The 109,741-nt window shown below is 41.3% G+C and overlaps 1 protein-coding gene across 4 annotated transcripts; it reads left to right on the top strand.

Annotated features, from left to right (window-relative positions):
* Positions 1-9,233: 9,233 nt before the first annotated feature.
* Positions 9,234-93,991, top strand: isca1 (iron-sulfur cluster assembly 1). 4 transcript variants are annotated; one of them, XM_072585877.1, is made up of 7 exons: positions 9,234-9,432; positions 9,894-10,835; positions 22,601-22,654; positions 26,185-26,290; positions 74,409-74,483; positions 83,229-83,781; positions 91,766-93,991. In XM_072585877.1, exons 4-7 carry the CDS (start codon positions 26,270-26,272, stop codon positions 91,966-91,968), a joined length of 852 nt encoding a protein of 283 aa, XP_072441978.1. In that variant the 5' UTR covers positions 9,234-9,432; positions 9,894-10,835; positions 22,601-22,654; positions 26,185-26,269; the 3' UTR covers positions 91,969-93,991. The 4 variants fall into 4 exon arrangements, with proteins under 4 accessions (XP_072441978.1, XP_072441981.1, XP_072441977.1 ...); XM_072585876.1 differs by lacking the exon at positions 9,234-9,432 and having other exon boundaries at positions 9,767-10,835; XM_072585880.1 differs by lacking the exons at positions 9,894-10,835; positions 74,409-74,483; positions 83,229-83,781; positions 91,766-93,991 and adding an exon at positions 47,153-50,535 and having other exon boundaries at positions 9,242-9,432.
* The last annotated feature ends 15,750 nt before the right edge of the window (positions 93,992-109,741 follow it).

Raw genomic sequence — 109,741 nt, 5'->3', positions numbered from 1 at the left:
TACTGATTCTTAGAATGAGATGTGTCTCTCCCTTGGCTCATATGGAGTGAGAGAGATTTTTCAGAGCTATGCATGCTTTTAAAGGCAAGAAATGGCTGATGCATTAAATAACACTCCGAAAAGGATGGTTGTGACAGATTGAAAACTTTGCCTGTCTCCTCAAAAGAGACTGATAACTGGGAAAATATGGTCCATTCTCGTTGTATTTCAAATATTGTTAAACTCTTATGTCTGGAAGTTCTGAGGCACTTTGTCCTTCTGCCACAATTTCAGTAGCTGATCAATGAAGACCACATATATAGCTGTTGCTTTTTTTGTTGTTGTTCATAGGATGTGTGCATCACTAACAAAGTTGGCATTTCCTGCCAATCCCTAATTACTTTCAATAAAGTAGTGGAACTACTGTAGTCCATGCTGTAGCTAGGAACACACAAACCAGGGGCAGAAATAGGCTATTCGGTTCTGCCAGCCTGCTCCACCATTGCATAAATAATATTACAAATGTTACTCAATGCCTCATCTATGTCTTACCCTGCAAAATGCATAGCTCTGAGAATATACCTCACTCCATGTGAGGCTAAAGAAGATTGCAATCTTGTTCTTAGGATTGCAATGCTTTAGAGACAAATGAGCATGGCACCAAAAGTTTGTGTTTGAATTCTATGTTCTCAATTATATCCAATAACATTTAATTTCCCTGACGAACAAGAACCTAAAAAATATTCAATGTCCCTACCTCCAGAGCCTTGTAAGGTAGAATGTTTCACAGTTCATAAGTGGAAAGGCATCAGTTGGGCGGGGTTCAAAAAAAGAGTTGAGCCAATCACCTACCTTACCCAATTCTAATAATACGTTAATTATTTTACTTTGGAATTGGAAAAATACGGTTTAAATTAGAAATTGGCTAATGATGGCAAATTAGAGATTATGGGAAACATTGCCATTATGGTTGATTTTAAAAGGTATATGATGAGAGATTTTTTAAAAATAGAAGTTAAGGTGATGACTGGGGTTGAGTCAAGCAAATAGTGAATGTAATCAAATGATTGATGAACAGAGTGGGAAATCAGTCACTTAACATATTGATACTTTTCCTCAGCTTCAGACTTGAAAAAGAAGAATTGAGGGAGATCGCTGTGATTATAAAGGAATTTTAAAACCCTTCTGAACCACTGAGAATGGTTGAAAGGTAGAATGCTCCAACAGAGACCACTGAGAAGAATTTATGCATTTGCTTCTATAAAGGGAAATACATACTTGCTTGAGAAAGAGGACCTTTAAAAGGTACTAGGAACGAGGATGGGAGTAGAATTTGAGATGGCATAGATGGGGAAAAAATATTTACATTGACATAATTGGCCAAATTGCTTTTCTGTAATTCTGAAAAAAAAAAGACGGGTGTCTTGTACTCATTCCTCAAAAAAGATTTTTAAAATTTTGACCTTAGACCACCTTGTACACGTTAAACTATTAATATTTTTTCAAAACGAATTGATTCATAGAAGCAAGAATACAGGCAAAGTACAGTTAGCCATATATTTATGAGAACCAGGAGCACTCAATCTTTCCTGCAGTTTCTTAGCATCAAATTGTATATATGATGAATAAAATTAACCTATTTTCAATAGAGGAATATATAAGCTTACATTAACATTGGAATACTGAGACTTGAACACAGATGAAAACAAACTCTCTATTTTGATTGTTTCATCTTTGAAATTCAGTCAATTTCTTTGTAGAAGCCCAGTAATACTTTAGTTTAAAAAAGGGTAATGGTTGACAATAATTGCACTTACAGTTTCAACCTACGTATTGGTCTGACAAAAGTTTAATACGTTAACATACTGCCTACTCTCTCTTCCTTTCAAAGTGAAACTATTTATTTCACCTTATCTTCTGAAAACAGCCGGCACATCTTTAGGTCTACACCCAAAACATGAATTTATCTATTTACATGTCGTACTGAACAGTGTTCTGGATGACATTCTTCATTATTTTATCTGTACATATACTACACATATTTAGTATAACATTGAATAAAATTTACTCCATCTTTTCTCCATGTTTATTTATAAAGGGAAATAAAGTTTTAGATTAAATTTGCTACATAATAATGAATTACTCCAATATATAATGAAAGTAATAATCATTACAAATGTTTTAAAGCTACAATATTTCAGTTGAGAAGGTGATGTCATTAATTTATTCACTTATAGCCGCCCACGTCAAACCCAACAGACACAATCTACTGTATCCACTGCACCCGACGTGGTCCCCTCTACATCGGGGACACAGGAATACCAACTTGCAGATCATTTCAGCGAACATCTCTGGGACACCCGCACCAACCATCCCCATCACCATGTGTCTGAACACTTTAACTCCCCCTCCCACTCCACCAAGGGCATGCAAGTCCTGGGCCGCCTCCATTGCCAAACCTTAATCACCTGATACCTGGAGGAAGAAGCCTCATCTTCCACCTTGGGACCCTGCAACCACGGGATCAATGTGGATTTCACCAGTTTCCTCATTTCTCCTTCGCCCACTTCCCAGTCCCAAGCCTCTAACCTAGTACCGCCCTCTTGATCTGTCCATCTTCTTTCCCACCTATCCACTCCACCCTCTTCTCTGACCTATCACTTTCACCCTCACTTCATCTACCTATCACATTCCCAGCTACCTTCCCCCCACCCCAAGCCCTACCCCACTCACATTTATCTCTGTGCTCACCAGCTCGTTCCTGATTAAGGGCTTATGCCCGAAATGTCAATTCTTCTGCTCCTTGAATGCTGCCTGACCAGCTGTGTTTTTCCAGCGCCATAGTCTTGACTCTGATCTCCAGCACAGGCCTCACTTTCTCCTAGCTTCAAATTCAGCTTAGTTGTGCTTGAAAATGGATGGAACAGCTTGAGATAGGTTTTTGTCCTCTCAGCACAAGTATGGTGCCAGCATATAGGCTCAACTTTATTTTTGAGGGCTGCAATTTTGGGTTGCCACGCTGAGCCACTTTGAACAGGTCAGTGAAGGTCATGGTGTTGCATCACGCACCATTGTCAAATCGACATTTTATGATGACCTGATGTTCTCCTCTTGCAATCATCATTCTAACATGCCTTCAAGGCTTTAAATATTTCTGCAAACGTTTTTTATTCTTTGAAGAGATTTAAAGTGGAATACTCTTCAAAACAGTCTCTTAATGGTCATCAGTAATGAGTGTAGCTGATCTAACATGTTAAGAGGATCTGTAACAATTTTGTAATTAGAGTTATACAGTCATAGAAATGGGCACAGCATGGAAACGGACCCTTCAGTCCAACTCGTTCATGCCGACCAGATATCCTATATTAATCTAATCCCATTTGCCAGCATTTGGTCCATATCCCTCTAAACCCTTCTGATTCATATACCCATCCAGATGCCTTTTAAATGTTGAAATTGTACCAGCCTTCACCACTTCCTCTGGCAGCTATTCCATATATGCATCACCCCCTATGTGAAAAATTTGCCTCTTGGGTCCCATTTTGGTCTTTCCCCTCTCAACTTGAACCTATGCCGTCTAGTTCTTAAATCCCCCACACCACAGAAATGGCCTTTTCTGTTTATCCTATTCATGCCCCTTGTGATTTTTTAAACTTCTATAAGGTCACCCTCAGCCTCCAACACTCCAAGGAAAACAGTCTTCCCAATAGCTCAAATCCTCCAACCCTGGCAACATCTCTGTAAATCATTTCTGAAAGCCGCCCTGTGGCTGAACACTTTAACTCCCCCTCCCACTCCGCCAAGGACATGCAGGTCCTTGGCCTCCTCCATCGCCAGACCCTGACCACACGACGCCTGGAGGAAGAGCGCCTCATCTTCCGCCTAGGAACCCTCCAACCACATGGGATGAATGTAGATTTCTCCAGCTTCCTCATTTCTCCTTCAGTTCCCCTTCCCCCCACCTTATCTCAGTCCCAATCCCTGGATTCAGCACCACCCTCTTGACCTGCAATCTTCTTCCTGACCTCTCCGCCCCCACCCCCTCTCCGGCCTATCACCCTCACCCTCACCTCCTTCCACCTATCGTATTCCCAGTGCCCCTCCCCCCTACCCTTTATCTCAGCCCACTTGGCATACCAGCCTCATTCCCGAAGAAGGGCTTATGCCCGAAACGTCGATTCTCCTGCTCCTCGGATGCTGCCTGGCCTGCTGTGTTTTTCCAGCACCACATTTTTCAAATCATTTCTAAACCCTTTCAAGTTTCACAACATCCTTCCCACAGGAGGGAGACTGGAATTGAAAGAAGTGTTCCAAAAGTGGCTGAAGAATGTCTTATACAGCCACAACATGACATCCCAACTCCTACACTTAATGCACTGACCAAGAAAGGAAAGCATTCCAATGGCCTTCTTCACTATCCTAACTAGCTGCAATTTCACTTTCGTGGAACTATGAACCTGCACTCCAAGGTTTTTTTTTCCAGAAACAATCCCCAGGACCTTACCATTAAGTATATAAGTGCTGCCCTGATTTGTCTTTCCAAAATGTAGCATGTCACATTTATCTAAATTAAACTCCAGCCGCCACTCCTCGGCCCATTGGCCCATGTCATAGTCATAGTTGTATTCTGAGGTAACCTTCTTCACTGTCCACTACACCTCCAATTTTGGCATCATCTGCAAACTTCCTAACTATACCTCCTATGTTCACATTCAAATCATTTATATAAATGACGAAACGCAGTGGACCCAGCACCGATCCCTTGTGACACACCATTGGTCACAGGCTTCCAGTCTGAAAACCAACCCTTAATCACCATCCTCTGGCTTTTCACCTTCGAGCCAGTTCATTATCCAAATGGTTAGTTCAGTGATCTAACCTTACTAATCAGTCTAACATGAGGAACCTTGTCAAACACCCTACTAAAGTCCATATAGATCACGTCCGCCGTGCTGCCCTTATAAATCCTCTTTGTTACTTCTTTAAAAAACTCAATGAAGTTAGTGAGACATGATTTCCCATGCACAAAGCCATGTTAACTATTCCTAATCAGTCCTTGCCTTTCCACATACAGAGGAACCTTGGATTATGTGGCATTCAATTATCCAAATATCATATTATCCAGCAAGATCGCAAGATCCTAATGCTTGGCTAAACTATGTTATCCTGATTTGATTATCTGGAATTCGATTAACTGAAATAAATACTCCCCGCCCGTGTCCTTCAGATAATTGAGGTTCTTCTGTACATGTAAATCCTGTCCCTCAGGATTTCTTCCAACAACTTGCCCACCACCAATGTCAGGCTTACCGGTCTATAGTTCCCTGCCTTCTCCTTACCACCTTTCTTAAATAATTGTACCACGTTAGCCAACCTCTAGTCTTCCAGCACCTCACCTAGGACTATTGATGATACAAATATCACAGCAGGGGACCCTGCGATCACTTTCCTAGCTTCCCACAGTGTTCTAGGATACACCTGATCAGGTCCTGAGAATTTATTCACCTTTATGCATTTTAAGACATTCAGCACCACCACCTCTTAATATAGACATTTTAAAAATGTCGCTGTCTATTTCCCCACCTTCTATATCTTCCATGTCCTCCTTCTCAATAAACACTGATGCAAGATACTCATTAAATATCTCCCCTATCTCCTGCGGTTCCACACACAGGCTGCCTTGCTGCTCTTTATGGGACCCTATTTTCTCCCTAGTTACCCTTTTACCCTTAATGTATTTATAAAATCCTTTTGGATTCTCCTTAAACGTATTTGCCAAAGCTATCTTCCCTTTTGGCTTTCCTGACTTCTCTCTTAAGTATACTCCTACTGCCTTTATACTCTTCTAATGATTCGCTTGATCTTTGCTGTCTATACCTGACATATCCTTCTTTCTTTTTCTTGACCAAAACCTCAATTTCTCTCATCATCCAGCATTCCCTACATCTACCAGCCTTGCCTTTTACCCGAACAGGAACATACTGTCTCTGCCTTATTTCCCAAGAGTAGGTCACGTTTTGCACCACATACTGAATCAGAAAATTTTCTTGTATACACTTAACAAATTCATTTCCATCTAAGCCCTTAACACCATGGCAGTCCCAGTCTATATTTGGAAAGTTAAAATCCCCTACCATGACCACCCTATTACTCTTACAGATAACTGAGATCTCCTTACAAACTTGTATCTCAATTTCCCGCTGACTACTGGGGGATCGATAGTACAATCCCAATATGGTGATCATCCCTTTCTTATGTCTCAGTTCCACCCAAATAACTTCCCTGGATGTATTCCCAGGACTATCCTCCCTAAGTTCAGCTATAATGTTATCCCTTATCAAAAACACCACTCCCCGCCCTCTCTTGCCCCTCTTTCTATCCTTCCTACACCATTTGTATCCTGGAATATTAAGCTACCAGTTCTGTCCATCCCTGAGCCACGTCGTTGTAATTGCTATGATATCCCAGTCCTATGTTCCTAACCATGCCCTGAGTTCATCTGTTTTCCCTGTTAGGCCTGTTGCACTGAAATAAATGCAGTTTAATCTATCAGTTCTACCTCATTCTTTGCTTTGTTCCTGCCTCCCTGACTGTTTGTCTTGTTCCTGTCCCCAACTGTACCAGTCTCAGACTGATTTCTTTCCTCACTATCTCCCTGGGTCCCAGCCCCCTGACCTTACTAGTTTAAATCCTCCCAAACAGCTCTAACAAATCTCCCTGCCAATATGCTGCCAATGTCTGAGGGTAGGAGTTGTTGCCTATGTGTAGGAGTCCGGCAGGAAACTTCTACACAGAATATGTTTGGAATTGATCTGCAATCTATACCAATGTGCCTCCTAAATTGTGGTAGTCAAACAGAGCTACAAACTTGAAGATAGTTTAAATAAACTCACAGTACAGCACTGCCTTGAAAACCTGAAACATGGTATCAGAAATGGAGATGAGACGAGATTCATGGGATGTGAGTGTTGTTTGTTGCTCATCTGTTATTGGACTTCAACTGACTAATTCACTTGGTCTGGAGTCACATGGTCATTAGACCAGGTAAAAATGACAAATTCCTTTCTCTAAGTTAAACCGAATGGTTTTTTACAATAATTACATGGCTACCATTAGACATATTTTTAAGTTTTAAAGTTTAAATTCAAATTTCACCATTTGCCATAATGGGATTTGAACCTATGCCCATGGAACATTCTGAGTTACTAACCTAGTGACATTAACACTACACCAACACCTCCCCAAATGTTGGGGAGCTATTAAAAATATAACTAATGGCAGAGAGAGATGGGAATGTTCAAGTTATGAAAGCTGCTATGAGCAACTAAAAAGAACAAAATAACAGACCACTGCTGAAAGACTCTGTAAGATACAATAGTGGTAACTTTTCCTGTGAGGCAGCAGACCTAACCACCGAGACACTCAGCAAATTGTCTCTTCAGTATCACTGAAGGAATGGTTATATATTTCCAATTTAAGCTGTTGAGTGGCTTGGAGGGGAACTTGCAAGTGGTGGTGTTCCTATTTCTTTGGCTCTCGGCCAGATTGGGACATCTTGAGATAACAAAAAGTTCTACATAATGCAGATCTTTCTCTTCTAAATTAGATACATAAAAAAACATATTTCCTTAGTGAAATTAAGTTCTAGTGAGAAAAGCACAGAGAATAGATGAGAACCAGTAAAATAAATGTGAGCATTTATTCTGACCTTATTTGTCCAATGACAGGAAAATAGTATAATTTGCATTTTTAAATCAAAAAATGAGCTACCATTGAATGCATTACAAAAATAAAAAGTACTAGATGTAGTGATAACCCCTGATAAATCAAGTAGAGAAACAAAGTTTACAAATCACTTCATTAATGCAAAATCAGTAATGTTTTCAAAAATGTGGGTTGTTGTGACCACGAAGGCAAATTTAAAAAAAGATGGAACATGACAAACTGGAAAGGCCAATGGCTCTGGAAATTAACAAGCACCAGGACGTCGCTTGGCTGGTGGTGAGAAGGACACTGCCTGTGAGGTCCTTTATGCATGTCCGCATTCTCTGTGCCACCACATGCTGCCCTTGAAGTGGCTGTGGAGGGGACACGACTGTCACACACCTCCTTCTGGAATGTGCCTATGCAAAAAGGGTCTGGGGAGGGATGCAGTGGTGTTTGTCGAGGTTGGACCTGAGCAGCTCCACGGTCTGTTCTCCAGGACGCATTCTGAAATGATCATCAACTGTGCCTGGAGGTCCATCAACTCAGTGAAAGATTCTTTTTTGGTCTGCTGGAAACCTGTTGGTCATCCAGTCGAAGGAGTTGACCCTGACCAAGTGTTGCAGACTGGCACAGTCCAAGGTCCAGGACTATGTGTTGAGGGACGTGCTGAAGCTTGGGGCATCTACCATCAAAGCGCAATGGGGAAAGACTACCAGGTAAGATCCTTCTGCCGAAGAATATTCAGTAGTTGGGCCCTGCTGACACCTCAGCTAAATGCCAAGAGATTGACTGCAAATATAAAGAATGGTGAGCATCAAACACTTAATTTGTTCTCTGTAAGTGAAGAGAGGGTAGATATGAACGGCTCCATTAACTGTACAGGTACCAAGGATTCCTTTCTATGAATAAAGTATATGTTTGCAATAAATATGGCTCTGGGCAATTATCATCACATTATCAATGCCTTAACTACAGACAACTACAGTGGGGGTGGGGGGAATGCAGGATTTTGTAAGATTGATAATTAATATCAGCATTCAGGGTTTTGGATTAAGATCATTCGGAACTGGGGGATTATGAATTTAATATGGGAGCTATCTTGGGGACTATGATTTGGAGATGCTGGTGTTGGACTGGGGTGTGCAAAGTTAAAAATCTCACAACACGAACAGAGTTTATTTGGAAGCACTAGCTTTCGTAGCGCTGCTCCTTCATCAGGTGGTTGTGGAGTATAAGATCGTAAGACACTGAATTTATAGCACAAGTTTACAGTGTGATGTAACTGAAATTACACATTGAAAAAGACCTGGATTGTTTGTTAAGTTTCTCATCTTTTAGAATGAACATGTTAAAACCAATACGCTGAACTACATTCTATAAAGGGCAATATTTACCAGGAGGTGGGCTACCATCTTGTTTTGGTCTGTAACCTTGACAGGGCAGGGGTGGGTGGAGACGTTTTACCATACAGCTGTGTCATTGGCTGATCCCGGGACCTATTATTGAAGTTACCAATCGGATTGTCGGTTACTGTGAGGTGAGCAGGTCCTCCAGCCTCTCCACCCCCTTTCCCTCCTTCACTCCTCCCTGACCCTCGTCCTCCTCTTCCTCCTTTCTCTCTCTCTCTCTCTGTCTCTAATTCCCTCTCCTGACCTCTACAATATGTCGGGCTCTATACTCAGAGCCTCCATTAGAGCTGTCGGTGCCAGGAGACGGCTAGTTCCCACAAGAGCAGCGCTCACTTTGGTAAGTTATATCGCTCTCTTTAAATATCGCTGTTCCAGAACCGGGCCCCCCGGGGGGGGGGGGATCGGCCGGGTCAGTCCGGGGGGGGGGGATCGGCCGGGTCAGTCCGGGGGGGGGTGGAATCGGCCGGGTCAGTCCGGGGGGGGGGGATCGGCCGGGTCAGTCCGGGGGGGGGGGATCGGCCGGGTCAGTCCGGGGGGGGGTGGAATCGGCCGGGTCAGTCCGGGGGGGGGGGGTGGAATCGGCCGGGTCAGTCTGGGGGGGGGGTGGAATCGGCCGGGTCAGCCCCGGGGGAGGGGGAGAATCGGCCGGGTCAGTCCGGGGGGTGGGGGGGGATCGGCCGGGTCAGCCAGCGGCCCCGGGTCAGCCAGCGGCCCCGGGTCAGCCAGCGGCCCCGGGTCAGTGGGAAGGTTGGAAGCAGCTCCGGTTGGTTTAGTTGTTGTGTTGCCCACTGTTCTTAGGTGGTCCGTCTCCTGTCAGAACGTGGAACTCCAGATGTTTGGAGAAGGGGGAATCTTGTTTTTATTTTACGTAATGGTTGGTAAAGGGCTGCTCACTTAGAGAGAGATGGGCGAGGGGAAAAGGAGCTTTCTTCATGGTAACCTTAGCCGGTGTGGGAATTGGACCCACGCTTATTGGCATCCCTCTAAGTTCACAAACCAGTTACCTGAGCAAACAGACCGCTCCTCCCGCCGAATTAATGGTATCGCCGTACACCACGATCCGCATGGTGTTGATATTGTTGTCACATTTTATTCAAACCCCTCCCTTCTGTCAAGCGTACTTTCAAAAAATGCAAAGTGATAGAAGTACTGGACAAGTCAGGCTGCATCTGTGGAGCGAGGAAACGAAATTAACGTTTCAGGTTAAGACCTTTCAGATCACTTTACGTTCGATCTTCGGAAGAAACTTCCAGTATTCGTTTCGAAGGCCAAAATACAAGCGCAGGGATGTATTGCTGAGGCTGTATGAGGCACTATCTGTTTGGCCAGACTGCAGTTAGAATATTTAAGTGGTTTTGGGCACTGTAATTAAGGAATGATGTGCTGACTTTTGATGGAATACAGAGGCGGTTCACAAGAAAGATCACAGCAATGAAGTGCTTGCCATTGAGCATGCTGAGTCTGTACTTGGAGCTTAGAAGGATAAGGGGGTGGGGGAAGGGAAAATCTGATTGAAATTTATAGTATACTGAGAGGCTGGATAGAGTGGAGGGAGGCAAACTGTTTCCACCAGCAGGATTGATTAGAGCCCAAGGACACACCTTAGAGTGAAGGGCCAACTCCTTTGAACTGAGATGAGGAGCAATTTCTTCGGCCAGAGGACAGTGAGCCAAGTTTCTACTTTGCAACAGTGCCAAAACGACTCATCGAGTCATGACATCCTAACTGAATGCTACAAAGGTGAGCCATTCCTCCTCAACTCTTTCCTCCATGACACCATCTGATTTTGACTTTGCTTATTTGTTGCTAAAACTCTCGTTCATGCTATTGCTACTTCTAGATTTGATTATTCCAACATCCCTGGTGAATCTTCCACATCCTACTAACCTCTAAAGTCATGAATTGCGATACTTCATTTATGATTTGATAGACACAAATGGAATAGGTAACTACATATAGCTGGTTGGTGATGGAGAACTAAAGAAGGAGAATTATGTGATTTACTGTGTAAAAGACTGAGAAGGCTGGTGGATAGCTTACTCTTGTCACAGTCACATACGATGTTATTTGCTTCTTGGATAAAAATTTCATTTGGTTTTGTGCTAGGGGCAGAAATCTTCATTAGAAGAGGTGAGAGAACCATTAACAACGTCAACACAGACGCCAGGTTTTGTGAGAAAAAAGTTGAGATAATAGGAAATAGGACCTATGGACAAGATGCCTTGGAGGGATCATGAGGGCAGAGAAGGAAGAAATTAGAAGAAGGAGACCAGTTCATGGCTAGGACAAGCAGAAGCTTTGGAGGAAGTGTTGTCCTGAGAAGTAGGGGAAGCGAGGGATATGACTGAGGTTGCTGATATGTTCTCATTAACTTTTTATGACAAAGAAATACAAACATAAAAACAATATTCTTCATATATTGAAGTTTGGTAGGGACAGGAAAAGAAAATTTTAAAAGATTTCTTGCAAAAAAAAAGGGCTATCTTGGCATTTCATAAAGATCCTAGAATAGTAAATGGTTTTCATGTTTGGGAGAAGCCCCCAATAGTCCAATCAGTTCTGATATTGCATAGTTAAACCAAGTCTGAAGATGGATCACTGGACTTGAAACATTAATGCTATTTTGTTTGTACAGAATGCTGCTGGACCTGCTGAGGTTTTGCAGCAATTTCTTTCTTTTTTGTCTGGGTTAAACCAGTTGTTTAGCATATTCACAGAAGTCTATATCCAATGGACTTCAAGGAGCAGAACTGAGAGAATGGCCATGCTGAAAAAGTCATTTTAATAGTGGTGTTGAAAATTTGGTTGTGAAGATCAGTAACTGCAGAAATGGTGTGGTCTAAGGAGCTGAGAAATTGAAATTGCATCTGGGAGAGAGAAGGAAATAGGGTTTGGAGGGGGAAATAAATTGTAGATGACAACTTATACAGTAAAAGCATCAGAGATAATCTTATCTACAATCAATAGAGGTGAGTAACGCCACAAGATAGTCAAGTAGTTCACCACAAATATGAATAATGGGTAATTTTACATCGAGGGTGAGATGAATTAGGATAGGGGAGCATTGAGTTCAGGAGAGAAAATTGAAAATGAGAGAATGAATTGAAAATTAAAATCACCTAGCTACTCAGTGCTGCGTTGCTATCAAACAGAAACTGGGAAGAAGATAAGGGATGTGTTGCATGCTGGGCAACAGCATTTCAACTGAAAGGTGAGGGCTTCAACAGGATTAAAGTGCTGAAAGCAAAAAAAAACTGCAAAGAAGTAAGGGGACCAACCATACTGAGGCTATTAGATTCAAATAGTGTGGTACTGGAAAAGTTCACCTGGTCCAGTAGCATCTGTGGATTCAAAACAGAATTAATGTTTCAAGTCCAGTGATCCTTCTTCAGATCTGGTTTAACTGTGCCATTTCAGATCTGATTGGACTATTAGGGTCGTTTCCCTAATGTGAAAACCATTTCCTATTCTAGGGTCATTATGGAATGCCAAGATTTTTTTTTTCTTTGTTGCAAGAAATCTCCTGCTCCTTAGATGTTGTCTGACCTGCTATGCTTTTCCAGTGCCACACTTTTCGACTCTGATTTCCAGCATCTGCAGTCCTCGCTTTCTCCTGAGGCTGTTAGATGTTTACTTTGAGTAAAGCTAATGTCTACACTAAATGCAAAAGGTCACTGGGTACTTTGCAGATGTTTACTTTAATGTTCAATAGTGTGCTAATGTTTCATTATTAGTTATAAAAGCTATTACCCTTGATCTTATAGAACAGAATACAATCCCTACAGTATGGAAACAGGCCCTTCGGCCCAACACAAACCCTCTGAAGAGTAACCCACTCAGACCTATTCCCCCACCTTACATTTACCCCTTACTAATGCACCTAATGTACGCACCCCTGACCAATGGCCAAATATGGCCAATTCACCTAATTTGCACATCTTCAGATTGTGAGAGGAAACCAGAACAGCCCGAGGAAACCCATGCAGACACGGGGAGAATGTGCAGACTCCACACACAGTCACCCAAGACTGGAAGCAAACCCAGGTCCCTGGTACTGTGTGGCAGCAGTACTAACTACTGAGCCACTGTGCTGCCCATATCTGCTGTGCAAAAATACATTTCCCTGACCTGGAATCAAATCTAGGCCATTGTGACGTATTGCCAAATCCTAACCATGATACCACCAGGAAACCGAGATTTTGTTATAAGATGCACTTCACCACATTGGACTGTCTGGGCAGGGTATTGGTGTCATTGGTGTCCTTGAGTGGGAGAATGTCATTCTTCCTCAGCCAGACTTTTGTCACGGCTGTAATGTTGATGGAATTTTACATAATGAGCTTGTAAATTGCAAAGTTTTGTTCATGAATCAAGTGACAATCTGAAGGGAAATTTGGCGAGGAGGTGATAACTGGATCATTAGCAGAATCCACAGGATCAATTCTGGGAAGGGCAATTTAGGGTGGTGAGCAAATTGGCAAGGTCACTATCCATGAGAAAGTGAGGACTGCAGATGCTCGAGATCAGAGTCTGGAGTTGGATGCTGGAAAAGCACAGCGAGTCAGGCAGCATCCAAGGAGCAGGAGAATCGATGTTTCAAGCATAAGCCCTTCACTACCCAGTCAGCACAGTGTACCTCCAGTTCTTTTTACATGCAGCTATATCACACTTTAAGTGAAATTTATTGTTCTTCAAAATTAAGAAGCCAATTAAGTTTCTCTTAATTGAAAAAAAAGCAATTTCGTGACTTAATAACCAAGAAAAATGATAAAGCTCAACATCAAGCACACAAACACAAGTACAAAGTTTGAAAAGTAGGAACGGAATTCTTGAGTTGTAATAGTTGACCCTGAGACTACAGCTGTTTAGTTGATGCCTAAAGTTGGGTAGACTGCAGGGAGACTTCCAGAAGACACTTGATAAGATGCCACATCAAAGGTTATTGTGGACAATAAAAGCTCATTGTGTAGGCATGTATATCGGCATGGACAAAAGATTGGCAAGCTGATAGAAAACAGGATAGACATGTAATTATATAGTGTGGAAGATGCCCTTCGGCCCATCAAATCTGAGCAGCACTTAGTCCATAGCCTTGAGTGTTATATCGTGTCAAGTACGCATCCAGGTACTTTGTAAAGAATGTCTCTACTACCCTCCTCAGTAGTGCATTCCAGACTGAATTTTTAAAAAAATTCTCTTCCTACCTGCTGCAGCATCCTCCTGCCTCTCACCTTGAACCTGTGTTCCTTTGTGACTGACCCCTTCATCTAAGGGAAACAGCTCCTCCTTATCCACTCTATCCATGCACCTCAATCAGATCAGTCCTTAGTCTTTTCTGCTCCAATGAAAATAACTCTAGTTTATCTAACCTCTCCTTATAACTTAAATTTTCCATCTCAGTCAGCACATTGGTGAAACCGCTCTATACCCCCTCCAGTACAATCATATCCTTCCTGTAATGTGGAGACCAGAACTGTACACAGTGCTCTAGTTTTACCGAAGTTCAATACAGCTCCATCATTATTTCCCTGCTTTTGTAAACTATGCCTTGATTGATAAAGACAAATATCCCATATGCCTTTTTCTCCAACCTACTAACGTGTCTTCTGCCTTCAGAGATCTGTGGACAAACATGCCAAGGTCCCTTTGTTCTACAGAACTTCCTAGTGTCTTGCCATTCATTGAATACTTTCTTGTCAAATTACTCCTTCCAAAACCTATCACCTCACAATTATCAGGATTGAGTTTCATCTGCCACTTATCTGTTCATTTGACCATTCCATATATATCTTGTAGCCCAAGTCACTCAACCTCACTGTTAATCAAACAATCCAATCTTTGTGTCATCAGCAAACACCCACACAGTTATCTAAGTCATTTTAATAAATGACAAATCATAGAGGATCCAGCACAGACCCCTTTGGGTATGCCACTAGACACTGGCTTCCAGTCACTAAAGCAGCCTTCTGTCAACACACTGTCTCCAATTTTGAATCCACTTTATCAAATTACCCTGTGCCCCATGTGCACTTGCCTTCTTCTTAAGTCTCTTGTGCGTGCAATCTTGTCAAAGGCTTTGCTGAAATCCATAAAAATCACATCAAGTGCACTACCTTACACTACATGCCTGGTCACCTCAAAAAAACTCAATCAAAGTTGACCTCCCTCTGACAAAGCCATGCTGGCTATCTTTGATCAGGCCTTGCCTCTCCAAGTGGAGATAAAGTTCACCTTTAAGCCTGTCAACACCTCTGATACCTTGTGCTTCCTATGTCAATTTGCCAAAGAACCTTGCAGTCTCTCTGCTGGGTTCCATCGTTTCATCCTCATTCTCTTAAGCAAAACTTGATGTAAAATTTTGGTTCCGCATTCTACCAAAGTCCTCTGGCTCCACCCATAGATTGCCCCCTTGGTACCTAATGGGCCCTACACTTTCCCTGGTTATTTCCCTTCCCATTGATATACTTAGAGAATATCTTGGGATTTTCTCTACTTTTACCAGCCAGAGCTTTGTGATATCCCCTCTTCCCTTTCCTAATTGCTTTCTTAAGCTCCACCCTGCACTTGCAATACTCCATGATGTGAAAGTGCCAGTGTTGGACTGGGAATGACAAAGTCAGAAGTCACATGACACCAGGTTTTTAAGATTTTAGATTAGATTCCCTACTGTGTGGAAACAGGCCCTTTAGCCCAAATCCACACCGACCCTCCGAAAAGTAACCCATCCAGACTGATTCCCGTACATTTACCCCTGACTAATGCACATAACACTATAGGCAATTTAGTGTGGCCAATTCACCTAATCTGCGCATTTTGGGATTGTGGGAGGAACCCGAAGCACCCGCAGTATTTGAAATCACAAGCTTTTGGAGCTCTGTTCCTTCGTCAGGTGATGTGGAGCGAAGTGCACAGGCACAGAATATGCCATTATCTCTCTGCCTATATATCTTACACCTATGCGCTTCACTGCACTTCACCTGACAAAGGAGCAGTGCTCCGAAAGTTTGTGATTTCAAATAAACCCATTGGACTATAACCTGGTGTCATGTGGCTTCTGACTTTTTGTACTCCACCAATAACCTTGCTGATTTGTTCCCTTTGTACCTGCTAAAAGCTTCTCTTGATATATCCTGAATACGTTTGGATATCCATGGTTCTCTGGCTTGTAATGCCTTCCTATCATCCCAGGAGGAACATGTAAGACTTGTTCCCTTCTCATTTCCTTTCTGAATGCCTGCCCACTGCTCTTTTGTAGATTTCTCCACGAGGAGCTGTTCCCAATATACCTTGTATTACTGAAATGAGGTCTCCCCAAATCTAAAACCTTTTGCAACTTTCCTGTGATATTTCTTTGTCCATAATAAGCTTAAGTTGCACCCTGTTGTGACCATTACCACTAAAATGCTCTCTACTCGCCCAGAATTAGATCCAGAATAGCTCCATCCCTTGTTGGGCGTAAAAAGTTGTCCAGTGCATATTACATGAAATCCACTCCATCCAAGCCCTTAATACTATATCTACCCCAGTTAATGTTGAGAAACTTGAAATAACCTTTTATAATTACTGTTTTGTTAGTATTCTTACACCTCTGCAAATTTGCTCATCAATTTCCTGCTGACTTTCCTGGGGGGGGTGTCAATAATAAACATAAATGGGTGATTTTCTGGTTGGCAAGATGAGCTGAATGTTGTGCCATGTGAATTGGGGCTGGAGCCACCACGTTTTACAATTGCTGTAAATGAAAAGACCAAAGTTATTATTGCAATGTTTATTGCTGATGCAGAGCTAGGTAGGAATGTACAATTTGAAGAGGACATGTGGATTCTACAAAGGGAGCTAAACAGGTTAATTGAGTGGGCAAAGATCTGGCAATTGGGGTATAACATGGGAAAAGTTTTGGTGTAAGTAAAGAAGAAACCTATCTAAATGGTCAGAGTTTGCAGTGCTCTGTATTGCAAAGAGATCTGGGTGTCCTTGTGCATAAATCACAATTGATTAGCATCTAGCTACAACAAGTAGTTGAGAAAGTTAATAGAATAATATTCTTTATCTTGTAGGTAGTTGAATATAAAATTAGGGTGCTTATAAGACCATAAGAAATGGGAGCAGAATTAGGTCATTGAGTTCTTATCCACCATTTGATCAAGGCTGATGCTTTCTGAACCTCATTCTCCGATCTTCTCTCCATAACCCTTGATCTCTTTGATAATCAAGAACCTATCTACTTCCGTCTTAAAGTTAATAATTGGCCTTCAAGCCCTTTGCGGCAATGCGTTCCATAGATTTACTACCATCCTGCCTGAAGAAATTCCTTCCCATCTCAGTTCTGAAGGGTTGTCCCTTTACTCTGAGGCTGTGCCCTTGAGTCCTAGTGTCTCCTACTCGTAAATACATTTCCAAGCCTTTCAGTTTCAATGAGATGCCCCACCTCATTCTTCTAAACTTCTAGTCCTCCACCATTTCTCATAATGACACGCCCTTCATTCCCAAATCATTCTTGTAAACCCCCTCTGGAGCCCCTCAAATGCCAGAACATCGTTCCTTAAACTGCTGTCAATATTTCAAATGTGGTATGACCAGCCCCCCCCCTTATACAGCCTCAAGAGGATATCTGTTCTCTTATACTCTTGCCCACTCAAAATGAATACAAACATTGCATTGGCTTTCCTAACAGCCAACTGAACCCGCATGTTAACCTTAAGAGAATCCTAAACTAGGACTCCCAAGTCCCTTTGTGCTTAAGACGTTTGAAGCCTTTCCCCATTTCGTAAATAGTTTAGGCCTGTATTTTTCCTACCAAGGTGCATAATCTCTCACTTTCCCACATTATATTCCATCTGCCACTTCTTTGCTCTTTCTCCTAGCCAGTCAAGCCTTCTGAAGCTTCCCTGCTTCTCCAACACTACCTGTCCCTCCACTTATCTTTGTGTCATCTGCAAACTTTGCAATAATGCACTGCCTTTTTCTTCCAGATCATTGATGTGTAACGTAAATAGCTGTGGGGTCCACCAGCTCCCACATCATGCAGATACAATACATTGCCTGGCCTTTATCTCCATTTTATTTACTACTTTTTTTTTAAAGTCCTACTGGTATTTTAGTTTGTGCCTGTAAATATTCTTCCGATTTGCCTTCAATCTGAGAGTAACCAATAATAGATTAATCAAATTAACAGCTGTTACAAACTAATTAACTTATGGCTTTCCTGTGACATCACCCTTTCTTTTGTACTGGGCCCCTAATTCTGGGCTTCAATTTATCCTGTGAAAAGACCTTACAAAGTATGAACCAAGAAAACCAAATTTTAAAAAAAATCTCCCTTTCTTGACCGTGCACAGTGGTACAGGATGTTAAGATTGCTGGAAGACGGGATTAGAATGTTAGGTGGTTGGTTTTGTCTGACATAAACTTGATGGGTGGAAGGGTTCTTTTCTGTGCAATAGACCTCTGAGCCTCAGTTGAATTGTTATATGGACCTAAAGAATTTATTTCGGTGTTCATGTGTACAGTTAACAAAATGCTGGTGCACAGGTACAAAAACTAGTATAAAGAACTGATCATTGTTCTTCCAATTCTCTACTGTCAAAGTTACAAAATAATATTTCAGTTGCATAGATCTGTGGCAAGCCCTATTGCGGGTACAACATTCAGTTTTGAACTCCAAACCTTAACATTGACATAATGGCTTTCAAAATGACAGAGCTATTTAGCAGAATAATGTCTGAATTAAATTATAAAGTTAGATTGCAAAATTTGATTTACATTATGATTTTAGTTTGTTAATATTGGACAAATCGGATACCAGAATGAAACCTATCTTGTTGGATCCAAACTTCCTTTTTAACTGAGTTTTGAGAAGATTTGTAGCTCATTTTGAGGTTCCAGATGTAGGTTTGCTCGCTGAGCTGGCAGGTTCGTTTCCAGATGTTTCATCACCACACTAGGTAACATCTTCAGCAAGCCTCTGAATGAAGCACTGGTGATGTAGCCCACTTTGTATTTATATGTTTGAGTTTCCTAGGATTGGTGACATCATTTCCTGTGGTGATGTAATATCCTGTTCTTTTTCTCGGGGAGTGGTAAATGGGATCCAAATCAATGTGTTTGTTGATAGAGTTCTGGTTGGAATGCCATGATTCTAGGAGTTCTTGCGCGTATCTCTGTTTGCGCTGTCCTAGGATGGATGTGTTGTCCCAGTCGAAGTGAGGTCCTTCCATATCTGTATGGAAGAATACTAGTGAGAGTGGGTCATGTCATTTTGTGGCTAGTTGATGTTAATGTATTCTGATGGTTAGTTTTCTGCCTGTTTGTCCAATGTAGTGTTTATTTCAGTTCTTGCAAAGTATTTTGTAAATGACATTTGTTTTGCTTGTTGTCAGTATAGGGATCCTCTCTGGTCGTTCCCCTGAAAAACAGGTATACCGTTTTGCATACTATTGGGGGGCTGACTTACCAGGGGCATGCACAGGGGTGCAGGTCTCTGGCACAGAATCTGTCCCTGCTGCATAAAAGGAAAGGGGGCAAGGAGGAGAGTGTTTAGTCATTGGGGATTCAGTAGTTAGAGGATCAGATAGAAGGTTTGTTGGGAACGAAAAAGACTTACAGTTGGTGTGTTACCTGCAAGGTGCAAGGGTCCGTGATGTCTTGGATCGTGTCTTTGGGGTCCTGAAAGGAGAGAGTGACCAGCCCCAAGTCGTGGCCCACATAGGTACCAATGACCTAGGTAGAAAAAGAGGTAGGGATGTGAGGCAGGATTTCAGGGAGCTAGAGTGGAAGCAGAGAGTGAGCACAAACAGAGTTGTTATCTCTGGTTTATTACCCGTGCCACGTGATAACGAGGCGAAGAACAGGGAGAGATATCAGCTGAACATGTGGCAGTAGAAATGGTGCAGGAGGGAGGGTTTCAGGTTTATGGATAATTGGGGCCCATTCTGGGGAAGGTAGGACCCCTACAAACAGGTCGGACTTGAACTTACTTGAACCGGAGGGGTACTAATATCCTGGTGGCAAATTTGCTGGTATTATTCGGGTGGATTTAAACTAGCTTAGCAGGGGGATGGGAACTTGAGGTGTCGTTCCAATGCACAGGAGGATGAGAGTAGGGAGGGCATGGACAGGATTTCATGGTCATAGGAATATGCTGGCAGACAGCAAGCTGATTTGAAGTGTGTCTACTTCAACATCAGGAGTATCCGGAATAAGGTAGGCGAGCTTGCAGCATGGATAGGTACCTGGTGACTTTGATGTTGTGGCCATTTCTGAGACATCGGTAGAGGAAGGTAAGGAATAGATGTTGCAGGTTCCAGGGTTTAGATCTTCCATTAAGATCAGGGAAGGTCGTAAAAACAGGGGAAGGTGTGGCTTTGTTAGTCAAGGACGGGAGAAAGGTGGCTGAAAGAACTTTTGATGAGGACTCATCTACTGAAGTAGTGTGGGCTGAGGTTAGAAACAGGAGAGGAGAGGTCACACTGCTGGGAGTTTTTTATAGGCCTCCGCAAAGTTCCAGGGATGTGGAGGAAAGGATTGGCAAATTGATTCTGGACAGGAGTGAAAGGAACAGGGTAGTCATTATGGAGGACTTCAACTTCCCCAGCATTGACTGGAAATGCTATAACTCTAGTACGTCGGATGGATCAGTTTTTGTCCAGTGTGTACTGGAGGGTTTCCTGACACAGTATGTCGAAGGGCTGACGAGGGGAGGCCACACTGCATCTGGTACTTGGTAATGACCGAGGCCAGGTGTTTGATTTACTGATAGGTGAGTACTTTGGAAAGAGTGACCATAATTTGGTTGCGTTTATTTTAGCGATGGAAAGGGATAGGCACATGCCACAGATCAAGAATGATAGATAAGGGAAGGGGAGTTATGATGTGATCAGGCAAGACTTAAGAGGCATAGAATGGAGCAGCAAAATGCAGAGGATGGGTACAGTCGAAATGTGGAGTTGGTTTAAGGAACAGATATTGCGTGTCTTTGATTGGTGTGTCCCTGTCAGACAGGCAGGAAGTGTTAAGGTAAAGGAACCATGGTTTACTAAAGAAATTGTATCTCTGTTAATCTGAAGGAGGAGGCTTTTGTGACGTTGAGGCAAGATGGTTTAGATGAGGCGATGGAGAATTACAGAGTAGTTAGGAAGGATTTGAAGAGAGTTAAGAAGAGCAAGGAGGGGACATGAACAGTCTTCAGCAGGTAGAATAAAGGAAATCCCTAAAGCTTTCTATAGATATGTGAGGAATAAAAGGATAACTAGGATAGGAATAGGGCCTGTCAAAGACACAAGCAGGAAGTTGTGAATGGACCCTGTGGAGATCTGAGAGGTGCTAAACGAAGATTTCTCATCTGTTTTCACTCAGGAAAAGGAGAATATTGTGGAGGAGTAGACTCAGATACAGGTATTAGACTTGGAGTCATAGAGGTGTGCAGCACGGAAACAGACCCTTCGGTCCAACCCGTCCATGCTGACCAGATATCCCAACCCAATCTAGTCCCACCTGCCAGCACCTGGCCCATATCCCTCCAAACCCTTCCTATTCATATACCCATCTAAATGCCTCTTAAATTTTGCAATTGTACCAGCCTCTACCACTTCCTCTGGCAGCTCATTCCATACACGTACCACCCTCTATGTGAAAAAGTTGCCCCGTAGTCTCTTTTATATCTTTCCCCTCTCACCCTAAACCTATGCCCTCTAGTTCTGGACTCCCCGACCCCAGGGAAAAGACTTTGCCTATTTATCCTATCCATGCCCCTCATAATTTTGTAAACCTCTATAAGGTCACCACTCAGCCTCCAACACTCCAGGGAAAACAGCCCCAGCTTGTTCAGTGCCTCCCTACAGCTCAAATCCTCCAACCCTGGCAACATCCTTGTAAGTCATTTCTGAACCCTTTCAAGTTTCACAACATCTTTCCATTAGGAAGGAGACCAGAATTGCATGCAATATTCCAACAGTGGCCTCATGTCAAATACCCAACGTAATAACGTTCACCCTCTGCTTCCTGCAGTAAGATAATTTTGGGTCCAATGTGCCAAACATCTCTGCATCCAATCAGCTCTTACTACCTTAGCTGGTCTGTCATAGTCCATGCGAGATTAGATCACCTGTGGTACTCCCAAAAACACAGAGTCACCTTCTCAAATATTTCAATCAAACTTGTTATAGACTTTCCTTTTCTTTTTAAAGTGAATTTTTGTTTGATCAAAATTGTTCTAAAACTATGATAACAAATGCAGCTTTATGTGGGCTCTGGTGGTGGAAGGAAATGAAGAAATTCAATTATGAGAATTAGGTGGAGTCTGTTTGAAAAAGTAGCCTGGTCTCCAACTGATTTCACCAGAACGTGCATGAGAAATGAGTTCCCAAATTTTATAGACATTTTGTATATTAAAAAGTTCTGTGTTATCATTTCATAGATATGTAGTGATTAGTTTTTAAATTATGTGGGTGTAATGTTACAATTTTGAAATCATTGTTAAACATTTGAATTTTTTTTCTCCTATCTAGACTCCTTTAGCTGTTAATAAAATTAAACAGCTGCTTCAGGAAAAACCTGAATATGTAAGTATTTTTAGCTGTCTATCACACTTGCATGTCTGTCCATTATGAGGAAAAGACCAGAATTGATGCACATACATTTTTTTTGTTTAAAAAATGCTTTACTTTGCAGCAGAAGTTGTGCATGTGATGCTACTTATATCATGCAAAATAATTTAACTTTCCTTCTGTATCATCTGTTGAATAAATGAATAAAAGTACTGTATCAATGGTAATGCTGTTGAAAGTCTATAACAAGTTTGATGGAAGTTTTTGAGCAGGTGATTAGGTGTGTAGTTGAGGGTATTACTGTTGATCTGGTCTAACATGACAGATGGGTCAAAATGGTGAGAGCTGATTTGGATTCAGGGCTATTTGGCACATTGGATCCAAAATGAGCTTATTGGCAGGAACCAGAGGGTGAATGTTGGTCATGTTTCTTTGTGACTGGTAACCTGTGTTCAGCGGTGTACCACAGAGTTTTGTTCTGGGTCCCTTTTTGTTTGTAGTTTGTATTAATGATCTAGACGTGAATGCAGAAATTTTGATCAGTTTTTGATCATCATTCAGATGACAGAGAAGTTGGGGATGTTGTAAACTGATTATAGGATAATTTAAACAGGCTGGCCAGATGGCCACAACAGTCACAAAAGGAATTTAATCCTGAAAGTTTAGCAGCTGAAGGGAATTTTAGAAATCTAAAGGAATACGCAATGAGTACAGAGGATCAAAGTGACTTTGTGCATGCCTGTAGGCAGTGAAGGCAACAGGACTGGTGGATAAGATAGCTCAAGAAGGTATTTGGGATACTTGTCTTTATTAGTCAAGGTTACAAAATGTGATGGTTACAAGAGCAGTGAGGTTATGATGGAGCTATATAAAATGTTAGTTAGGCCAGAGCAGGAGTACTGTGTGCAATTCTGGTTGCATTGCTAGAGGAGGAATGTGATTGCATTAGAGAGGGTGTGGAGCAGATTTGCCAGAATATTGCCATTGCCAGGGTGATTTAGCTATGAAGAGACACCATATAGGCTGGAGTTACTGAACAAAGAAGGCTAAGAGGGCACCTAACTGAGGTATGCAAAATCATGAGGGGCGCAGGGTAGATGGGAAGAAACTTTTTCCTACTGTGGAGATGACTGTAGATTTAAGGTAAGGAGGTTTAGGAGAGGATTTGAGGAAACTTTTTTTCCCCAGAGGTTAAAGGTTATCTGGCGCTCACTACCTGAACAGGGGATAAAGGTTTTTAAGTACTTTGATAAACTATTGAAACACCATTGTAAAGAAGGCTATGGGTCAAATGCTGGAAAATTCTACAAGAGTAGATAGATACTTGATGACTGGCACAGACAAGATTGGACAAAGGACCTCTTTCCATATTGTAAAACTCTGACTGTAAAGGGCAATGGGTCAATTTTCTCTCATTCAAGATGATCAACACTTGGCACTTTAATGACAGGTAACATTTCATGCTACATGTCAATGCAAGTCTGAATGTTGTCCATGCCTGGCGACGAGTGAGCATATCGTACTTCATTATCTGAGGGGTTGTGGATGGTACTGAACACTGCAATCATGAGCAAAACATTCCCTATTTCTGGCCTCATGGTTAGTGGGGAAGTTGTTAATGAAGGAACTGAGTTTGGTTGGGCTTAAGACCCTACTCTAATGAATCCTGTATCAGTGTTGTGTGGCTGAACTGATTAGCCTCCAACAACCAAACCCATCTTATGGATACAAATAAATACTTTCAGATTTCAAAATAAATGAAAAATGTTAGAAGTGCCTTATGTGAAAGAAATTACCCCACTCATTCCTGTAATGTAAACGTCTTTGGACCATAACATTGTTGCCGTAGCTGTCACAAACAAGGTGAGAAAGTGAGTTGAATTACTTAATAGTCCTTCTCATCATACAGAGGTGATTTTTACTTTGAAACGTAGAAGATAGGAACAGGAGTAGGCAATTTGACCTCTCAAGCCTGCTCATTGTGATCATGGCTGATTATGAAGCTCAATATCCTAAACCAGTCCTTCCATATGTAGCTTGATCCCTTTAGCTACAAGAGCTATATCTACATTCTTTTTGAAAACCCATAATGTTTTGGCCTCAACACTTTCTGTAGCAGTGAATTCCTCAGGCTAATTGCTCTCTGGGTGAAGAAATTTCTTCTCATCTCAGTCCGTAAAGGTTTATGTCTTAACCTTTAAACTATGACCCCGGTTCTGGGCTCTCACCATCGGGAGCATCCTTCCTACAGCTAATCTGTTTCATCTTGTGAGGATTTTATAGGTTTCTGAGATTTCCCCCTCAATTCTTCTAAACTACAATGAATACCATCGCAACTGACTCAATCTCTCTCTCCTCATACATCAGTCCTGCCACCCCTGGAATCAATTTGGTAAACCTTCACTGCACTCCCTGTATAGCAAGAACATTTTTCCTCAAATAAGGTGACTAAAACTGCACAATATTCCAAGTGTGACCTCACCAGTGCCTTGTATCCTTGTTCTTGTAGTCACATCCTCTCACTTAAGGCCAACATACAATTTTCCTTTTTTACTGTCTGCTGCACCTGCGCACTTTCACCAAACTGTTACTTGAAGGTACCCACGTTTCACTGAAAACTTCCTCCTCTCAACTTACAGCCCCTTGAAATAATAACCTGCATTCCTATTTTTGCTATCAAAGTGGATAACCTCTTTTTTTTTATCCACTGTATGCTGCAACTGCCACACATTTGCCCACTCACTCATGTTGTCCCAATCACACTGCAACGTCTCTGCATTCTCTTTACCGCTCACCCTTCCACCTAGCTACACGTTTTGAGATATTGCATTTAATTCCTTCATTTAAATCGTTATATTGTGAATAGCTGGAATCCTAGTTCTAATCCCTGCAGTACCCCACTAGTCTGCCTGTTATTCCAAAAAAGACCCATTTATTCCGACTGTTTCCTGTCTGCTTATCATTTTTCTATTCATTTCAATACACTACCCAAAATACTATGCACTTTGATTTTACACATTAATCTCTTCTGTGGGACTTTTGTCAAAAGCCTTCTGAAAGTGTGAATAAACCACATCCACTGGCTCCCCCAATCAACTGTGAGTTATAACCTCAAAGAATTCAAGTAGATTTGTCAAGAATGATTTCCCTTTTTTTTTTCTATCCATGCTGTGTTTATCTGTAATTAATTTTTCTTATATTTCATTTCCTCTTTGTGTGGGTTTTAGTACAGGTTTATACAAATGGAAGTGCAACATTTGAGAGAAATGATGAGTTAGTTCTTGTCTTGGGTAATCGCTAGAAATTTCTAGAAACAGTCAACTTACCTGTCTGAAAGTGCTATTTTGAAAGTTAAACTAGTGTTTTTAAAATAAAAATCAACGTAGGAATTTCCTTTGTGCCTTGTGGTTGTGACCCTGAGAATGATTGATTGAAAGTGTAAGTTAACTTGCAGCATATTTGTTAATGATAAAATTCTTATGGGACAGTAAATGTACAGGAAGTGTACAACCTGCACTTTTTTCTAAAATATATTTCTGTGGTAGATTGGATTGAAGATTGGAGTTCGAACCAGAGGATGCAATGGTTTGTCTTACACTTTAGAATACACAAAGGAGAAAAGAGAATCAGATGAAGAGGTGGTCCAGGATGGTAAGGTCCCTTATTATATACATCTTCTTTGTTTTGTTCTCCGTCAGGATTGTACTTTATTTTAAATATGTTTATATTGTAAATACTGAAGTCCAGATTTTAATTTACATCTCATTCCCTCACAGTTTTAAAAGAAAACTGCAATTGTTTCAATGGAACTTGGTGATCGATAATGTCGTTTAGCTTTCCTGAAGTATAGGGCTAGTTTGAAAGCCTAAATAGATTAGAAACCAAACAGGTTCAGACTGAAATCGATTCAAAGCTCAGTGCAATTGCCCTGCGACAACTTTTCAGACTCGGTGCCTGGTCTTTGCTGAGTTACTTAGTTGAATGTACTGTTAATGGGATTCAGCTGACCATAAAATAGATTTAGATGCTTTGACCTGTTAGATGCTATCCTTCCAAAGTATGAATTCTGCTCTCTACAAATTTCAAATCCATTAGTTTAACCGTAAAACATTGGATCAGAAATCAGCCATTGGACCATCAAGTCTGCTCTGCCATTCAATGAGATCATGGCTGATGATCCTTAACTCCACTCTCGGCCTAGTCCCCTTAACACATGAAAACATTTAAGCAATAAAGGAAGCAATAACCCAGCCTTGACAGCCTCTGCAGTAAAGAATTCTACTGAGAGAAGGAATTCTGTTTCATTTCTATCTTAAATGGGTGATCCCTTTCTCTGAAATTATGCCCTCTGATTCTACACTCTCCCAGATGGAGAAACAACCACTTTACATTTGGCCTGTCAAGCCTCCCAAGGTTACTTTTTCAGTAAAGTCTCTTCTCATTCTTATGAACTCATTTGGTCCAAGCCAAGCTTACTCAACCTCTTTCAAAGGAATACCCCTTCTTACTTGGAATCAACCTCTTTATCCTACTCCAGACTGCCTTCAATGCAAGTATATTTTCCCTTAGATAATGGGACCTAAACTGTCGATGGTATACTAGGTGTGGTCTTGTATGGTTTTAGTAAGACACTCATATTTTTGTATGTTTACTAGATAAGTCCATAATCTTGACCTTTGCTGTATTTATTCTAAATTGGTGTAAGAAAGTAGTTCTTTACATTTGTTCTAAATTTGCCATTCACAGCTCTAAACATGTCCATTTTGATCTGACACCCTGCTGTATCTGAAATAAGGCTGACCTTAGATCTTGTTGTTTATTGTTCCAGGGGATTTGAGTGCCACAGACAAGTTCAGCATTTGTTGTCCATTTCTATTTGCTGTTGATCTGAGTGATCTGCTAAGCCATTTAGAGAGCAGTTAAGAGCCAGCCATATTGCTATGAGTGTGAAGTTACTATGTTGGCTAGATTGGAGAAGGATGGCAGATCTCCTTCCCTCAAGGACATGAGCAAACCAGGATCAAAATCAGCAAATCTGAAAATTGACTAGATCACATATGAATTATTTATGCACTTCACAATGAATTAGCATTTAAAATAGTCTTAGTAATGATATTGTACCTATTAAATCATACCTCTATAATTTTTTTTGTTTAATTGAGAACATAAACGGGTGCTGGCAGGTGGGACTAGATTGGGTTGGGATATCTGGTCGGCATGGACAGTTTGGACCAAAAGGTCTGTTTCCATGCTGTACATCTCTATGACTCTATTAACATTTAACATTTTGGCTTTATTATGACTGATTTTAATGCAGATGGCAGTGGTTAGTTAAACCCATAAAACATTTTGTTATGATTTCTGTGCTTGCGAGATACTTTGGTTATTTGCAACATTTAACCTGGTCCATGAAGTAACCTGGGACTAAGTATGTTCCAAATTAATAATAAATCTGTCATTTGTTTACTTGGGACCTCTCTTAACATTGGAGCACTGGCGGATTGTATATGTTAAGCTATAGGTATGAATCAGGTTTGTTGATAAAATCAGAAGCAAAAATTTAGCAGCATTAGGTAGACTAATCACAATATAATCTGATAATACTTTATAGTAAATAATAAAACCGTTCTTGTGTTTTCTTGCATGTTAGAAGCAGCAGTTAGAGCAAATGTCATGCGTAAAATTTTAGAAATTGGATATTACGCCCTGTTCCATTATCCATAGGTTATTGAAACCCTATATAGGGTTAAAGAAACACTGATGCAAGACATTGGCTATTCTTCTGCTGGAAATATGAACCATGTCACTGGAATATCAAAAGGAACCTGTAGCAATTATAGTTCTTAATTCAATTATAAATTCTGAAAATGATACAAACTGCTCAATAAATGTTTGTAATTTATTTAACGTCTAAAGCAACTTTCATACAGTTTCTTTTTTTTTCTGTCCTCCCTCTCCCGCCCCCCCCCCCCCATTGAATTTACAACCAAGTACATCGTAATGGTTAACTACCAAAACCATGGACAGACATAACAATTGATGCTTTGGTGATCAGTGTCAACTGGTTCTAACCCCGAATCAAATTTCTTTTTCTCTGTTAAAAATCACACAACACTAGGTTATAGTCCAGCAGGTTTATTTGGAAGTACAAGCTTTCGGACCACTATTCCTTCACCAGGTAGCTAGTGGGGCAGGATCATAGGACACAGAATTTATAGCAGAAGATCATACCTGTCATATAACTGATGCAATGCATTGAACAAAAATAGATTGCTGTTAAGTCTTCAATCACCTAGAATGCGACTGCAGGTCTCCATTCATAACACACAAATCCTAGAACTTCTTTAAAGTCACATTCCTGAAATAACTTAAGGTTTAGTAGAAAGAAAAGTGATGTCTCTGCTCAGACAAAGCATTCAAGGTATGAGTTTAGACTGTCTGTATCTCTGTGTGCATGCTTCATAGTGTATGCGCGAGTGTGATGGAGTATATGTCTGTGAGAGGGTGCGAGTGTGTGTGAGAGAGCGAAGTGTAGTGTGTTGTGGAGTCACCTGCAGTGTGATATGAACCCAAGATTCCAGTTGAGTCCGTCTTCTCAGGCACACACTCACGCGCACACTCACTCTCTCATACACATGGACACGCGCGCGGACTCACTTTCATATACACATGGACACGCGCACACTCGCTCTCGCATACATGCGGACATGCGTGCGCACTCGCTCTCGCACGCATGCGGACACGCGCGCGCACGCTCTCGCACGCATGCGGACACGCGCGCGCACGCATGCGGACACGCGCGCGCACGCTCTCGCACGCATGCGGACACGCGCGCGCACGCTCTCGCACGCACGCTCTCGCACGCATGCGGACACGTGCACGTACATACACACTTTGGGGTGAATTTGCATTTGCATATACATTCTATTTTGTTCAAAAAGCACACAATCTGTGGACAGTCAGTCCATGTGTCATTTTATAAATTCCTACTTTGGAAATAGAACCAGTCTGACTCAAGGCTGAGATACAGACAGACTAACCTCACACTTCTAATGCATTGTCTGAGCTGAGGTGTCACTTTTTTTTAATAAAACCTTAAGTTATCTTGTGAATGTGACTTGAAAGAAGTTCTGGGACTAACATGTTGATGAATTGAGGTCTGTAGCCCCATTCTAAGGTGATTGAAGACTTAACAACCATCTGAGTTTGTCCAATGCATTGCATCAGTTATAGGATTCTTTGATCTTCTGCTATAAATTCTATGTCCTATGATCCTGCCCCGCTAGCTTCCTGATAAAGGAGTAGCACTCCAAAAGTTTGTATCTCCACTTAAATCTGTTGGACGATAACCTGGTTGTGATTTTTAATTTTGTCCATCCCAATCCAACATCGATACCTCCATATTATTTCTTTTTCTAATGCTTATTACCCAATCTACCCAGGCATGGATAATTCTTTCATCATCCAAGTGATATTGGTGCTAGTCACATAACTTATATTTCATATGTTTGCAAATTGCATCCTGTTTACTACTGAAATTATATTATACCTTAATCCCTTAAAAGGAATTTTACAAAAGATGTGATCTTAATTTCGAGAAATCTCCAGTCATTGTATTAATATTTATCAGTACTATTATGGTTTGCAGTGTATTAATGTTTGCATTGTGAATTCATGCTGTATGACTGTTAACTTTGTTTTCAATCTTAGTTTAAACTAAGATTAATGAAAATAAGCTTTCGCATTATCAGCCACACAAACCGAAATGTCAAAGATAATTACTAATTATAATCAGTAAAGCTTTTAAAAAAAACATCAATATTCAAGATTTCCCATTAATGCTTTTAAATAAGATTAGAAAATTATTGAGCCACTTTGGTCAAAGCAACCTTGCAGTTTTAAGAATCAACTCTCTAGATGTAAATGAAGATGAAATGACAAACTTGTAGCCTTGCACTCATAGAGGTAAACATTTGAAATTATAAGAGCCTTCACTAGAAAGAACTCTCTTTCTTTAAAAAAAACTTGTTCCTGAAAACCTAGAATGAATATAGTCCTCATTTGTAGTCACCGATTTATTTAGTGAGGAGGGATTCTAAGTAGAACAATAGCTTTTTTCAATTTTATTACCTGCTTCAATACAAAATTTGAGGCTCTAATATTGTCTGGAAAGTAATTTCTTTCATTTTATAAGTTACAAAAATTCTGTTCTGTTGAACTTTCTTCATTTCTTTCATAAATACAATGCATATATTTTAGAAAGTGAAAGGGAATGTTTGACTTGCACTTCAGTTGTAGGGCCCTCTTGTGGCACAGACTGTACGGCTTGGCCTGGGTTCAAGTCCAACCTACTCCAGAAGTGTTACATTTTTAAAAAAGCGTTGTTTCTTAATAGAAACAGAAAATACTGCAGGTTTTGCAGCATATGTAGAGAAAGAAGTTTTGACCTTGCAAACTTTTATGTTCATTTTGTAGTTAAAACTTCAAGTAGTGAATATTATTGATTTCTGACCTAGTGTGTTTTGGGATGTTTATATATACAGGATCAATTTAGTTGTGCTTCTAATCAATGACTTCATTGAATAGCAGCAACTTCGAGCAGGTTTAACATAATAAAATGTCCCCAGAAAATTCACTGGAGTATAACAAAACAAACATGACACCAAGCCATACAAGGGTAGCTATGTTGTTTTGATGACTTAAAACCTGATCAAAATGATAAATTTAAGGAGTGTGTTAAAGGAAGAAATTGAGGTAGAAGGATAGAGACAAGGGAAATCCTGAGCTTGCAGGCTGTGCAGCTGAAGACGCTCCACCAATTCATGACGCTTAGGAATCCAGAATGAGAGGAAACTGTATGTCATGGAAGCTTGTGGAGCTGCAAGTGATTAGAGAGATGGAGGAGAGAGGCTCTGGAGAGATTAACATGGCTAAATGAAAGATCTACTTGCCTTGACTGAAACCAAAGTCGCAAAAACATGTCCCAGCTTTAATTTGTGAAATTTTGGCTTTGATAGTTAATTTTCTTAATCAAATATAGTTTCCAACCGTGCAAATGCAAAATACACTTACACTTGAAAACCCAAACGTGGCTTGTCATTCCTGATAGATTTATGCGTACCTGAACCATAAACTGAAAAATGCCCAGGCAGATGATGTCGTGGAGAAAATGTTGAGAACCACCAGGAGATGTGGCGAGTTGTTCAAGGAGTAGGTCTTTTGTTTGAAGACAAAAAACTGTGACACTCAAAGCAGATTCTTGAATGCCAACTAACCTCGGGGTCCGTGGTTTTTTTATTTTTTTTAAATCATGTTTCTGTTAGCTTATTAGCATGTCCAACTGTGCTAATCAAAATTATCTCACTCCAGCTATACAATAAACCAATGATGTTAGTTCCCATTATCTCTTTTGTTCTGCCACTATGGTATTTTCTACATAATGTTATTCTAATGTCATGATTAGACACACTTTATTGCCAACTCTGGAATGAAAGACCATTGTTGCAGACCCTACTTAATATTTTCCTAATGTCATGATTAGATACTTATTGTCAATGGTCTCAAGCAGGCTGACTCTACTAACTATTTATTAGATATTTAATGTCCTGTCCCAAACATTTATTATTACAACCTATTCCAAACCTGCCATGATGATATTTAGCAGGCGAGGCTGACTTTACTAATTGTGTTAGTTTGTCCGACCATAGTGACCTTTCACCCTCAACCTTACACCAATGAGTAGAGTAAGAACATTCCACTGTTCTTGCCACAGTGACTTTTTTGACTAGTGTAGCATTTCACAGACCCCTTGCAGCGGATTGGCAGTAGTGTCCATGCTTTAACCCTTCCCATGCTCTTTATTTTCCATAATGAATATTTAAATCACATTAAAGCTAGTTTTCATTCCACTCTAGTGCAAACTGGAGTACAAAACCTTCATATTTCTTACCGTTCTATTGTTTAAAAAACTCTCCGTTTTCTTTTTGCAAGTATTGGATTGATGTAATAGCTTCAATATATGCCATCTTGTTACTAACTCAACAACAAATGGAAACAAATTGCTGTCTGAAATTTTTCAGAATATTGAAAACCTTTATCTGGTTTTCCAAATGCCCTTGAGCTTCTCTGCAATTTAAGAATGAAAATCGTTCTTTTTCTTAATCATGATATTTAATTCCTCGGAATTGTCACTGTACTGTAATAAGCAGTAGTTCAGTTTTGGCCAAAGTAATGCCTTCTGCAATTCAAGATTAATGAATACCACATAATGGTAAAGGGCAACTGTATTGTGATTGATAGGTAATAATTAAACATAATGCTTGTAATTCTAGAGTCTTTATCACAATGACAATAGTTTGGATTTATAGTAAAAGCCCCAAATCATTTCCAAGGAAAGTTATTGAGCAAAATTCAAATAGTCACATGAGATAGATGATTGCCGATGATATGAAGTTAGGTGGACAGTATTGAGGAGGTGGGGAGACTACAGAAAGATTTAGACAGTTTAGGAGAGTGGTCCAGGAAATGGCTGATGAAATTCAATGCAAGCAAATGCAAGGTCTTTGGGGATAAAAGAAAACAGGCATGGTTTATTTTCTAAACGGTGAGAAAATTCATAATGCAGAAATACAAAGGGATCTGGAAGTGTTAGTCCAAGATTCGCTAAAGGTTAAGTTGCAAGTTGAGTCCATGATTAAGAAAGCGAATGTAATGTTGTCATTTATCTCAAGAGGGTTGGAATATAAAAGCAGTGATGTGCTTCTGAGATTTTATAAAGCTGTAGTTAGGCCCCATTTAGAATACGGTGTCCAATTTTGGGCCCCAAGGACATACTGGCACTGGAGCGTGTCCAGGGGAGATTCACATGGATAATCCCTGGAATGGTAGGCCTAACATACGATGAATGGCTGAGGATCCTGGGATTGTATTCATTAGAGTTTAGAAGGTTGAGGGGGAGATCTAATAGAAACTTACAAGATAATGCATGCCTTAGAAAGGGTGGACACTGGGAAGTTTTTTTCCGTTAAGCAGAGAGACTAGGACCCGTGGGTACAGCTTTAGAATTAGAGGGGATCAATTTAGAATGGAAATTCTGAGACATTTCTTCAGCCAGAGAGTGGTGGGCCTGTGGAATTCATTGCTACAGAGCACAGTGGAGGTTGGGACGTTAAATGTCTTCAAGGCAGAGATTGATAAATTCTTGATCTTGCAAGGAATTAAGGGCTATGGGGAGAGTGCATGTAAGTGGAGTTGTAATGCTCATCAGCGATGATTAAATGGCAGAGTGGACTTGATGAGCCGAATGGCCTTCCTTCCACACCTATACCTTTATGGTCTTCAAAGCTTGTTTAAGGAGTGCCATAAAGGATTTAAAGAAGTTTATGTAGGGAATTGATAATAGACCACATGCAGTTGGTTGCTTAGCAATTTTTTTATTTAAAAAATATACACTGTAAAGGTATATGTGGCTGCCTATTAAATCCAGGATTTGATGTCTATCCCTAATTGCCTTTTGAAGTGAGTGAAAAGGGCAGGTGAGAGTAAATCACATTTTGTGGCCACATGTAGGCCAAACAAGGTAAGGATGGCAGACTTCTTTCACATTAGTGAAAGACATTTTTGAGCCAGATGGTTTTTACAACAATCAATAATGGTCTCCTAGAAACATAGAAACTAGGGACAGGGTTTATTTAGCCCATCCATGCCATTCAACATAATCATGACTGATCATCTGTCTCAGTGCTAAGCACTCGCCATACCCATCAACACTTTCAGCTTCTAGAAATGTATCTGTTTTTTTCTTCAACCTATTTATTGACATAACCTCTATAGTCTTAACATCACCATCCTCTGAGTGAAGAAATTCCTCATCTCAGTCCTAAATAGCCTATCACATGACCCGTTGTTCTGGAAACCACCCGCCCCATCATCAACTTCAAAGAAAGGGAAACATCATTTCTATATCCAGTCTGTCCAGTCCTCTGATGGTTTTATGTTCCAAAAGATCCTACCTGCAGTGAATGTTGGTCCAGTTCACCCAGTCTCACCTCACAAAACAATCCTGGTATCCCAGGGATCAATTTGGTGAACTTCTGTTGCATTCTGTGTATGGCAAATCTTCTGCCCTCAGAAGGAATATGCAAAACTGCATAAGTGTTCCACCAAGGCTCTATATAGCTGCAGTAAGACAGCTGTGCTCCTGCACTCAAGTCCTCTTGCAATGAAGGCCACTGTACCATTTGCTTTCCTAACATCTTGCAAGCTTGCTGTCAGTAACACCCAGGCCCCTTTTGTAGATCAGTACTTTCCATTCTGTCATCGGTATATAATACTCTGCTTTTCTGTTGAAAATAGCTTTGCATTTACTTACTCGCTCAACTTGCCTAAATTGCTGTGAAACTCTCTTTACATCCTCCTCACCGATCTCTCAGGTCCATGTAGGTTTGTGTTAGTAGCAAGCTTGGAAAAATAACATTTGATTTTCTAAGACAATTTATTGAGATATATTGTGAATAGCTGGGTCCCAAACACTGGTCCCTGTGGTACCCCACTAGTCACCACCTCCACTCCAAAAAGACCCATTTATTCCTATGCTGTTCTGTCTGTTAACCAATTCTCAATCTATGCCAGAAGCCCCAAGTCTCACATGCTTTTATGCTTTCTGGAAGTCAAAATACACCACCTCCACTAGTTCCCCCTTAGCAATCTTGTTAGTTATAATTCTTGAAAAGTTTCTGATATGTTTGTCAAACATGAATTGAATTGAATATATTCTCACATGTGCCAAGGCATAGTGAAAAGCTTTGTCTTGTGAGCAATACAGGCAGATCATAGAGTGAAGTAGCATAGATAAGTAAATAATAGGTAATCAGCAGCAAAAACAAAATCACAGGTACAGATGAATGTTAAGACTTTGAGTCCATTCAGTATTCGAACAACAGTAGGATAGAAACTGTTGCGAAACCGGCTGGTGCATGTTCAGGCTTCTGTACCTTCTTTCCAATGGTAGAGGTTGTAGAAAAACATTGCAGGGTGAGATGGATCTTTCAGAATGCTAGCAGCCTTTCCTTGACAGTGGGCCTAATAGATAGATGGGAGGTTGGCCTTTGTGATTGTCTGGGTTGAGTTCACCACTCTCTGTAACCGTCTCAGACCTTGAACGGTATAGTTGCCATACCAGGTAGTGATACATCCAGACAGAATGCTCTCAATGGCACACCTATAAAAGTTGGCAAGGGTCTTCACCATCATGCCAAATTTCCTCAGCTGCCTGAGGAAGAAGAGGCATTGTTAGGCCTTTGTAACCAGTGCATCCATATGAAGAATCCAAGAAAGCTTGTTGTGGATGACCACTCCCAGGAGCTTGACACACTCCACTCGTTCCACCTCTGTGCTGTTAATGTATAGGGGGATATGATTAACATCCCGTCAAGTCAATAATGAGTTCCTTAGTTTTGCCGGCATTGAGAGCTAGGTTGTTCTCAGTGCACCATTTTTCCACGTCTTCCACCTCCCGTCTGTAGTCTGTTTCGTTGCCATCTGAGATTCAACCGACTGTGGTGGTGTCATCAGTGAACTTGTAAATGGCATTAGTCTGATATTTGGCGACGCAGTCATGGGTATACAGTGAGTACATTAGGGGGCGGAGTCCGCACCCCTGGGGGCTCCAGTGTTGAGTGTTATTTACGATGAAATATTGTCCCCAGTCTTCATTGATTGTGGCTTGTGGGTCAGGAAACTGAGGATCCAGTTGCAGAGAGTGGGGCTTAGTCTGAGATCACTCAGTTTAGTAATCCATCTCGAGGGCATAATAGATTAGATTAGATTACTTACAGTGTGGAAACAGGCCCTCCGGCCCAACAAGTCCACACCGACCCGCCGAAGCACAACCCACCCAGACCCATTCCCCTACATTTATCCCTGCACCTAACACTACGGGCAATTTAGCATGGCCAATTCACCTGACCTGCACATTTTTGGACTGTGGGAGGAAACCAGAGCACCTGGAGGAAACCCACGCAGACACGGGGAGAATGTGCAAACTCCAGACAGTCAACGCCTGAGGCAGGAATTGAACCCGCGTCTCTGACGCTGTGAGGCAACAGTGCTAACCCACTGTGCCGCCCACAACTAGTGTTGAAGGCTGAGCTGCTGAACTGTAGTCAATGAGTAGATTCTTACGTAGCTGTTCTTGGTGTCAAGGTGTTCTAGAAAGGAGTGAAGGGCAAGTGATATAGCATCTGACGTGGATCTGATTTTCCCTTCATTATTCTGTCTTGACTTTGTCGAATTCCTTGGAAATTTCCTTTAGATTAAAGCATTTTACTAAATATTCTGTAATTATCTGTTGTTTTTTTCCCCTTTCAAATAGGGCTGTTATATTTGCCATCCTCCAATCTGCCAGGACTGCACAATTTTGGAAGATAATTAAATGATCAAATTGTTTTCTTGGCAGCCTCTTTTACTACCATGATATGTAGATTATCAGGCCCTGGGGATTTATTTGCTTTCAGTCCCATTAATTCCTCTACCTTTTTTTAACCTAATTTTAATTTCCTTTGACCTGCTTTCTCATTAGATGCTTGGTTCCCTCGAACTTCTGGAAGTTATTTGTGTTTTTTCTTCTGTGAAGATAAGCAATACTTTAATTCTGTTTAGAGTCATTGATGCACAGCATGGGAACAGACCCTTCGGTCCAACTTGTCTGTGTCGAGCAGATATTCTCAATCAATCTAGTCCTATTTGCCAGCACCCAGCCCATATCCATCTAAACCCTTGGTATTCATATACCCATACAAATGTCTTTGAAATGTTATTATTGTACCAGCCTCCACCACTTCCTCTGGCAGCTCATTCCATACATGCACCACCCTCTGCTGGAAAAAAAAGTCCCTTAGGTTCCTTTTAAATTTTTCCCCTGTCACCATAAATCTATAGCCTCTAGTTTTGGACTCCCTAACACTAAGGAAAAGACCTTGGCTGTTCACCCTATCCATGCCTGTCATGATTTTATCAACCTCTATAAGGTCACCCCTCAGCCTCTAATGCTCCAGGGAAAATAGCCCCAGCTTATTCAGCCTCTGCCTATAGCTCAAACCCTCCAACCCTGGTAATATCCTTGTAAATCTTTTCTGAACCCTTTCAAGTTTCACAACATCCTTCCTATAGTAGGGAGACTAGAATAGAACGCACTATTCTAAAAGTGGCCTAATCAATGTCCTGTACAGCCACAACATGGCGTCCCAACTGCTATACTCTGTGCACTGACCAATGAAGGCAAGTGTACAAAACGCCACCTTCACTACCCTGTCAACCTGCAACTCCACTTTCAAGGAACTATAAAACTGCAGCGAAGGTCTTTCTTCAGCAACACTCTCCAGGAGTTACTTTTATCATCTTGCCTTGATTTGCTTTACCAAAATGCAGTACCTGACATTTTTCTAAATTAAACTCCTTGTACCACTCTGCCATTGGTCCATCTGTTCAAGGTCCAATTGTGCTCCTCCTGGCTGTCCACTACACCAGCAATTTCAGTGTCATTTGCAAACTTACTAACCATACCTCCTATATTCCTATAGTGGGCGGCACGGTGGCACAGTGGTTAGCACTATTGCCTCACAGCGCCAGAGATCCGGGTTCAATTCCCGCCTCAGGCGACTAACTGTGTGGAGTTTGCACGTTCTCCCCGTGTCTGCGTGGGTTTCCTCCGGGTGCTCCGGTTTCCTCCCACAGTCCAAAGATGTGCAGGTCAGGTGAATTGGCCATGCTAAATTGCCTGTAGTGTTAGGTAAGGGGTAAATGTAGGGGTATGGGTGGGTTGCGCTTCGGCGGGGCGGTGTGGACTTGTTGGGCCGAAGGGCCTGTTTCCACACTGTAAGTAATCTAATCTAATCTAAATTCACATCCAAATCATTGATGTAAATAGCAAAAAGCAGTGAACCCAGCACTGACACTTGTGGCACACTGCTGATCACAGGCATCCAGTCTGAAAAGCAACCCTTCATCATCATCCTCTGTCTCCTACCTTTCAGCCAACTATATATTCTATTGACTAGCTCTCCCTGTATTCCATGTGATCTAACCTTGCTAGCCATGTGAAAACTTGTCAAATGCCTTACTGAAGTCCATGTTCTACCTTCATCGTTCCTCTTCCTAACAAAACTCAGTCAAGTTAGTGAGACACAATTTCCCTTGCACAAAGTCATGTTGATTGTCCCTAATCCGTCATTACCTTTCCAAATACATGTAAATCTTGTCCCTCAGAATCCCCTCTAACAACTTGCCCTTCACTGATCTTAGGTTCACAGGTCAATAGTTTCCTGGCTTTTCCTTACCACCTTTCTTAAATAGTGGCACCATGTTAGACAACTTCCAGTTTTCTGGCACCTCACCTGTGACTATTGATGATACAACTATCTAGGCAAGGGACCCAGCAATCACTTCCCTAGCTTCCCGCAAAGTTTTGGGGTACACCTGGATAGGTACGTGGGACTGGGATATTATTGCCATGACAGAAACATGGCTAAGAGAGGGACAGGACTGGCAGCTTAATGTATCAGGGCACAGGTGCTTTAGGGGAGACAGAGGTGGTAGTAAGAAGGGAAGGGGAGTTGCATTTTTGATTAAGGTGACTATCATAACAGTAATCAGAGATGAAACAACTGAAGAATCATCCATTGAAGCTTTGTGGATGGACCTAAAAAAATAAGAAGGGGATGGTGATGTTATTGGGGTTGTATTATAGGCTCCCTAACAGTCATTGGAAATTAAAGAAACAAATATGCAGGAGATTAGGGAGACCTGTAGGAGCAATAGGGTTGTCATAGTAGGGGATTTTAATTTACCTAACATAGACTGGGACTGCCATAGCGTTAAGGATTTACATTGGGTGGAGTTTGAGTGTGCTCAGGAAAGCTTCCTCAAGCAATTTATAGAGGGTCCAACTCAGGAAGGGACAAAACCTGACTTCCTCTTGGGCAATAGGGCAGGACAGGTGACAAAGGGGGAGCACTTTGGGACCAGTTACCATAGTTTTATTCATTTTAAAATAGTTATGGAGAGAGGCAAATCTGGTCCATAGGTTCAAGTTCTGAATTGGGGCAAGATGAATTTTGATGGAATTAGACAGGATCTTGCAGGAGCTGATTGGAGTAGTTTGTTTGCAGGCAAAGGGACCTCCAGAAAGTGGGATGCCTTTAAAAGTGATTCAGCTGGAGTTCAAGGTCTATATGTTCCTGTTGGGGTGAAAGACAAGGTTGACCGAAATAGGGAACCCTGGATGGTGAGCGATATTGAGGCTTTGACCAGCAAAAAGGAGGCAGCATGGCTCAGGTACAAGCACCTGGGATTGAGGGAATCCCTGGAGGTGTATAGGGGAGACAGGAGTTTACTGAAGAAGGAAATCAGGAGGGTGAAAAGCGGGTATGAGATAGCCTTGAAGAGCCCAAAGAGGTTCTTTAAGTATATTAAAAGCAAAAGAATAACTAGTGAGAGAATAGGATGTCTCAAGGACCAAAGTGGACATATATGTTTAGAACTGCAGAAGATGGCCAGGTCTTCAATGAATATTCTCCTCTGTTTACTGTGGAAAACGACATGAAGCCATAAGATACGCATGCATTTGGAAAGACAGGATCTGATTAGGAATAGGCGAAAGTGAGGACTACAGATCCGAGGAGCAGGAGAATCGACATTTCAGGCATAAACCTTTCATCAGGAATGTGATGAAGAAGGCCTATGCCCTAAACCTCGATTCTCCTGCTCCTCGGATGCTGCCTGACCTGCTATGCTTCTCCAGCGCCACACTTATCGGCCCTGATTAGGAATAGTCAGCATGGCTTTGTGCGTGGGAGATCATGCCTCATAGATTTGGTAGAGTTCATTGAAGTGATCCAGAAGGTTGATGAGTGCAGGGCGGAAGACATAGTCTATATGGATTTCAGTAAGGCCATTGATAAGGTTCTAAATGATAGGCTGCTCTGGAAGGTTAGATTGCATGGAATCCAGGGGAAGCTGGCAACACAGTTGGTTTGATGGTAGGAAGCAGAGGGTAATAGTGGAACAATGCTTGTGAGACTGGAAGCCTTTGACTAGTGGAGTGCCTCAGGGGTTAGTGGTAGGCCCATTGCAGTTTATTATCTATATCAATGATTTGGATAAGAATGTACAAGGCATGATTAGTAAGTTGGCAGATGACACTAATATAGCTGGTATTGTGGACAGTGAGGAAGGTTATCAGAAATTACAGCTGGACCTTGATCAGCTGGGGAAGTGGACTGAAAAATGGCGAATGGAGTTTAGTATTCATAACTGTGAGGTCTTGCATTTTAGAAAGTCAAATCAAGGTAGGAGTTTCATGGTGAATGGTACGGTGTTAAGGAGTGTAGTGGAACAGCAGGACCTTGGTGTTTAGGTGCACGGTTCTCTGAAAGTGGAGTCACAGGCAGACAGGGCAGTGAAGAAGGCTTTTGGCATATTGGTCTTCATAAGTCAAGGTATTGAATATAGAAGTTGGGAAATTATATTGTAGTTGTAGAGGATGTTGGTGAGGCCACACTTGGAATATTGTGTTCAGTTTTGGTCACCTTGTTGTAGGGCGAATGTTATTAAACGGGAAAGAGTGCAGAAGAAACTTTTGAGGATATTGCCAGGATTGAAGGGTCTGAGTTAGAGGGAGAGGTTGGACAAGTTAGGGCTGTTTTTTTTTCAGAGCTTAGGAGACTGAGGGGGGATCTTATAGAAGTGTATAAGATCATGAGAGGCATGGAAAGGGTGAATGCACTTAGTCCTTTTCCCAGGGTTGGGGAGTTGAGGACTAGAGGGCATCAGTTTAAGGTTAGAGTGGAAAGAATAAAAGGGAACCTGAGGGGTAACGTTTTTACACAAAGGGTGGGCTCATATAGAATAAACTGCCACGGAAGTGGTTGAGGCAGGTATATTAACAATTAAAAGGCATTTGGTTAAATACATGGATAGGAAAGGTTTGGAAGGATCTGGGCCAATTGCAGGGAAGTGGGGTTAGCATTGATGGACATTTTGGTCAGCATGGATCGGTTTGGGTCAAAGGGCCTGTCTCCATTCTGTAGGACTCAATGACTCTATGACCTGATCAGTTCCCAGAGATTTATCTACCTATATGCATTTTAAGACATCCAGCACCACCAAAATATGGACATTTTTCAAGATATCTCTGTTTCCACAAATTCTCTAGTTTTCATATCCTTCTCCACAAAATACTCATTTAGTATCCCATCCATCTCCTGCAGTTCAACACAAAGGTGGCCTTCTGATCTTTAAGGGACCCTATTCTCTCCATAGTTGCTGTTTTGTCCTTGATGAATTTGGAGAATCCCTTTGGATCTCTTTAACTCTATTTGCCAAAGCTATCTCATGTCCCTATTTCTGTCCTCCTGATTTTTCTCTTGATTATACTCATAATTTTCTAGGGATTCACTCAATCCTTACTGTCTATACCTGACATATGGTTCCTTTTTCTGACCAGAACTTCAATTTCTCTTGTCTTCCAGCACTCTCTACCCCACCAGCCTTGGTCTCCACCCTTGCAGGAGCATACTGTCTCTGGACTCTCGTTATCTTATTTTTGAAGGTTTCCCATTTTCCACTCATCTTTTTACCTGCAAATATTCACCCCCCCCCACCCCCACCCCTCCCCCATCAACTTTTGAAACTTCTTGCCTAAATATCTTTAAAATCTGCCTTCCTCCAGTTTAGAATTGAGTTTTAGGTCACGTCTACTCTTTTACATCACTATTTTAAAACTAATAAAATTATGATCATTGGCCCCAAAGTGCTCCACTACTGACACCCTTGTCACTTGCTCTGCTTTATTTCCAAGAGTAAGTCCAATTTTGCACCTTCTGTAGTAGGTACATTCACATACTGAATAAGAAAGATCTCCTTACAAATTTGCTTCTCAATTTCCCACTGACTATTGGAGGGTCCACAGTACAGTCCCATAAGGTGACCATCCTTTTCTTATTTCTTAGTTCTACCCAGATAACTTCTTTGGACATACTCCCTAAGTACAGCCATAATGTTGTGCCTAATCAAAAGCAGCCCATCCCCCGTTCTTCTTTTTATCCTTCCATAGCATCTATATCCTGGAATGCTTAACTGCCAGTCCTGTCCATCATTGAGCCATGTCTCTATAATAGTTGTTATCCCAGTCCCATGTTCCCAATCATGCCCCAAGTTCATCTGCCTTACCTGTCGGGCATCTTGCAGTGAAATAAATGCAGTTTAATTTATCATTCCTACCTTGTTCTCTACTTGGCTCCTGCCTGCCTTGACTGTTTGACTTGCTCCTTTTCCCAACCATACAAGCTTCAGACTGATCTCTTTTTTTCTCACTATTTCTCTGGGGCAGACACAGATGCACACTGACACACACGCACACCCCTACCTTACTAGTTTGGATCTTCCTGCGTTGCTCCACCAAATCCTCTCACCGATAAATTTGTTCTCTTCCTACGCAGATGCAACCTGTCTTTCTTAAACAGGTCATTTCTATCCCAGAAGAGATTCCAGTGATCCAAACATTGTGCGATCTCATTTCTTTGTTCTCCATTATTAATTCTCCTGCTGTCAGTCTGTCAGATTGTCTTACTAATCTTTTGATTTTTACATACTAATGGAAGCTTTTGCAATCCTTTTTATGTTCATTGCAAGTTTACTCTCCTACTGTTTTCTGCTTTATTCTCTTGCTACTCATTTCCTGAATTCTAGGCTGCTCCCGATCCTCTGAATTGCTAGTTTTTCTCGCAACTTTGAGTCATCTTTGGATCCAATGCTATCCTTAATTTCTATAGTTAGCCATGGTTGCGTTACTTTTCCTGTTGTGTTTTTATACTAGCAAGAAATGTATAATTGTTGCAATGCGTGCATTTGTTCCTTAAAAGTTATCCATTGCATGGCCTCCTTTAATGCCTTTTAGAAAAGTTGCCTAGTCCACCATGGCCAACTCGCCTTTTTGTGTTTTCTTTATTCCTCTGCATAGATGTGGAACCCAGATGCAGATTATACTACTTCACATTTTGTTTTTGTGAAGAGTTCTATCCTGTTATGGTCATTTTTCCTTAAAGAATCCCTTAAATGGATTAGTAATTAACACCTTTTTCATTTTGCAAAATAATATCTAGGGTAACCTGTTCCCTATTTGGTTCATCAGTATACTAGTCTTTTTTTTGAAGAAAAGGTCTTGTACACATTTGGGGTTTGTCACTGTATTATTGCTCATGTGGCTTGGTGGGTGGTTTGGCCAGTGATATATAGACTAAAGTCACTCATGATAACTGTAACACCCTTGTTAAATACTTCTCTAATTTCCTATTTAATTCTGTTCTCCACCTTACCACCATTGTTTGGAAGCCTACTGATGACTCCTGCTAAAATGTCTCTACTTCTACCCATTAGTCTTGCTGGAAAGAAGCAACAATGCTATTTCTAGATTTTCTGGGTCAATATCCTTTCTTACCATTGCTCTGATTTCATTCTTTATGAACAATTCCACCACTGTCTCCTTTCAATGTTCCATTCCCAGCCTTGGTCATCCTGCAGTCATGGCTGTGTAATCACAATTATATTGTACCCATATACAAGTATATGCACTTTTAACTTTTCAACCTCATTGCAAATGCTGCATGCGTTCAAAAATAATGCCTTCTCTTTTTAACATTTTTACATTTTTTTTGTATTAAGGCCCTATTTTCTACCAACACTGCCTTCCACTTTTGATTTCTACATTTGTATTTTTCATTGCTAACTTCATTTTCCTCTCTTGTATCTCCCCAGTCTGGTTCCCATCTCCTGCCATTCTAATTTTAACCTTCCCACCATACTCATGTTTGGATTAGACAAAAGGTAAGCCATCTAATATGGGACCCAGACATTTTGGTCACTTTCCAATAACTTTCCTTGATGATTAGGTCAGAAGTAGGGGTGTTTGCTGATTTTTGTGCTTGGTACGATTTGCATCTCCTCAGTGAAGTCTGTGTCTGCCCGAAACAAGACCAGGATAATATTCAGGGTTAAGATCATAAATGGTCAGTGGCATGCTTAATATATGAGAATCTGCCACTTCCTCTTGACATTTAATATTCTGGGAGTCACCACTAAGTAGAAATTGAACTAGATTAGTGCCCCGAATATTGTGGTTAAGAGAGCAAATCAGAGGCTGGAAATTCTGCAGTGGTCAGCTCACCACTTAATTCCCAACGCCAGTCTGTCACCTATAGGGACAATTTAGGACCATAATAGATTATTCCCATGTTGGCTCAGATGAGTACAGTTCCAACAAAAATCAAGGAACCTGATTGGTACTATCTTACACATTCATTCCCTCCAACAGTAGGGCACCATGGCTGCACTCTATGATCAAAAGGATGAATAATAGCAACTGGAGACAGCACCTTTCAAACCTGCAGCCTCTACCGTCTAAAAGAAAGAACTAAGGCAACAGATGTCTGGGAGTATGATCATGCACTGTCCTTGTTTGGAAATATTTTACCATTCCTTCAGGGTTACAGAATCCCAATCCTGGAACTCCTTCCCCAATAGTGCAGTGAGATACTGTAGGAAATGTGAACCTTTTATGCTTTCTGCTTTTGCATATATGTACCTTGTTATGAATTATTTTAACATGTTTTCTGTGATGTTCTGCTTGATGAAGTTAATTTTAGATACGAAGATGAACTGCCTTCATGATTTGGTTTAATTAGAACCACAAGTATAGCTGGACTGCTTATTAAGATTATGCTGTTGAGTAATGACAATGGGTCATAATCAACATTGATGTGTAAGCATTGACGGGTAGGTATAAAGATCAGAAGAGTCCTTGGATGCAGATAAAAACAATGAACTCTGAAAACCTTGTTGTACCAATTTCAAGTCTATTTAGGGAGAGAAGAGAGAAAAGGAACTCATGAACGATTTGCAGCTAATAGTCAGCGGGAAATAAGAACCATTTGAACTAAGATATCAAACAGCATCTTTTATGAAGTATAACTTGTGTTGCTTATGATCTGACCTGACACCACTGCAACAAATGCCGCCTCCTCCTGAATTTATTGCATCATCTTTGCAATTCTGTTCAAAAAGGTGGCTCAGTGCCACATTCTCCTTGGAAATGGGTGATAAATGCTGATTGTTGCCACAACCAAGTTTTAAGGAAGAGACAGAGCTCAGTTTGTTCAGAGTGCAAAGTTTGTGAAACCAGCCTCCAATGTATGGCCAAGGAAAGTAATGAATTCAGTGTCTAGGTGACCATTTTATGTTGCAACTGAAGACGAGGGCTCCTATCTTTCCTGTGTAATTGAATTTAAAATCTGCTCATTTGCCACTGGTTGTTAGCTGAACAACTTGACAGCCACTGTGTTCTTGACCAACTCTCCTGATATGTTGAATGTCTTCCTGAATGAGCTTTTTCTATTTTGGTCTATCATCAGTCAAGGTCTCCTATGAGTCACTGGGTGTTTGACCTCTTCAGGGGTGCTCTGAGGGCATCCATAAAGCATTTTCCACTGTCTTTCTGGGAGTTGTTTATTATGAGTAAATTCCAACTATGTCAGTTACTTTGAGAATGTATTGTCAGGCACATGAATGCAATATCCTGCCCAGTGGACTGGCTTCAAGTGATCAGCATCTTGACACAGTGCATGTTGGCCTGAGAAAGGATGCTACTGTTGGATCACCTGTCTTGTTTCTGATTTGGAGAATCTTTCAAAAGCACTGCTAGTGGCATTCTCTATTTTGAGATGCCTAATGTAAATTGTCCTTACATCACATGCTGTTCTCTTTTCTTAAGAAAAGATCTCTCTCTCTCTTTGTGGGCGGCACGGTGGCACAGTGGTTAGCACTGCTGCCTCACAGCGCCTGAGACCCGGGTTCAATTCCCGCCTCAGGCGACTGACTGTGTGGAGTTTGCACGTTCTCCCCGTGTCTGCGTGGGTTTCCTCCGGGTGCTCCGGTTTCCTCCCACAGTCCAAAGATGTGCAGGCCAGGTGAATTGGCCATGCTAAATTGCCCATAGTATTAGGTAAGGGGTAAATGTAGATGTAGGGGTATGGGTGGGTTACGCTTCGGGGCGGTGTGGACTTGTTGGGCCGAAGGGCCTGTTTCCACACTGTAAGTAATCTAATCTAATCTAATCTATATAGAAAGAAATAGGTAATCTGAGTTCCTGCTCATCCTAGTCTCTGATTTGGATTCCTAAGAATATTTCTTGAAATCCAGGATAACCCAATAAAGTTTTTCAGCTCAGTGAAGCTCCAAGGAAAGATGGAAAGCTCCCACAAGCCATAATTTTCCCACTTCTGCATTAGGTGTTATCAACGTACTGACTTTTAAGATGATATCGTCAAGAAGCATCATGAATATGATAAATAGGGATCCTTGAGGGATTCCAGAATTCATCTTGAAGCATGTCGTACAAAATGGAGGTTTGTATGCCACTTCCAGTGGTAATAAAGATATATTTGTTTCTCATTTCTCTTACAGGTGTTCGAATATTCATTGAAAAGAAAGCACAGTTGACACTTTTAGGAACTGAAATGGACTATATGGAAAATAAACTCGCTAGTGAATTTGTATTCCACAATCCTAACATCAAAGGAACCTGTGGCTGTGGTGAAAGCTTTCACGTTTAACTGAAACCAACGGTGTAAACTGAACACTAATGTGGACGTTGCTATGTTGAGACACTGACTTTTTTTCAAGCCATTGAGTGTAGCGGATTCTTTGTTTTCATAGGTTTTGAAGGAGAAAAACTGACAATGCATTTGACGTTTTGCCAATAACAATGAACCTTTCTCCTGAAGCAGAATTTTGCGCAAGAGGTTATGGTGTAAGATGTGTTTATTTCTTCTGTTCCATCATGACATAACTAATGTCATCAGGTTTGTGTAACTGAAGTGTTAGATGGTGAGATTAATACATTTGTCTGATTCAAATAGGTTTAACATCTTTTTTGCATCTGCGGGAAGAAAAATGTTTTTGCATTTGTTATCTTCAAATCCTCTGTCCTCTTGTTTCTGCTTATCCATTTATGGCCAATGGAAACTGTGCCTAAAGCAGATAAGTTTGAAAAAGGAATAAAGGGCTTGTTTCAGCCTTTTTATAGTTCAACTTTATTAATGCCACATACATGCTGTGGGCGGCACAGTGGTTAGCACTGCTGCCTCACAGCGCCAGAGACTCTAGTTCAATTCCCGCCTCAGGCGACTGACTGTGTGGAGTTTGCACATTCTCCCCGTGTCTGCGTGGGTTTCCTCCGGGTGCTCCGGTTTCCTCCCACAGTCCAAAGATGTGCGGGTCAGGTGAATTGGCCATGCTAAATTGCCCTTAGTGTTAGGTAAGGGGTAAATGTAGGGGTATGGGTGGGTTGCGCTTCGGCGGGTAGGTGTGGACTTGTTGGGCCGAAGGGCCTGTTTCCATACTGTAGGTAATCTAATCAAGTAATCTAATCTAATCTAATCTAATCAAATCTTTTAAAAGGCTGCAACTATCAGAGTCATGAGTTATTTTTTCATAGCAACTTTGCTTTGATAGCAAGTTTAAAATTCAAATGGAAGCAGACTCTCCAGTCCATGCTGACCATGTTCCCAAACTAAACTAGTTCCACTGCCTGCACTTGATCCATATTCCTCCAACCTTGCCTATTCATGAACTTATCTAAATGTCTTTTAAATGTTGTAACTGTACTTACATCCACTGTTTTGTCTGGCAGTTCATTCCAAATATGCACCACCCTCTGTTTTAAAAAAAAGTAGCCCCTCATGTCCTTTTTAAATCTTTCTCCTCTCACCTTAAAAAAAAAGTCCCTTAGTTTTGAACTTCCCCATGTAGGGAACAGACCCTTGTCTTCACCTTATCTATGCCCCTCTTGGCCTCAATAAGGTCATCTGTCAACCTCTTACGCTGCAGTGATATAAGTCCCAGCCTTTCCAGTCTATTTTAACATCTCAAACTTTCCATTCCCAGCAACGCCCTGGTAAGTCTTTTCTGAACCCTCTTCAGTTTAATAATATCCCTCCTATAATAGGGTGACCAGAACTGTGCATAGTACTGCAGAAGAAATCTCACCAACATCCTCTACAACCTCAAAATGATGTCCCAATGTCGATACTTAAAGCTCTGAGCAACAACAGGAAGTGTGCTAAACACCTCTTAACCACCCTGTCTATCTGTGATGCAATTATAAAAGAATTGCAAATACCTAAACTCCTAGGTCTCTTCTGTTCTTCAACACTATCCAGGGCCCTACCATTAATTGTGTAAGTCCTGACCTTGTTTGTATTAACAAAATGCAATACCTCACATTTATCCAAATTCAACTCTATCTGCCACTCCTCAACCTATTGACTCAATTGATTAAGATCTCCTTTTAATCTTAGATAACTTTCTTCACTGTGAACAAAACCACCAATTTTGGTGTCATCTGCAAACTTACTAACCATGCCTCCTCAAGTCTCATCCAAATCATTTATATAAATAACAAACAAAAGTGGACCCGGTACTGATCTCTGTGGAACACCACTGGACATAGGTCTCCAGATTGAAAAACAGCCTTCCAACCCACCCTCTCCTGCCATAAAGCCAATTTTGTGTCCAATTTGCAAGCTCACCCTGAATCCCATGTGATCTAACATTACTATTTTATCTACATGCAGAATCTTGTCAAAGGTTTTACTAAAGTCCAAATTAGCAACATCTACCACTCTACCCTCATCAATCTTTTTGGTTACTTCATTACAAAAAAAATTCAAAATTTGTGACGTATGCTTTTCCTCTCCATGCTGACTATCCACTAATCAATCTTTGTGTGTCCAAATGCATGTAAATTGTATCTTCCATCTTTTCTGCTGCAGAAAAAAAAATTCTCAGTAACTTTGCTTTGATAGCAAGTTAAAACTTCAAATTATTTTGAAAGAGTTGTATCAACTAAGCTTTAAACCATTATGTTCAGGGCCAGTAGGCAATTTGTTTATCTGCTGCCATTAACTGAGTGCATAAAATGAAGGTAAAATTGATAATGGAGGCTCATTGAATTAGATACTTACCTTCCATGTTGTTTCATGTCACTCATGCAGTCCACTGTGCTGTGCCAACAAAATCCGATATAATTTTTTTTTCAGTTTAGTGGAGCTAGAAGATATCTTTGACAAATGCACAATGCTCAAGAAACTCACGTCTGGTAGCATCATGGAGAGAGCAATAGGGCTGATGTATTCTTCTGAAAATGAGCTGCTGAGTTTCTCCAATGTTGTGTTTCAGATTTACAGCATCCTCAGTATTTTGCTTTTAGAAAATATCTTTGTTGTCTGGAACCAGACCCTTTCAAATTTTTTTGATCAGATTAAATAGCGCCTAAGTGGTGTCAATGGCATGATATGATCATTGTTGAGGAATTATGTTTTATGATCGAGCAGATTTGATCATTTGATAAGTAGGCAAGTCAAAAGTTTCTATCTCATTGGAAGAATGTTATTTGAAATGAGATCTGTTTATCATATATCAAGAATTAGTATCAAGTTATTAATTTCCTGATGGTATGCACAGCTTTTATTTACTTCAGTGATTTGTCTAACAGGGTGAAAGTATTAACCATTGTGAGCTAATGCTTTTTGCGTTTGGAGACCAGTAACTTTTAATTTTCCATGTCCATAAAATATAAAATAGTTTCTGTTAGTTCTAATGTGTAAATTGTATTTTAAATGGTCAGATTTTTAAATCATTTTTCTATCTTTATGTGCACATTGTAATTCATTTCCAATAATTTTCTGTAATGATTGTGCTAATTTGGTTTCTGTTTTCTTAGGTTATTTTTTTAAAAACAAAGGTTGTATTTATCTATATTTTTTAAATTAAAGTTTAATATTAGATGTGCTGTGTAAGTAGCATCTCAGGAGTTTAATGAGGATCTGACTGGCTTAAAGCAAGTTGAAATTTTCAATTTGCTGCATCAAACACCATCTGCCAATGGTTTAAGTTAAATATGAAAGATGTGTTCTGCATCATGGACTCATCGATATTTAGTTTAAAGTTGCTACTAACCACTGGCCAATTTATATTTGACAGTTTGTCTTGATTGTTGGTGCTGGGCAATTCACTCCATGGACTCCATAATATTGGGTGAAGTGCAAACCAGGTTTCGCACATGTACGGTAGTTGCCTGAAAGTAATGAATGCGATTTTCATTTCTGCCTGCTGGGCCTTTCTTAGTGATGTGCATCAATTACCGCAGCGTAAATAAATGTGCGTCTCTTGTTACTTGATTTACCTTGACTGCAAAAGGTAGGTACTGTAGCAGCAGCAGAATAAGAGAACTGCAGAATTGGAGAACTTTGGAAGTTGGTTGGAAAATATTATCTGTATCCAACTGTTTTATACCAGAGTTGAGTGGTACTGAGATGGACATTCCAAAATAGAAAGCTGTGATTCTCAGGATTGCAACAACTTGTGTTCATAGTTTAATAAAAAATAGTATTTAATGAAATGATAAGATCTACAGAATCTTCTTACCAAAGGATTCTCTCAATGGTATTTTGATATTTTTGATGAGATAATGATCGGCCCAGAAATATTGGCTAAGCAAGAATAGTTGTGTAAGATACTGATAGAAAAAAGATTCCAAATGTCAGAACTGACCATAGGTAAATCCCATTCTCCATTTAAGGTTATAAACTTAACCTTAAACGATATACTTCTCTATTAGACTTCCTGTTCTTTTTTCAAAAAAAATGTCCTGTTCTTGATATAGTTCTAGTGAACCTTGGCTGTGCTGTTTTTAGAAGTTCTTAATATGTTTTTCTAACAAATTTCCTGTAATAAACTGCAGGCAAAACTTTTTTAGGTAGTTCCTTTGTTTCCACTATGGCTTAATGGGTTCCTAGCTAGCATATAATTCCAATTTACAAAGCAATCTGACATATGTGGAAAAATATGGTGCTTGGATGGTCAGATTGGAGGGAATGTACCCTGATCATGTTCTTGGCAAAGCCTCTCAATATGTTTGTTACCTTTTGAAATGAACAATTCCCTATTTTTTGTTGGTTGCAAGCTAGGGATGTTTTCCCTCCCTAAGGATACTTTGTGGACATCCTTAAGATTTTTATTTTATATTCCTGCGAGTCTTCTGCCATAATCAAGTTCCTGGAACACTGTTTCTTAAGTCTGGCGTCTGGCATACAAATAATATCTTGTCCAGCAGGACTATTTATAAATGATTAGCCAATGATTTTCCATATCTTGGGAGCATCCTCTTGTAGTGAGGTATGGATGACAACATTCATCATTGCTTCTATTGGGCCACTTAGAGACAAAAACCTGCAGATGCTCGAATCCAAAGTAGGCAAGCAGGAAGCTGGTGGAACACAGCAAGCCAGGCAACATCAGGAAATGGAGGTCAATGTTTCAGGTATAACTCTTCCTGAGGAAAGGTTCTACCGGAAACATCGATTTCTTCATCTCCTGATGCTGCCTGGCTTGCTGTGTTCCATCAGCCTCTTGCTTGTCTATTCTCTTTTGGGCCACCTCATCCTTTGACCAAGGGAAAGAGTGTTTGTGGTCCAGGATCTTAAATGCAAGACTATGATGATTTATCAGATTATCCCTGAGCTATTGTACTTTGGAAACTTGAACAACCCACAGCAGACACCACGAGGCACTGGAGAAATACTGCCTGTTTTGCTTTTGCAGAATCCTCTAAAATTGGGTACAAGAAGAGTGGTCTAACAGCAATATCCCCTCTCAAGCAATTGGCAGGTGGGACTAGATTGGATTGGGATAGATGGGTTGGGCTGAAGGGTCTATTTCCATGCTGTACATCTCTATGACTCTGTCAAGAATTGAGGGTGGAAATAGAATGTAACTATGGCCAAATTATATCTTGTGAACAGTTATTGTGCTGGTACAGGTATTATGCTTCTTTTCACTTTTTTTCCCCCCACAAGTTGTACTGCACAATTTTAAGCATTGAACTGCAACTGCTTTTATCTGCCCAAAGTATTTGCCAAATTTGTAGATATGGTTGTAACAGTAAATTTTGAATCAATTCCTGTTCTCACTGTCAAAATCATTCGTATAAATGAAAAATAATGGAATCCTGCCATAAATTTCAGAATTTGCCATTACCCTTCGCTTCATACCAAAACAATCCATTTTGACATTACTCAGCTTTTGGCTCCCAGCCATGCCTCTACCCACACTACTATTTCTTTTAATCCATTGTTTCTCCATCTTCATAACAAGCCACTAGCATTTTGTCTACTCGAAAGCAGTGATTTGAAACTGTTTATAAGGTGAGCTAAGTGAGGTGATGACCCTCATTTTAGTACAAAAAAAAGTTATGCTCTTTATGAAATTTAAGTAGTTGGCATTAACATTCAATACAAGCTGTTATTTGCCATTTCTATGTCTAGTGTGCATCTAAGTATTTAACTTAACTATCCTTTTTTTAATTCTTTTGCATGACTTGGACTTCACTAAATAACATGGAAGTTCAGTAGGTTATACAGATGGCAAATAATATGTCTGCCTTTATCTCAAAAGAAATGGAATGTAAAAATATGAAGATCTTGCTAAAACTATACAAGGCCCTAGTCAGACCACAGCTCGAATACTGTGAAGAGGTTCGGGTCATCTATTTAAGGAAGGATATACTGGTATTGGAGGTTGTCCAAAGAAATTATCAGCCTAATGAACCAGGTATGTAGGGGCTGTCCTGTGTGGAGGGCTTGAGTAGATTGGGCCAGTACTCATTGGAGTTTAGAAGAACAAGGCATGGATGGATGTGGGAAGGTTGTTTCAGCTTGTGGGAGAGTCTATGACCAGAGGGCATAAGGTCAGAATAAGGGGGTCACATATTTAAGATGGATGATGAGGAATATCTTCCTTCAGATGGTAGTAAATCTGTGGAATTCTTTACAATAGAATACTATAGATGTTGGTCCATTAAGTATATTCAAGGCTGAGCTGTACATTTTTTTTAGTCTTAAGGAATTAAGATTAATGGGGAAAAGATAGGAAAGTGGAGTTGAGGATGATCAGATCAGCCATGACCACCTGGATTGCTGGAGTGGACTCAATGGGTTAAATGGCCTGCTTCTGCTCCTACATTTTGTTACCCTTCCCTAGTTGCCTTTGAGAAGGTGGTGGTGACCTCCCCTTGCCTGATTCACTGTAGACTGTAGATACACCCATAGTGCTGTTCAGAAAGGAATTCCAAGGTTTTGACCCAGTGACAATGAAAAATGTTAATATAGTTCAGATCAGGGTACTGAAAGAGGAACTTTCATGTGGTAACGTTCCCATATATTTTGTGCCCTTGTCTTTCTAGATGATAGAATTCATGGTTTGCAAAAGGTATCAAGCAGTTTAGCTGAACTTTGCATTGCATCTTATGTGTGTTGGCATTGGAGGATTGAAATGTTTGATATGGACAGGGTGCTAATCAAGCAAGCTTCTTTGTCCTGTATGCTATGAAGCTGCTTTAGTGTTGTTGGAGGTGTGCTCAATCGGGCAAGTGGGCAGTACTGTATCAGATTCCGAAATTGTGCCTAATGGTAGACAAACTTTGGGCAGTCACAAGGTGAATTCTTGAGCTCTGACCTATTCCTGTTACCACTGTATTTGTGTGATTGGGCTAATTCAGTTTCTAGTCAATGGTAACTCCAAGAATGTTGTTCGCAGATTGCCATGGCGACGATGTCAGGAATGTCAAGCAGAGATTCTCTTGTTAACACAATTCTTGCCTGGCACTGTCTGGTATGAATGTTAATTGCCATTTTGTAATCTTTGAAAAGTTGTTAATGCTATTCAATATTGCATGGTCCCAATAATCTGAAGGAGGTTGCAACTGAACTGAATCCTGAGGTTCTGCCAACATATTCACATTTTTTTTTTCCTGTTTGTTTTCCTCCTGACAACTTGGAGAAAGTGAGGACTGCAGATGCTGGAGAGTCAGAGTTGATAAAATGTGGCACCGGCAAAAGCAAACCAGGTCAGCCAGCTGGTAGGGAAATCAGTCTCAGCAAGGAGCGATAGTTCACAGCTCATTGTGGGTTTCAGGACAGATGATGAAAAAGAGGGTAATGAGAAATCAAAGTTCATGGGTTGGGGGGGAGGGGGTGCGTCGGTGGTGGAGACAGAGAGATCAGGGATTGAAGCTCAATCTCACACTACTTCCTCCTTTTAATAGCCTTTGTCTTGCTTCTAAGTGTTGGAGAAGGGGTAAGGGGCTGAATGATGTGAGGCAAAAAAAGTTTGGATGTTGGGAGTGAAACTGAGATGGAGCATCAGAATAAGAGGGACACTGGAGGAAGGGCTGAGAGATAGAAAAGGCCACTGTTAAAAAGTAAGATCGAAGTTGGTAATCATGGTGGAATGAGGAGAGAGGTGTCTTGAACAGAGAATACCAAATAATTCGTTGTGGAGTCAGTGGATGTCAATTGGTGGATATGATGTTGTGAGCAGCACAGATGTGACCGCAAGGGGATCAGAGCTGAGAACTAAAAATCCAAGGGTACACATTCTGTTGAAAACACGGACTGGCAGTAAGTGTAGGGTTGTTCTCTTGTTGAAATTCAATAAAATTGATTACAAGAAGCAATTATACGGCCGGTAGGCGCAGAATCTGTGGGTAGGGTTGAGGAGCTGCAAAGGAAAAAAGACCCTGCTTGGAGTTATGTACAGGCATCCCAACAACCGTCAGGATATGGGGAAGAAAATAAATCAGAAGATAGAAAAGGCTTGTAAGAAAGGCTCTATTACAATAATCATGGGGGCTTCAATATGTGGTTGGACTGGGCAAATCAGGTTGGTAGTGGATCTCAACAAAAAGAAAAAGTGGACGAGTTGGTTTTTTTGGGAGCAGCTTGTGGTAGAGCCGACTAGGGAATAGGCAATTCTGGATGTGGTGATGTGTGACAAGGCACACTTTATTCGGGAGCATAACGTGAGGGTACCTTTGTGGTGGGGGTGAGGGGTGCAGTCACCATAATCTGATACAATTCACTGTGTAATTTGAGGGAGAAGCTGGAAGATGATGTAACAGAATTGCAATTGACTAAAGGTAACTACAAAGACATGGGGGAGAAGCTGGCCAGAGTTGATTAGAAGGGGAGCCTAGCAGTGAAGATGATAGAATAGGAATGGCAAGATTTTCTGGAGATAAATTTCTGCAGTGCCTCCTAAATCTATCTGAATGAAGAGAAAGGACACTAAGAGAAGGTTGAGGTAACATGGCTGACTAGGGAAGTCCGGGACAGACATAAAATAAAATAAAACAATGTGGTGAAGATTAGTGAGAAGCCAGATGATTGGGTAGCCTTTAAAAACCAGCAAAACCTAACTAAAGAATAAGTTTGGGGGGGGGAGGTGGAGATGAAATCTGAGGTTAAGCCAGCTAGTAATATAAATAAAGATTGCAAAAGTTTTTTTAGATATGAAGAAAACGGCAAGAGTGGAATTGGACCACCAGAAAATGAAGCTGAAGATGTAATAATGGGGAATAAACAAATGGCACAGGAGCCAATATGTACTTTGCATCAGTTTCCATAGTGGAAGTAACATAGCAAAGCTTCAAGTCAAGAGACAAAGGTGAGTGTAGTGGCATTTATTGCAGAGAAACTGAAAAGTCTGAAGGTGAATAAATCACTAAGACCAGATAGACTATATTCCAGAGTTCTGAAGTAGATCGCTTAGGAGATTTATGAAGGCATTGGTAGTGATTTTTCAGGAATCGCTGGAGTCAGAGGTTCCCAGAGGAGGATTGGTGTCGATGGGCCAAATGGCCTCTGCACTGTAGGGATTCTATGACTAGAAAATTGCTAATTTTTGCAAATGAGATTGCAGAATATTTGGAAGTGGATGGTAAAATAGAGCTGAGTCAGCACTGCTTCATTCAAGGGGAGGTCATAGCCTACAAATCTGTGAGAATCCTTTTGAGAAGGTAACAAGCAAGTTAGACAAAGGAGGGCTCATGAAGCGATCAATTTGGATTTCCAGAAGGCTTTTTACAATGTCCTGTACAGGATTCTGCTAAATAAGATAAGGGGCCATGGTGTTAGATACCAGGTTCTAGCTGGCTAGAGGGCAGGCTGACTGGCCAAAGGCATAGAGTGGAGATAAAGGAGTTTTTTTTTCCCAGGATGGTAGGGTTCTTTTCAAGATGGTAGAGCAGTTCCATAGGGGTCCATTTTGGGATCACAACTATTTGTGAATGACCTGAAAAAAGGAAATGAGGGCATGGTTGCTAAGTTTGGAGATAACACAATGGTGAGACATGTAGTGTAGTGTTGAGGAAGCAGGGAGGCTGCAGAACAACTTGAACAGACTAGGAGAGTGGACAAAGAAGTGGCAGTTGGAACACCGTGGGGAAATTGTGAGATTATGTGCTTTGCTAGGAAGAATAGAGATGTAGAATGTTTTCTAAAGGGGAAAGATTTTGGAAGTCTTAAGCACAAAAGGTTTTGAGTTTTTCAGTTTAAGATTCTCTGAAAGTTAACATGCTGGTGCATTTGGCAATTAGGAAGGCAGATGCAATGTTAACATTCATTACAAGATGGCTAAAATACAACAGCAGAAATATACTGCTAAGGCAGTCTAAAGCTCTGGTCAGACTGCATTTGGAATATTTTGAGCAGTTTTGGGCCCTGTAAGGAAGAATATGCTGGCCTTAGAGAGGGGTCCAGAGGAGGTTTACAAAAATGATCCTAGGGATAACGGTTTTGTCATATGGGAAGCAGGGAGGACTCTTGACTGTGTCCTCTATGGAGTTTAGAAGGATGAGGGGATGATCTCGTTGAAACTTACAGAATACTAAGAGGCCTGGATAGAATGGAAGTGGAGCTGCCGTTCAGAAGGTGCTGGTGAGCTACCACCTTCAACCACTGCAATTCACACGTGTAGGTTGACCCATAATGCCTTTATGGAGGGAATTCCAGGATTTTGACCTAGTGTCAGTGAAGGAACAGTGAAAATTCCAAGTCAGGATGCTAAATGGTTCGGAAAGGAATTTGCAGTATTGTTCCCATGTATCTGCTGCCCTTGTCCTTCCAGGTGGAAATTGTCATGGGTTTGGAAGGAGCGGTCTAAGGATCTTTGAATTTCTGCACTGCATCTTGTAGATAATACACATTGCTGCTACAGAGCATTGGTGGAGGGAGTGGATGATTGTCGATGTGGTGCCAATGAAACAGGCTGCTTTGTCCTGGATGGTGTCAAGCTTCTTGAGTATTGTTGGAGTCTCAGCATCTAGGCTAGTGGAGATTTTCCATCACACTCTTGACTTGTGCTTTGTAGATAGTGGACAAGCTTTGGGGAGTCAGGAGATGAGTTACTCATCATAGTATTCCTGGTCATATTAAAAGAACTCTTGCACAGGCACCTTGCACACCCTCAGGATGACTTTTGGGACCTGGAACACTTATGGACAGTGGTACCATGACTGCTCAGAACGCTGCACCACCATCGTTGCTCAGGCACTATGAAATTGGCATCGTGACCCCAGTGAACCCCAGCAGGCAGGGTAACAACAACTCAGAGAAAGGTGGTGGTTATGCCTTTTCTGATGAAAAAGCAAGGCTGAAGAAGAGCGCTGCATCCACGCAGTCAACTTTTGCCATCAAAATAAACTAGTAGACCAACTCCAAGCCTCCCCCTGCAGAATAAGTGAATGCCTCAAGACCATCTGATTCACCCTTACTCAGAACCAGTATGTCACAGTATTCAGTAAATGTGCACCAATGTTTAATGCAGCAGCTGGGGTCAAGGAGAAATTCTACTCCAGCCTTGACCAATCTCTCATGGGTTGCTACAGAGGACAGACTAATTGACCTTGGTGACTTCAATGCCCAGAGTCAGCAAAAATGCAGAACATTGGAGAGATTTAATCAGGAAAGAGGGAGTTGGGAGCAAAACTCCAACACCGTTCTCCTGACCAACTGTCATAACCACAACCACCACATCACCAATATACTGTATCGGCAAAGGGATAAATACAAGACAATGGCAGCACCGTTCATTCCAACATCATTGTAAGAGCGAGGAATCAGAGATGTTAAAAGCGTGTGCCATGACAAGAGCCAATGACTGCTGGACGGACCATCGCATGATCTGAGCCAAGGTAAACATAAAGAGACCCCTGTCACTGTAGAGACAACAGGAGCAGTGCTGCCAAAAGTTCACCGTTGAGGCATTAAAAACTCAGGGAAAAAAATAGCATCATACGACCGACTCCTCTCCACAAACCTAGCAACCCTTGATGACACTGAGGCATGGGAATCCAGCAGTCTGTGGTCCACTCTTTGATGACATTTATCACCATCCTTCACCTACTCCATGGTGACATGGAAGTCCTGACAATGACAAATGGCTCCACCACCAACCCATTCCCCATTCAGACCAGTGTCAAGCAGGGCTGCGTCATCGCCCTAACACTCCTCTTGATCAACCTCACTGCAATGCTTTAATTTAGATTTAGATTACTTACAGTGTGGAAACAGACCCTTTGGCCCAACAAGTCCACACTGACCCTCCACAGAGCAACCCACCCCGACCCATTCCTCTACACCTAACACTATGGGCAATTTAGCATGGGCAATTTAGCATGGCCAATTCACCTAACCTGCACATTTTTGGACTGTGGGAAGAAACCGGAGCACCCGGAGGAAACCCACGCAGACACAGGGAGAATGTGCAAGCTCCACACGAACAGTTGCCTGAGGCAGGAATTGAACCCGGGTCTCTGGCGCTGTGAGGTAGCAGTGCTAACTACTGCCACCGTGCTGCCCCATCAACATTCATCACCAACAAGTTCCCTCCTGGAGTGGAGCTAACTTACAGAAACTGTGGGGAAATTATTCAACCTCTGCCACCTTAAAGCCAAGACTAAAGTCACCCCAACCAGTGTCATCGAGCTGTAGTATACAGATAAAGCTTGTTCAGGGGCAATCCCCAAGGACGTACTGCCGACCATTGTCAGCACCTTTATATGGAGGCATATGTGAGCATGCGTTTCATCCTGACAAAAGTGCTTCATCAAATTGGCCTGGCATTGTGGAGCAAACTCCGATCATCAAGGTCCTTAGAGAGGTAGCATTAAAGAACTTTGACCACTTTCAATACCTCGGAAGTGTCCTGAAGGCCAAAGCAGCTATTGATGAAAAGATCCAGCAACATTGTCTCCCCAGTATGCTAGCGCAACCTTCAAACACCTGAGGAGAAGGGTATTCGAGAGCAAAAACATCATAGCTGACACCAAGATCATAAGTTTACAAAGCTGTGGTGACTCCCACCTCCTATACATCTGAGACAGAATGTCCACAGCAGTCACTTCAAGGCAGTGGACCATACCATTAATGCTGCCTGCGCCAAGTCCTGCAAATCTGCTAGGAAGATAGATGCACCAACATCAGCATCCTCGACCAGGCCATCATCCCCGGCATCAAAGAACTAACCACCCTTGATCAGCTACAGTTGGCTGGGCAATGTCATCCGCATGACCTACATGAGACTCTCCAAGCAGGTGCTGTACTCCTAGCTTCGAAACAGCAGGCAAGTTCCAGCTAGACAAAGGAAGTGCTTCAGTGATACCCTTGAGGCCTCACTGGTGAAGTGTGACATTCCCACAGATACCTGGGAATCACTCGCCCAAGATCATCCAAAAAAAAATGGAAGCCTGGCAAAAACAGCAAAAGGAGCATACTGCCAAAACAATGTCCCACCCACCCCTTCCAGTGACCACCACTTGCCCCAGTTGAAACATCAGTCTGTACGGCCACCTTACAGACATACCCTAACAGTGTAAGAGAGTCATCTTTGTCTGTGAGGGACTGCCAATGAATGATATGGTAATAGTGTTGTGTGAATGTTGTTATTTACTACTTGTCAGCCCAAGCCTGGATATTGGCCAGATCTTGTTGCATTTGAACATGTACTGTGTCAATATCTGATGAGTTGCAAATGGTACTAAACATTGCGTATCATTGGCAAACATCCCTATTTCTGAGTTTATGGTCATTGAAGCAGCTGAGATGACTGACCTCCAACAATCACAGCCATCTTTCTATATGCCAGGTATGATTCAGTCCAGCAGAAATTTTGTCCCCAGATATAAATTGATTCCAAATTTGCTCAGGCTCCTTGATACCACACTCTGTCAAATGCAGTCTTTATGTCAAGAACGGTCACTCCTACCTCACCTCTTAAATTAAACTCTTTTGTCTATGTTTGCATGAGGTCAGGAGCTGAGTGGCCCTGGCAGAACCCAAATTGGACGTCACTGAGCAGGTTATTGCTGAGCAGGTGTTGCTTATTAGTACTGTTGTTGACACCTTCCATGATTTGAGAATTGTCTGATGCAGTGGTAATTGGCTGAGTCGGATTTATCCTGCTTTTTGTGTACTGGGCAAACCTGGGCAATTTTCCACACTGTTGGATAGATGCCAGTGTTGTAACTGTCCTGGATGAGGTTGGCTAGGGGGATCAGCAAGTTCTGGAGCACAGATCTTTGGTACTATAGCTGGAATATTGTCAGGGCCAATAGGCTTTGTAGTATCCAGTGCCTCTAGCTGATTTTTGATATTGCATGAAGTAAAGCAAATTTGCTGAAAACTGATATCTATAATGGGACCGCTGGAGGAGGCTGAGATGGATCGCCCACTTAGCACTTCTGACTGAAAGTTGCTCCAAAGCTTCAGCCTTATCTTTTGCACTGATGTGTTGGGCTCTTCCATCATCAAGGATAGGAATAGTTGTGGAGCCGCCTCCTCCATTGAGTTGCTTAATTGTTCTCCACCATTCATGACTAGATGTGGCAGGATTGCAGAGCTTACAACTGTCCCATTTTTGTGGGATCGCTTAGCTCTGTTTACCACTTACTGCTTATGCTGATCGGCATGGTAGTAGTCCTATTTGATAGTTTCACTAGATTGACCCCACATTTGTTTAGGTATGCCTGGTGTTGGTCTTGCCATACTGTTCTGCACTCTCCAGTGATCCGGGCTTGGTCTCCTGGCTTGATGGTAATGGCTGAATGGGAGATATGCCGGGCCATGAGTTTGCAGATTGTGCTATAGTACAATTCTGCTGCTACTCCGGTTTCCTCCCACAGTCCAAAAATGTGCAGGTTAGGTGAATTGGCCATGCTAAATTGCCCATAGTGTTAGGCGAAGGGGTAAATGTAGGAGAATGGGTCTGGGTGGGTTGCGCTTCGGCGGGTCAGTATGGACTTGTTGGGCCGAAGGGCGTGTTTCCACTCTGTAAGCAATCTTATCTAATCTAATCTATTGATGGCCACAATGCCTCATGGATACCCAGTCTTGAGTTGCTGGATCAGTTCAAAGTCTTCTATTTAACACAGTGATAGTGCCACACAACATGATGGACATTATTCTCATGGTCAAGGTGGGCCTTTGGCTCCATAAGGGTTGTGCAGTGGTTATTCTTACCAATATAGTCATGGACAGATACATCTGCAGCTGGCGGATTGGTAAGAATGACAAAGAAAAAGTATCTTTTTCCCTGTTGCTGGTTCCCTGAATATGTGTTGCGGTCCAATCTAGCAGTTATGTCCTTTAGGATCAGTCATGCTTCTGTCAAGCCACTCTTGGTACTGGACTTTGAAATCCCCTACCCATAGTAAATTTTGTGTCCTTGCCACCCTCACTGCTTCCTCCAAGTGCTGTTCAACGTGGAGGAGCACTGATTGATCAGCTGAGGGAGGACAGTATATGGTAATCAGCTGGAGGTTTCCATGCCTACCTTTAACCTGATACTATGAAACTTCATGGATTCTGGAGTCAATGTTGAGGACTCCCAGGACAGTTCTTTACTGACTGTATACCACTGGGCCACCACCTCTGCTGGGTTTGTCCTGCTGGTGCGACAGAACATACCCATGGATGGTGATGTTGGTGTCTGAGCCATAGTCATTCTCATGGAATCATAGTCAATATTCAAGATTGTTGCTTGACTCGTCTGTGAGACAACTCTCCCAATTTTGGGACTAACCCCCAGATGTTGGTAAGGAGGACTTTGCAAGATAACAGCACTGCTTCTGCTGTTGGCTTTTTCAGTACCTAGGTCAATGCAAGTGATCTGTCTATTTTTTTTCTTTGTTGAGACTTTGTAGTGATTATACAACTTAGTGGCTTGCTCGACCATTTCAAATGATAGTTGAAGGTCAACCACAGTGCTGTTGGCTCCAGACTCCAGAGGGCAGACCAGGTGAAGATGGCAGATTTCTTTCTATGAATGACATTAGTGAACCAGATAGGTTTTTCTGACAATCAACAATGTTTTATGGTCAACAGTAAATTCTAAATTCAAGACTTTTTTTATTGAATTCAGTATCCATCAGCTGCTGTGGTGGGATTCAAACCTGGGTCCCCAGAACATTAGCTGAGTTTCTGGATGAATAGTCTAGCAATAATACTAGGCCACTGCCTCCCCAGTAATCTGCAGAACTCATTTCTGCAAAATGTAGTGAAGGCCAAGTCCTTGAGTTTATTTAAAATAGTTTCTTCACTGGTGAGGGGATCGAGGGTTACAGGAAGGTAGGATTGAGAAACAAATCAGCCATGATCGCATAGTGGAGCAGACACAATGGGCCGAATGGCCTAATTCTACTCCCATATCTTGTACAGAGAAGATATACAAGAATGATCTGGAGATGTAGGGCTAGTCATATGAGGAGAGATTTAGGGGTCCGTACACAATGGAGTTTAGAAGGATGAGATGGGAGATCTGTTCTAAAATGTACAGAATACTGAGTGACTGGATAGAATGGACATGGAGATGATGTTTCCACTAGTAGTGGAGACTAAGACTCAAAAGACATGGCTTCAGAGTGAAGGGATGACTCTTTAGAACTGAGATGAGGACTGAATGGGCTCAGTCGTCTAATTCTGCTCCTATGTCTTATGTTTCACCGACCTTTTACTACACGATTTCCTGATCCCTGAGGAACTTGTGTGGATACCAGTGAATTTACTTCAAGATTCTGAACTAGACTTCGAAAGCCTGACTGGTAATATTGGTAAAGTGCCTCACCTCTTGACCCAAAATCTATTGCTGTAACAAAAACAGTAGATGTGGACGAGAGAGGTGGGGAATATAGCAAGTGTTGCCCAATTGCAGAGTCTCCTCAAATATTAAATGTTTTTGATTTTGAAAGTGCAGGTTGATTTGAGTATGATTTGAAGTCTGTTTATTAAGAACAGCTGGAGAAAGCATATTACTTGATTTGATCAGCATATCATTGAGATGAACAGTTTATATACCTGGCATTCTATACTGCACTAAAATTCATATGACATTACTCAGTTGTGTGATAGGCAAAGCATCTTATTGGATAGGAGGCAGCACCCTATTTGTTTAAAATACTATTCTGCCACTGTAATGATTTGCTTAACCTTTTCGTCAAAAATTTTACATACTTTGACATTCCTGGGCAATTTGAGGTGGAGCAAGCTCTTTTCATATCTGATAGTGTTGGCTTTTAATCCATTTGCATGTTTGTGCAATACACTGTACGCAGTGAACAATTATCTGTTCAGAATAGCCACTGCATGAGCTTTAATGTTCTCTACTTCTGTATCAAATTTGCAAGTTGACCTAACTTGCTACCAATCTTATAGCATGTATATTGACAAGTGATGCTAGGCTTATGGTACACAATAGAAGAGACAGCAAGACAATAGAAGAGACAGTATTGGCAGTCTACTTGACTATCCTCTCAAGGAAAGCAGGCAGATTAGATTTCACCATTTCCAAAGTAAATTTAATCATTAATATAGCACAATAAAATGCTGAACCTCACTTTTTATTCCACATACAGATCAATTAGAACACTCCTTACTATTCTATCATTTTTCTTAGAATAATATTTGTTCTTTTACGTAAGTATGATCTTATGGCCTGACTTTTTTAATGTCTTCAAAAATGATTGTTATGACAATGAAGCTTATTAACAACTGTGGAAAAGGCTTATCATTCCAGAAAATAAATAATTTATTAACGTTGTATGCCCCATTACAAAAAAGTTGTCAGTTTTCTTGATATGTTAATCCCTGCCACAAAGAACACAGTTGTCATAATATGTTTAACATAATAGCACATTAAACATGTTTCCTTTCAACATGAAGCAAAGTGTAATAACAATGCTTACTTCCACTGCCTTTTTCATTTAGTTACATGCGTATGCAAACTAAAAACATATTTCTATTGCATAGTTATTTTCTACCTATTTAAGTTCAGGCTTCATCCTCATTAGGTGCATTACCGTGGGTGGCACGGTGGCACAATGGTTAGCACTGCTGCCTCACAGCACCAGAGACCCGGATTCAATTCCCGCCTCAGGCGACTGACTCTGTGGAGTTTGCACGTTCTCCCCGTGTCTGCGTGGGTTTCCTCCGGGTGCTCCGGTTTCCTCCCACAGTCCAAAGATGTGCAGGTTAGGTGAATTGGTCATGCTAAATTGCCCGTAGTGTTAGGTAAGGGGTAGATGTAGGGGTATGGGTGGGTTGCGCTTCGGCGGGGCGGTGTGGACTTGTTGGGCCAAAGGGCCTGTTTCCACACTGTAAGTAATCTAATCTAATCTAATTACCACTTCATTTTATCACTACTTCCTCTAGTGTCTCAATTTCTGAAAATTCACACTTGTATTGCTTTTCTTATGTTCTCTTTTTGGCTCTATCAACTCTGTCACTCGTCAGGAATGTCTTAGCTTGTATTTCAGACTTACTATGAACAGGACAGGAAACAAGTTTAAGCCTCTAAGTCTTGAGCTTTTGTTCTGGTATTTTTTTCACTCTTCTTGGAATTAGTTTCATTGATTTTCATTTTTAGTTCAGTAAATTGACAACCACAGATCTATTTATAGTTATATTAATATTTATTCAGACAATGTGAAATTAAGGCACATCTGACATGTTCTATGGTTCCTTAAAGTAAATTGGAATAACTCATTCAGTGATCATGAGTGACTTCATGATGCTTAAGAAGTCAGGTCTTGGGCCAAATTACCTATGTAATTTTCCATTTTGTATGCAATTAAACTGAAAGTAGACAAGCAGGAGGCTGGAAGAACACAGCAAGTCACACAGCATCAGGAGTGGAGAAGTCAACATTTCAGGTGTAACCCTTTTTCAAGACTGGGGAGGGTATAAGGGGAGATGCAGATAAAAGCAAGGGGACGGTTTTGTATGGGGAGAAGGTTGGAGTGTTGAGGTAGGGATAGGTGAACACAGGTACTGGGTGCAAACTGGTTGGTTGATGGGTGGAATGGATCTGCTTGGAAGCTGGAAGAAAGGGCCGATCAGAGGAATGGAAGGAAGGGGGGAGGGCTGAGAAGGGAATCAGGGGATGGGAAAGGAGGTTATTTGAAATTGAAGAACTCTATATTGAGTCCTCTAGGCTATAGGCTGCCCAGGTGGAAGATGAGATGTTCCTCCAATTTGCAGTCTGATTCACAATGAGGGAGGCTGAGAATGGGAGTGGGAAGAGGAATTAAAATGGGTGGTGACTGGGAGGTCAGGTCAGCCCCTGTGAGTCCAGCTGAGATGTCTGGCAAAATGTGCCCGGAATTTGTTTAGTCTCAGCAATGTAGAGAAGACCATATAGGGAGCACTGGATAAGTAAACTAGGTTGGAGGAGAGGCAGGTGAATCTCAGTCCTTCCAGGTGAGACAGTTTGGGGCCCTGGATAGAGAGGGGAGTGGGGGGGGTGGGGTGATATGCATGCAGATTTTGCATCTTTTATGGTTGCAGGGGATGTACTGGAGGTTTGGTAGGGAGAATAGTACAAACCATGGATTGGCAAAGGGAACGGTCCTTGTGAAAGACAGAGAGGGGTGAGAAGGGGAAGATATTCTTGGTGTTCAGGTCTAGTTAGAGTTAGTGGAAGTGTATAAAGATGATACATTGGCTGTGGAGATTGGTGGGGTGGTAGGTGAGGGCAATGGGGACTCTGTCTTTATTACATTGGTTGGGGGGGTGTTTAGAGCAATAGAGTGGGGAATGGAGCAGGTGAGGTGGAGGGCTGTCTGGATGCCAGAGTGGGGAAAAGCATGTTGTTCAAAATAAGTGGACATCTGGGATGCTTGGGAGTGGAATCTCTCCTCGTCTGAGCAGATGCAATGGAGGCAGAGGCTTTGGGAGATTGGGATGGTATCTTGCAGGATACTGGGTGAGAGGAGGTGTAGTCCAGGTAGTTATGAGAGTCTGTGGTTTATAGTAAACGTCAGTCTATCAATGTCACCAGAGATGGAAGTCAAGAAAGGGGAGAGAGCTGTCTATAGTTAAACCAAAAGCAAACCTCTGAAACATATTACTGGTCTTGCAGTTGTTATTGTAAATGGCAATGCTTGATTTTCATGTTTTTCATGAGAATAGATATAATTAATGTAAGTTTGAGTAATCTGAAACTGCAGAGATAATTTGAATGTATGATGAATTAATCATCACTACTGTCCATTATAAAGTAATGTAACACATTACCTCAAGTAGACTTGAACAAATGTCATTATAGTCCTAGAGGATCATAGCTTTATTCTCATTAGAGAGAGAGAGAGAGAGATGAATGGTAATGAATTTCACCCTAGAGACAACATGGAGGGTAAAATTGAACCCAAGCTGTTGGTATCACTACTTTGCAAACGACCATCCTGCAAAAAAAATGCATCATCCAGGACAGGCAACAAAGCTACTTCAGAGAGAGCCAGGTGGCAGAGCATTGTTTTGATTATGTTGACAATCTATTTCTGAGGGCAGCATAATTGTCTTTATTAAATAGCTGTGCAGCTGTACCACAATTCCTGTGAGGAATCTTGAAGCCTAGGTTAAAAAGGATGCCCTTGCCTTCCACAACTCTGAATAGTTGCAATAAAAACAGAAGAGGGCTATTACTGGCTAGATTAACCATGGTTCCTGCTGTAGACCCTGATTACCATTATCTGAATGCTGTCTTGCAATCCAGCTTCATTATTTTACCTTATCCTGACTACAGATATTGATCGTCATACCAAAACAGTAGAATATAATTACTTCAATACAATTAGTGTTTTTAAATTAACATGCAGAATTGGAACACACCTATGTGGAGTGACAACTGCTCAGTGCACCTAGTATTTCTTAGGGTATAGCTTTACAGCAGTGTAGGTATGCGTTTTTATCTTTTGAAGACATCACACTTACCATGTTTGAGCAACCAACCCAAGATGTGAAGCACAAATAAAATGCAGGATTAAAAAGAGAAAAGCACAAGAGTACAACTAACTGGCAGCTCTTCCAAAAAGGTACAGTCGTTTGAATGGCTGACTTGTGTTGTATTGTTCTCAGATTGAAACTACACTTTCAAGTCCTTCTATGCTTGGAAATATTTTTGAAAAATTGTGAAAAGTGCTACATAAGTATAAGTTTTTACTTCTATCAAGCAGCAAACATATCAAACATGTCTCCCGGGCTTTCTAAGTATAGAAATATATCTCTGACATCATCCTATCATTCTGTCCCAGTGCCATATATAAGTGATATGTTTTAAGGTGTGGAGTTGGAGAATTAAGTCCTCTCATATGATGTAGAAGTTACTTCAGGAGTAATGAATTTTGACCAATTTGAGATTTGATAGTAAACCACCTGCTGTTTTTGTTTTTTAACCCATGGGATGTGGGCATAGTTGGCTGGGCCAGCATTTATTACCCATTCCTAGTTGTATTTGAGAAAATTGTGATTATTTGCCTTCATTAAACTGTAATCCATTTACTGTAGGTAGACCCACAATGTCATTAGAATGAGAGTTAATTGTTCATTATAATAGTTATATAAAAGAAGAAAATTTGGATTACCTTAATAATTGATCAAACATTAATTATTGGCTTTTGAAAATGTTATCTTTATCAGGGTAGCATTTAATGACAGAAGGTCTCTTATACAACCAACTGCTCAATTCCATTTAAAAAGAAATCAGCTTGTCCATGGCCGGCATGTTTTTCTTCACTTAAAAATCAATTTAACTAGAATGGAAATGGCACAAGGTTATTCAAAAGTTTGTGACCATTTCAGAATTCTGCTCAAATGCTCTAAAAAGTTCACGCTTTGCTTTTACCTACAGCCGGATGCATTTAATTACTGAGTATTTTGAATCGACCTATTCAGGCAGGTTGTGGCACTGGTGGGACTTAAAACCCAGACCTCCTCGCCCAGAAGAAGGGGCATTATCACTGTACCACAAGAGCGATCTTCAATTTCTGAGTACAATTATTTAATATTGCAATTAGATTTTAACAGTTTATATGTCACTTCACTGTGCAAAATATTCACTGAGCAAACATATTTTGCTTTCAAATGGAAAGCAGATCTTGCATTTTTAACTAATCCCAGTTGTTTTTGTTTATTATCTATATCCTGAATCTGACTCATTCTAAATCCCTCTTATAACTGGAAATTGAAAAGTCAAAAGTTCCAATGTAGAAGTGAGCAACAAATTATTCTTGACCAAGCATCTGAAGATTTTCTTTAACCATAAGATGAAAAACTTTGTGTTTTGTCCGACATTTTTCCATTTGGGATGGAGTGAAGTTCACATTGTAGTCAATGCCTTCAGCTGACAGTTTCAATGGTTTTGTGCCACCAGGCATGGATCTAGTGGGAAGACGCACGTGGTAATGTCCCTAACTCTGAGTTCAAGTCCCACCTTCACCAGATTTAGGTCACAACACCTCTGAACAGGTTATTTAAAATAACTGCCTGAGCGATGATTTGAATAGCCATAGCCACAATTTGATCTGTTCAAACCCTCAGTTTATCGAGCATATTCCCTTGTCTGTCCTCAGGCAGCTGAGGATTGTCCAGATTTTACTTGGAAGGCTGAAATCTGGGTTTCTCCTTGCCCTATATTTCAATTGAATGAATCCATGAATTGCAACTATGTATGGATCTATTTTATGTGAGAAGGAAAACTTGCGTTTTTTTCTGATTATATTGCAACAACTAATCGTGGTAGTGTCAAGAACAGACAGCATCATGGAGCTGGTAACAAATAATAAGTCTGTAGCTGGGTCATTCCTGAGCTACGTTTCATTGTGACGATACCTTGACTTGATTGTGCCGTTGATTTTGGCCGCTCGTGGGTAGAAGTATGCGCTTCGTTCAGCGCTGTGCTAAATCTGAACAGACGGGCAATTTTCAGCGCTTTGGAACACAAACCTGTTAAACTCTGACATGGTATAATGCAAACGTTTCACTGTTGAATATCGAGCAGGAGGATTAAGGAACTAAGAGGAAAAAAATCAAGATGGTAGTTATAATGAGTGTGTGTGATAACACTAATATGTATTAAATCATAGCTTCCCCCCCACCCCCCCGAAACTTTACCTGTTTCCATGGTATGTGGCTGCTTCTGGCCTTATCTCCACTCTCTACTTCTGAAACTCGCTTCTTGACGAGGAAGGACAGCTTTTGACTTATGTGCCTCTTGAGAGCAGGGGCTTTGTTAAAAGGAAAACTCTCACTTATATCTGTAGAAGAGTAGAAAATTGAGGGATGATCTTACTGAGACACATAAGATCCCACGGGGACTTGACAGGAAAAATGCTGAAAAGATGCGTGGGAGAAACTAAGGTATCGTTACCATAGTCTTACCAAGCCAAAGGGCTGCTTTCATTAGAGACTGCTGATGGTTTTACCTGAGGTTCACCAAGTGAGGGGCAAGGTTGAGCAGGTGAGTTTTTCATGGTAACCTTAACCAGTCTGGGAATTGGACCCACACTTTTGGTATCACTCTGCATCACAAATTGACTGTCCAGCTAACCAGCCCTGGGACTCCCATTTTGGACCGGGATGAAAAGAGTTCTTTTTCTCTCAGAGGGTCAGGAGTCTGTGGAATTCCCTTACCCAAAGAGAGGTGGAGGCAGGTTTATTGATTTAGTTTTAAGCAAAGGTAGATTCTTGACTAGCAAAGAAGTTAATTGATGTTGGTGTAGGTGGGGATGCTAAAGTTGAGGCCACAATCAAATCAGCTATGATCTCATCAAAAATTGGAGCAAACGAGGGGAAGGAAGGCCTACTCCTGCTCTTAATTAAATGATCAGATGTTTTAAAAGAAATGCCAATGACATTGGTGTGTGTGTGTGAGAGAGAGAGAGAGAGAGAGAGACAGACAATTGCCTTTATGTGCTTTCTAAGTAAAAAACACAAACCAGGAGGCAATATAAACCTTGTTACCCTCTGTCACACACATGTATATACACTTTCTCTCAGATCTCAGTCTCTCTGCTTACTAAGATGTAATGGCCTTGATTTTGCAGTCAGCAAAGAAGGAACATCTTTCATAATTGTTCTGAAAGAAAGTTGACCAGAAACTTGGGTAAAAACAAGTCCAACCTTGGGCAATTGGCAGAGGGAAATCCTTCAAGTTAAAAGTTCAATGAAAATTAAAAGAAAATCAATATATAAATGTGATTATGTTATATGTCAGAGTATACATATGTTTTATGTTATTTTAATACAAAACAAAAGCACTGGCAGTAATGTAGTCAATAATAGTTTCTCAAAGCCTGTATTTCCTCTGTGATACTACTAACATTGGAGATAGAAAAATTTCAGAACCGAGGACCATGTTCTGAAAAGATATGCACATACATGATTTTCAGGAGAGGTACGGAATGGCGTTAATGTCATTGGAGTAGTTTTCCAGAAATCCAGGCAAAGGTTCTGGGGACAATAATTCAAAACCCACCATGTCAGCTGTACAGTTCAATTTCAAATCCAGAAAAACTTTGAAATTGAAAGCTGGTCTCAGTAAGTATGATCATGAAAGTAGAGCATTGTAAAAACCTTATTTGAATCATTAATCCCCTTTTAAGGAAGGAAATGTACCATCCTTACATGATCTTACTATCTGTGAGTCCAGATCTACAGCAGTGTGGCTCACCTTTAACTGCTCTCAAAGTAAATGTTTGCCATTCCAGTAATGTTAAATAGTTGTTAGTATTGAAACATATTGTGTGCTTCTCTTTGACACTGCAGGTGATGTTAAGAAACACAGCATTACATCTACAGCTTTCACACACACTTCAGGTGTCCATGGCAGATGCTATCTTGATTATTATGTACACGCAGAATATTTGCTAGTTATATGCAGAGTATCATGAAATTATTCATGCACAGAAGATCCATTGCATTAGCTCTCTGAGCATTTTGACTTACTCATAGAGGTGTATAGCACGGAAACAGACCCTTCGGTCCAACTCGTCCATGCTAACCAGATATCCCAACCCAATCTAGTGCTACCTGCCAGCACCTGGCCCATATTCCTCCAAACCCTTCCTATTCATATACCCATCCAGATCCAGATTTAAATGCTGCATCGTACTATCCTCCACCACTTCCTCTGGTAGCTCATTCCGTACACACACCACCCTTTGAGTGAAAAAGTTTCCCCTTAGGTCCCTTTAAAATTTTTCCCCCTCTCACCTTAAACCTATGCCCTCTAGTTATGGACTCCTTGCTAACCAGTCTCCCATGGGGAACCTTTGCAAACATCTTGCTGAAGTCCATATAGATCACATTCACTGCTCTGCCCTCATCAATCCTCTTTGTTACTTCTTCAAAAAACTCTTATCAAGTTTGTGAGACATGATTTCCCACGCACAAAGCCATGTCAACTGTCCCAAATCAGTCCTTGCCTTTCCAAATGCATGTACATCCTGTACCTCAGAATTCCCTCCAACAACTTCTCCAAGCCTTTTCAATCCTATGTCTGCAGGAAGTGTGTATGGTTATGAATCCTAGCGGGCCACATGGATCAGTTGGAGTGGCAGTTAGAGGCAATGAGGAAGTTACAGGAACTAGGGGGTGTGAAGGATGGCAGTTTCAGCAAGATGGAAACACTGCAGATACAGTCAAGTCGGAGACAGAGTAGTGATGGTGGAAGGTTGTTTCTCAGAATGGAGGCCTGTGACCAATGGTTGTCACAAGGATTAGTGCTAGGTCCACTGTTTTTCTCCATTTATGTACATGATTTGAATGTGAATACTGGAGTTATGGTTCGTAAGTTTGCAGATGACACTAAAATTAGTGGTGTAGTGGGCAATGAAAATGATTATCTCAGAGTACGATGGAACCTTGATCATATAGACCAATGGCTGGGGAGTGACAGATGGAGTTTACTTTGGCTAAATGTGAGGCCTTTTAGTTTTGTAAGGTAAACCAGGACAGTTAATGGTAGGGCCCTGGGGAGCATTGCTGAGCAAAGACAAAGTATAGGAGTTGGGATGTCATGTTGTGACTGTGTAGGACTTTGGTGAGGCCACTCTTGGAATACTGCGTACAAATCTGGTCACCCTTGTATAGGAAGGATGATGTTTAATTTGAGATGCTGCAGAAAAGATTTACAAGGATGTTGCCAGAGTTGAAAGGTTTGATCTGTAGGGAGAGGCTGAATAGGCTGGAGCTCTTTTTCCCATAATCATCAGAGATTGAGGGGAGACCTTATAGAGGTTTATAAAATCATGAGGGGCATGGAGAAATTGAATGGCCAAGGTCTTTTTCCTTGGGAGGGTGAATCCAAAACAGAGGACATAGGTTTAAAGTAAGAGAAGAAAGACTTAAAAAGAACCTGAGGGGTAACTTTTTCCACACAGAGGATGGTGTGCAAATGAAACAAGCTACTTGGAGGCAAGTGCAATGAAAACATTTAAAAGGCATCTGGATGGTTATATGAATAGGAAGGATTTAGAGTGATATGGGCCAAATGCTGGAAAATGGGACTAGATCCGATTGGGATGTCTGGTCAGCACGGATGAGTTGCACCGAATGGTCTGTTTCTGTGCTGTATGACTATAATAATAAATGAAGTGAATTATCAAATACATTACTGTCTCTAGATCTTCAAACATGTTAAAAGTGCAAAGGATATATTCAAAGTGTAAAATGTGCAAATCTTGCCAGAAAAAGAAATTGGAAGAAAGATTTTTCAGAAAGCAATTTGAAAGATTGTTCTATCCCGTGCTGTTAATGTTCGGCAGCTGCAGCCAATCACTGATCAGATTTATGTGCTATTTTTACCACTGTTATATAGCCACTTGGTAGTGTGTGTTGAAGTACATATAATTATTAATGAACCAAGGAAGAAATTTTTGGTCATTCCTTATACTCAATATTAACAAGCATCAATGAATTATTGCTAATGAAATGAAAGGCCTAAAATTAATTACTGTCTGAATTTCATGTGTGTTAATCGTAGAAGAAATAGATACATAGCAATTTTCTTCATAGAATAAAACAGGCCATTTGGCCCAACAAGTCTACTCTGACCCTCTGAAGAGTAACCCACCCAGACCGATTTCCCCTACCCTATTATCCTTTATTTACTCCTGACTAATGCACCTAACCTACACATTCTTGAAGACTATGGGCAATTTAGCATGACCAATTCACCTGGCCAGCACATCTTTGGACTGTGGGAGGAAACCGGAGCACCCAGAGGAAACTCTCGCAGACAAGGGGAGAATGTGCAAACTCCATACAGTCGCCCAAGGCTGGAATTGAACCTGGGTCCCTAGCCCTGTGAGGCAACAGTGCTAACCACTGAGCCAGTATGCTGCCTCAATTTGTTTATAGTTTATTAAAATATCATAAGTTATTAAAAGTCACGTAACAGCAAAGTAAACTTATTTGTGTTACTGTGTTTTTATGTTAGCTGCTTGCTAAAAAGACAAGCTGTTGGATTTTTACGTTGTGTTAAACATTTACAGAACTTCAAAATGAATGAAAATGAAAAAGAACGGGGTGCTGAAAAGAACTGTATACTTGAAAATTCCTCTTTTAAGGTAAGAATTTAGTGCAATAGTATAAATAGTACGTTAATATGTGTTGGTTGATGTGTTTCCTGAAATTACTATTAATCGTATCTCCATTGTATCCTGCACAACTGGTGCACAGTATGTTGATATGCTTTCATATCACCTTAGCCTTACGGCACTGTTCCTAACAGCAGCTCTGCTTCAGTTGTAGTGTTGTAATTTGAACTGGACATAAGGATGAGTCAATTTTACCCAATAAGAAGAATTTTAAAATGACTCTCAAATGAGCAACAGTGTGGCAGTAAATGTTACTTAGAATAGAATAGAATCCCTACAGTTTGGAAGCAGGATGTTTGGCCCATCGAGTCCACACCCACCCTCTGAAGAGCAGCCCATCTAAAACCGGCCCCTCCTACCCTATCCTCATAATTCCGCACTTCCCATGGCCAATATACCTGGCCTGCACTTCCCTGGACAATATAGGCAATTTAGCATGGCCAATCCATCTAACCTGCACATCTTTGGACTGTGGGAGGAAACCAGAACACCAGGAGGAAACTAACATAAACAAAGGGAGAATGTGCAAACGCAGCAGGGACAGTGCCCAAAGGGTGGTGTGGGAGTGTGTTCAAATAACGACTGGAATCATTGAGTGGCAAAAATAGCCCCTTTATTCAGCAATCACAGCACAAGTTTGAGCTGGCAATAGAATCCTGAAATACAGTTCTTATAAGAGGGTAAAAACAAATGACTGTAGATGCTGGAAACCCAAAACTTTGATTTTACTGCTCCTCGGATGCTGCCTGAACTGCTGTGCTTTTCCAGCCCCACTAATCCAGTTCTTACAAGAGCTCCTTTACACACAATTCTCACTTACATTAAAATTCTATTACTACGGTATTACATCTTTTATCTCTGCTACATAAAAGTTTGAAGGATCTCTGTCCTGGGAGACAGGAGATGAGTTAAAACGTAATGCCGGCTGCTACTTCTGATGGGATGCCTGTCTGGTCTGCTTGCATAATTAGGAGGTGTTAATCTTTTTGTTTTAAGTTTGTAAATATTAGTAAAAATGCTAGGCCTATATGCTCTAAATAAGTTAAAAATTGTATTTATACTTAATAAAAGAATAAAATAATTACTGCAGCCAGGGTGTGCGATTTGTTTATTTTCCGGTAAAAGTTTCATTCATTCATGCAATTTCAAGGAGGTGCTGTTTTGTCAGTTTCTGAAAGGGGTATTGGCCCAGTTAAAAGGTATTTAACTGGTATTTAATCTATTCAGGTCCAGGAGATGGTTGGTAAGGGCTGACTAATATTATAATGTTTTGTGGAGACTTGATGGGGATGGTATTGTTCACTTATTCAGAGGTAAACACTGCTTGTAGCAAGGGTGCAGTAATGGGTTTGAAAGGGTTATTTTTAAATCTGGAAACTACAGAACCACGATTTTTTGAATGAATGAATGAATAAATGAAAGAAAAAAACTGTATTATAATAAATAATGGGTTAGTAAAGGGTTATGAGTGAATGAATGGGAACCCGGTATTAATTAATGTAGCGAGTTGGTAAGTGAGTTAATAAAGATAATATCTCACAGTGGAATTGAACCTGGATCCCTGGTACTGTGAGGTAGAAATGTTAACCACTGAGCCGCTGGTCTGCCCCACACTTAATGCTATATTTACATGACAACTATTGCTGCATAGCTTCTTGCTGAACAATAATCAAATTGGTGCAGCCTTGAATCAAACCAAAGTGGTCAAAAAATTCATTGTTCCTTCTGAGGTGGTAAAGAGGCACCCCAAGTCTCTAGTCTGGCAGACAAATATCACATGTCTAGTACAACTTAGAAGTGTGCTGCCCATTGTATCATTGTAGATTTTTAAAAAAATAGTCCATGCCTAAAACAGAGGTAAAAACAATGACTGCAGATGCTGGAAACCAGATTCTGGATTAGTGGTGCTGGAAGAGCACAGCAGTTCAGGCAGCATCCAAGGAGCTTCGAAATCGACGTTTCGGGCAAAAGCCCTTCCTGATGAAGGGCTTTTGCCCGAAACGTCGATTTCGAAGCTCTTTGCATGCTGCCTGAACTGCTGTGCTCTTCCAGCACCACTAATCCAGAACATGCCTAAAACAGCTATTGATGAAGGGCTGATGCCCAAAATGTTGATCTTCCTGCTCCTCGGATGTTGCTTGACCTGCTGTGCTTTTCCAGTGCCACACTTTTCGACTCTAATCGCCAGCATCTGCAGTCCTCACTTTCTGCTAAAACAGCTATTTGTCTGAACAAACCTCCAGCTCACCCCAACGTGTTATATCGGCTTACCCTGAATAAGTTTCAGATCTCTATTCAGCTTCAAAATAGGGGGTTGCTTATTTTGAAGGGGCGAGGAGAAAGTTCTTTTCTCAGAAGATTCAGAGAAGTATAGATAATGGAATATATTGAAGGCTTGGAAAGGCAGACTTTTAAATAGCAGTGGAGTAAAGAATTATGGAGAATATGTAGAAAAGTAGAATTGAGGCCAAGATCAAATAACTATATTGAATGGTGGACCAAGCTGAAGGGGTCATATGTTATAACCTCCACCTGCCCGCATTAAGTTCTATCATAAAGACTGCCACATACGCAACAAACAATGTAAGTGTTCTAATCATTCTTGTGTACATGTGTGGTCTCCTTCCATCTACACAATAAAAAGCATGTGCGCTGCTACAAACCTGTTACCTTCGTCAATCATTATGGATCCTTCCTCATCCCAGCCACTACTAATCACTTTCCTAGTTTTAATACAGCCCTCATCCGTTCCAAAGAAGAGTCATACTAACTTCAAAATGTTAAACCTGTTTCTCTCTCCATAGATGTGTCAGACCTTCTGAGTTTCTCCAGCACTTTGTTTTTATTCCTGGTACTCCTCCCTGTCATTGGCACCTTCAATAAATTACTCAACGGCACAGCATCCCAAAGTCAAAGCCTTTGTGTGGACCAAATTTTTAAGGTTTTCAGTGTGGAAGGATCTTTTTCCTGGGTAGTATTAAGCTTCTTTGTATTGTTGGAGCTACAGGCATGCAGACATGTGGGGAATATTCCATCGCATTCCTGACTTGTGCCTCATATGACGTACAAGCACTAGGGGGACAGGAGTTGCTCACCACAATATTCCTTGCTCTTGAAATGCTCTTGTAGCCACAGCATTCTTATGGTTGGTCCAGTTAACTGTGCTCTTCTACTTCTTAGGCAGTCCCTCAAAACTCCTTCCTTCCACTCTAGAGATATGGGTCCTGAGGATATTAAAAAATGAAACACTTGATCTATACACCCTGCCAAGGTGATACTTGAAAAGGTCGGTGGATATGATGCTTGGTTGTTTTGCAATCCTGTGGCCCACTCTTGCACTTGGACTCGGCTTGAATGTATCGGAGATGCTCAGGCTATTGGCACTTTTGTAGATTCTTCTTCTTCGGTTTGGGCAGTCTTGGACAGGAGATTCCTGGGAGTCAGTGAGAATATGGCATTTTTTTTCAGGGAGGCTTTGAGGACACCCTTGAAATCAGTTTCCCTGTCTTCCTGGTAACTGCTTATCATGTCAGAGCTTGGGGTAGAGACCCTAATTTAATTTAAATTCAGGCATGGTGTGGCTGCCAAATGCAGTTGATTAACAATAACTAGTGCCTTGATGCTGAGGATGCTGGCTCCAGAGAGGAATTGGTAACCACCAGGATGCTGATAGAGGAGGTTGCAGTGATGGCATGCCATTGAACATTAATGGTTGATTGAGATAGTCATTGCCTGGCACTTATGTGGTAGAAATATTACTTGCCACTTATCAGCCCAAGTCTGAATGTTGCCACTGTCTTGCCGCAATTGGACACCAAATGATTCAGGATCTGTGAAGTTGTGAATGGTGCAGAACATTGTGCAATGATCAGCAAATACCCCTGCTTCAAACTTTGTGGGGAGGGAAGATCATTGATAGCAGTTGAATATGGCTGAGCCTGTGATGCTTTCCTGAAGAACTCCTGCAATGGTGCTCTGTGGCTGAGAGATTTGACCTCCAATAACCTCAACCATCTTACTTCTGCTCTGTGTGACTCCAATCAGAACTTTTCCCGATTCCCGGTTTTGCTTGGGCTCCTTTGTACCACAAAGAGTTAAATGCTGCCTTGATAAAAGAAAATAAATCTCACTTTTCTTTTCAGTTTAATACTTGTTCATACAAACATCCGAGCAAGGCACAGCAGTAGGCCACCTGACCCTTTGAGCTTTTTCTGCCAATCAATAAGATCATGGCTGATTTGACTTTAACCTCAACTCTCCATTCCTGAATATCAATTAATCTCTTGGTAATCGAGAATTTATCTCCCTTTGACTTAAAAATATTTAAAAGATACAGTATCCACTCCCTTTTGAGAAAGGTAATTCTAGGACTCTCAACCTTGTGAGAGAGTTTTCTTCCTCAACTTTGTCTTGACTATGATCCCCAGTTTCTCATATGAGGAATAATCCTTTCCACATCTACCCAGTCAAGTCCCTTTAAGATGTTTTATGTTTCAATTAAATCATCTCTGACTCTTCTAAACTCCAAAGGAAACAGTCTTAGCCTGTCTAGCATTTCCTTGTAAAGCAATCTGCTGAGTCCAGGTATTACTTTAGAAAACCTTCTCTGAACTGCTTTCAGTACGTTAAAATCCTTCATAAGTACACAGACCAGCACTGTACTCCGTATTCCAGAAGCAGTCTGGCCAATGTCCTGTGTAACTAAAGCATAACATCCCTTCTCTAGCATTCTGTTCATTGTGTAATAAAACATAACATGCCAGCACTGGCAGGCCTCAATTCTGTCTCAGGGCCCATAGTACTCAGTAAGTCTGCTGTTCAGTAAGATTTTTAAAAATTTCACCGTCAACCTGCCATTTATTCCGAAATTTGAAAAATTCTGAATTCCAAAAACCAGCTGGTCCCAAGCATTTCGGATAAAGGATTGTGTACCTGTACTAATCTTCTGCGAGTCATGCACCAGGACACCTAGATATCTGTATATCTCTGAGCCTTAGAATCTGTCACCATTAAGATAGTGTGCTTCTTTATTAATATTTCTGCCAAAATGGACAATTTCATATTTTCCCACATTATACCCAGTTTGCCAGATCTTTGCCCACTCACAATCTGTCTATATCCCTTTGTAAGCACTTATGCACTCTTCACAACTCACTTTCTTATCTATCTTTGTGTCATCAGCAAATCTTTGCTCGTTTTGTCCAATGATTTGTACAAATTGTAAACATTTGAGGCCTCAGTACTGATCACTTGTGCCATTCTATTGATTCAAAAAGACATTTATCCCTACTCTGCTTCCTGTTAGCCAGCCAATCTTCTATCCATGCCAACATGGTTACACCCAACACAATGAGCTTTTAATTTCTGCAATAACCTTTAATGTGCCATCTTATCGAATATCTTCTGGAAATCTAAGTACAATACATCCACGGAGATGTGTACATGGAGAAGGTTGAATTGGTTGAATCTGTGATGCTGGTACCCTCTGAAGGAGGCCAAGGTGGATCATTCACTTGGCACTTGGAACTGAAGATTTTTGCAAATGTTTCCATCTTCTCTTCTGCACTGATGTGCTGGATTCCCCAGTCATTGAGAATATGAATATTTGTGGAACCATCTTCTCCAGTGAATTGTTTAATTGTCCACCATTCATGACTGAATGTGGCAGGACTGCAGTACTTAGATTTGACTGTTGGGATCACGTATCTGTATTGTGCACTGCTTTGCATGCATGTTGTCCAATTGTGGTTTTACTAGATTGATGGCTCATTCTTTAGGTATGCCTGGTGCTGCTCTTGCTGTGCCATCCTGCACTCTTCACTGAACCACAGTTAATCCCCTCTCTTAGTGGTAATGCTAGAATGGGATATATCGCAGGCCATAAGTTTACATATTGTAGTTGAATAAAATCTGCTGTTATGTTGGACCCATCCCACATGGACCATCTTGAGTTGCTAGATTTGTTCAAAATCTATCCCATTCCGCACAATGGTGGTCTCACACAAGACAATGAAGGTTATCCTCAGTGTGAAAGCAGAACATTGCACAAATTCAGTGCTGTGGTCACTCCTATCAATACTGTCATGGTCAGATACATCTTCTATAGGTAGATCAGTGAGGTTGTATTTGAGTACATTTTCTCCCCCTTATTTGTTCATGACCTGCCACATATTTAACATTCTTATATTTTGAAAAAAACTTAAGACAATAGTAAGGTATTTGTCCTCAAAGCTGAGAGCATAATCTATTACACGTTTCACTAGAGCTTGGCTGAGTGGCCTTTTACTGGCTGTACATTTCTGTGATTCTGTGAATATAATAATACTTACAACCAAATTCAAGTCTCCTAAATGCCAAAGTATTAGTAATTTCTACAAGCTTGCTATGGCAAGTTGCCACTTTTTAAATTCACTTTTGGTACGTGGGCATTGCTGGCTGACTAGCATTTATTGCCCATTCCTAGTTGCCCTTGAGAAGATGGTGGTGAGCTGCCTTCCTGAACAACTACAGTCCACATGCTGCACATTGACCCATAATGCTGTTAGGGAGGGAATTCCAGGATTTTTACCAAGCAACGTTGAAGGAGCCGTGATTTATTTCCAAGTTAGGATGGTGAGTGGCTCAGAGGGTATCTTGCAGGTGGTAGTTTTTCATGTATCTGCTGCCCTTGTCCTTCTAGATGAAAGTGGTCATGGGTTTGGAAGGTGCTGTCTGAGGACCATTGGTGAATTTCTGTAGTGCATCTTTTAAATGATATGCACTGCTGCCACTGAGCATTGGTGGTGAAGTGAGTGGATGTTTGTGGATGTGGTGCCAAATCAAATGGGCTGCTCTGTCCTCATGGTTTTAAGCTTCTTGAGTGTTGTTAGAGTTGCACCCATCCAGTGAAGTGGATAGACTTTGGAGTCATGAGATGAGTTATTCGCCACAGTATTCCCAGCCTCTGACCTGTGCTTGTAGCCACTATGTTTGTGGTGAGTCCAGTTGAGTTTCTGGTCACTGGTGTTACCATCATTGATTTCCCCCACTACCAACATCCTTGGGGTTACCAATGAAAGTCAAGGGGTAGTGATTAGACTATCTCTTATTGGAAATGGTGATTGCCTGCCATTTGTGAGGCATTTTACTTGGTACTTGTCAGCCCAAGATATCTGGATATTGTCCAGAGCTTGTTGCATTTGAACATGGACTGCTTCAGCAGCTGACTAGCTGTGAGTGGTGCTGAATATTGTGCAACCATTGGTGGACATTCCCACTTCTGACGTTAGATGGAGGAAATGTAATTGATGAAGCAACTGAGGATTGTTGGGCCAAGGACACTACCCTGAGGAACTTGTACAGAGATGTCCTGAAGCTAAGCTGACTGACCTCTAACGACCACAATCATCTTCCAATGTGCCAGATATGCTTCCAGTCAGTGGAGAAATTTCCTTCTGATTCCCATTGATTCCAGTCTTACAAGGTCTTCTTGATGCCACGTTTGGGCAAATGTGACCTTAATGTCAAGGTTGTCTGTCTCTTCTAACCTCTAGAATTTAGCTCTTTGTCCATGTTTGAACCAAAGCTGTAATGAGGTCAGGAGCTGAGTGGCCCTGATAGAATCCAAAATGGGCATTAGTGAGCAGGTTGTTGCTAAGGAGGTGCTGCTTGATAGTACCATTGATGACACCATCCATCACTTCACTGATGATTGAGAGTAGACTGATGGGATGGCAAATGGCTGGCTTGGATTTTTGTATACAGGACGTACTTGGGCAATGCTCCACATTGTTGGGTAGATGCTAGTATTGTAATTGTATTGGATAAGCTTGGCTAGGATGGCAGCAAATTCTGGAGAACAAGTCTTTAGTGCTATTGTCAAATTGTTGTCACAAACCATAGCCTTTGCAGTATCTAGTGCCTCCTAGCATTTCTTAACATCACATGGAGTGGCGGAAGACTGGATTATTGGAGGATTGTACCATTGGAAGAGTCCAAGATAGATCTGCCACTTGGCTCTTCTGGCTGCAGATTGTTGTGAATGCTTCAGCCCTATCTTTTACATTAATGTGCTGGACCTGCCATCATTAAGGATGGAGTGTTTTGCGAAGCCTTCTCCTCCAGTGAGTTATTTAAGTGTCCACCACCATTCACAAATGGATGTGGCAGGACTGCGGAGCTTAAATCTGATTCATTGGTTGTGGCATTGCTTAGCTCTGTGTACCAATAGCTGCTTATGCTGTTTGGCACAAAAGTAGTCCTGTTAGTAGCTTCACCAGGTTGACACCTCATTTTTAGGTATGTCCAGTGCTGTTCCTAACATGCCCTCTTGCACTCTCCAATGAACCAGGGTTGATCCCTGGTTGATGGTAATCGTCGAGTGGGCATATGCCAGGTCACGTGTGCAAATTGTGTTCACATATGATTTTGCTGCTGATAGCCCACAGCATCTTATGAATGTCCAGTCTTTAGTCTGTCCACAAAAGATGCTGGAGGTTATTCTCAATGTGAAGGCAATACTTTGTCTCCAAAGGACTGTGTTGTAGTCTCTCTTACTGATAGAGTCATGGACAGATGCATTTGCCGTAGGCAGGATTGGTGAGGATGAGTTCCTAACAGACAGCAGAATTCATTTGGAATGTTAGAGCTTGTACAAGGAGATTGCAATCTTAAACAAAAATTGGATAGTTAGTTATCAAGAATTTACCTAATATGTACCCCACTTTTCTTCTTCAGGTTTCAGAATTATTATTTGCCATTGAAAGTTTAAGCAAGGGGCGGCTAAGGTCTGACAATGAACAAAAGCATGTGAAAGAAGAATCAGATCGGCAGAAGCTTCAGTTATCCAATTTGGAGATGTCAACGACAAACGAGAATCAGCTTATAAAAATAGCAAAATTATCAGAATACAGCAATATTAGACCTGTCTCAAAAATATTTTCAGCATACCCCCAACGAAGCATTTTTGAATGTAATATGGATACAAAATCTCTTAAATGGAACATAGACACAAAATTACAAGTTAATCAAAAAGGAAGGCTTGTATGTAATTGGCCCCAAAAGCCTAAATTTGATAATCAATTTGACCGAGGGATTAGTCCACCAAAGAAGAAAACTGTGCAATTATTTAATAGAGATTTTAGACGCTCATCTTTTGTAAAACCATTTCCACCAGAAAAACGTAGACAACAAAGGCCACCTATTGAAAAGACACGTCAAGTCAGAAATCCATGTCCAAGCATCAAATCATTTCTAATTCGTTCCAGGATACAGAAGTCAACATTAGCAGGTAAACTTTAGCTATTTTTGCAGTTAATTCTCACGACACAGACCACTCAGGTATGCATGTTAACTTTGTGTTTATTGAAACCACCTCAGTTTCAGACTAACTAAACAGACTTCAGACTGATACTCTGTCCTAGCCCTGTCCTATGTTTATTCAATACATACAGAAAAACATCAACCTTTTTACTCCTGTGATCTCATATGTACAGATTGTTTACATTTTATTCTTACACTATAGACAGAAGTTTGACAGATTGGACAGGTCTTGAGGGCGGTGTTGAGCTGGAATATTGGAGCTGGGGTAAGGTGGGGGGAGGGGAAATGAAGAAAATGGTGAAGTTCACTTGATGCCATGGGTTGAAGGGTCCCGAGGTGGAAGATAAGGCAATCTTCCTCCAGGCATCAGATGGTGAGGGAGTGGCGATGGAGGAGGCCCAAGACCTGCATGTCCTTGGCAGAGTGGGAGGGGGAGTTGAAATGTTCAGTCACAGGGTGGTGGGGTTGATTGATGCGGGTATATTGGAGATGTTCTCTAAAGCACTCTGTGAGAAGGCGTCCAGTCTTGCCAATGTAAAGGAGATCGCATCGGGAGCAACGTATACAATAAATGTCTTGTGTAGAAGTGCAGATGAAACTTCGATGGATTTAGAAGGCTCCTTTGGGGCCTTGGATGGAGGTAAGAGGGGAGGTGTGGGCGCAGGTTTTGCAATTCGTTCAGTGGCAGGGGAAGGTTCCAGGAGGGGAGGGTGGCTTGTTAGGGGGCGTGAACCTGACCAGGTAGTCGTGGAGGGAACAGTCTTTGTGGAAAGTGGATAGGGGTGGGGAGGGAAATATATCCCTGGTGGTGGGGTCCATTTGTAGATGGTGGAAATGATGGCGGATGGTGCGATTTATGCGGAGGTTGGTGGGGTGGAAGGTGAGGACCAAGGGTGTTCTGTCCTTGTTGCAGTTGGAGGGGTGGGGTTTGAGGGGCAGAGGTGTGGGATGTGGATGAGATGTGTTGGAGGGCATTTTCAACCACAAGGGAGGGAAATTTCAGTCTTTAAAGGAGGCCATCTGGCATGTTCTGTGGTGGAACTGGTCCTCCTGGGAGCAGATGCACCTGAGGCAGAGGATATGGGAATATCGGATAGCATTTTTGCAGGATGTAGGGTGGGAGGAGGTGTTATCCAGGTAGCTGTGGGAGTCGGGTTTGTACAAAATGTCAGTGTTGAGTTGGTCCTCGTGGTTGGAGATGGAGAGATCTAGGAATGGGAGGGATGCATCAGAGCTGGTCCAGGTGAATATAAGGTCGGGGTGGAATGTGTTGGTGAAGTTGATGAACTGTTCGACTTCCTCATGGGAGCACGAGGTGGTGCCGATGCAGTCATCAATGTAGCGGAGGAAGAGGTGGGGAGTGGTGCCGGTGTAATGCCGGAAAATGGACTGTTCTACATAGCCAATAAAGAAACAGGCATAGCTGGGGCCTATGTGGGTGCCCGTGACTACTCCTTTTGTCTGGAGGAAGTGGGAGAATTGGAAGAAGGAATTGTTGAGGGTGAGGAATAGTTTGGCCAAACAAATAAGAGTGTTAGTGGAAGGGTACTTGTGGGGACGTCGAGAAAGGAAGAAATGGGGGGGCTTGGAGGCCCTGGTCATGGCGGATGAAGGCGTAGAGGGACTGGATGTCAAGGGTGAAGATGAGACATTGGGGGCCGGGTAAACGGAAGTCTTGGAGGAGGTGGAGGGTGTGTGTGGTGTCCCGAACGTATATGGGGAGTTCCTGGACCAGAGAGGATAGGTCAGTATCGAGGTAGGCGGAGAGGAGTTCGGTGGGGCAGGACCAACTTGGGCAGCAGGTAGAATCAGGCAGTAGGGGGTTCCGGAACTATGAAGTTGGAAGCTGTGGGTGGGAGACCCCAAAGGTGAGGATGTGGTGTATGATCTGGGAGATGATTGTTTGGTGATGGGGGGAGTGAGGTCATGGTTGAGGGGGCAGTAGGAGGATGTGGCGAGTTGGCACCTGGCTTCAGCAGTGTAGAAGTCAGTGCACCAAACTACCACTGCACCCCCTTTGTCTGTTGGTTTGATGGTGAGATTGGGGTTGGAGTGGATGGCTGCGCGTTGTGAGGGCAAGAGGTTTGAGTGGGTGAGGCAGTTGGACAGGTTGAGGTGGTTGATGTCACGGCGGCAGTTGAAAATGAAGAGGTCGACGGTGGGTGAGGGGGCAGTAGGAGGAGGCGTCTTTGAGTTGGCGCCTGACTTCAGCAGTATAGAGGTCAGTGCGCCAAACTACCACTGCACCCCCTCCTCCCAGCCCCTGGCAAAGACATTTGTTCCCTTGAATAAGACTGTCAGCCCTGGTTATAGATCTTATTAACTGCCTCCTGTTCCTCTTAACATACATCCTTACCTATTAACAATGGTGTGTGATGAGCAGCAATAAGAACAATACTAAAATCCTGTTATCTACCTCTTTATCTATTAACATAAGATTGTGAATCATACAATAATGAGCTCCTGTGAACAATTAGATAATTGTCGCAGGAAGGCAACAATCAGTCGTCATTGTAAGATTGAGTAATACCTGTTTTAACAACATAATAACACTCAGCCATGTGATGTCAATAGACAATAGGTGCAGGAGTAGGCCATTCTGCCCTTCGAGCCTGCACCACCATTCAATATGATCATGGCTGATCATCCTTAATCAGTATCCTGTTCCAGCCTTATCTCCATAACCCTTGACTCCACTGTCTTTAAGAGCTCTATCCAATTCTTTCTTAAATGAATCCAGAGACTGGGCCTCCACTGCCCTCTGGGGCAGAACATTCCACACAGCCACCGCTCTCTGGGTGAGGAAGTTTCTCCTCATCTCTGTCCTAAATGGTCTACCCTGTATTTTTAAGCTGCGTCCTCTGGTTCGGCACTCACCCATCAGCAGAAAAATGTTTCCTGCCTCCAGAGTGTCCACTCCTTTTAATAATCTTATATGTCTCAATCAGACCCCCTCTCAGTCTTCTAAACTCAAGGGTATCCAAGCCCAGTTGCTCCAGTCTTTCAGCGTAAGGTAGTCCCGCCATTCCAGGAATTGACCTAGTGAACCTATGCTGCACTCCCTCAATAGCCAGAATGTCTTTCCTCAAATTTGGAGACCAGAACTGCACACAATATTCCAGGTGTGGTCTCACCAGGGCCCTGTACAGCTGCAGAAGAATCGCTTTGCTTCTATACTCAATCCCTCTTGTTATGAAGGCCAGCATGCTATTAGCCTTCTTCATTACCTGCTGTACCTGCATGCTTACCTTCATTGACTGGTGTACAAGAACACCCAGATCTCTTTGTACTGCCCCTTTACCTAAATTTAGGTAGTAATCTGCCTTCCTGTTCTTGCAACCAAAGTGGATAACCACACATTTATCCACATTAAACTGCATCTGCCAAGCATCTGACCACTCACCTAACCTGTTCAGGTCACCCTATAATCTCCTAACATCCTCCTCACATTTCACCCTGCTACCCAACTTAGTGTCATCAGCAAATTTGCTAATGTTATTTCTAATACCATCTTCTATATCATTAATATATTGTAAAAAGCTGCGGTCCCAGCACTGATCCCTACGGTACCCCACTGGTCACTGCCTGCCATTCCGAAATGGGACCATTTATCACTACTCTGTTTCCTGTCAGCCAACCAACTTTCAATCCAAGTTAGTACTTTGCCCCCAATACCATGCGTCCTAATTTTGCTCACTAACCTCCTATGTGGGACTTTACCAAAAGCTTTCTGAAAGTCCAGGTACACTACATCTATTGGATCTCCCTCGTACATCTTCAGAGTTACATCCTCAAATTCCAGAAGATTAGTCAAGCATGATTTCCCCTTCATAAATCCATGCTGACTTTGGCCTATCCTGTTACTGCTATCCAGATGTGTCGTAATTTCATCCTTTATAATACACTCCAGCATCTTTCCCACCACTGAAGTCAGACTAACTGGTCTATAATTTCCTGCTTTCTCTCTCCCACCTTTCTTAAAAAGTGGTACAACATTAGCCACTCTCCAATCCACAGGAACTGATCCCAAATCTATCGAATTCTGGAAAATAATCACCAACGCGTCCACGATTTCCCGAGCCACCTCCTTCAGGCCCAGGGGACTTATCAACCTTCAAGGACTTTTGTATTAGTCTCACCCATATAATACAGAAAATATACTGCTTGCATGTAATGTTCAGAGATTCATCGAGGGGTGCTACCACAAGAAGGCTATGTCACCCAGAATCTCTCACCGGCTATCCAGAAATAAAGGTTTGTTTCTCTTTAAACTGAAATTTGTGTCATCTGGAATTAAGAGTCAACAAAAGTAGCCAATTTCAGTGACACTGCCCTTTCCTATTAAGTGCTGCTGCTCATTGATACTGAATTCTGAAGAAGGGTCACTGGACCACTAAAACATTAAGTCTGATTTCTCTCTACAGATACTGCCCAAACCTGCTGAGCTTTTCCAGTATTTCTGTTTTTGATACTGGACAGGGATCCAGCTTGGCTTGTAAAGGTACAGAATCAAACCAGATGTACTAGTGAGCCCTTGGTGTATTTCTTCCTAATGTTTTTAAAGTTCACGTTTGGTTACTAAATTTCTTGATTATATATTGCAAATAAGTACTAAGGCTAATAGAACTCAATATTTAAGCTTTGGACAGTTACTAAACATAAACTTAAACCAACATATTCAGTCAATGGATCTGAATAATTTATACACCAGTGCGTTTTGGCTGGCCACAGCATACATTTAGAGCAGCAGATTATCTATGAACTTAAAAATTTCTTCAGCTCTCCCTTCACATTTAGACATCTTGTGGATGTCTATTACATATTTACCTCTTTAGATTTCAGTTGTTCCAGCCCAAAATTCTTTTTAACTTAAATTTTTAACCCCTTTCACCAATATCACTTTTTTATTGTTTTACATTTTATTCTTGCACAATAAACAGAAATCTTCCATTCTAAGTCTTTCTCCCATCCTGTCAACAGGAATCTTTTAATACTGTTTAGTTAGCTGCCAAGGTTGATACAGCCTTCATGGGTAGGCAATGGTCTTGGGGTATTATCGCTAGACTGTTAATCTAGAGAATCCAGGTCACATCCCGGGGAATCAGGTTTGAATCCTGCCACGGCAGATGATGGAATTTGAATTCAACAAAAATCTGGAATTAAGACTCTAACGATGACCATGAATCCATTGTCAATTGTTGGAAAAACCCACCTGGTTCACTAATGTCCTTCAGGGAAGGAAACTACCATCCTTTCCTGGTCTGGCCTGCATGCGAGTCCAGATGCACAGCAATGTGGTTGACTCTTAACTGCCCTCTGAGCAATTAGGGATGGGCAATAAATGCTGGCCTAGCTAGTGACATCCTCATCCCACCAACAAATATTTTAGAAGTCAGTTTCTCTATAGATTTTGTCAATCCCCTATAATTTGAAATGATTTCTGTTGTTCAATCCACAATAACCACTTTGACAAGTAGGTGTACATATCTGAGACTTGTTTTCATACCATTTTCACCATGCATTCCATTTTGCCTGTTACTTCAGGTGTAACAGTCACTTCTGTATGCTTGCACCACCATTCCAAGATCATGCCATAAATTCATTACTTTCAGATGGTGTTTTCAAAAGACTAAAACTTGGAAGGGGGAGGAGTTGTTGGCATTGTATATGCACACATATTTCCTGTATTTCAGATGGTGAGCAAATCAATCAGTTAAGTTCTCTTTAAAGAAAGGTTTGTGGACAAGGGCACACATCTCTTCAAGAGAAAGTTGTCAGTAACTAATTTCATCTACATTTTCCTTACACTTGATATATTCCATTTAACTACACCTAAAAAGAGCAATTCCCAATCCCACTTGATGCAGTGTCACTCTTTCCTAGTCATTATCCTTCTGCTGAAAATGACTATTCCATATGTTGCCATTCTAAATTATTTAAGAGCTCTGGAGAAATCATATTGATCAATTTCAAAAGGTATTGATGTCATATCTTATCTAACTGTGTGGTTCCAGGTATTAAAAAAAAGTGTTTGTTCTTTGTTGCAAAAAAAATGTTTTCTAAAATAACTGGCCAGATTATGCTCATGTTGCTTTCTTTTAAAATAATCCCAAATTCAAATCAGACAACAGACTTGAAGGTTCCTTTTGTGTACAGCCTCAGTGGTGGTGTTGGGTTGACAAGTTTTGTTAGTGGTCAATCAATTTCTTCCCAAATATCCCATTTTTAAGCACAAATTTAATCGAGTTATTTCATTGATGTCAATTTCAGAAACAATTATGTCCAAGCTTGAGAAAGAGATAGCTACAGAGATAGTGGATGCACTGGTTGTAATTTTCTAAAAATCTATTGATCTTTGAGAAGTACTTGATGATTGGACTACCCCTATTCAAAAAGGCAAAAAGGAGTAACTATAGGCTGACTTGACTAAGGTCCAGTGTTGGAAAAATGTTGGAATAAATGATTAAGGAATTAATAACAGAATATTGAAAAATCGTAATCCAATCAAATATAGTCAACATAGCTTAATGAAAGAGAAATCATATCTAACTAGTTATTTTGAGGAACTCTCAACCAATGTGGTTAGATTGGAAACAGTAAATGTGTTGTATTTGGACTTCAGAATGCATTTGACAATGTACCTGACAAAAGGTTAAGTAATAAAGTAAGAGCACTAGAGGTTGGAGATCATATATTGGCGTGGATAGAGAATTGGCTAATGGGCAGGAAATGGTGAGTTGGATAAATGGTTCTTTTACAGGTTGGCAACCTGTAACCAGTGGGGTTCTGCAGGAATTGGTGCTGGGATTGCATTGGTTTACAATATAAATGACAGGAAGTAAACAAACATATGATAAATTTGCAGACTATACAAAATTGTTGGAAAAGTGACTTGCAAGAAGGATATAAACGATTTACAGAGAGATATTGATAGGTTAAGTAAGTGGACAAAAAGTTGACAAAAATTGTATCATGTGGAAAGATGTGAAGTTGTTCATTGGAAGAAAAAAAACAAAAGAACAGAATGAAAAAAAAAACTGCAGAAGCTTGCAACACAAAGGGACTTGAGAGTACTTGTGCATGAAACACAGAAAGCTAGCACACAGGTGCAATAGGTGGTGAGAAAGGCTATTGGAATGTTGGCCCTTAATCAAGGATGCTCAAGTATAAGGGAAGTCTTACTGTAACTGTACAAGGTGCTCGTGAGACCACATCTAGAGTACTGCAAGCACTTTTGGTCCCCTTATTTAATGAAAGATATCATTTCATTGGAAGCAGTTCAGGGAAGGTTAACTAGAATGATCCCAGTATGGATGGATTACTTTATGAGCAAATGCTAAACAGGTTGGGACTGTATTCAGTGGAGATTAGAAGAAAAGGAAATGATTTCATTGAAATATAAAGGATTCTTAAGTGGCTTAACAGTAGACGCTAAAAAGGATGTTTCTCCTCATGGAAAGTCCAGGGCTAGAGGGCATAGTCTCAGAGAAAAAAAAAAGAGGTTCTAATTTAAGACTGAGAAGAAGAGGAATTTCTTTTCTCAGAAGTTCCTGAGTCTTTGGAACTCTTTGCCACAGAGAGCTTAAAGGGCAGAGGCCTGGTATATTTTTAAGACTGAGATAGATAGATTCTTGATTAGTAAGGGAATCAAGGGTTATATGGAAAGGGCAGAAAAGTGGACGTGAGGAGTGTCTGATCAGGCATGATCCTTTTGAATAATAGAGCATGCTCAAGGGGCTGAATTACTTACTTTTGTTCCTGTTTCTCATGAATTTCCTTGGTGGTGGGGTAGGGGAGGGGTCTTTCAAATATCTGTAACAACATCAGCTGAAGATTGGCAGGAGGCTGGATAAATTGAACTGAACTTACATAATAATTATTGCCCCCAAATAGGAGACATACAGAGGACTTTCCATTGTTTTCTCAACCAAGGTATTTGTGTTTATTTTTAGGGCCAATATGCTATGAACCCTTCCTTGGTTTGAAAGATTTACAGTGGAAACTATATAAAGGAGCTATGAGAAGAAAAGCACCTGAAGTGTTAATGGATAAACATAAATGCATAATACAACCTATTCTAACAAGTGGTCTGCATAAAGGAAGTCTTTGCGTTCCTTTGATCTGTAAAGGTAACAAGTATATAGAAGCATTCTAGAGACACAACTGTGACCTGATCTCTGGCTAATTTTTTTGAGCAACAAATAATAAATCATTTTTCTTTCAAAATCTGGAACATCTACCAAGCTTCTAATTTTTCTAAACTGAGGAGCATTGAATGCAACTGTTTACACATAATTTTTGGGGCATATTTCAGGCACTATGCGTATCTGATTGCATCGTGCAAAGTTAACAATTTGTTTTCCAAAATTGATGGTTAAGGCAATCAGCAGGTTAACCATCCAGACTTAAAGTTTCCCAGTGTATTTTAATTAACTGATCTAAGCCACAACAGCAAAGTGACAACTTCTTAAGTTATGAAAAGCTCATCCAGCTTCTGCATCTTATCCAAACTGGAAATAAATTCAGTTGAGAATAGGAAATGTTCATGGAATGCTCCCTATATGCACATATGTTTCTCAGCCTCTTTCATTATTTAAAATAAATAAACTCATCTGTTGTAAAATCACAACAGTGTCTAATTCATGCCAGATCTTCCTCATCAAATATGTTAAAAATAAAGACATTAAAAATTTATTGTGTAATGTTTTGTAGACATGTTTGATTTGGAAAGAGTTTGGCTTGGACTGAGTTTCTGATCATCAATCTCCAAGGACACACCCAACAGTTTGTCAGGAATGCGATCGAACCTGCTGTAGAGTAATATGTGACCAACATAGCATCATAATCATGTAATAACCAATATTTGTTTTAAAAGTTTGTGCTTTAGAAACACTGTCTCCAATTTGTCAGTCGCATTACAGCAAATTCACATTAACGATATGCACACTACAGCAGAACGACTAGTATCAGCTTCTGTGGCCCTCATCAAGGCTGTCTCTTTCAACATTATTCTTTACTCTTTCAGTAATGATGTAGCTGTAATTAAGCTGTTAATGAGATTCATTTATGACCAAACTTTTAAAATATAAGTCTTACATGCAGGTGTTGTTTCAATTAGCCACTGTTGAATCGCAATTTAAAGTGGTAAAGTTAAATATGGTCCCAATTCTCACTCCCAGGTTGTTTGAGCAGACATGGGAAAAAGTTCAGTTCCACAAGCCTGACCTTTAAAAATAGCTGTTAGCAGTCTCAAGTTTTGGCCTATGGCAAGATAGTTTGGGAGTCAGGCTAGGTAACCTGAGAAGAACATAGGAGGCTACCGGTTTCTGAAGTAAGCTGACAGAAAGCATTTTTCTTTGTGTTCCAGCTGAGTTACTGGCAGTTTTCCAAGTAAAAAACAATTATCCTCAAAAATGCACCTACTTTATTTTGAAATTATGCCCCTGGCTCTCAACTTCCAATCAGTGGAAACATCTTATCTGATCTACCCTGTCTTTCCCTTTCATCATTTTTAAATTTCAAGGAAATCAACTCTCATTCTTCAAAACTAAAGAGATTACAGGCCCTTTTCCAAATCTGTCTTCATAGGATATTCCCATCAATCTGGTGAACCTTTATTTCACCTAAATAACCACCATCATCTCATTCTAATTAGAGAGCAGCCCTATTGTCCTCTGGGGCTATAGCAACCTGATCTCTGACAATAATATCCTCTTTGAGATAAAGGGAACAAAACTGCAAACTAAACTCCAGATACAGGTTAACCAAGATTCTATACCGCTGGAGAAAGACTCTGCTACTCTTGTACTCAAAGCTTCTTGCGATAAAGACAAGCATACTCTTATCTTTGCTAATTGCCTGCTGTATCTACATATTCACCTTCAGCAACTTGTTGGCAAGGACACCCAGTGGATGGCACCCCTATATGCACTGACACTTTTTAACCTCTGAACATTGAAGAAATACGGTACACAGCTATTCTTTCTTTCAAAGTGGAAAGCTTACATTATATTCCATCTGTCATGTTCTTGCCCAATTGCAAAGTCTGTCCAAATCCTCTGAAAGGTACAAAACAAAATAGATGATTTTAAAAACAATTTGGAGGATTAAGCTCAGTATCTTATCTGTATAACTCAAAAGTTGTAATTTACCAGCAAAGTTGTTTGGTTGTAAGTGCTTTATTTGACCATTAATACCTTGAATAAATGATTTTTCACTCTGAATTATTCTACTATCATTGATTTATATTCACATAAATATAACTTAATTAGTTAACAACAGAATGACCCATCTGCAACAACTCACAAGACCTTTTTGTGTATTTATGTAGCACCTTTAATATGTAAAGAGTCCTAATGCATATTACAGAACTATAATCAGAAAATGAACATCAAGGCAAGGAAAGTGACCAATGGCTTGGTCAAATAAATGATTTTAAGGAGAGCCTGAAAGAAGGAGAAGAAGATCGACTGACTTATGAAGGGAATTCCAAAACATTGTCTCATACATTGTATTCATCTAAGTAAGGTATCATATTTTTTTAGGGACAACATATGTATTCAATAATAAAACAGTGAGTGGACTACTTTAAGACAGTTACTCAGATCATTCAATCTCCAGATGGTTGGTTCCCTGAAAGATGTCCATCAGGACCCTTTAGAAGTCCCAATGCACTGATTACCATCTGGAATTGAAAAGCCTATAAAAGGTTCACTTCTCAATAATTAAACACTAATTGTTGTGGTTCTGTTCTCCGAGCTGGGAATTTGTCTTGCAAACGTTTCGTCCCCTGTCTAGGTGACATCGTCAGTGCTTGGGAGCCTCCTGTGAAGCGCTTCTGTGCTGTTTCCTCCGGCATTTATAGTGGCCTGTCTCTGCCGCTTCCGGTTTTCAGTTCGAGCTGTCCACTGTAGTGGCCGGTATATTGGGTCCAGGTCGATGTGTTTGTTGATAGAGTCTGTGGATGAGTGCAAGACAAATTCCCAGCTCGGCGAACAGAACCACAACAACGAGCACCCGAGCTACAAATCTTCTACCAAATGTTAAACACTAATTATTTTACCACAAATGACAGAATTGTGAAACAGGAAGTAAGAGTGATAAATGGGCAGTGAACAGGATATGTTACTTGTTGATCTAACATGGCATTGCACACTGAAGGTAAGACTGAGTTCAGCTATTTTCACAGACCTATCATTAAGTTGTGTGGATGAAGAACTGACCTATTATACAGATCAGGTTTCTGTGACATACATAGGGACCTGATAGCCATATTAGGACAGAACTGTATTGGTGATTACATGCACAGATTGCCTACTTTCAGCTGGTATTTGAACTGAAGAAGTCAATTTTAATTTTGGGGGGTTTTGGCAGGTGAGGTAGGAATGCTGCTCTGCAAACGTAACATGGGAGGCTGTCCACCTTTATGCCGCCCCACTCCCAAGTTCAACTTATCTTTTTCTGTTTAATACTTGATTCTCCACTATGTCATATTGCATCAACGCCGAACTGACCTGAAGCACTCATTTTCTGACTGCACCCCACCCAGAATATGGTAATAAGACCTGCCCTTAAGATCATTAGACATAGGAGCAAAAGTAAACCAGTCAGCTCATTGCCATAGAACAAACTGTTTCCCTCAACATTATGTGACTGTGTGTTGGCAAGCGTGCTCCACTGGTTGGCTGATTCACAGAATCTACTGGTCAGGACGTGATAAATCAAAGTGTAGTCAGCTGTGTTCAACATTTCATTGACTTGTCAATTAAATGAACTTGGGTTGAGAGGGTGTTATGGCACAGCAGTAGTGTCCCGAGATTTGGGCTAGGAGGTTAGGCGCAAAGTCCCACCTGAGGATGAAATGACCATGGAAGAGTGTCATACCACAGAGGTGTCTGATAGCACAAAGAAACAGATTGATTTTTTAAAAAAAACCATGTGTTCTTATTTACAAAGGAATCTGTAAGAGCATACACCCATTAATTTCTCGAATGGAAATCAGAAGAGTCATACAGATATGCAGTCTGGAAAAAGACCCTTTGATCCAATTTGTCCAGGCCGACTAGATGTCCTAAATAAATCTAGTACTATTTGCCAGCGTTTGGTCCATATCCCTCCAAACCCCTCCCATTCATATACCCATCCAGATGCCTTTTAAATGTTGTAATTGTACCAGCCTCCACCACTTCCTCTGGCAGTTCATTCCATACATGCATTACCTCTGCGTGAACAAGTTGTCCCTAGGTCCCATTTAAATCTTTTCCCTCTCATCTTGAGCCTACACCCTCTAGTTTTGTAACTCCCCTACCCTGGGGAAAAAACTTTGGCTGTTGATCCTATCCATGCCCCTTATGATTTTATAAGCTCGATAAGTTCACGCCACAGCCTCTGATGCTCCAGGGAAACTAGTCCCAGTCTATTCAGCCTCCCCCAACAAGTCAACACCCTCCAACACTGACAACATTATCGTCAATCTTTTCTGAACCCTTTCAAGTTTTGCAATATCCTTCCTCCAGAAGAGAGACCAGAATAGAACACAGTATTCGAATAATGGCCTAACCAATGTCTGTATAGCCACAACATGACCTCCCAACTCCTGTACTCAATGCACTGACCAATAAAGGCAAGTATATCAAGCGCCATCTTCACTATCCTGTCTACCTGTGACTCCACTTTCAAGGAGTTGAGAACCTGCACTCCAAGGTCTCTTTGTTCAGTAACACTCCCCAGGACCTTACCATTAAGTGTGTAAATCCTGCTCTGATTTACCTTTCCAAAATGCAGCACCTGACATTTATCTAAACTAAACTCCACCTGCCACTCCTCAGCCCATTGGCCCATCTGATCAAGATCCTGTTGTAATCTGAGGTAACCTTCTTGGCTGTCCAATACACCTCCAATTTTGGTGTCATCTGCAAACTTACTAACTATACTTCCTCTGCTCACATTCAAACCATTTACATAAATGATGAAAGGTAGTCAACCTAGCGCCGATCCTTGTGGCACTCTACTGGTCACAGGCCTCCAGTCTGAAAAATAACCCTCCACCACCACCATCTGTCTTCTACATTTGAGCCAGTTCTGTATCCAAATGGCTAGTTCTCTCTTTATTCCATGAGATTTAACCTTGCTAACCAGTCTTCCATGGGGAACCTTGTCGAACGCCTTACTGAAGTCCATATACATCACGTCCACCGCTCTGCGCTCATCAATCCTCTTTTGAAGAAGTAACAAAAACTCAAACAAGTTTGTTAGATATGATTTCCCAAGCACAAAACCATGTTGACTATCCTTAATCAGTCCTTGCCTTTCCAAATACATGTACATCCTGTCCCTCAGGATTTCCTCCAACAACTTGCCTACGACTGACGTCAGGCTCACCAGTCTACAGTTCCTGGCTTATCCTTATCATTACCAACCTTCTTAAATAGTGGCACCATGTTAACCAAACTCCAGTCTTCTAGCACCTCACCTACGCCTAAGTACCTCCCCAGCTTCCCACAGACTTGTAAGGTACACCTGATCTGGTTATAGAAACATCTGTCTGTGCCTTGGACTAGACAGTCTCCTAACACAATCGATCTCTTGGAACCCGATGTACCCCTCATTGTATTAGAGCCAATCTCAATGCCAGACACTTGGCTGTTTGTGCTATGATCCCCTGAGAACCCATCACCCACCACATTTTCCAAAATAGCACACTTGTTTGAAATTGGAATAGCCACAGAAGACTCCGGCACTACCTGCCTTCCTCTCTTACCTTTCCTGGAGTTAACCCATCTATGTGACTGTATCCCCTTCCTATAACTGCCTTCCATCACACAGCTTGCTTTTGTAAATTCCTCATTGCCTTTAACTGTCGCTCCAACCAATTCATTTGATCTGATGGGATTCACAACTCACGGTATTTTTTGCAGATATAATCCTCAGTAACATGTAAACACTGCCTAAACATCCACATCCGACAAGAAGAACATATCACTCTACTAAGGGCCATTTTTGCTTCTTCCAATTTGCAGACCCAGAAAATAGCACCATCTTAACCCTCTACAAAACACTGCTCCAGGCCAACTTAATACTTATGGCTTATATTTTGAAGTTTAATCTAGAGACATATCTCAATAAAACATATAATCAAGAAAGAACCCACTCTACTCACTACTGCAGACTTACAGCAAGGCCACATTTAAAACTGGGCAACTTATCTATTTCTGTGCTGTGACTTCTCCCAAACAGGTTCCTCCAAGATCAGTTGTAAATTTCACTGTTTGTAAATTTTCCTAGATGCACTCCGATGTCCAGTGAGACATGAATTCAAACAGCAAAAGCAGTAATTGTGCAGGCTCACTGCTGTGTCAGCAGTGTGGGTTTCTTTCTCTCTCTCTCTTGCACTGACCTCACCATGTGCTGTCTTTGTTTGTTCCTCTCCCTTTTAAAAGTGCCATTGTTTTGACTATTTTTTCTCCAACATTCCAAAACAATGCAACAGCTGCTCCTGGAATTTGAGGAGATCACCTCCTACACCTAAAATACCTCAAAAAAAAGGAGCAGCCTGTTACAACCAGGAAGTTTTTCCGTCCTCCATCTTGGATAGCCAGAAACTAATTGAAACTTACAGAATAGTGAGTGGGCTGGACAGGGCACATGTTGGGAAGATGTTTTCATTGGTAGGAGAGAGTAGGACCTAAGAGCACAGCCTTAGAGTAAAGGGAAGACCTTTTAGAACTGAGAGAAGGAGAAACTTCTTCAGCCAGACAATGGTGAATCTATGGAATTCATTGCCACAGAAGGCTGTGGAGACCAGATCATGGAGTATATTTAAGACAGACATGGATGGATTCTTGATTGTCAAGGGGATCAAGGGGTACGGGGAGAACATGGGTGAATGGGGTTGAGAAACTTATCAGCCATGCTTGAATGGCAAAGCAGACCCAATGGGCTGAATGGCCTAATCTTTGCTCCTATGTCTTATGGCCTTACTACCTATGAAAATATTTACATTAATCGGAAAATCATTTAAAAAAAACTTAAAGAAGTTGACGACAATAGCACAAACGCAATACACATTGAATAGTTTCCTACCTATGCTGTTAATAAGTTGAACCCCAGCAGGGAACTTCACAGAAACATCTGTGTTAATCAATATTATTTTCCCTCAAAACTCAAACAATTTTAGCTTCGCTTTGAATTAACTCCATAGAGGTGGGTATCCCACCACCACGTGCTTAGTACTTGACACTGAGCAGGTTATTCAGAACCAGCTCTCAGAGAGAACAGAACCTCTGACACTCCTGTTTATATCAGTCAGCCTGTGTTCCCTGATTGAACCAGGTTAACAGTTGCCTGAATAGTCCAGCTATGAATAGCGGAATAGGACTCCGGTTCTATTTTGTTGGTTTTCAGAACTCGGGCCATAATTAAGAAGGACAGATGGGGACGTTTGTTTCTCAGAGATGAAATTATTGGAGTGGTGCAAGATGAAAAAAAGCGAAAGCATTTGCCAAGAATGTTTTCATTGATCAGAACAAAAGTCATAGGTTCAAAGACGATCAGATACTGCCGTAATTCTTTCTTTAAACGATGCTGACTAATGATCCAGTACTGTTATTTCCATGACCTGCGGAGTAGCCTCCTGAAAACCCAAGTCTTTGGGTTCTGGGCGAGTATGGTTACAAAGCTCAAACTTAAAGGAAGTCACAGAAATGACACCACTAGGAGTGGAGCCTGCAGTTTAATTTGGACCAAGTTATCAGCCCCAATCAGGGAACCCATGCTCAACGAGATCCACCTGACTTACCTCATTACAATAACTACACTTTCTCTTATAATCAAACCAGATTCTCAGCTGACAAAAGCATATAACCAACCCAGGTTTCAGGAATACAATCTTCACCAAAAATGGCACATTTCTGAAGAACCTCCCCAACATTACAAATCAAAGTCTAGATGATATAGGTCCACCAATGTTTTCTTCAAGTAACAGAGCTTCACGAACTGCATATGTGCTTATTCCAGCTTCGAGATTAGTCCCTGCCTTCTTAGGCCTGCTGCATGGGTTTCAATGGAATCACTATCTCAGCTCTGATGGCTGGATGTCCCTTTTATATGGCTTCAATCAGTTTCAGCTTTTGCAGAAATTCTGGTTTTCAATTAGCTTCTAACTGAGTTAGCTTACAAACTGGAAGGATTGATATCCTTTCTTAACTTCCCTTAATGGTTACCTTTTTTAATTCAAGCCTCTCAAAATATATTCTCTCCCAATCTATGGCATTAATTATAAACTCCTTTCTGTTCTCGTTTTCTCATGTTTCAATAAAGTTGCCTTCTACAACTATACTTGTATTCAGACTTGTTTTCCTCAATTGAGAATGTCGATTCACTCTGGTTGACAGGGTCCTTGACTTTCTCTGAAAGCCCTCAAATCTTCATAATTACTCTTCAAAGTTTGTGAGAAGATTTGTAGCTCGGGTGCTCGTCGTTGTGGTTCTATTCACCGAGCTGGGAATTTGTGTTGCAGACGTTTCGTCCCCTGTCTAGGTGACATCCTTAGTGCTTGGGAGCCTCCTGTGAAGCGCTTCTGTGGTTTGTCTCTGCCGCTTCCGGTTGTCAGTTCGAGCTGTCCGCTGCAGTGGCCGGTATATTGGGTCCAGGTCGATGTTTGTTGATAGAATCTGTGGATGAGTGCCATGCCTCTAGGAATTCCCTGGCTGTTCTCTGTTTGGCTTGTCCTATAATAGTAGTGTTGTCCCAGTCGAATTCATGTTGCTTGTTATCCGCGTGTGTGGCTACTAAGGATAGCTGGTCGTGTCGTTTCGTGGCTAGTTGGTGTTCATGGATATGGATCGTTAGCTGTTTTCCTGTTTGTCCTATGTAGTGTTTTGTGCAGTCCTTGCATGGGATTTTGTAAACTACGTTGGTTTTGGCTCATGCTGGTTATCGGGTCCTTTGTCCTGGTGAGTTGTTGTCTGAGAGTGGCTGTTGGTTTGTGTGCTCTTATGGCTCCTAGTGGTCGCAGTAGTCTAGCTGTCAGTTCAGAAATGTTCTTGATGTTTGGTAATGTGGCTAGTCCTTTGGGTTGTGACATGTCCTCATTCCGTTGTCTTTCACTTAGGCATCTGTTGATGAAATTACGGGGTTATCCGTTTTTGGCGAATACATTGTAGAGGTGTTCTTCTTCCTCTTTTTGCAGTTCTGGTGTGCTGCAGTGTGTTGTGGCCCTTTTGAACAGTGTCTTGATGCAACTTCTGTTGTGTGTGTTGGGGTGGTTGCTTTCGTAGTTCAGGACTTGGTCTGGGTGTGTACCTTTCCTGTATACCTTTGTGGTGAATTCTCCGTTCGGTGTTCTCTGTACCATCACATCTAGGAATGGGAGTTGGTTGTCCTTTTCTTCCTCTCTAGTGAATCGGATTCCTGTGAGTGTGGCGTTGATGATCCGGTGTGTGTTTTCTATTTCTGTGTTATTAATGATTACAAAAGGGGTCATCTACATATCTGACCCAGAGTTTGGGTTGAATTTGCGGTAAGACTGTTTGTTCTACTCTTTGCATTACAGCTTCTGCGATGAGTCCAGAGATGGGTGAGCCCATGGGTGTTCCGTTGATTTGTTCATATATTTGGTTGTTGAATGTGAAGCGTGTTGTGAGGCACAGGTCCAGTAGTTTGAGTATGCAGTCTTTGTTGATAGGTTCCCCATCTTGTCTGTTCTGTATGTCCAGCTGGTTGGCTATTGTTTCTCTGGCTAGGGTTTTGTCGATAGAGGTGAACAATGCCGTTACTTCGAATGAGACCATGGTTTCTTCCTTGTCTATATGTATATTTCTGATGATGTCCAAGAATTCCTGTGTTGACTGTATAGAGTGTCTGGATCCGCTGATCAGGTGTTTCAGTTTCTGCTGTAGTTCTTTAGCCAGTTTGTGTGATGGTGTCCCTGGTAGCGATACTATGGATCTGAGTGAGATGTCTGGTTTGTGCACTTTAGATAGTCCATAAAATCTGGGGGTGGTGTTGCTTTCCAGTTTCATTCTCTGTAGGTAGTATGATTATGTTCTTATCATTTCTTTGTGTTTTTAGTACTTCCCTCTCCTTGGTGTTGAGGTTGTGTGTTTGTCTTTTCCTTGTTATCAGAGGTACGATACTTTGTCTCACTGTTTGTTGTGTCTCTTCTGTCAGTCCATTGTTTCTGAGTGTGCATTCTAGTGCTGCTAGGAAGTCTGCTGTCTTGGCGTCCCTGTGGTTATAGTTGAGTCCCTTGGCCAGTATTGTTCCTTCTGTGTCTGTGAGCTGTCTGTGGGAAAGGTTTCTAACCCAGGTATGTGTTGTGGTGTCCTCTCTGTTGTGTGTTAGTTTGGCCATTTTTTCTTTTTAGTGCCATTTTTTTGCGGTGTGTGGTCCTGTTCTGTCCTATGGTGATGGCCTGTTCTATGGTCCGGATCCATTCCTGATTGGTGGTTTTTGAAATTAACGATTTTTGGCGCGCAATTTCTTGTCTGCATTTGTGTAGTCTGTTGTGTGTGTCTGTAATCATTACCTGGATCATCCTGAATCCATTCTATCTGGCTGTGTCTCTGGCTTGTGTCTCTTCCTGATCATCCCTACTATAAGGATGTTCCATCCACTTAGCTACTTACCAATCTCCATATTCTAAACATCAAACTCTGTCATATTTGACACTTTCAATATGAAGCCTCCATCAAACATTTTCTCATCCCCTTTCAACAACCCAAAGTTCACTCTGTGACAAAGAATCCATTTTATTGACATCCCATCCACCATCATCAGCATTCACTCTCATCAGTGTATACTAAATACAGGATACACTGCAACAACTCATCCAGCTTCCTTTGATAGTGCCTTTGATAACCCACAACCTTTACCATCTCGAAGGACCAAAGAATTAGACATAGTTTGGAACACTACTATCTAGAAGTTCACCTCTGAGCCACAAAACTCAAACTATACTGCTGCTCCTTCAACATCACAGAGTTAAAAATCCTGGCACTTCATTCTTTACAGCACTGAAAGTGGCTCATCATGGCAAGATTACAGCAGTTCAAAAGGCAGCTAACCACCATCATCAAGGACAATTAAGATTAGCCAATAAATAGTGGCCAAGCCAGTGACACCCTTATCCCATGAATGAATAAAAGGAAAAGAACATAACATACTGTTCCAATGAACCTCAAGAGAACATGAAGGAACACCATCTCATCTTTCAATTCGGTACTTTAAAATCATCTGGGCTTGAACACTGAATTCAATCAGGTCAGATCATAACCAGTGCTCCCAGTACTTTTTTCACCCCCAAGGTACTGCAATTGCTATTCATAGCTCTTTTGGGCCAATATTGTGTTTTGCTACTTGTCTCATTACAACTTTCACCTATACCATCATCCCTTTCATGATTTCAACACTCATGTATTTCACCTACTATTTTTCCTTCTCTGCTGCACCTAGATAAAACTTGTTCCACTTCTAACATTTGGAAATTCTAATGAAAAGGTCAACATCCAGAAATGGAATGTTTCTCTTTCCACAGATGCTAATTTACCTGCATTGCCACAATATTTCCTGCATTTTCTTTTATATTTCCTTTTAAAGTGAAGGTCACTTATATATCTTTTGTATATTTTAATCCTTTCCTGCAATCTTAGAGTTTTTAAATTTTGTCAGCCCTTATAATTTATTCAATTTGTGGTTTCCAACTAGCTTTCTTACTCTTTTACTGGGAGCTCAATGGCTTTCTTCCTGCACTTTGCCTGGAATTGAGTGTGTTGATACAATTAATTTCACATAAGTACACAAAATATACAACACTGAAACATGCCATTAAATCTAACTGGACCATACTAGAATCCAATCCTTTATCTCGCCAATAACATAATAAAGTATTCCCTTCTCAATCGTTTTCCTATTTAATTTCCACTCAAATGCGTCTTTTCTATTTGCCTCATCGACTTTCTGTAGTAGCGAGTTCCACACTGTCATCACTTTAAGCAGAGGTTTCTTCTGAATTCCTTATTATGTGACTATAGTTTGCTCTTTGCAACTCACTGTGCCAACTATCAAATCCTTTCAGAATTTTAAATACCTCCTTTAGATCACCCCTAAGCCTTACATTTTCAAGACAAATGAGACCAGTCAGTTCATTATTTTCCGATGGGGATAACACCATATTTCTGATTCCGTTGAATCTCTTATGCATTTCTTCAGCAAATCTTTAGACAATAGACAATAGACAATAGATGCAGGAGTAGGCCATTCAGCCCTTCGAGCCTGCACCGCCATTCAATATGATCATGGCTGATCTTTCCCAATCAGTATCCTGTTCCAGCCTTATCTCCATAACCCTTGACTCCACTGTCTTTAAGAGCTCTATCCAATTCTTTCTTAAATGAATCCAGAGACTGGGCCTCCACTGCCCTCTGGGGCAGAGCATTCCACACAGCCACCACTCTCTGGGTGAAGTAGTTTCTCCTCATCTCTGTCCTAAATGGTCTACCCTGTATTTTTAAGTTGTGTCCTCTGGTTCGGCACTCCCCCATCAGCGGAAATATGTTTCCTCCTGCCAGAGTGTCCAATCCTTTCATAATCCTATACATTTCAATCAGATCCCCCTCTCAGTCTTCTAAACTCAAGGGTATACAAGCCCAGTCGCTTCAGTCTTTCCGTGTAAGGTAATCCTGCCATTCCAGGAATTGACCTCGTGAACCTACGCTGCACTCCCTCAATAGCCAGAATGTCTTTCCTCAAATTTGGAGACCAGAACTGTACACAGTACTCCAGGTGTGGTCTCACCAGGGCCCTGTACAGCTGCAGAAGCACCTCTTTGCTTCTATACTCAATTCCTCTTGTTATGAAGGCCAGCATGCTATTAGCCTTCTTCACGACCTGCATGCTTGCCTTCATTGACTGGTGGACAAGAACACCCAGATCTCTCTGAACAGCCCCTTTACCTAATTTGATACCATTGAGGTAGTAATCTGCCTTCCTGTTCTTGCCACCAAAGTGGATAACCAGACATTTATCCACATTAAACTGCATCTGCCATGCATCTGCCCACTCACCTAACTTGTCCAGGTCACCCTGTAATCTCCTAACATCCTCATCACATTTCACCCTACCATCCAGCTTTGTATCATCAGCAAATTTGCTAATGTTATTGCTGATACCATCTTCTATATCATTTACATATATTGTAAAAAGCTGCGGTCCCAGCACGGATCCCTACGGTACCCCACTGGTCACTGCCTGCCATTCCGAAATGGAGCCGTTAATCACTACCCTTTGTTTCCTATTAGCCAACCAATTCTCTATCCAATCTAGTACTTTGCCCCCAATACTGTGTGCCCTAATTTTACTCACTAACCTCTTGTGTGGGACTTTATCAAAAGCTTTCTGAAAGTCCAGGTACACTACATCCACTGGATTTCCCTCGTCCATCTTCCGAGTTACATCCTCAAAAAATTCAAGAAGATTATTCAAGCATGATTTCCCCTTCATAAATCCATGCTGACTCTGTCCTATCCTGTTACTATTATCCAGATGTGCCGTAATTTCATCCTTTATAATAGACTCCAGCATCTTTCCCACCACTGAGGTCAGACTAACTGGTCTATAATTTCCTGCTTTCTCCCGCCCACCCTTCTTAAAAAGTGGCACAACATTAGCCGCCCTCCAATCCTCAGGAACCGACCCCGATTCTATTGAACTCTGGAAAATAATCACCAGCGCATCCACGATTTCCCGAGCCACCTCCTTCAGTACCCTGGGATGCAGGCCATCAGGTCCCGGAGACTTATCAACCTTCAGACCTAACAGTCTCTCCAACACCAAATCCTGGCAAATATAAATTCCCTTAAGTTCAGGTCCTTCAGCCACTGTTACCTCAGGGAGATTGCTTGTGTCTTCCCCAGTGAACACAGATCTGAAGTACCCATTTAATTCCTCTGCCATTTCTTTGTTCCCAGTAATATATTCTCCTGTTTCTGTCTTCAAGGGACCAATTTTTGTCCTAACCTTTTTTTGCCTTGGACATACCTAAAAAAGCTTTTACTATCCTCCTTTATATTCTTGGCCAGTTTACCTTCGTACCTCATTTTTCTCTGCGTATTTCCTTCTTACTAATCCTCTGTTGTTCTTTAAAAGCTTCCCAGTCCTCAGTTTTCCCACTTATCTTCGCTAAGTTATACTTTTTCTCTTTTAACTTTATATGTTTCTTTACTTCCCTCGTCAGCCACGGCCACCCATGTCTCCTCCTGGGATCTTTCTTCCTTTTAGGAATGAACTGATCCTGCAACTTCTGCATTATACACAGAAATATCCGCCATTGTTCCTCCACGGTCTTCCCTGTTAAGGTATTGCACCATTGAACTTTGGCCAGTTGCTCCCTCATAGCTCCATATTTCGCTTTATTCAACTGAAATATTGTCACTTCCGATTGTACCCACTCCCTCTCAAATTGTAGATTGAAGCTTATTGTATTATGGTCACTACTTCCCAATGGCTCCTTCACTTCGAGGTCACTGACCAATTCTGGTTCGTTACACAATACCAGATCCAGAATCGCCTTATCCCTGGTCGGCTCCAGCACCAGCTGCTCTAAAAATCCATCTCTGAGGCACTCCACAAAGTCTCTTTCTTGAGGCCCGATACCATCCTGATTCTCCCAGTCTACCTGCATGTTAAAATCCCCCATAACAACTGTAGTAACATCTTTGCGACAAGCCAATTTCAGCTCCTGATTCAACTTACATCCGACATCCAGACTACTGTTTGGGGGCCTGTAGATGACTCCCATGAGGGTCTTTTTATCCTTAGTGTTTTGAAGCTCTATCCACACTGACTCTACATCCCCTGACTCTAGGTCCCCCCGCGCAAGGGACTGAATATCCTCCCTTACCAACAAGGCCACCCCACCCCCTCTGCCCGTCAGTCTGTCCTTACGATAGCACGTGCAGCTTCCTGCACCAGTTCCCCAACCACACGTTCAAGTCAATTATCTCCCGGTTTCTGACCACACTAGAGGAACTGGAAGCAAACTGGAGATAACCACCTTGGACATTCTGCTTTTTAGCCTTCTTCCTAGTTCTCCGAAGTCTCGCTGTAGTATGTTCCTCCTCTTCTTCCCGACATCATTAGCTTGCATATAAACAAGCATCCAAACTTTGACAAAAAACATGTATGATCTAAACCAAGATTCAACACAGGCTTAGCATAACTGCTGGACTTTTCAATTTTAGCCTTACAAATATATATCATTGCTTAATGTGCGTTTTTAAAAATTGTTTTATGAATCTCCATTGCTATAGTTAGCAATTTATGTGTTTGTGTTCCAGATTAATTTGCTCTTCTGTTCTATTTAGGTTTTTACCTTTGAAATAAGATGTGATTGTTTTACATATCATTACTAATAATTTCATTTGCTAATTAAATGCTCATTCTGCAAATTTATTGATTTTGTCTTGGAATAAGTGATCTGTAGCACTATGGTCATGTTACCAGATTTCTTCTGGAGACATATTCTGGCAGTCAGGGGTTTTAAATTCCATATCTGGCGAATTAAAAAAAAAGCCAGTCTCAACAATAATCACCGCAAACTACTAGATTGTAATGAAACTCATGTTTTGTGACTTTTACAGAAGGAAATCTGGCAACGCTAGCCAATCTGGCAGGTGACACCAGATCCACAACAATGCAAATGACTCAACATTCCCCAAAAATCAATTAAGCTACTCAATTTTATGAAACTGCTATAGAAACGTCAAAGAAAACTGGACAGACTACCCAAGCAGCAGAATACAAAGGCATTCCCAGCTCATTAGACTTGGTTTTATGTTAAACCTTAAAGAAGGTTAGATCTCATGGAATACAGGGAGAACTAGCCATTTGGATACAGAACTGGCTCAAAGGTATAAGACAGATGGTGGTGGTGGAGGGTTGTTTTTCAGACTGGAGGCCTGTAACCAGTGGAGTGCCACAAGGATCGGTGTTGGGCACTCTACTTTTTGTCATTTACATAAATGATTTGGATGGGAGCATAAGCGGTACAGTTAGTAAGTTTGCAGATGACACCAAAAATTGGAGGTCTCATGGACAGCGAACAGGGTTACCTCAGATTACAACAGGATCTTGACCAGATGGGCCAATGGGCTAACAAGTGGCAGATGGAGTTTAATTCAGATAAATGCGAGGTGCTGCATTCTGGGAAAGCAAATCTTAGCAGGACTTATACACTTAATGGTAAGGTCCTAGGGAGTGTTGCTGAACAAAGAGACCTTGGAGTGCAGGTTCATAGCTCCTCGAAAGTGGAGTCGCAGGTAGATAGGATAGTGAAGAAGGCGTTTGGTATGCTTTCCTTTATTGGTCAGAGCATTGAGTACAGGAGTTGGGAGGTCATGTTGCGGCTGTACAGGACATTGGTTAGGCCACTGTTGGAATATTGCATGCAATTCTGGTCTCCTTCCTATCGGAAAGATGTTGTGAAACTTGAAAGGGTTCAGAAAAGGTTTACAAGGTGCTGCCAAGGTAGGAGGATTTGAACAATAGGGAGAGGCTGAACAGGCTGGGCTGTTTTCCCTGGAGCGTCAGAGGCTGAGGGGTGACCTTATAGAGGTTTACTAAATTATATGGGGCATGGATAGGATAAATAGACAAAACCTTTTCCCTGGAGTTGGGGAGTCTAGAACTAGAGGGCAAAGATTTAGGGTGAGAGGGGAAAGATATAAAAGAGACCTAAGGGGCAACTTTTTCACGCAGAGGGTGGTACGTGTATGGAATGAGCTGCCAGAGGAAATGGTGGAGGCTGGTACAATTGCAACATTTAAGAGGCATTTGGATGGGTATATAAATAGGAAGGGTTTGGAGGGATATGGGCTGGGTCCTGGCAGGTGGGACTAGATTGGGTTGGGATATCTGGTCGGCATGGACGGGTTGGTCCGAAGGGTCTGTTTCTATGCTGTACATCTCTATGACTCTATTTATCCTACAGATTAAACAAACTGTCATCCCATTTCACCCCCTCAGTCGAAGCAAAATGCTCAGAGACACAGTATTGTTTTACCTCCATCTTTATTCCGGGCCCTGGAGGGAGAGAGAATGATCGCCCATGTGCACAGAGACATGAGTTCTATGTCTTCTCTGGAATAGCAGTTTCTCAATGAACTATATAGTCATTTTACAGGGAGGAGTATCCAGATAAGGCAACATACATATTAATTGGGTGACCATTACAATCAACGAGTATCAATAGCAGAGACCAAGACCTTTACTGTTATACAATTAATATTCTTAACCTTGTTGACTGGATTCATACAATGGATACTTTCCCCTTTGTTAGCTGACCTTGCATACTGAATGTTTCCAAAATTGTTAAATGGCTCTACATAATGACTGCCTTTCCACTTGTTAACCCATTACAAGAACCTCCAGCACCCCATTGTTAACTGTAAATTCTTATCTAAACTGAGTCATGCTCAGCTGAACCTCTTGTTTCACAAAACTCAGAACTTAACTCTTTCCCTGCCTGCTTATACACTATACATATTCTCAAAACAACAACCTCACACTGAAAAGCTAACAGAATCGCATCCTTCAGTCACTGCTCTAGACTACTTTGTCTCCAGTTTTAGATAAATTCTGTCTCATCAGAGAAGGTGGTACACAGGTTGGAAAGAGTGGTTCTAGGAATCCTTAACACTAACTTCATAATCCTAATGGCAATAGATTTTTTTTATCGTATGAGGTTTGGTTTTGGCTTTTAGTGGACCCTAGGCTGAAAACAAGTGACTAAAATTCATGATCTCACTCGGGAATCTACAGCTTTATTATAAAAAGTGCCTTCTGTCCAACTTGTCCACGCCGACCAGATATCCCAACCCAATCTAGTCCCACCTGACAGCACTAGGCCCTTATCCTTCCAAACCTTTCATATT

Source organism: Chiloscyllium punctatum, chromosome 2, assembly GCF_047496795.1.
Source record: "Chiloscyllium punctatum isolate Juve2018m chromosome 2, sChiPun1.3, whole genome shotgun sequence".
Lineage (NCBI taxonomy): Eukaryota > Metazoa > Chordata > Chondrichthyes > Orectolobiformes > Hemiscylliidae > Chiloscyllium > Chiloscyllium punctatum.
Note: the sequence above shows the minus strand (reverse complement) of the source record. Positions and strands in the feature narration are given on the sequence as shown.

What these genes read in the sequence shown, in the direction of transcription:
- isca1 (XM_072585877.1), top strand. Translation starts at nt 26,270, where the DNA reads ATGAAGAGGTGGTCCAGGATG. An exon ending in TTGAAAATTCCTCTTTTAAG is followed by an intron (nt 74,484 to 83,228) that starts GTAAGAATTTAG and finishes TTTCTTCTTCAG; the next exon opens with GTTTCAGAATTATTATTTGC. An exon ending in ACAGAAGTCAACATTAGCAG is followed by an intron (nt 83,782 to 91,765) that starts GTAAACTTTAGC and finishes GTTTATTTTTAG; the next exon opens with GGCCAATATGCTATGAACCC.